The following is a 144,179-nucleotide window of genomic DNA, read 5'->3' as shown; positions in this document are numbered from 1 at the left end:
CTATCCAATGGATATTCACTGCAAAGCGGACCCCTTCACTGCGATGCACCGTAAGTAGCACAACCCGAGTTCCCCCTGCAGCTTCCATGCGGATAGAAATAATAAGAATAAATGCATGTGTGCATATTACACCGGCCTGCAGCGGAGAGCATGTGTGCTAACAGCATTTTGGCGCATAATAAACTGACATGCAGCAAACATGGAAACACAGTGCCATAAATACTCCTTTTATCTCACGTGTGCACATATCCTGCTTTTAAATTCTCTAAAAATATAACAAATTGCAGCAACTCTTGTGCACGCACTGCACAAATTAAACTTGTCATAGTAAACAAAGAACATGCGTTGGCAGGTGCTCTGTAATTTACACGTGTATCAGCCTCCAGCTTCCCGCGCACTGTGTGTAAACTGTGTGTGTGTGTGTGTGTGTGTGTGTGTGTATTTCAGGCCCAATAACACATCTATTATTCAAATTATTCAAATAGCAACAAACTCTATAAGTCCAGCTGAACATACACACTCCTATCATTGTAATTTGGGGCATGTGTGTGAATAATTGATGCCCTCTTCGTTGACTAAATAATATGTAATATGAGTAATCAAAGCTCGTTCAATTATTTAAAATTACCGTGCAGGGAAAATGAGGGAGCGTGTAACTTAATAGGCAAAACATGAGCCGTGCAGGAGCTGCTGGGAAAATATGAGGGCAGGGAAACTCTGACTATATGGAGCCTCACATAAATTATTTTTTTAATTATTATTTGCACCATTTAAACAGCAGGTAATGACACATACTCATGGGTCAAAGCAGGTTACTGTAATAATTGCACAAGCTGCAAAATAAGAGTGTGACAGGTGAAAAATCAGACTGTGTGAGGCGGTGTTCATCACTTAAATGTAACCTTTTATTTTGTCTTATTTAGTCTGAAAACAGACTACATTTGCAACATTTGGCATATTATAAAGAATTAATGTAATTAATTGTAATTTTAAAAGTTAAATATAAACAGGGAGTGAAACTACAGACCAAAATGCATGGATACAGATTAAAATAAGACACACTTTCAGCTGCAATGTCATAAAAAATGAAAATAATACTAATAATTACGGACACTAGCTTTACAGTGTCTACTCTGCTTTTTATTATAACATAAGAATATTTTTATTCACTAATTATTGGAAATAATGACTCACAAATTTTAATTATTTAGTCACTGTGTTGCATATTTCATACATTATTAAACGTTTAAAACGCGTAAGGCGCCTCCATGGTGGCACTAAACAACTTTCTGCGTCCTTAAAATTAAAAATTCAAATAATATATATATTTTTAAACAGTAATCTGATTTCAAACATCCTTTAAGGCTTCGCCATAACACCATAAACACATATAAATCCACCTGCTCACTAGAAAACACAATTTCCCGTCATTATTTTTACACCCACCAAACTCACCTGCGCCTTCTTCTCTCCACGACGACTTTATGTAATGTTACGGTTGTGTGTGTGCTGCTGTTGTATCCCACGTAGGGCACGGAGGTGTGAACCAGCTCGGCGGGGTGTTTGTGAACGGCAGACCCCTCCCGGACGTGGTGAGGCAGCGGATAGTGGAGCTGGCCCATCAGGGCGTCCGGCCCTGCGACATCTCCAGGCAGCTGCGGGTCAGCCACGGCTGCGTCAGCAAGATCCTGGGCAGGTGGGTGAAGACCTCTGCAGCCAGGTTCACCGAGTGTGCTGCTGGGTGGGTGTGAGGAGGTGGATGGATATATGTATATGTGTGCAGTGGTGGTGGAGCAGTGGGCTCACATATAAAACTCAGCTTTAAATTCCTACACATATGGTTAAATAATGGTCCGAAATTACGCATTAACAGTATTTTTGAGGGTTAGTGGAGATCAGGTGGGCTTCTCCTTTATTTTTTACATGCATTCAATCGGAATTTAACAGAGTTACATCTTTGCCGTGTATGCATGCGTGCACCAGTGTATTTTTCTTATTTTTCTTGCATTTTAATTCGCTTTTACGCAAAAAATGTGTTTGTTTTGTGCCATCATGTTAATGTAAAGACGCCTGTTAAACTCATAAAACGCAAAAGTTTGATAGTTTGCTGCAAAAAAGTTTGACTTTCCTGCTAAAAAGTAGTTCTAGTGCCATATGTGTCATAAATGTGTGCATCATTGCGTTTAAAATGATATTAAATCTCCAGGAGGGTGTCGGTGGGATGGAGTCTTAAATATTGCAAGCTGTAAGAATATTATTATTTTTTGCAGATATTACGAGACTGGCAGCATCAAACCAGGAGTGATTGGTGGGTCTAAACCTAAAGTGGCCACGCCAAAGGTGGTGGAAAAAATCGCAGACTACAAGAGGCAAAACCCAACCATGTTTGCGTGGGAGATCAGAGACAGACTGCTGGCAGAGGGCATCTGCGACAACGACACTGTTCCCAGCGTCTCATCCATTAACAGGTAGGACGCACCGGTTAAAAGCTTAAAAGAAAAGATGCAAATTTGGATTTAATGTTTTTTGTTGTTGTAAATATAGCTGGGGTTAAACACCGGGCTGCAGGGTGTAAACACCTTAATGAATAAATGATTTATCACGGTGTATCTGTGCTAAGCGCACAGCAGAATATTGTTTGACCAACTTTTGTGCTGGCCGGCACGCCGAAGCTGCCCGCGGTCTCTGAGGTGCAATTCAATCTTTCAGACCAAACTCCCTCAACAATCAGCAGTACATCCAGGACTGAGTGAATCTGTCGAGATGAAAACCGATCAATATTCGGTGACCAGATCCCGTGGCGCTATAAAGCAGGCCAATTTTCTTTAGCACATCTAATGTGCTGGAGCTGCTGCTGCTGCTGCACACAGGCTCATGGCTTTCTGCTGGATTTTATTTTGAAGAATTAAGGGGAAACAGATTGGCTGTAATTTGCAAAATAAGGTGATAAATATAAACATATTGTTGCAAGAGAAATCCTTGCATTAACAATCGAGATGGTATCCTGCTGTAATTAATATTGATGTAACATTGATGATGCATAACAGTGCTATGGCTAATTATCTGGTAAAATATCCATATTTAAGATTTCAAGAATCACTATTGATGCTAAAAATCTCTCTTAAAGAAATATATAAACAGCACTATTTGTCATAGGTGCAGATTTCAGGGGTGGGGGATGGTGGGTGCATTTGTTCCCCCCACTCCATCCCACCCCTAATAAATAAAAACATTACCTTTTTACAAAATTGAGGAGGTAAACCATTAATTGATGCAGAAAATGCACAAATTGGTGCCTAAATATCCACCTAAAAGCAAGAAATGCTCAAAATTTTCTAGTGAAGGACCCCAAAGGCCCCCTAATAAATTAAAATATGAATGAAGCAGAGAACATTTATTCTGACAAAACTGAAGACATTTACACCATAAATTCATGCAGAAAGCGCATTAATTTGTGTTTAAAAATTCACCAGAAAGTAAGAATTTAAGTGTTTGATGCTAAAGATTCTCTGGCGAAGGACCCCCGAACTCCCCCTTATAATTTAAAACATAAATGAAGCAGGAAACTTTTATTCTGACAAAACTGAAGACAGTTACACTATGAATTAAAGTAGAAAATGTACAATGTGGTGCCTCAATATTCACCTCAAAACAAGACCTTGAGTGTTAAATGCTCAAATTTTTCTGACAAAGGTCCCCAAAGCCCCCCCAATGAATAAAAACATGAAGGAAGCAGAGAACATTCATTCAGACCAAACTGAAGACATTTACACCATAAATTAATGTAGAAAATGTAAAAATTGGTGTATAAACATCACGAGAAAGCAAGAAATTAAATGTGTCAGGCTCAACTTTTTTTGGGCGAAGGACCCCCAAGCCCCCCCAATAAATAAAAACATAAATTAAGCAGAAAACGTTTATTCTGACAAGAATGAAGACATTTAAAACAATAAATTGATGTAGAAAATGTAAAAATTGGTGTATAAAAATTCACCAGAAAACAAAAAATTGACTGTTTGATGCTCAAATCTTTCTGGCGCAGCCTCCCCCAATAAATAAAAATATGAATGACACAGAGAATTTTTATAGTGACTAAATTGAGGACATTCAAAACTATGAATTGAGTAGAAAATGTACAAAGTTTCATATGAAAATTCACCAGAAAGCAAGACATTAAGTGTTTGATGCTCAAAATTGAAAATTGTATGGCCCGGGACCCTCAATGCCTCCCAATAAATGAAAACAGAAAAGAAGGAGAGGGCTTTTATTTTGATAAAATTAAAGACATGTACACCATAAATTGATGCAGAAAATGCAGAAATGTGTGTATGAAAATCCACCATAAAGCAAGAAATTAAGTGTTTCATGCTCAAAATATGTCCCCCACTACCCCAATGCTGAAATGCAACCTACGCCCCTGCTACAGTCATAGAGTGGCAGCTACAGGAGGACCCAGGACACCCCCACCCTCACCCCTCCTCACCCCCCCTCCACCAGAGATCCCTGGTGATGAACTTTGGTTAAGAGGCACTGTTCCATAGAGCCAGCATCAGCATTACATTTTAATGAGCTGATGGGAGAGCATGGACAGCTCCACACAAGACATCTTTTAAATAGAGAAAAAGGCTGAAGAAAATTCATTTCATGCTTCGTGGCTGCTTAAAAAGCCCCATTTAAGGAGGCTCAGACACATGTATGTGATAAATTCAAAATGTACATTAATATCATTAAAAGAGCCCTATAAAGTTTTTTCAATTCCAATTAAAGCTTTTTCTATTTTGGACCCCGGGGGTGGGGGAGCCTTATGTGTCTTTGTTTATGTGGGAAATTAAATTGTGAATACAAAGAAGTGTAATTCTATCAGCCAAATATGAGAGCTACTTTGAATTTCTATTACGGCTTAATGCTGATTTTTTTTTCTTTTTTCTTTAAGCTGATTTCAATGTGTTGCTCTGTGCCACACACACACACACGCACACACACAAACACAATGGCGCGCAAATGAGATGCATTTGTTTTGATTTAGCTGGAGGTTAATATTTCAGGGCATTTCAGTGAATTTCTAAAGGAGCAGTCCACAAAAAAAATCAATGAAAACATCCTAAGTGTTTCAGATCATGTGATGCTACTGGAAAAATATCTGAAAGTAAACGAGAGAAGGGGTTTTTTTTTTTTTTTTTGCCAGAGGTGTTAAAACAAGGGTTCCCCCACTTGAGACAATTCAGAAAAAAAAATTAAAAAACAACCCGTAAGACTGGAGCCAAAGTCTTTTCCAGTTGGGTGACTCTGACTGGGGCCAGTCGTGGGTTTCTGTGGCAGACAGTCTGACCTCAGGACTGTTGACAAAAGAGGATGCTCCATTTAAACACCTTTCGCCTGCATGCATTATTAAATGCTACAGAGACAGCGTTGTACTACGAGTCAGGGGCCATCACAACCAACAAGTAACACTACCCTGTTGGTAGACATTTAAAAAAAAAAAAAAAAAAAAAAAAAAATCCTCAATGGCGCTCGATATTATTGATTCAGAAGGAAAGCAATTTTAATATTTCTTCAGGGGATTTTCAGCAACAGCCAGGTCATTAATTCATTCTCCCAAATTGCTTATTCAATATCAAGAACATGGATACCAAATAAAGTCTTTGAATTTATGTAGCACACACAAGTCAAAGGGGTCGAATAACTGTTATGGGGAGAAGTGAAAAAAATTAAAACATCAATATGCGCTCTCTGGAAAAAGCTTGTTGTTGTAGCTTTGCCTCCAAGGCGAGTTTTTTTGTGTGTGTGACAGTGTTGGATTTATTCCTCTGAAGCCTTCTGGCACCTACAGTAACATCAATATCCAAATCATCTGATGCATTTCTGGATGATATGGAGAAAATATAACAGGAGTATTTTTGGTTCGGTGTGTGGAGGCTTGTCTGTTCATCCTACTGGAATAATACATGCACAAAAACAGGGGCGTAGCTTTAAACATATGAAACGGGGGGTCGATTTTGAGCATCAAACACTTTATTTACTGCATTTTGGTGAATTTTCATGCACTAATATGCAAGTTTTCTGCTTCAGTTTCTGTTGCAAATGTCTTTAATTTTGTCAAAATCAGTATCCTCTACTTTTTTCATGTTTTCAGTGGGGGTGACAAAAGCCTATGTTCTAAAAACTGAGGGGAACATATCCCCTGTGCCCCCGAAATCTTCGACTATGACTGAAACATACTGTCCATAGCACTGAGTATCAACAATCTAAACCACCAGAATTTGGCATCAAATGTCCGGTCTGATTCAAAATCTTGTTTACTTATTTTTAAATCAGGTATCTTCTGATTGCAGATTTCTGACGGACTATTTATGCACCAATTTTGCAGGTGTCGTTTAGGACACTAAATGGAGGATGTGCAGGTTTTTGCAACCATGTGTGAGTTCCAGTTTTGGTGCAAACTGTGTAAAATAGTCGTTTTATTTTGGTTATCATGTCATATCCTGGAGTGTATATGACTGTCTTATTAATGTTTAAGTGTACTGTTGAAAGCATCAAACACTCAATTTTCTGCAATTTTCATGCACCAATTCGTGTCTTTTCTGCATCAATTTAAGGTATAAATGTCTTTAATTTTACACCATTGCTACTTCTATGTTTTTATTTCAGTGGGACAGATGCACATGCTCTATATCAACAGGGAAGTGTTCCCTCTATCCCCCCTAAAATCCGCACCGATGCAAATAAATAAGGATCTAAATCTGAATTGTGCACCCTAAAAGGCCCCACAGTCCTCACCCGACCTCTCTTTGTGCTCCAAAATAGCTCCGGTGGCATACATGATGAATAGTTTTAAAGTTTACAAATTATTGTGACAGCTCCCTTTCTCCCCAAGTGCCATTCAGATTAAAGGAATCTAATGCTGGCGTAAGCTTGTGCAAGGCAATAAGGAACTATTGCTTTCCTGTCACATATAATTTATAGCTTTCTATTTGCATCTGTTTGCCCGTGTGACTAATCCCCAACTTTTTCTCCCCAAGCCCCGATCAATACAACCTCATCCGCATTGGCACATGGGGGGCTGCTGGTCCTACAGAGATGTTTGATCTGGGAAGCAAAAGGGCTGCGATCGGCCCCGGTGAAACCCCCTCCACAGTGGGGGGGTGGGGGTGGGGAGAGACGAGGGGGGAGAGAGCTGATTAGTGTGGGCCAGGTAGAGTCAGTGAAGCTGATCATTGAGGTGAATTGATGTGATTTCATGCTTTGTTTGCAAGATCACTCAGACCAAAAGTGCAATGAAGACTTTTCTCCACAGCTCACCTTTAAGGTAGAACCACTGACCAGATCCCTGCTTGCGTATGAGTTGCGTTTGATATCTTAATCTCACAATATCTCTGTAGTAGCTGCTGTTAGGGGCAGTTAGGGAAATCTCCAGGAAGGGACGCGGGTTGTAGAAGAGCAGCTGTGACATCTGGGTTGTTTTTTTTTTTTGTCCCTTTGTTCCTCAGGATCATCCGAACAAAAGTCCAGCAGCCTTTCCATCCGTCTCCTGATGGGTCATCCCTGTCGACACCAGGCCATACTATAGGTAATGCTGCACCTCACAGCATCATGTGAACACTGCTGGTTTGAAATGTTATAGGTAACAGATTTGATTATTTTCTAACAAAGCTGAAGGGTCCTAAAAACATAAATTATGTCGATGTTGGCGCCATTTTCATCGCTGGTGGTAAACAAACGCTGCACAGTCATGTCACAGCATTTCTGATTTTAGAAGGGAAGTATTTTTAAGTTTTGAAGAATTGAAAGGTGTTCTTGTCTGACCTCCTGGCCACCTAACTTGGTGTTGTTGACCGGTTGCAAACTCAGGGTTCTTAGAGCATTTTGTAAGGATTTTATTGGCAGACAAGAGGCGGAGCAAATTCAAATAAGAGAACCAATCAAAAACAATGCTGAAAATTTGAGCCTAAAAATATGACGTAGAAGCAGCTCCTTGTAAGCCAACCTATGCTTGTTGGTGCGCCCAAATTTGTCCCAAAGGCGTTGCTGACCCTTGTTGACTGGCAATAGGCCAAAGAAAGGTTTTACGTGCATGGCGACAAGATGCAAAGCAAAGTATCAGCTTTTTACCAAAAATATATTCGAATGTAACCTCTTTACAATCGCCAACATTTTGATTAGCAACTGTAATTTAATCCCGTATTTCTCCACGTAGCTAGTTATTCCGCAACACTGCCTATGACATCACAGCACATACTAGGGCTGGGTGATATGATATTATATCGATATCGTGATACGAGACTAGATATCGTCTTCAATTTTGGATATTGTAACATAACGTGATGTAATTTTCTGAACACAACCAGACTGTTTGAGCTGTTCTATTATTCGCCTTTACCCACTTTGTCATTATATCTACATTACTGATAATTATTTATCGAAAATACCGAAATATTTTGTGAAGCACGAATTGTCAACCCTACAATAGCGATGCAATAGTGATATCGAGGTATTTGGTTAAAAAAAATATCATGATTTTTGTCATTTCTTCCCAGGAAATACCGTACATGCATTAGGAGTGTGTCGATATACCGGTATAGACGATAACCATAATATTTAAAATATTAAATACTGATATCATGGTAATAATACACATACGATAATATTGTGTAAATAATCCAGCACCTCTTAAATTGTTTGTTTCTTTCTGCTCTCGCTTCGTCCCCCTCTCCACCTCTGAACTCTAAAGAGTAAAGATGAATTTAACCAATTAGCATTATTATTACTAATTTTACAAATATATGCCGATATTATCGTTATCGTGAATTCTTTTTGCTACGATAATTGTGTAGTGAAAATCTGATATGCACGTTTTCCTTTTTCCCCCTCCCAGTACCAAGCACAGCCTCTCCGCCTGTAACCAGCGCCTCCAACGACCCTGCAGGATCCTACTCCATCAACGGGATTCTGGGTATTCCCCGATCCAATGGTGAAAAGAGGAAAAGAGATGAAGGTAAGGGAATTTTGTCTGTCTTGAGAAGTAAAGAAAAAAAAGCTCAGCTCAGGATTAGCATGAAGAAAATATCTTTTCAAAAAAGGCTAAAAACTTGAGTAGGATTCTGTGCAGCTTTATGCTATAAAACCCACTTTGCTGAACTTGCAATTACAGCATTAAAACCTGCTTCAGTTCCAGCAGATGACCCTTATAAAACACCTAAGTCTGAACTCTGTTACACCGCTGTGTCAATCTGCCAAGGAGTCTTTTGATTTGAAGACACGACCTCCGCTGTTGTCTCCTGCAATTAATCTTTATGGAAGTGATTAAAGGGCTTTAGATAATTACATGTCAAGATGATGTAGCCAACCACCCAGGTCAGTCAAGAAAGCCGCTGTAGCTCTGTGGAGGGCTTTTTTTTTTCCTCCTTTAACAAAAGTGGCTCCACTTCTGCTGCTGAAGTAGTAGGTTAGTGGATATAAGAGAGCCTGAGGCGATATAGATTATTGGTTCTGTAAGCAATAGGCTTCCTTAATGTCACTACATAAGTAGCTGATGAGAATAGCTAAACAGATGCACTCCGAAGCATGTATGGGTACGGAGGGATGATGTGGCTGCTGGAAAAAGGGGCAGTTATCTCAAACAGGGTGGGGAATGAGTGCCTTATTTCTGCAGTGCTGTGGAATGAGAGCTAATCAGAGCACGGCAGCAGTTTACATAGCGTCTTCTTTGTTATGGCGTTTGTTGAGAAGCACGGGGGTTTGCGGGATATTGAGTGGAATTGATGTTTTATGTGCGTGCAGGGGAGGGAGGGGATGACTAATGACCTGTCAGAGGTAGATTTCCTGGCAAAGATATAAAAACCAGCATGACGTGGACATGGCAAATGACATAATCAAGTCTTTCCCTGTAAGAGATGCAATCGCGGCGGCATAATGCAAACGTCTGGTATTTTCAAGGGTTCATTTTCAGTCGTTCGAGGACCTCTCATATTAGCCGGGGTGTAATGTCTAGTCCCTGAATGATAGAATGCACACATTTCTATGCAGATTGCTACTGAAGGGCAAAGAGGTATTAAAGGGCATGGAGGGGAATAAGGTGTGTGTGTGTGTGAGGAGGAGAGCTGGCCTGTTTTGTGGAGGTCTTCCAGGTGACAGCGCCATGTTTCTACGGCTATTCAGTCTCAAATGATTCCCCTGATGTGCTGCCATTTCTGTGATTTAGGTGCTCGGCCAGCATTACGATGAAAGAGAAGAAAGCTGTGTGTGCGTGTGTGTGTGTGTGTGTGTGTGTGTGTGTGTGCGGGGATGTGTGCGCCCATGTGTGTGTTTGCGTCAGGGTAGGACTTGTACTGAGGGTGACGGAGGGAGCTGTGGTTCTTATATACTCTCTCTTATAACGGCCAGCTGGTGCCTACCTGGAACCACGGGGTCAGGGATACTTCATCTTTCCAAAACATAAACCCCAGGCCTCGGCCGCACACACACACGGCTGCAAAAGCAATGTCTCGCCTCGAGCCACAGTTTGTAAGAATAGTATATTACATACGATGTTACCCTGTAGACACTATTGTCCTGTTGCTGTCTGCTCTTAAAGTGCAAATACAGCCCCCAAAAAGCCTAAAAAACACACTGAATTTCAAGATTTTGCACGTGGTGGGCTGCAGCAGGGCCGGAGCCATGGAGTCAACACTGGGGGGGGCCATTATCTGCTGGGGGTTCTGGGGGTTAGGAGCATTTATTCTAATTATTTCGGACAGCAATGCATGGTTTCCTGTCCTACTGTAGTAGCATAACAAAGATTTTTTTTATGTATATGTTAGCAATAATTTGGGGGTGGGGGGTGATGTCCCCCCCAAAATATATATAATAATTCCTGCCTTGGGCTAAAGTGTCATAGCTGTCATTTAAGACACTAAATTTGGAATGTAGAGGTTTCAATATCTCTGGAAATTAAGCCTTTGCATGAAAAAAGTGAGTAATTTTATTTTGACATTTAGGCTGCAGCTCCAGTATGACGTATTATTAAGTTTTGCAGTGCACCGTTGAGAGAAAATCATCACATAGATGTCATCAACTGTTTTAAAGGGCCTTCTTACTCTGCTTCTATTCATGCATTTTTGTAACATTTACATTGAAAAAACAAGTAATTTAGTCACTTTTAAAGAGAAAAATGTCTGGAAATTATCAAATGCTATAACCATAAGCCTACTGCTTAGCGTTTTTTCTAACCAAACAAGGCAAAGTGACACTTCTTAACCAAGAAAGCTACATTTATTTATTTATTTTTGGGCATTTTTGACTTTATTTGGATTCACTCAACAGTCTTTTTACAATGTAGTAGTAAAACACAAACTTATAACATGGGGTGTTTTTCTTTTAAGATAAATGAATAAAAAATATTAAATAGTTGAAAAACAAATTTAAACACTTTCCAACACATTTTCTGCTTCTTCCAAATTTCCTCAAATATAAATCCCTGAAGCCTCATTTTGAGCGTAATTCTTTTCATTACATAGATTTCATAAATGATATCACACCAGCTCTCTATAAATGGGGTGTCTGGCTTAAGTCATTTGTTTGTAATTGCTTTTCTAGCAACGACACTCAGTATGCCAAACAAGTATTTTGTGTTAATATGTGAAGATGCTGAAAGTAAAAGCCCCAAAAAGGAGTTCATCACATTTAAATATATATTTTTTTCTGTGTAAATTTCACACCAGAAAGTGTTTACTTTCTGACAGGCCCAAAACAAGTGGTAACAGTTGGCTTCCTGGGAGCCAAAATTCCTCCAGTGGTGAGACCTCTGAGCAGGTGTAATGAAATATCTGCAAAGACTCTTCCAGCCAGACGCTCTACATACAGTTCAGCTTGACATCTTCCACTGAAATTCACAATATTTTGTCCAAACTTAAAGCTAGAAAGCCACATATAAGTCCTCAGTGTTTGGAAAGTGTGTGTAAAGTCACAAGGATGCTGCTACGTTGGTGTTTCTGGTCATTTTTGGGTTACAGCAGCTCTTTTTTTAGCTGAGCTCTGTGTTTCAGTGTTGCCTTATTTCCCATACAGACGTATTTTGCTTCCCTCAGTAGTCAGTAGTCTATAGTCAGTTAATGCTTGGATTAAATTTCCTCACAGCACAGTAGCTTGCCTGAGCCCTATTTAACTTGGTAAGCCTCATGATGATTGTGGCACAAGCAGTCATTATGGAGGGTTGAAAACATGAACAAAAAATGAGCGAAGGAAAAAGGAGGGGAAGGGTTACGGGAGGGGAGGGCGGCGTGCAACACGGGCCCCGCTGAAATGGATTGGCTGTGCAGCCCAGAGTATTTGTTTTAGGCAGTCGCTGTGGCGCTCTGCCAAGCAGGCCGACAGCTCCTAAGTTTCCAAGTCAGCAGTGCCCTTAAAAAAAAAGGTCCCCTCCATTACAGGAGGGATGTAGAGATAATGTACTGTGACACACGTTATGTACACTGGGTCTCGGCGAGAGGAGCTTCAGGGACACAGGTGTCATAAGAGCCATTAATCTGCTATTGTCACGTGTTATTGCAAATTAAAAGTAGCATGTTACACTTGGCAGCCATTGTTGCGGACGGACAGAGTGGGGGAGAGGGAGACCTCTGGAGACGGTGTCTTTGGTGACCATGGCTGTCCGCACCTTTTACAAAGTGACATATATTAGAATTTGCAATTCTGCAGAGAAAAGCTATTACCTCACAGATTAACATCCCAACTCCTCCACCCCCGCTGCTTCTGACACGGTGGGCTCCAGAAAAGACAAAGGAGAAGCTGCTCCTCTCAGGGTCAAATAAAAATCTGTCATACAGGATCTGATGTTTAAGTACAAATCTGCTTTCATGGATGTTTTTTGTTCACCTTCTTGTTATTAGTGAGCGTCTGAGTGAGCTGAATTGACCTCAGCAGACAGCTCGGAGGTCTGTTGAGAACATGCAGCGTCCATGAAGTGTGTCCAGGCCTTTCAAAGTCATATCACAGCGGCCTTTCAGAGCGGCCCACAAATTGCACAATCAGACCTGTAGACGACTCTTAATTTCAGCCATTCTGGCCGCTTTCTCGCTTTGTGTCGGGCTTTCTTCTTGATTTATGAGAGAAATACAGAGAGAGAGAAATTTCATGATAAGATGATCATCATATATATCAAAAGCCAACAACAATAGCCAGTGGCAGTCAGAATGGATGTGATTCTGTGCTTCAGTAGCTGTTGAATTAATTATTTCTCATCTCTGAGTGTCATGAGGACTGAGTTGATGTGTGTGTGTGTGTGTGTGTGTGTGTGTGGATGGAGATGAGTGATGGAGCGGGCCACCGTCACACCCTGCTCTGTGTATCAGCATCTGTTATAGAGGGGTGGGGGTGGGGTGGGGGGAAGAATCAACACAGGAACTCAGAGCGCAGCAAAATGTCAGCACCTAAGTGCAACCTCCAAATTAGATTAATAAAGCTCAGGAACATCACAGCAAATGGATGGCCGACAGCAAGTTTCCAAAATGTTTCCCTTCTGAATCATCCCAGCAGGACACCGACGTCATTACACGTCCACATGACGTAAAATTCTAACGTCATTAGATATTTAAAATATCATCAACACGAGTTTCTTTCCAACAAACTTCCAATGTCTTTCTGACAGCATCTTGACATCCAGTACCGGCTGGGTTACGAGGAGGAGCAGCTACAGAATACTTTGATTATTTTGATTTGTTTGTACTATAATTGTCAGAATATACTTACACTACTTGTAATGTCTTCTCAGCTGGCTATCAACGTCATGAGACCTTGATATTTGGTTGAATTTAAATTGTGACACTGGGTTAACAAATTCAATGTCAGAACGTCTAATGCCAACATCTATTTGACGATAGATGATTTTGTTGGTTTAAAGATCAATCAATCAGTCAATTTTATTTATAAAGCCCAATATCACAAATCACAATTTGCCTCACAGGGCTTCTCAGCATACGGATATACATACAAGATGTGTTAAGTAACCAAAATCCAACATCTTCCAAACGTCTCATGCCAACGTCATCTTGACATAGAACATTTAGTTGTGAAATATGGAGAGCAAAACCCATAAATGTCATAATGTTAATGTTCACACAACTTGAAATTCTAACATCATTAGAAATTGAAAATTTTGCCAACACAATTTTCACTCCAACCAAAATTTAATGTCTGTCTGATGTCATACAGATTTCTGATGTCAGCCCCAGCTGGCACACGACTGACCTTCAATGCTGAAATGTGGTTGCAATTACTGTATGTCAGTTGTTGTTCCAACATTAAAACAACATTGAAACAACATTTAAATCTGATGTATGTAAAAAGGTTAACAAATTTCTCATGACTAAACATTGAAATTTCAGTAAGATCTGGTTCAATGTTGAAACAATGTTTAAAGTTTATGAAACAACACTGTAAAATCAACATTGATTCATCTTTAAAAATAAAAACATAATTCAACAGTGACTCAGCCATAGTGCATGACGTTAGTTCAACAGGAAATAAACATTAGAATGCCCGCTGGGGCACGATTATGAGGAATGGGGCTGCAGCTACAGAGTACTTTAATTATTTTAATTAGTTTGGCCTATTAAATGTCAGAAAATATTACAACTACTTCTCAAGGGCGTAGGTTTTGTTACAGCATTGTGGGGACACATGAAACGGGGAGTTTGGGGGTCCTCTGCCAGAAAATTCTGAGCATCAAACACTTAGTTTCCTGCAATCTATTGAATTTTTATGCACCAATCTGCTAGTTTCTGCATCAATTTATTTTGCTTGACCAACAGCCCCAAAATCAAAAAAGTAAATTAATGTGTGACATAAAACAGAGAAAAGCAGCAAATTCTCACATTTGAAAAGCTGCAAACAGAAAATGTTTGGCCACTTTTTGATTAATCGATTATAAAAAAATGTTGTTGATTAATTTTCCATCAATTTAATTGTCCAATCCCTATAAAACACCAATCACACATCTCTGGTGATGCAGAACAAACATATCACAGCATTTCATTTATGTTTACATAATCAAAACATTCAATTAGACAGAACAAAATGCAGCTGAGTTCATCCAATTTGTTTTAATTTGATTTCATTTAGCTGAGAATTGAATCAGGCGGGAAATCATGGAGGTGTATTATTGTGAAATACATAACAATGTGTTGAGGGAATGAGAGCGTATGTATGTTGACATGTTATTTAAACAAGGAGCCGACTGAGAGGGGGGTAAGCTCATTCATCTGAGGGGGGCATTCATGACCTCAAGGTGCCAGCTCACCTCCCCGCGCCTCCGACAGCAACTTAGAAACTCTGTTTTCATCGTGTCAAAAAAGTTAAACTTTCATTCTGAAAAGATTTTTTCTTCTGTTGGAATCAGAGTTTTAGTGTTATTTATGCTCAACGTGCTCTTCATTCATGATAACTGTTCTGTTTTTGTTTGGTGGGCAGTCACTCAGACTCACCCCCGGTCTCAGAGTTGCCTCAGCTAAAGCCTCCTGCTAAGGGTCGTGACCTCTGGGTGCCAAACCCGCAGAGAGGAGTCTGCTTTATAGAGCCGGTTATCTGATCTGATAGAGGCTGCTCCCTCGTTACCAGAGTGTTAATACAGACCGATGTCAAGATGAATACACTCAACTCCAGCGATGATCAATAAACGACCACAGAGCGGGACAAGCATGTAACGCACCAACAAAGCCACTGTGGTCAAAGATTAGAATCACCGCTGCATAATGGGAACATTTGGAAACATCCAAATAATGAATCTGACTTCTTGTGGCGACAACAAGTGCTTAAAGACACTTCACAGCAGCGGACAACAACTACAAATGTTTTACATTTCTATTTAACACTAATTATTTGTGGCTTAATGAGCAAAAACCAAAGCTAAAGCTGAAAAAAACACAAGTATGTACACATTAATAATAATTTAACACTAAAAACTAAACTACTCTTCTTCATCAGGTCTGTGCAGGTGAAGTTTGATCACATTTGTTTGGCAGGGGCATCTCCTGATCAACATATGAAACAACCAAACCATTTAAATATAGATTATAAATTTTTTTATTGGTTGAATTCTGATTTGTGAATGGAAATATCACTGCATCAGCCTTTTTTCGGTCATGTTTGAGCACACACAAAACACAAATACGGACATCTCTGATGTGAAATGACCTGTATTCCTCTTACTTTGGAAAAAAAAAGTGTTTTCATGTCTCATTTATTGTAAGAAAATGACAAGTCCTTCATATTAAAGTACTAAATATGCTGAATGTAACTTCCCCTCAGAATGACGCAGACAAGTTTTGTTGAAAAATCATACACAGTTTTGGTTAGATAAACAAATGAATTGGTTCAGGTTAGGAAAAGGTTAAAATGACTACTTTGTTTAGATTAGGGGCGTTTGATGACATGGTTGCAAGATTAAAGGAAATGATTGTGGTCATGATTGAAAGACAAGATGCCAACACTGAGTCTTGGTAGGAACAGTTGACTTTCTTTGTTGACATTTTGTGGTTCTATGAAAATGTCCCCCTACTTCTTTTAAGTCTTTTTTGGGATTGTTGGCTCAAATACCTGATTTCACAGCAGCTTTTCTAAAAAAAAATTGTAATTTATGTTGCAATGTTTTTAATCGTTTTTTGCGGGAGCGGGTGAAAATTGCAAAAACAGTTAGAATTTGTTTTTCTGTATACTTGATTAAAAATCAAAGGCAACTCATTCCAGGCAGAATCAAACCACAATGTTCTGAGTTTGTGTTTTATACAACACTAACAGTGCATATTTAATCAAACTCACATTGATACTTTTAGCATGTGCAATAGATCTGGATGCAACAGCCTCTGTCTTGGTGATTTTACCTGTCTGTCGTCAACACATTTCAAACGTTCTCCTGGTGTCATTTGCGGTAGAAACTGTTTGTGGAATCGATGACTTTTGCTTGAGTTCCACCTTAACGTTGCACACTGTTTACCCTTGTTTTGTTCAGAACATCAGGTTGCCTTGCATGGTCTTTAGCAGTAATTTCTGTTGGTAAATGTGAGACGTTCATGTCGCATGTGTCTGCATCTTTACAACCAGGAACAAGGAAGTGAGTTTGGTGATGTGCGGGGGACTGCTATGTTTGGTGAAATCTAGGAAACGATGTCTGGTCAAACATGTATAAGCTGCAGTGATTGGACAAAGTTGAAAGATCACACAGAATTCACAGGAATTGGTTGAATTTGTTTTAATTGTTATGATCGCAACATCCTGCAGGAGCTGTCTGCCGATGGAAAAGACTTAAAATTTGTACGACTGCTAAAGGGCTTTGTCACTTGAACAAGAACAAATGTAGTCTTTAGGGAACTGATGCTATAGTTTTTTCGTGGTGGACGGTCTTGAACAATAATTAAGGATGCATGAACTTGATTTAAACTGAAAGGAGGCTTAATTACACATCTCTACATAAATGTTCTAAATGTCACCAGAATCATCTTCATCACCAAAACACAGTCATTGCTGATCTGTCAGATGAGAGTCAGTGGCTGGGAGGACAGATGGGACTGTCCTCAGTCTGAGTGGGAGGAAGAGTGTGTAGGTTGACCCGGGATGGTTTGTCTTGTGTGTGGGAAGTGTATTCCTCAGTGGTGAATGACAAATATGGTGGCGGTGGGGGGCGGCGGGGTTGAGGGGGGTATTGATCAGGTGTTGTGGCTCGGGCCGGCTGATGGAAAGTAATTAATGACTCCATTTGCTTTGGAAGCAAAGAGAACAATTGAGTTTGATAAAGTGACAAGCAGCAGCTCGAGTAGGTGAAAACATGTTGAATATTCACCTCAAGAGTTCAGACGAGCAACAAATCAGGACCAAAATCAGAGCTGGTCTCATATAGCTTAAAGGAACAGTTCAACCTCTTTGTTTTTGTCTCATGGGTTGGGTGAGTCATATCTGTGCAATAAATATGAAGCCACAGTCAGAAGTCGGTCAGTCTCAGAGCCCATCTGCTATCGGTCTGGCAACGTTTAGCCTCAGGGGGCAAAGTCCAATATTTTGGGGGTTCTGTCAGATCCAGCGAGTATCCGGGCCAAGACTTCCTCTTCCATGTGCCGGCAATGGTTTACACAGTCTCAGAAGCCATCAGTCTGACAACAATCTAGATACTGGGGAATCTCTATAAACAGATATCTGCATATGAATGCACATGAATTTAAACTAATGCTTATAAAAAGCTTTATCATCATCAGACGATAGCCGATGGATTCTAAGATTGCATTTCGGCCACTGTGTATCACCTCTTTTGCATTCCACATGGACTGTGTACCTGCACGCATTCAAAGCTTATTCAAACATGATTGGTCAAGACTACTCAGACTACAAACAGAAACCAGTACGCTTCCAGTACCAAAATCTTTATATGTAGCTATCTGTTTATAAAAATTAGAACGCCAGGTTCTGCCGCAGCTGCTCCTCTCATCCATCGATCTGATCTGATCAGCTCTGATCTGATTGACGGATCAATTATTAACCCTGCTAATCAAAGTCCATAAAGTCCTGCTGAGGAAAAATAAAGTCACGAAGAGCTCCACCTGTGCTGCTTTCATGGACCCACAATTTAGAGAGGGGACACAAAATGAAACCAGAATGATACCAAAGGACACCAAGGAAAAAAGTTTGCCCACCTCCATACCCCCACCCCCTGGCATCAGCTGCCATCAAAGATAGATTCTGATTCTGTGGGAACCACTGAACTATTCTTTTAAATTCTATTGTGTCCTTAAAAAAACATGTTTAAGCTGGATGACAAAGCATTTTTGAGATTATATGGTGGATTTGAATATTTAGAAGTACTCAAGGTCTAAAAGGTCGAAAGTGACGTACTCTCATACAACATGGAAAATTTCTCATAAATATAAGGAAACATGAGAGTAAAATTTGGATTGAGATTAACCGAAACCTCAATTCAAGGTATCTGCTGTTACCAAGTACCAGTGATTTCTTATCCCAAATTTAAAATCTGTTTACCTTACATATGTTTAAAGGTAAACAAGTAAAATGAGGACAGGGATTACTGCGGCTCTAAAATCTGATACAGCAGCCATGACTGAAAGAACCACGACTGTAGATAAATTTAAACAAAGGCTAATAAAAAGCTTTGTCATCGTCAGACAACAGCCAACAGATTCTGAGATTTCATTTTGGTCATCGAATTGCATTTCCATTACTCTGCCACTAAAATCTGATACAGCATCCATGACTGAAAGAACTATGAGTGCAGATAAATTTGGCAGATGCCTTAGATTTTTATAACGACACTGACAAAGAAACGAAATCCATCATATTGTGGCCAAAACCCAATCAACCTATTGACATCAGTATTGGCACCGATAACGATACGACATATTGGATCAGTGTACTGGCTGTAAATATGTCCCGCATTTATCTGTGCAGTGAAAACATAATGAATAGTTAGCAAGATATTGTTGGCAAACTCTTGATATTTATTGCTCTACGTTTTTGCAGCTATCAGCACAATTTCAGGTCAAACACACTCCCCCACACACACACCCACACACACACACACTCTCTTTTATAGCTCCTTGACGGGAGAGTTGGGTTCATCCTCTGGCCTCAGCCGGTGAAAAAAGGTCAAGCAGCAGAATAGAATGGCAATAACCCTCCCAAATGGTACTATCACACAGACATGATTGATCAATTGAATTCCATGGCAGAGAAAAATGTGGGATTAAGTAGAGTATTATACGCACAATGAGTTGAGGCATGATGTTCATTTCAAGTTCATTTCAGCTCCCTCTTGCCACCAGATCAGGCAATCAATAGGGGCCTTGCATATCATATATCACTACTCTCCCACTGAGGGGAGAACATAATCTGCCGCAAATTTAGAATGACAGATTTGTAAGGGAGCTGAAGCTTTCTGGGATCCGGGGAGGAGACCTACAGACACTGCAGCCGGGGATGGAGGGAGGGAGGGGAAGAGGGAGGGAGGTATGGTAGGATGGTCTGTAAAGGCTTTAAAGTGTCGCACACAAGTGACAACGGGAAAAGCTAAGGCATCCTTCTCCCAACAGTCAGGTAATCAGGTCAGGAGTCGGGAGAAAATTCCTGTGTTTGGAGAGCAGGATGATTGAACCAGACTGTACAATTTTATTCAGCCTCTTGTCCTCCGCCGCTGTTTCCAAATGGAACCACCACACTCGCAGAGAATGAAAGCAGTATTGAATTGTGAAAGGGAAATTGTGCTTTAAAAAACTGCTCTTGATTTCAGCGAGCACCAGGAGGGTTTTGGGGAGGAAAAAAAAATCCTCTAGCTGGAATGAAAATGGGCTAGCTGCTGCTTTCATTAGTATACATGCTTGCCAGAACATGTATATATTTGCAAGTGATGGTGATCCATCAATTACCAGAGGGCTTTCAGATCATGATGGTGTTACTGTGGCGGTGGGCGGGGGGGGGGTGCAGGGAAAAACCTGTGTGATGTAGCCAGTGGCTCACTACAGCCATTAAGGAATGGGAAAACCTGCACACCATCCCTTTCTGTCCTCCTCAGATCCCCCACAGAGGTGGTACAGAAAAATACATGAGGAGAATATAAAGTGCTATAGCTTGAAGTGAAGGCCAGCTTCCCGGGGTCAGTGTCTCGATTGTTGCTCTTTCTTCTTGTAGATGGTTCAGATGGTTCTGGCCCAAACAGTGATTCTCAGGGTAGTGTGGAGAGTTTACGGAAACACCTTAGGGCAGATGCCTTCACCCAGCAGCAGCTGGAAGCATTGGACCGGGTCTTTGAACGCCCCTCGTACCCTGACGTCTTCCCAACATCGGAGCACATCAAACCTGAACAGGTTAGTAGCACTGAAACACCTCTGCTCTTTCCTCACATACAAGTAAACACACCCAAACTGTGAATGTGATGATACCTGAAATGACCACGACCTCTGAACACTGCATTACGTGATGGTGACATGTACTGTGTTGAAATGACATGGTGGTGGTACTGATGGGTTCAGGCACTAAAACTGCTTGATTAGGTTTAGAAAAATCTTGAGTTTTCAGTTAAAATAAGAATGTATGTTATGTACAGGGCGGCACAAATACTTGGTTAGGTACCTTTGTTACATACAAAGCAGCACAGTTGTGTTAAAGCACCAAACCTGCTTGGTTAATTGAAACAAATATCGTATTTTAGATTAAAATAACTATGTTTGTTAAGGACAAAGCGGCATGGTAGGAAAAACTACTACTTGGTTAGGTATAGAAAAAGCTTGTGTTTTCGGTTAAAATAACTAGGTCTGTTATGGCCAGAGTGGAATGCTAGGAATTACGCACCAAAACTACTTGGTTTGATTTAGAAAGAGATTATGTTTTAAGTTTAAACAACTCTGTTTGTTATGTACAGGGTGATTCGGTTGGGTTTAGGCACCAACACTTCTTGGTAAGGTTTAGAAAAAGATTGTGTTTTTGGTGGAAATAGCCACTTTTGGTATGTACAGGGTGGCATGGTCGGATTTAGGCACCAACATGCTTGGTTGGTTTAACAAAATATTGTATTTAAGGTTAAAATAACGTTTGTTACGAACAGAGCGGCACGCTAGGAGTTAGGCACCAAAACTACTTGGTTAGGTTTAGAAAAAGTAACTACATTTGTTATATACAGGGTAATACCGTTGGGTTTAGGCACCAAAAATACTTGGTTAGATTTGAACAAAAGATCATATTGACGGTTAAAAAACTAGGTTTCTCACACACAGGGCAGCACAGTTGGGTTTAGGCACCAAAACAGCCAGGTTAGGTGGTTTTGGTTAAAATAACTGCAATTGTCACATTCAGGGCAGCATGGTTGGGTTTAAACACCAAAACTACTTAGTTAGGTTTGGAAAAAGATCATGTTTTTCATTATAATAACTAAGTTTGTAACATGCAGGATGTAAGAACATCATGAAAGCACAAAAGTATGTAAAGGACATACGTATATCAAATACTAGGTGAAAGTCCAGTGTTTCTTCCATAAGTAATTACGTAAAGGATGTAACTTGTGAAGTAAAATAAGTCGAAGTTGACTTTTAGTTTCACACAAAACACAAACAGCATGTCCAGAGTAAAAGTACGGTGTAGCTGTAACCCATCCACCACCCTGACCTTCTCCCTAAGCGGACATTCTCACTCTTTATACTGCCTATGGGGTCATTGCATCACCACCGCCCACTGCATGGCATTACTGAACCAAGGAATTTGTATGTCCACCAAAACCAAGGATCCTACCTGCCTTTCCATTGGCATTCTTACTGTAGTGCCAGCCTGTAATTTCAACACAATACATGCCACCACCGTGTAATGCGGCGTGAAGAGGTCCTGGTCATTTCACGTATTTCTGTACGACCAGGCTATGATTCAAACACACGCACACAAAAAGCACCTTTGTCACAAATATTCCCATACCCAGAAAGCTAATTAAACAGACGTCTGAGATGTCTTAGCACTGGATTACAACCAAGCATGTATAATGCTGGAGGGATCACCAGGAAAACTCCCACACACTATTGATTTTGTGATGAAAAACACATTCCTTGTATCCCCTATAATTGAGAATAACAGTAAGGCAACATGAAATTAATCAATACCTAGATTTTTCCACATTTTTGTGCGGTGTTATTCAACCGCTGCTTCTTGCCTTTGTTGTTTATTTTCCAATTCTGTGTCACATCTTGATGCTTAATGACTGACACAGTCTCTGAGGCTGCCGTTATTGTAACATGTATTCACAAAATGGACGTATGAAAGCATGTATTCCTGCTCCTTCGTTCTGATATTAAAACCACACTCGCCATCCATCCTCATTTCAAAAATTAAGAGGCATTTGGGGACCAGCCACCCCCCACACCAAACCGACAGCCACAAACCACCGCTTATTAAAAGCTCTGGGCTTATTACAATGGATAACCTTTATTTACTTTCATTATACTATTAAACAACAAGAGACTATTAATTTCTCCCACCGAACTACAAGTCGGACCCATAAAGCAAAAGCAGTCGCCTAATTGAGTTCATTTTAATTTCTCTCCAATCGGGGCGAATTACGCAGGTGATAAATCAGTGGGACAGGCCTCACCTCCAGAAGAGGGCCTAATTTGCAGCTAATTACAAAACTGATTTCTACTGGAAGATCAATACCAAAACGAATTGGAAATGACTTGCAATCACAAAGAGCGTCAGGGAGAGTATTAAAAGGCAGAGGGAAAGGGGTTAGACTAAAAAAGAGGGCAAGTAAGGAAAAAAAGGAGGCCAAGAACAGTCTAGAAAAATCAGGTTTAATTTAATGCAATATTAATCAGAGCACTTTCCCTTTCATGGGTGCCTCACGTTTTTTTTTTTTTGTGGCCCTATTAGCCAGTGTCTGGGTTCTGTAGCGAGGCATTAAAAACCCATTCTGGAGATGCAAAACTCAATGGATTCACCCCTCCCACACTTCTGCTAGCCATTTGGTCATCCCTTTCAGACCTATCTTTTCAGTTTTCCCCCTTCTGCCCTTTATCTGCATGATAAAACGTCTGTTTGGCGTCTGAAGCCTCCGAGAATAGAGGAAAACATCCGACATTGTGCCAGTGAACAGTTGTAGCAGACAATTAGAGTTTATCGGTGATAGTGGCAGACAAGAGCGGGGTCACGGGCGTCCCCCTGTGGGAGCGCGGCCCACTGAGTCACTCAGGCTCACACTGGGCTTTGGACAAACATTGTCAACACTCAGACTCCGGAAGTCTCATCTCATTAAAAAAACCTGCTAGCATCTGCCATCAGTGTCTTTTAGCGGATTTACAAAAGGGAACACGACGATGAGGGACAAGCTGGGAAGAGATTATTTTTAGATTTAGTTGTTGTTGTTTTTTTAATTAAAGGGTCAGTTCACCTAAATAAAAAAAGAAACACTTGGATTTATTTGCATATAAAGAGACGTAGCTGTGCATGTATTTACTGGAGCTACTTTCTACTCAGGGAACACACTTCTGTTGACTATCCAGGACACTTTTGGGCACCAAATGAAACCAAGGGTGTAGGTTTGGTCTCAATATTGGGGGTGACACATATAAAAAAGGGGACTGGGGATCCTACACCAGAAAATATTGAGTTTCAAACACTTAATTCCCTCCATTTTGAAGATTTTTCATGCACCAATATGCGCCTTTCTACATCAATTTAGGATGTAAACGTTTTTAATTATATCAAAGTAAATGTCCTCTGCTACTTTCATGTTTTTATTGGGATGGGGGACAAAGTGCACATCCGTCCACCCTGAAATCTGCGCCTATGACTAAAAAATATTGTCTGTATCAAAAATTTTAATCACCCAAAGTTGGCATCAAATGCTTGGTCAGATTTGTAGTCTAGTTTGTTTTTTGAATCAGATATCTTAAGATTTAAATCATTTTGCAAAATTTGACAAACTATTTAGGATTTCAGCTGTGTTTAGAAAGGATGAAACATTTAAGAAGTTTGGCTTTATCTGTTAATGAACAGAAGGATTTTGTAAAATATAAATAAATAAATAAATAAATAAATAAATAAAGTACTTAAAAAAAGTATTATTTTGTTATCGGTACCTGTATCAAAAATTTTATTTTGTTTTTAATTTTAATAATAATGCAATGTAATAGTTAATAATTCTATTTTTTTTATTAAAAATGTACATTTAAAAAAATAAATAAAGCAGCAGAAATGCATTTATCCATTCACCACTGTTAAAGTTGTGTTGAAATGGAAGATTGTGAGATCTCAAAACCTGAGCACATAAAATTACTTGCATCACGAAACACTGCTTTTGTTAAAAATATGTTTGGTTTTTTTTAATATGATTTGGCTGAACTAATCCTTTAACACAACATCTGAATGCACACAAGAAGCACAAACACTCAAACAGCTACATGGCCACAAAAAGTGCAGGTTGTACAAGTGATTCTATTCAGAGATAAGAGGTAATGAAATTTAAAGGTGGTTTCGACTCCAAATTAAAAGCAAAAAGAAAAAAAAAAAAAAAAAAAAAAAAAAAAAAGGTGAATGGTGTCTCTCAAACAGGGGCCACATGGTGAGCCTGTAACAAAGCAGAACTGCTTTCTCCCTTGGCTGATCAGGGGTAGGACTGCAGTCAAGCACAAAGGGCCAGCTGACGCCTTGGCTTTTCACTCATCTCAAAATCCCACTTCCTCTCAGACAATACCAAAATACATTCATGATATGCTTGAACTGCCACCCTGCAGCTTGAACACACACACACACACACTCACACACACACAATGCGCTCATACAAATTTATACTCGCACAGGCCTGTGTGGAGCGCTTAATGGAGGAGGAGAAGGGAGGATTTCCATCTTGGTATTGTTTGGTTGTGTAATGATTCAACTGTCCTTTTCCCAGGCTAATGAGTACTCGCTCCCTGCCCTGAATTCCAGCCTGGACGAAGTCAAGCCCAGTTTATCCTCTAGCGCCAACCCAGACCTGGGCCCCAGCGTGTCGCAAAGCTACCCTGTAGGTAAGATCAAGTGCCATACAGTACGCCTTTATGCTGCCGAGCCACAGCTTCAGCTGAGGGGGATTTTAACAGTGTAAAAAGATTGAGGAAAAGCAATACTTGTGCAATTTGACAAAAGAAAATGTGATAATAAAAGCAAACCAAAAAGTTAAGTGTGAAGACTTTTTTAATACCGTTTCACTCTGAGCTGAAAAGGTGGTACAATGGTGCGATAAAAGCTTAGCAGCTGTCCTCCGTCTGGTTCTTTGCTGAGCAAGCAGGGCGATAAGAGAGATTGTGGGGTGGGGCAGGGAGGGGGCGAGCTGTTCAGTCACCGCTGGACAAGGACCTTTGGGTGTCAGCACATCAGAACTATGACTGTGTATCAGAGCAAGGTCTCGCAACGAAAAAAAAAAAAAAACACGAGAGGGCCACCATGCAGGACTGACTGCTTGTTGGCTGCTGCTGTGTTGCTCCTGTGATTTGTTCGCCGGGAGACAGTTTGTGTGTCTCAAAGCACGAGTAATGTGCCTCGGTAAATACGCTCTGGCATTTTCTGCCGCCTAACTCTAACACCATGATCATTTATTTCGCCCTCCTATCTCTCTCTCTCCCTCTTTCCACCCCCCCCTCCTCGTCGTCGTCTCCTCTCCTTGTCACAGTTAATGACTGCCTGGCTAATTGAAATATTGTTTCGTTGTTGCCGTGTTATTACCAAGAAGAAGGTTAAGTTTACTGAAAGTTTACGATGACTGTCGGGGGCCCCAAGATTAATATACAGAGCTTTTATTAAAATTCATATAATTATGCAGCAGCCATCAAAGGCAACGAGTTCTGCGTGGGGGAGGACAGGGTGATTGAAAATTGCTGCGGCCCCCCTTCTCAAATGATAGCCAAGCGGCCTTATGAGAAAAGAAAGGGCCCTTTTCTCATTAATATGTGGGAGGTAGATTTCCCCTGTAAGGCTGGCCTCCTGAGAAGAAAGGTGTGTGTTTGTCCTTTGTGCACCGATGGCCCCCGTAGAAACGCGGGCCCCGGTTGTGCAGGCGGCTTTGTTTGCACCTGGGATATTTTAGATGGTCTCTGCAGACTGGAGAGGGTCTCCTTACTGCTTTACAGGTGCAAAGAGACATGTAGAGGAAGAAAGATGGGATTGTATGCATACTAGTGTGTGTGTGTCTGTGTGTGTGTGTGTGTGTGTGTGTGTGTGTGTGTGTGTGTGTGTGTGTGTGTGTGGATGCATGTGAGAGCACATGACTTGCTTTGGTGGAAAGGCGAAGGTTTTGTTTCAACATTGGGGAGGAAATGGGAAGTTTGGGGGGGTAAATTTTGAGCATCAAACATTTAAAGGAACAGTGTGTAAGATTTATGGGAGTAAGGAGTGCAAATTGCAACCAGCGGAAACTTCTCCCAGTTAGAATTCTTTCACTGTTCATTGATCAGGAAGTTTTTACCGGGAGCCGAATTATCCACTAAGGTCTCTTCCTCTCCAGAACAATAGACACTGTAACTTAAACAGGTAAAAACACTGAATAAAGCAGTTTCACGTTACAAATCGGTGTTTCTCCTACCCTGTTTGGCATGCTGCAGACAGGCCGCTAGCCCAGCACCTGCTAATGTGTGCTCAAATTTTTCCGCAGATAACTTAAGATCCAAAAGTTCAGGAGGTTTTTACCAAGAGCCAAATTATCCACAGAGGTCACTTCCTCTCAAAAACAAATGGACCCTGGGTCTCCTTTATAGAACAAGGCGTCGGTACAATACTCAAAATGTACATACGAACAAAAGGCAAAAATGGTTAGTGCCAAAAATATTTGATATTTTCCCATTTCTAAAATGTTCGTAAGCATGGGGTAAAGTTTCTCACGTCAAGTTTATTTTTATACATCACAACTTTTGCCTGGGAAGTGGCATACTACTCATTCAGGCCTCATTTTGTGCATACGTAGTGTTTAGGAACGATTAGCAATGATGAAAAAAACACTAAAAAAAGCTGTTTCATGTAAAAAACAAAGAAAAAATGCTCTCATTGCAAATACGAATGGCCCTCCCAGAGCAAGTGTTTGGTTTGTCTGTTCTGGGCTACTGTAAAAACATGGCGGTGCAACAGGGCAGACTCTGTAGGAAAAAAACACTCCCTATGTGGAAATAAAACAGCTCGTTCTAAGGTAACGGAAACACAACAATTCGTATTTTAAGTATATTATACACTACGGAATATATTACATTTCTGCTAAAATATCCCCCTAAATCCTACACACTGGACCTTTAATTTTGTGCCTTTTCTGCATCAGTTTACAGTAGAAATGTCTTTAATTACATTTAAATACCAGTCCTGTGATACTCTCATGTCTGTAATGGGGTGGGGATAAATCCACACATGGTAAATATTGAGTCCTCTGCATCTTTCCCAAAATCTATCCCTGTGCTTTTGTGTTATAAGTTTATCCCATGCCCTTTCTGGTGGCAGAGAAATCAAGCATACAGAGGTCAAACTAATGGATCAAACATCACTCTGACTTACACTTGGTAATTAGTATTTGGTTAGTGGCTCCTCTGCTTGGTTTTCCCTCAGTGGCTCCCTGTGTGGATATTAGGTGATATTCAGGTGTGTGGTCTCTCTAATGGCTGAGTATTACAGTTTACTTGGCAGCGATAAGCCTACCAGAGGAATTTTAAGCCATGCAAAAAGTAGTAAATTATCTGCAGTATTTAGGCCGAGATCCAATTTCAAATTAATTGTGTCTTTACGGGGGAAAGAACTGGAGATTATGTTCATCCTTAAAATGTTTTCCAACACCAATTAAAACGCCTGCAGTTATTGATCTTGTTGATTTTATGTCCTGGAATTTGCATAATCTATTAAAAATGAATGATTCATGAAGTGCTCATTGCCAGAGATCGGGATTCTCAGTGAACTGAAAGACTTGAGAGATAGAAATCTTTTGTGTCCTCTGCTTATCCTATTAAGGCTCAGAAGTACCTGCAAAGCAGGCTCAAATAAGAAAGGGATTTAAGGGCATTGTGCACATCATCGAAATTCAGAGGCAAGAAGCCACTTCCATTAAAACAGTTTTTTCTCCCTCCCTCTCCTCCACATTAATGCTGTATTACCTGCTAAATAGTCCCTCTTACCCCATAAAAACACCAAAGGGTTCCATGAATATGTGGATAGGACAATTGCATATTGTGAGGTAATTTCTATTGTTGATATGGGAAGTAATTTCTTTGATGAATTCCCTTCGAGAGATGGATTTCATCTCAAGTGCTTCTTATTCTTGTTCATTCGAACTGCTTAAAATTCAAATAGTGTGAGCCGTGGGTGAATTTATGAATAGCAGAAGGAGGAGCTCTGAACTTTTTTGTGTATTTTGAGAAATAAATGGAGAGATGGCCTTGATACGGCCAATTGTCCACTATTTCTATAGAGAGTTTCTGTATTTCCTGAAATTAGTCAGAGCCCACCTGTTTTCTTGATGGTGCTTCAGACTGAAGAGCCATAGCCGAGCGCCAAGCGGATTCCCTTGAGCACTCAGTGGGAGTTTTACACATCTCCACTCAGTGACTGCATACTGAAGACTCTTTAAACATATTCCCTGCTGGGCCTGTTAATGGAGGCCTCTGAAGGCTTAAAGCTCCCGTGTCAATGACACTTTTTCCTCCTCGAGCAGCTGCTCCTGTACGCTCCCGTCAACTCTCTAAACAAAACTTCACCCAGCAAATAAAACTATCCACACTTAAAGGGACAGTTCACCCTCTTACCTGTAGAGTTACCCGTCTGCCTTTTCTCCAATACAATGGAACTAGATGGCACTTGGCTTGTGGTGCTGAAAATGCCGAATTAACTCAAGATAATCAGGGGGTTTACATTAGCATGCATAATGCTGCTGTCTTTTTTCTCGGTATCACGTGTAGTTATCCAGCAGATGAAAATATCAATAGCCAAAATGTGTGGTGGGAAATATGGCAAATAAATAAATTCATTCATTAATAGCACACTAAATAGCCGAATATTGTATACCTCTGACATATGTTGCCAAGAAAACTTATAAACTTAAATATAAATATAAATGTAGAGCGTCTTCAGAGCATACGCCACATACATTGCCGTCATGGTCTTCCTCTTAGCCTGCTCGGTATAGTTAGGCGACCACATCATGGATCACATTCTCAAGGAAGACCTTCAACACACCACGGGTCTCCTTTTAGATCAAACCAGAGATACACTTCACTCAACCATGGTTAGCCAGACCATTGATAGTGGGTTTGATGATTTCCTGAATGCGTTCACGGAGGACTTTATGGTTACACTTGACGCAAGTCCTTTGCCTCCTTTGCCTCTGCCACTACGCCTCTGATTAGTCTCTCTGTTCAATAGGCCGCTTCTTCATTTGGTTTATTTTCAAGTTAAAATTTGTCTCATTGTCGTTTGGCTCTTTAAAACATGTTCGGTAGTTGGTCTACATGGCCGGAATTCTGGAGTATTAACAGCCATATCGGCCGTCGAAAAAGATGTCCTGCATAAACCCTGAAACCACAGACAATGTTGTGAGCAGTGTCATGTAGGAACTATTTTCTTTCTACCAAACTACACCCACCAACTGTATCAATGTGCAGAAGGAAGTGTGCATCTACTGCTAAACTAACGAATGGTTTCTTTCCCTGGGCTGTTAGAACACTAAACAAACAATAATCATGTGCAGTATCTACACTGTGCAACATTTTAACCGCTGTCTTTTTATTGTTTTTACTTATTTTATCATTTGCTATTACAGCTATTATATGGCTGTGTGGATGTCATGTTTAAGCTGGTTATCTAGTTTTATCTGTTTTTAAAGCACCAATGGAGTGGCACCTGTAATCTCATCATTTCCATCTATTCTATTGCTAGCGCACCTAGCACCACTGATGAGAAGGACACCATTAATGTTTACATCTCACGCTGTCATGAGCACAAGCTTCTGATGTATGAGTAGATGCACTGTTCCTTCTGTGCGGTGATACAATTGGCTGGTGTAGTTCAGTAGAAAGAAAATAGTTCCTACATGAAACTGCTCACAACAAGGTCGGTGGATTATTGCTGTTGAGTTTTTCCAAATGTGTTCTTCGGCTCTTTGAGCACCACAAGCTGAGTTCCATCTAGTTGCATTATATTGGAGAGAACACAGACAACTTTATGACCAAAATCTTCAACACTCTGCAACTCAAACCAAAACTATCTAGACTGATACACAGCACTACAGGTAAGAGGAAAAATATGTAGTTTTGATTTTGGGGTGAACTGTCCCTTTAACATTCAATTAAGGTGAGTGAGTGCTCTCAGGCTGAACTACACAGAAAGCATCAGGACCTGCCGTTGTCCAGTGAGCAGCGAGCAAAGATCAGACAGCGAACCTGCCGTAAGTGATGTGTGGCCTCATGACAAACCGCTCGCCCGTCTCCCCACAGGGGGAAACGTGGGCCCAGGCTCCGAAATTAATGCTTATTTCGTCTTCACAAAAGCAAACTAACCTTTGAGCACACATTTGATAATGAATGACTTTCAGCCGGTGTTTGGGGAATTAAAGCAATTTGGCTCTCCAAACATTCTTTACTTGGTTGTAATTAATTAGGGTGCTGAGATTTTTTGGCTTGTGATAAATTGCCCCATTCTGCATATAGCCTAGAAAACGGAGGTCAAAGATTTTTGGTTGTTGTTGTAGCAAACATGAAGGTGTCCCTGTCATGCTAAATTTAATACTCTTGCAAGCAAAAGAGTCATTCACAAATGACTTTGTTCCTGTGCCAAATAAAGAGAAGGTCATCTTGCTTTTCTGTTTGTGTTTTAAGAAACGGAGTTGATGTTAATGCAACAATAATAGTTTCTTGTCACGTTGTTGTGGGTTGACTCATGAATCTTTGTCTTCTTGTTGCATGATGTTTTCAGCCACTCTGTGTAGTTCAGATTAACCAGCAGTGTTGTCAGTACGCTGTCATTTCTTCTCAGTTTGTCAAATACCTGCAGCAGAAACACAAGACTCAAACAATCCTGTCTGTGAAAATCAGATATTTCAAGGCCAACTAAAAGCAGGAAATGCTGTGTTCCCCGCTCAGCAGCGACTGTTACGAGCCACTTCTCAAATTAAGACAGAAATCAACAGGCTTTTGTAACAGCAAACCAAAAAATCTTTGAATTGATTTTTGCAGGGGAAGAAAAAAAAAAGAGGGCAGGGGAGGGATAAATAAATAGCTTGATTTGCTGGCGTTCAATCTAAGGGGACTGTCAGAGGAAGTAGACAATATAAAGAAGCCCATCTTTTAATGAGAATCTGGACACACATCTCTGTTGTAAAAACAACAAAGGCTAGGAAGCAGCTAATGAGGCTATCATTGCTGTACAGAGAGTTCTCCGAACTGGCGCCTCTCAGAAAGAGGGCTTTAAAGGGGACATAAAGCAACAGTCACAGAGCTGCTGGCGGTCACTGCCAACTGTATCCCGGAATACACAAAAACGGGATCCACAGAGGCCGCGATTATTATCATTATTATTACTGTTATTAGAGTCAACATGTGATGGGAAAGACTGAAGCTGGTGGCAATAGGCTGATCTCTTACTGTGTAATACCAACCTTTGAAGAACATATTCTCTACATCTCCAATCTTCTGCTTTTGTATAGTTAAAAAAAATGAAGCAGAAAAACACCAAAATGTGTTTTATTGCTGCTATTTAAGGTTAAAATGAAGATTGAGTCTCCAGTGAGAGTTAAGTTGACAGTATTGATGCCCTGATTCAACACCCTGGATTGGTATCAGGACTAATATTGATCAGGTATTGGCTAGAAGTGACCAACCCACATTAAATTAAGTTTCTAAGCCATTTGCCAGTGTTATAAAAGTATAAGAAAAAGTATAAAAAAAATTTGATGAACCTCCTACAAAAATTTTGTAAAATTTGCACAAACATTAATGGAATTTGGTGTGTGAGAGTAAAACCTACAACCTCAGGACCTCAAAACTGATCAGTTTCACCAGTAAGACAAACAAAATCTGATTGAGGGCTGCTAGAAAATTACATTGCCATTATTTTGACAGATACTGTGACTGCAATATGAATTGTGATTTGAGTGGGAGTGGTAATTTTCGCATTTCATTTTCACCAAAAAAGGAAGAAAAGAAAATGATGACTGTGATTTTTGCAGGGTCTGTACCAGACAAGCATGTTTCTTTACATCCCGAATATGATTTATAGTCCAGGGAATCTCTGTCGCATCAAAATGCTTCTTTTATACTGTTATTTTGTGGCACATTTTCCTTCAACAAAACGTTGCAGCTCCTGCTATTTGGATAATATTTGGATTAATTGTGCAGCCCTGATCTGAATCAGTATCTGAGGAGGAAGAAGAAGGAAAAATAAAAGTAAAAACTGTATTTCTTGCCACATTTTAAAGAAATCAAACTCGATGTTTCCCCTCAGACTGCGCAGTAAAGGCAGAGAGATCCTGCGCTCATTATGTATTTCATCTCTTTGAGGCGAGGTAATGAAGAGATAAGAGTATTTACTTTTATTAAACATGTGCAACTACTGTAGCTGCTGCAATGATAATGAAGAAAAGACCTGGGTCAGTGTTTGCTGAGACAGTTAGACAATAGTTACCAATGTCTACACACACACACAATGGCCTCACCCCTGCCGGACCCCCCACCTACAGTACTCCCACGGCTCCCTTTGACTTATGTGCACTGGCTTGTGGCTAACTAATTCTTATTATAAATGAAAGGTCCGGCATGACCTCACTCTTCTCTGTAAAGCTCTTTAACTCTGCAGCCCTCCAGTCTCGGCGCTTTAACCAAAAGTCACATCTCAGCAGGCCTCGCACAATGTGTCGATCAGTGCAGAGATTTGAAAATAATAGAGAGCAGGAAGGCTGAATAGTTTCATTATTGCACGATACATAATCACGAATGGAAGAGTCATTTTTTTCGGCATGTGTTTCAAGGCAGAGTTGCTTCGAAATAGATTTCCCGTATGTATTTTCTGTAATATTGTGACTTTGCTGCTCAACCAAAAACAGAATTATTCAGAGTGACAAACTTGGAGTTGCTCCACAGACAGCCAACAGCAACTCCTGTGACTCTGTGACAACAGGATGGTGTTTCTATTAACATACAGGCACATTTTCTAATGCAGAAGTGGAAGATTTGCATTAAAAAGCTTTTTCAGTAGTAGTATAAGTAGTATTTAGATTATAGATTTAAGTAGACGCAGCACTACCACAATGAAAAACACATCCTTACAAGTCCTGCATTAAAAGTTTAAATGAATAGATTTGCAGAAGTCTTTTGAGCAAAATGTACTTAACTTAACTTCAGTGTTTTCGCAACGTGAACCCTGTTGTCGCATGTTTCTGTGTCTACATAGGAACAATAATTTTTGAAACTGGTCCAGGATTGAGAGAAAGGGCTGCAGACTGCAATGCAACTTTTCAGGGCATTTGTGCACCCTCAATTATACAGCTGCTAAAAGTGCTTTTTTTGCCACTGACAGGCTCCGATTATCATTTTAAGTGTCTGAGAAAATTCTGGAAAGGATCCTACAGAGATAGACCATTTTCTTAAAGAGGAAGATAATTTTTGTTTAACTAGAAACAGCCCTAAAATCCCCAAACTCACCAAATTTCATTTAAATAAACAGTAATTTAAGTGTGTATAGAGCAGCATATTGGATGAATTCACAGTTGGTTTTAACCCAACCAGAGCTGGTGAGTTTTATTTTGTTTCTGTTGACTTTGAATGAAGCTAAGATGCTAAAATTAGCAATGCATCATATTCTATTAACAAATTATACAATATATTTGTATGTGACATCTTAATCTGCAAAGTAATTGTAGCTCTGAAGAGATTTAGAGGAGTAAAAAGTGCAATAATTCATAAATATATTGGAAAAAAGCAGAATATTAAAAGGTACAAATACTATTAAAAGTCTGTTGAAGTTGAAGTCTGAAAACAATTCCTGTTGCTCTGAGTATTTTCACACGTGTTTTATCGTCCAAAATAATAGCTATACAGGGTATCAATGGCTCCTTCCACCCCCACTCTCTCCTCCTCCTCCTCCTCTCTGGCAGGCCTGAGTCTCGAGGACCTCCAGGCCTGCCACCCTGCCTCTCCACCAGATTCACCAGCCGTTTCACTCCCCACACACCCCCCTCTTCCGCAGCCCCCACTGCAGCCAGTATGCCTGCCAGCCTGTAGTAGCAGGTACTCCAATACCCAGAGGGCTCATTCGCTCACCCTCAATGAAACAAATAAGTTGCTCGTGATATTGCACATGTATGAATTGGATTTTTTTTTTTAAGCCAATATCTAAATTTGCCTGTGGTTTTATACTCTCATTAGCGATGCTAATTGGTGACAAGAGTCAGTTTTCAATATTCGGACAGATGAATGTGTTTTTGTATGAGGGTGAAGTATAGCAATGGAGTTTACTTGTAGAGTTCTTTTCATATTTCATTTTGTTTGTTTGTTCCATTATGTCATATTTTGCATTGCATATCGCAGATGACACAAGCACTTGGGTTTGCCACACACTACAAAATAGTACACACAATATCCAGATAAGATGAATAGGTATCAAAGGTATGATTTTCCGAAACTATCAAAAACAAAGCAGCAATCCCATCCTGACCTACTGCATGTGACAAGAAGTAGAAAAATATTTTCGTCTACATCAATTTTTACGCATGTAGAAAGTATTTCTACACTCCACAAGGTTGTAATTTGACTAAGTGAGCCAGATTTCTATTGTGAACAAGAGAAATGAAAGAAGAGAGAGAAAGTTTTCCTACAGGAAGCTGAGTTTGTAAAGGCTTCAACACGCACAACAGTTTTCCTGTCGCGTTTGATGCATTTCTGTCCACTAGTCCCTCATTAAAGCTCCATTGGGAGATGATTTTCCCTCCGAGTCCAAGTGGCCCTCACAGCTAACAATATAACAGGGGCCTCTCTTACCCCGGCCCCTGCGCAGATTGGGGGTTACGTGCCGTTTTGTGCAAACGTCCCTGTGGCCAGCGAGGACAACCCAACCGTCACTCTCAATTACAGAGCTGAATATCTGCAGCCGAACGGGTGACGCTCTGCAGAGGGGCCAGTGTGCGCAGAGAGGAGAGAGGCTGCCATATTCAGAAAAGTTTGAACTGTGTAATGAGGAGACATGTTTGTGCGACCAGTGTTGAGCTGCATCAAAGCAGCAGCTGTTGTCTTGTTTTCAGTTTAACTGTTAGAGAGGCGGACTGATGGTTTCTGGGGTTTGGTAACAGGTTTATATGGCACTACATTCCATGAGATGTTTGTCGAGTGTCTCTAAAATGTGTTGAAAGTGTTGTACTGACTTGCAGTGGTGCTGATGAGACATGATGTCACCGTAGGTTCACATGATATCTTTTTTTAAAAGAGGTGACATGTTATAAGTATTACTTGACTGCAGGAGCTGGTTTGGATTTTTAAATTGAACAATAAAAGCATAGCTAGAAAGCTACTGAGCACATTTACTCAAGTACTGTATATAAAGGGTGCCTATTACTGTCCTTATTTTCTGTCTTATGAAGGGTGTTCATAAATGTATGAAGGGCTAATCCCTGTGAGCAAAAACCTCCGGTCTGACACTCAGCTTCTAATTTTTTCTACTTTCAAAACAAGCCGACTGTAGCTTATGATGGATTTCTGTAAATGGTCATCTGCTCCACACACACCTACTGCAAGTGTTTACATACCTTGCTACATGTAGCTACATGCTAACATCCAGTAAACATTTATTTTATCGATTTAACCTTTACTTATTTAACCAGAAAAACCTCGAGATTACAAATCTCTTTTTCAAGAGTGTCCTGGCCGGGGCAGGCAGCAACATGAGTTACAGACAACATAGAGGAAGAATACACAGTAAAAATGTAAAGCTCTAAAACAAGCAAAATAAAACACAAAATAAGATTACAAGGGCAACTACATGATTACAAAGACAAGCTAAGACACACTGTGACATGGGCATATAGAGGATTGTGTACAAAAATCCTGCAGCAGTGCTTTGAAACAGCCGAGAGGAACCAGAGAGTGCATCTTTAGGTCCTTCTGCAGAGAGTTCCATATATAAGGAGCTGCAGACATACAGTAAATGCTCGCTTACCAAACATCTGTGAACGGAGAGCTTGCTTAATATACACAAATAAATATGCTGAAAATAGGCCAAGACTAGCTTTGTAAACAAGAGAATGCCAATGAAAACATCCACGAAATGACAAATATGAAAGAGAAACATAGTTGTGATTGCAGATGTTGGTAATTTTCCCCCAGTTTTGGACCATATTCCTGCTGGAATACATATTTGGTTGTGAAAATTATGGTTTAGAAGTTTTTATTGGGGATTTTTTAAGGTAGAAACAGTAGCTATACTCTGTCACAGTCATTCCCCTGCTTCAAGTACACTGCTACATGTAGCTACGTACTAGCGTCAAGAACACATGAATATTGGATGCTGATGTTCGTATCCCCCCATTTCGGATTATATTCCCTCTGAAACATGTTTGGTTGTGAAGATTTTGGTTTAGGACCTTTTATTGGTGATTTTTTTTTAAGGTAGAAAGCTGGTGACGCAGTGACAGTGTAGAGACTACAGATGTGGAAGACCCCAAAACACAAATCAATCAGAGCAGACTGGTCCAGACTTTTTTGGGGAAGGGGCTGAAAGAGACAGGTGCTAAAACAGAGCATTTCAGACAGAGGGTGTATACAGGTGTTCCAGCACAGACAGTATGAGGATGATAAACTGTTTTTAACCATTAAAGCATGTAGATGTGTTTGAGTAGAAACCAAAAATACAGGCATGTTTCTAGTACAGTTTTAAGATACTTGTAATTATTCTTAATCTTCCTGGCTTTTCATTATGTTTAACTTCACTACTTTTATTTGAAAGCCATATTTACAAACTTAAATTTAATAAGAAGATTAAGTAAATATGAAACATCTGTACAGATTTAACGAACCAACACTACAGTGGGTAAATTATTTGCATCTCTGCCTGCTACATCATCATATGTATCCGTAATAATAATATCTCAGTAACTCAATACATATATAAAACTATCAATCTGAAAGGTATGGAAGCCCATTTCTGCCAGTAAAATAAAAAACAAGATGAAAACTTGAGCCTTAGGATGAAAAATAAAGATCCTGTGAGTCATTATAATGGAAACGTTCTCAAAATAATGAGTTTGTAAAATAAAGTTTGCCATTATTTTCAATACTGGGTCTAATTTGAGAGTGTTTCTTATTATTTTGCAATACCTAAGTCAAAGTTTCTTAATAAAATGACTTATAGGGTAGTTTGTGTTTATGACATTGATGGAAATGGGATTCCATTGAAAGCGACCATTCTCTATGATGAGTATTTCTGCTTTTATTTTCATACAATAAGTACATCTGTAAGAAAGTATCAATTCAGTGCTGTATTGCAACCTTTACTTCAGGATGTAAAGATTTATTCCACAGCAATATCTGGTCCAAGAAATGTTGTTTTAATGGACACAAATTCAAACTAGAAAGCACTGATGAAGTGTTTTTGTTCTGTTTCATTTTGTCTCTGCAGGTCGTGATATGGCCAACACAACCCTACCTGGGTACCCCCCTCACGTTCCCCCTACAGGCCAGGGCAGCTACCCAACATCCACGCTTGCTGGAATGGTTCCTGGTGAGTGAGTGACGACGTCACCGCTTCATATTGCCATTAGGCGGTCTATTTAACAGGTGGCATCGCCCTCAAAATGAACAGGTGTAGCAGCTATAGAAGCAGAGTGAAGAGACTTTAGCGCCAAATTACACGGAGAGGCGATAAATATTGACCTGCAGAGTAAGAGACACGCACGTCCTTATATTAGCTCTGTGTGTATGATTGGATTAGACAGGCTGAATAAGTGATCAGAGACAGGGGAGAGGACGGTCGCTCTCCCTTCCTTCCTGCTTTCCCCTCCGCCTTATTGGCTCATTATCTCCCCGCGTGGCCTGTTCGCACTGGCCGTCGATAAACAGCACCAGCAGCCCTCCCCAGCCTCTGCGCTCCAAAGCATATCCCCTTCCCCTCCTCTACTTAACCTGCAGTTCAGGTTCACAGCAAACAGTTAAGGGTCAAAAGGCAGAGGCATGGGAGCCCGGTAAATATTCAAATCGCTGTCTCTCTGAGGAGGTCAGGCTCGTGTTTCACTGCCAGGGATGCAGTTTTGGTGCCGGGGCTTATACGCTTCTCCGGCTCCAGCGTCGTCACACGCATTTTTCACCAAACCACAGCCAGCATTTTGCTTGGGTGTGATTAAACCACATGGAAGGGGGAAAGCAGTGGAGTGTGTCCTGTGTTTGCATATCATTTACCGATCACACAACCCATCACAGGCTCTGGCTGCTCCTCTTTTCTCCTTTATGAAGGGCTGCGATGACGAGGTTTGTTATCACCTCACACCAACCAAGAGGGTTATAGTAACTGGGCCATTTGTTTTAATCTTAAGTGGCAAGTAACCTTTGAAAAACGGCAAATATATTTTTTTTGAACCTTCAAAATTAGGTAATGGAACGAGGAATAAGTGCTTTCGTTTGATTTTTTCCAGATTTTAAGGTGTCCTTATGTTGGTAAAATAAAGAGATGTCAAAATGTTTTTAGGAATTTAGGCGATCTGACCCTCTGAAAAAGTGAGATACCATGTTTTGCTATTTTCCTATACACTACTACACTTATTCGCATGAAAAAAACTTACCATATGTATCCCATGATGCTTTGTAACTGTGTATTTTGATGCTGTTTTCTCAACATTTTCTGATTCATTTAGGTTGGCTTTTCAGTCTAAATAAACTTTGATACACAGCAGGCATGCACTCTTTCAGTGCTCTCTAGTTTTTATTCCTGTCTCTGTCATAAAAAGCTGTTTTAAAAATATATAGAGACTTTACATTTTTTGACATACTTCTGCAAACAGCTGAGTCTGTTTAACAGCTACCAGTAAAAACAGAGGGAGATGTGGTCGCACCCTGTGGCGGTGCAGCCCGGATTTACTTTTGGATCTTAACTAATAAAACTGTTAAATCATGTCAGTGGAAAAGCGTCAAGTCAAACATACTTTTACTTTCCATTTGTTCTTATGTGGCACAAAGCAAAAGATGAGGGCCTTAATCCCATGGCTTGTGGTTTTGTGTTACAAGCCATTCATCCCATACACAACCGCTAAGATTTAGTGACAGGCGCAAAAACACTGTTAAAGCAAAGCCATTTCTCACCAGCTTCATATAAAATCCGGCCTTTATTGTCTCGTAAAAGAAAGAAACGTGTTGAACCAACAGCAGTGCTCACTGACATGCTCCAAGTTAGTTCCTCCTGCAATGAAAATCCTGTCGCGCCAAACACCAGAGCTCAGACCAGGGGGGATTCAGATTGGAGATGTTAAAAAATTCCTCCAAGAAAGGCCGCAGGATTTATTGCAGCATATCAAAAATGTATGCATGAAACTGTTTATTACCACTCTGTATTTATTAGAGCGGTTTGGAACATAGTGGAGGAAGAAGAATGGGTAGATATCCATAAATGGGACAGGGAAAGCCGCCTTCAGTGTCATATCCTGTATTGTTCAGTGTTGCATAACTTAAGTGAAATGAAAAAGAAATAAATTACTTGCTTGACTGGTCGCACATCGATGACTATCATTTTCCCCCTCAAATTGCATCCTGTTTTGAATGACGAGAAATGACTGCATGTGAACGCCGTAATGGTTTGATGCATTGAAATGCTAATTGATTTGTTGTTTTGTTTTGCAGGGAGTGAGTTTTCGGGGAACCCCTACAGTCACCCACAGTACACAACCTACAACGACGCCTGGCGATTCAGCAACCCAGCATTACTAAGTGAGTAGAGACTGAAAAACTGGTTTCATTGACCGTTCGCTAAACCCCGCCCCAAAACGGTGATAGTCCAAATGTTGCCTTAGCAGCCGTAACTAGGCCCAGAAGCTTTGGATTTCATAGTGGCTGTAATAAGAGCGACACTCTGCCTTTTAAGAAGTTGGAGGGTGTTTTTTTTCCTCCAGGTTTTCCAAAACTTAAAGCCTAAGAGCAAAAATGTAAAGAATAGATTAAACTCTGTGTTTATCTGTTGTATCCTGAGCTGCAACCGTTAGCATGCCCTGCTAACTACCTCACTAAATATAGTAGTAATTTTCTAAAGTCAGGAGCACAAGACAGAGTGTGTAGAAGCTGGCCTTGGGTGCTTTCAGGATCAAGGATCTAACGTTAAGCCTCATTTCCACCAAGTAGTCCGGTTCGGGTCAGATCAGTTCAGTCCAAATTAAACAATTTTGTGAAAAGTTGTCAATAGCACTAGTACAACCATTCTCTACTGTCACCATTTTTGGTCACCTCTCTGGGGGGGGTACCTAGTACATTGATACGATGCTAAGAAGGTGGAGCCAGAATCACTGCAGTCTGTTGACTGGTCAATAGAGGACGGTCACTGCTCAGGGCTGAGTTGTGGCTGGTTTTACAGCTCATGTAACCACTGTTCATACCGCGGCAAGTTTTTCGTACACTGATAAACTATAACTATAAAATGTAAGGATGTTTTGCTGCCTCTAGCAGCAGCTATAGCCTGAGAAAAAATACTTTAATTCACCCTGCTGTTAGAAGGCTACTGCCGGCAGCACTGGCAACTTTTAAGGTGGAATATTTTCTTGCATGTTATTCAAAACATAGGTTGACGACCTGACTCAATCAACACACCTTAAATGTCAATATGATAACTCTGATCATTTCATTTGTTATTACTGTCTCTCTAGAATAAGATACACTTTAGTGACAACTGGATCTTTAAACGTTTAAATATGTTTATGAATTTCAGATGGATTATGTAAAAAAACGTGGCAGAGTGTCTTTCTGGTGTGCACCGGCAGCACCACATCCCTGCGCTTGCCTGAGAAGGACTAGATGCTCAAACCCGCTATTTCTAAATATCTTGTCGAAATGCCTGCAACACATTCTGTGGATGATAAACGAGGTGCAGAAGTTCCTCTGTATGATCAGTAAAAAGTAAATACAGCCTACATTTAAGTATTGTTTGTTGTGGAAATGCTAAACAGATCTAGGGTCTAGGTATAAGTCTGTAAAGGTTAGTTTTGGTTCTAAAGGTACTAAAACTAAGTACCTCAAGTTTTTGGCAGAAATGCGGAATTTGCGGCTTTGTCCTTCTCTTTGTTCGTACATTTGCCAAACACATCAGTTAGTCCTCATCCTGAAAGCACCAAATTATAAACAAGTGTATAAGCAAAGCAACCAACCAGATTTATGTTGGAACAAAATAAAAGTCTGAACGTCTTCTAAAATTCATCACCTGGTGAGGATGCTAAATTTTGCTTGGGACATGTAGCTTTAGCTTTTTAGCACAAGATTATTTTAGACCAAGATTGTCACCTTAAAACCAGTTTGCTAGAAAAATTAGAAGAAGTCAAATTGAGATGGCATTTTTAGTCAAGTCATGGACTCATCGTTTGCGTAATAGGCTAGCTAACTACATCTGACAAACAAATTCTGGCTAGAAATGAAAAATTTGCTTGCATGTCTAAAATCATGGACACTTTGTTTCAAAAATTATAAAAACTCAAGTGATAAATGTCTCTGTCGTCACTGTAAACTGCATTATGTGTTCGGAAAAGAGTGGGACAAAGCTTAGCAACAGTAGCTACGTTGCTACGTAACTACAAGGTTTAGCTAACGGTCAAATAATCATTATCATTTTACATAAAAGACCTTTTCAGTTTAGAAAATGTGTAAACAAATGCTTATATTCAACTCACTGTAAAAAAAATAAAATAAAAAAAATTAAAAAAAATTTATGGCAAAAAATTGGCAGCTGTGGTTGCCGGAATTTCACCGCAATAAATACAATGGAACTTTTTCTACTATGACAGTAAGAGGATATTAGTTCTGTTGACTGTATGTTTGGAGGTTTTAAGGTTGGAGTTTGATTCCATATTTTACCAGACACAGTGATTAACATTAAAGTATCATATAATACATTTGGTAAATGGCATTTTGTTTGTTGTTTCAAATGGTTCGTTCTTCTGTTAACTTTCAGGTTCCCCTTATTATTATAGTGCCGCATCGAGAGGCTCCGCCCCTCCCACTGCTGCCACTGCCTATGACCGTCACTAGTTACCATGGAAACCAAATCAACCTGCAGGACCATGGCCTTAGCCTCCATATTGCCCCGGTGTGAGCGGCATGGTCCACTGGACACTGAGCAACTGCGCATAAAATGTTCCCCGGCTCACACAATGAGAAACTTAACGTTTTTTTGGGAGGGGATTCCAGACGACTGCTTCCCTCTCTCCTCCTCGCAGTTTTTTTTGGACACTCAAAGCCAAAAAAAAATTTTAAAAAAAGAAAAAAAACTACAAGAAGATCATCAGAGACACTGAAAGTCACCACACATGATGAAAACCGGCTAATTGCAGTAAAAAATGAAAAAAGAAAAAGACTGAAAAGACAAAAATACCAGAATCTATTTTCCCTCTCTGTGGCAGCGTCACAGTTTCATCCCATCACGGATCAATACTGTACATTCCTTTTCTTGGCGGCTCTCAGCAGGGACGCTGTCCAGAGCTTAAAATGTAGCAGCAGCCTTTTTTTTCCTTCTTCCTGTTTTCATTTGTCTCCCACTCCGATTCAGACGGCAGCGCAGTGAGATCAGAGGAGATTAGCGGCAGCACGTGCAGGCTGTGGCAGGCTAACGTTTGTTTTTATCCATCTGAACAGTCACCGACCAAAACATCCAGCATGAGAAAAATCGATCGCTTTTGATGCCATGAGAAGATTAGGACATGTTCTCTGTGATACACAATCAAGATGTAAAAATGAAAATAAATAAAGAAACATCCATGTGAGAATAGAGGAAGCCATGACAATATATCACCATGGCCCGCTATTTGCAAGATTTCAAGAAACTAGTAAATATATTCTTAAAATGATTTTTTTATTTCATTTTTATAATTCGTAACGACTAAACTGCAGACTGCTTGGCTAGTGTTTTACTATTTCTTATTTGTCAGGATACGAGAGGTCATCAGGCAAAACCTTGTTGTGTTTTTTTGTTAATTTTGCACTATGTTGGAGGTTTGCAACACTGGAGCGTTATTATGCAGAAAAATGATGATGCATATTTTTGCTTTATGTCATGAAACTGACTGTAAGTCTAATAAGTCTCAGTGTGAAAAGGCACTTACAGTTTCACAGTTCTTTTTGTTCCCTGTAATTCAAGGCCCATCATGTCACTGCCTTGACGTGCACTACTATGTTCTCACAGCTTACATTTTTATTTAAGTTGATTAAGTCTTTGGCATTCAACCACAGAAAAAGGATACAACAGCCATCCCGAGTCAAACCAGTGTCATATCGTCTAGTTCGAAGCCGGATTCACGATCCTGGCGACTCCAATAACATCAAAAAGCAGGGCGACGATTTCAGCTAAATGCCTTAAACATGTTCCCTCCTAACTTCAGCTCCCTCACATGTTTCAGGCCAAGTTATTTCTTTGAATCAAGCTGGAACGATGGTTTCTTCATCTGTCAAGTGAATGTATTTGCATTTGCCAAAGACTTAGTTCTTGTTAATGTTTATTTACAGGCCGCCTATATGCATCATGAGAGCAGTATTATTATTATTATTATTATTATTATTGTTATTATTATTAGGAAAAACCCACATTGTTCATGAGGAAAAGTATATGTATAAATTCTATGCAGTGCAGAGATGGTCATCATATGCATATTCAGCTGTAAACCTAAAGGTAGGTGGAGTTTATTTAACTGTTATGTTATTTACAAATGGTTCATTTTGTAGAAGGATTTTTTGTGTGTGATGTGAAGACACTCTCTCTGTAAATACAGTAAGAAAAAATGTCTTTCATGTTCATGGGTATTATCACTTTCATTATGCTGGTCTCACATGTACAATAATAAAAGTGTCTGAAATCTTTTACGCAAAAAAAGGGCTGCATGGTGTTTCTGACAATCTGGAGAAAAGCTGAAACAGTTAATAGAAGAAGACTATTGTTTCTGATAATTGGTTAATTCTATAAGTTACTTATTAAGGAAAATGCACTGGTTTCAACTTGTCAATGTTAGTGTGAACTGAATATCTTTTGGTTTTCGACTCTTGGCTTGACAAAAAAGCACCCTGAAGACATCAGCTTGGACTCTACAGCAAAATGTGACAGAAGAAATTATCAAAAAATGGGAATAATTCCTTTTTGTGGCTCAAATTTTTAAAAAGAAAACTCAGAAAAGTTGTTTTAAATGAGCCGAAGAAGTCCTGTCTTCATTTTAACCCTCTGTCACAATTTGGTCCCTGTTATGAAATGCAAAAAGCATCTATCAAAAGATATGAATTGATCTGCCAATACAGTGATATTGAATTACGTTAAGGGTCACACTTTATTTAAAACCCTGGTAAACACTTAACAAATATTTTAAACACAAGCAGTGAAAAGCTGCTGAGTACATTAACTTGTGTGCTGTACTATTCAATGTACTTTTTGCCTCCCATACATTTAAATTACTACTTCTATATTAAAAAATCTGTTTATAGTAAGTGATGCATCGATATTAAACAATTCCCACAGTATATAAAGTGGGTAAAATTGGATTCACACTGACAAACTACATCAAAATAATGCCTCATAGAAATACGATTAAAAAAATCAATAATAAAAATGTAAATGATTAAAGCAGTTTGATATTATCGATCTCAAAATCTCACAAGTTTTTATTGTGTGGGGGTTGTTTTTGGAAATGGCCTGTACATGGCATTTCAGGGTTAAAGGTGCACACACTTTTACATCATATGGTGTATAGGGTGCCATTCAAGACACCTTTTAAACAAATTTAGGACAGATTTTGGGACAAATCATGTTTTAATTATTTAAGCATCGCAGGTAAACACTGCAGGCAAGTAGTATACATGTGGTCTTGTGCACAGCTAAGTGTTATGTAGGAATATGGTTATTAGAGTGCATACATTTAATCTACATTTTGCTAACAAGTGCAAGTATGAAGTAAAATAACAGTATTATAGTTTTTTAAAGATTTGTTATATAAGAAATGTGGAGTTTTCCATAGCTTGATTCATTCTCACAAAAAGAAATCAAAGGATGTATAAATGAAATTATATCAAATGTTTGCAGCAGTTACAACCTCACAAATTCAAATCTAAGACTAATGACTTTTAAAGCCTTACTGTTGCCCTGTAACACTGAATTTAAGACTTTCTAGGGACTTGTAGACACCCTGGGTGTAGGAAATAAAGATTAAGTAAAACACAGAAAATGAAAATTTCACACTCACAGATGATCTTCGTAGCTATATTAAAAAAAAAAAAAAAAAAACACGTCCAAACTAGGTCCCAGGAGGAACTCCCATCTTTCATACTACTTTATAATCTATTGAGCACAGACTCACAGGATGCTCTACCACTGCATTTACATAACCTAAAAAATCTGGAGCTTTAGCTGATTCACAAGGCCTTGAAATAATTCTAATAATAACCGATAATTTACATACTGATGGATTAGCTTTTTTGGAGAGCTGGTACCCAATATACATGAAGCAGGAGTCAAAAAGAACATAAACAGAGGACTTTTGTAACTTTGCCTCACAACAGTTTCACTAATGGATAATGTAGGAAGGTTTATTATTGCTTACAACTACAGGAAAGTGTGTAAAGTGTTTGTATGCTGCTTATAAATGCTAAATAATGGCTTAAAATAAAGGGAGATATCTACACATATCAGATGCAGGTGTGTTGGAGAGTATAATGTAAGTCTTGATAAAAGAAGATACAGTACACTGCTCTTGCTCAGCATCACATTTTGGTCCCTCCAGACCTTCGTCAAGAATATTTTAATGATTTAATTTAATGTACACTCCTGACAAAGGTCCAGATTGACCGAAATGTAAGTATGACCGATAGATTATGATGCTGAGATACAGCAGAGTGTGGGATCATCTTTTTTTTAAGTTTAAAATAAGTGTTACATGTTAAGTGATGTCTACAACTTTTGCTTGACGTGACAAATAATTCAATGGGTAAGAAAAAAAAAAAGCCTGTTGAAATAAACACTGGCAGAATGAATGCAGGTAGGTAATGAGACTACTTTGAGATAAATGTATTTGTTTTCCAGGTATAAAGATCACATGGTGCACAGGGGGCGCCTACAGTGAGAATGCCTCTAAATGTTTTCTCCATGATTCGGATCAGCGAGCAGCACATAAAGTGTTTAACCTCTCCTCGCTTTGTAAAGCTGAATTAATTTTTCTAGCAGTGTGCCTGAATTCAATTTGTGCTAAGTTGCAGGGAGAGATTTATGCATGAAATCCTTCTTAGAGCTTATTTCACTCTTTCTTCGCGCCGTAATCCCTCCGCCGCTGCCGCCTTGTATGACTTAGTTATATCATTATTGATTTACAACAAGTGGACACTGTCCTGATTAGCGCTGTGCGATTTGCAAAGGATTTGGGGGCTGCGGGAGAACACGATAAAGCAGTATGTACATATGAAACGATGTCAGACAGAATGGGAACATATAATACAGTTGTTGGGCTTTTCAGTTGTTAATTCAGACATTCATTTCTTGGTCCAAAAACTGTTGTTAATCTTGTTTTAATGGAAAAAAGAGAGTTTTATCCTGTGGTCCTGCATGGATGGCAGTGATGTGATATTAAATTAAAATACTATGAAGTTTTTTTTGGTAGAATACTCACACTGCGCATTTTCCTCCCAATTTTAACAATGTAAAGACAGAAACTAAGCTCCTCTAAAACACACTGAGCTGAGCTGTTTTTTGGTGCACTCTGATGCCTCTGGGTCCACGAGGAGAGACCCCCTTTTTGCTTTGTAATTCAATTTCTCTGCCTGTTGTTTATTTCATAGCTCCCCTGTGAAGCATCAAAAGCTGATGTTCTGTCAGCCCCTAACTGTCGTATATGTTTGTCATTCACAGCCCTTGTTAAAGGAAGAAGGGGGTGGGAGTGGAGAGGAGAAAAAAAAAAAACGGGGAGCTTGACTCTTTCCTCTCCCCAGCTGAGAATTCCCAGAAGCAGAATTATTCTATTTAGATGGAAACTTTTTTGTCACTTTCCTGTCTAAATTGGCATATCTGGCTCTCTCCTCCGAAACCAATAAACTGTGAACCTGGATGTATCTGTCAATCACGCACAAGCTGACTGCAGCATGCCAGATGACAACAGCATCCTCTGGAATATAAATATATATATTATTTACTGTATATAAGAGGAGCGGAGGGATGATCTGATTGGCTCTAATCAGCACCTGTCACTGTCGTTGCTCATCAAACATTTAGATTAAATTAAAAATCAGCAGCAAAGCACAATTAGTTGGCTCAGACTGACAAAAGTGTGAGACATAAAATTGCGTATTTAATCTTTAAAACTATAAAAACTTAGCAGAGTGTTGCACAAATACATTGTTATTCAGATAGTTCAGTAATCAAGTTAATGCACAAGTGCTGAAATCTTGATTTACGGCACATTTTACACAAGAAACAGGCTGCAGCTTTGATTTTTCTTCTTTTAATGCTCCACTTTTTGCTCCATATCTATCCGTGACGTTAATGTTATTACTCCTCGTTGCAAAACCAGTAATTATCTTAATGTGTAGACCTCATTCTGGAGATTGCTAATGTGGAAGTTGAGTTATTGTGCCTCAAAGTTGCACAAAAGATACGTACACATAGAACAGTTTGTCTCTATTGTAGACACACAATCCTGAAAACTTGAAGCTGATGTATTAACACGACCCCAGACCCACTAAATTATTCTAATTTATTTATTTTTCATTTTTGCTAAAGTCTGAGCACCAATGGCAAAGTTTAGCACATTTTGTTCACCTGGAAAACACTGGCCTTCACAAGTTCACCTGGCAGAGCAGGTGCCCCACGTACATAGGCCATGATCCTGCTGCAGTGGCTGCGGGTTCAATCCCAACCCACGGCCCTTTGCTACATGTCATCCCCCCTCTTTCCCTCTTTCATACTGAGTCTGTCCAATCAAATAAAAGTAGAAAGTCTCAAAATGCCATACCCTAACACCAACTGGTCTCACTTACATCCCACCTCTTCAAACTCAAATAGCAAAACTCCTCCAATCATGTGTCAGCAGTGTTTTAGCAGTATTTGCTTTGTTACCATTTTATGTTGGTGCACTGATATGGGTTCTTATTTAACTTAAAGTATCTGTTCATTTACTGTGACTTTTGGCAAAACAGGTAACCTTTGTGTCTTTTCAGAACTCTGACAGTAAGAACTTTTACAGCATAAAATATGCCATTTTTTGCCCATATTCTTAAAGGGAAATTTCGGTTTATTTCAACTTGTCTCCTATCGTCCTAAATTTCTTTCAAGTGACTAGTGACATAAAAATAATAGTTAGCATGTTAGCCGTTAGCCTAGATACAGCCGGGGCGCATAGTAGCGTCAGACCTGTTTAAACGTAAGTGAACAGGCATACTTCAAGTGCAAAGTTAGTCCACTAAACAAGCTTTTTTCCACAAAGACCGCCTCATATCGTTAGGATAAATGTCAGAGAACATATGGAAAACGACATGTAAACGTGTTGTCTTACCTTACCAGTGTGCTGCCATGTTTGTTTACCATCTAGCTCTGCTTTCCAAAGCGCGGCCGAAATATATCTCGCGAGCTCTAGATAAAGCCCAGCTGGATACTAACGTTACTCCAGGTGGAGGTGTCTGGTCCTCGGTCACATCCAGACCTTGAAAATAAGGCTGCAACCGGTCCCATTCCTTGCAACAGAGGCATTCCTCTTCTGTGGGCACTGGGGCACAGCATTCACAGGTACACCAACAATCTCCAGAGCCACGCAGCCTTGCAGCAGCCATTCCTCCTCTCTTGTCCTCTACCTGTTGCGCCTCTCTCTCCTCCGTTCTTCAATTTCACGAAGCTCTTCGTCAGTGTATTCTGGCTCAAATAAATAAGGTCGGCCATCAAACTCTGCAAAATCAAATTCCTCCTCTACAAAGTCGAAGTCTGGCAAAAAGTCAGCCATTATTCTATAAATCTTTCATAAAATAAATGAATGAACTTTTCAGGCTACTGTCCGGTTCTGCCTTCCAGTTGCTGCTGCTTGTTCTCGCGAGATTTCGGCCGCGCTTTGGGAAGCAGAGCTAAATGGTAAACAAACATGGTACCACACCGGTAAGGTAAGACAACACGTTTACATGTCATTTTCTGTATGTTCTCTGACATTTATCCTAACGATATGAGGCGGTCTTTGTGGAAAAAAAGCTTGTTTAGTGGACCAACTTTGCACTTGAAGTATGCCCGTTCACTTACGTTTTAACAGGTCTGACGCTACTATGTGCCCCGGCTGTATCTAGGCTAACTGCTAACATGCTAACTATTATTTTTATGTCACTAGTCACTTGAAAGAAATTTAGGACGATAGGAGACAGGTTGAAATAAACTGAAATTTCCCTTTAAGAAGACAATATCCCTACTGAGCTGTTCACATGGCTAGTAAAAATGGATATTCCACAATTATTCCTGTTTACATTCAGCCACGTATACTCTGATTAACGTGCCCTAACAAATCGTTCATCATGTCAGCGCTGCAATATCTGCACATATCAAAAAACCTGTTGATATCCAAGTGTTTCACAATGTTTACAAGTAGGTGTGTTTCTCTTTCTGACCAGAAATGTGGGCTTTTCTTCTGGGCGTGTATCTCTACCCCATAGCCTTTCAAAATGTTTTCAAGTTGGTTTGTGTACAATGTATCCATGACAACACACAGAGCTGACGGTAAACAGGCAAGAGGCTGTGTGTCGCAAAACCCCAAATGAGATGCATGTTGCAAATGAGGTGTATACCTGCCCAAAGAATGCTATTAAAAAAATGTCTTAATCAGAAAACAGCCTAATTTGGAATATCCAAAGAGAATTTTACATGACTTGCATCATAATACTGAAATATTAGCATGTATGTAAATGTACGCAAGTTCACAGTATGACTCGGAGAAGCTGGGTTGTGAGTTTATCCCAACTGGAGCTCAATGGATAGACAAGTATGTATTGTATCCTAAGCTAATACAATAATTGTGTCAATACAATATTTATGTATTTACAGTATTGTATAAGACTTTGGCAACAACCTTTACATAGCAGCCTGGATGTCAACAGTTAACCGCCAATTATATTTCTGGCTGGCATGTCAGTCTATAGATTAATTTGCCACTCCTAGGTTAGTTTACTGCATTGTCCTCCAACTAGGTCTGGTGGGAGCTAGCTAGCAGTGCCACTAATGCAGTGATTACCTCAAGTAACACTGTCCTGACCCACAGGTCACCCAGGTGAGTAAAGCGGCTCAATTTTGAGCCATGGATTGTGCTGTCCCAGTGACAGGACAGCATTACCAGCAGTGATCCTCAAATTAGCGGCATCACTAGCTAGCTTCCCACCAACCTGGGTGGTGTTCACTGCAAAGTGGTCAAGGCTAGCATTGGCTACCCAGTGGAGACCGGAGGGTGGGCAATAGGCACTATGTTTCTGCATGTTAACGTGGCTAGCTGGCTGTCTGTCACAGTAAAGCCAGCAGAAAATAAAATAAAAGGCGAAACATTTATATTACAAAACTTTTAAATGTCACCACCTCTAAACAGATATCGCTTTGAAATGCAGCGCTAAAGCTCAATGAACCAATGAAGGGCCAGAGTAAAAGGAAAGACCTCTTTTATTTTGCCTCATTTTGCATGTTTTTTCTTAAATATTTACCAGTTAGTTACTGGGTAATGGGTGTTGGGCTACTGAAAGCAACATTAACTGAAACTGACATCCCAAGTCTGTAATAAACGAAAAAGATGCATCCTATTTTGGGGCAAAAAAAAAATAATCCCTGAACTTTAACAAACATGAAAAAGGAAACAATTCCTATGTTTGTTTTTTTTACATCTTAATATGTAACATAGCCTCATGAAGCCAAAACATACATAGACAAGTTTTGACAGTAGTGTTACAAATTTATTTTTAACAGTGTTTAATTGCTGCTCAGTAAGAGATATTCATGTGAAAGCTGTGTGCATCATTTTGGTGGAGAGAATCAGTAAAAGACAGAGCATGGTTTTAAGTGCAGTGTTTGATCCGTTAAATACTCTGTTATTTATTTTTTGAAAGAAACAGAAAAAGACCCAGGCTGGAGCGCCACGTGTGGTGAGATGTGTATTAAAATATAGCTCTGACAGTAATAAGAAAGGCCCCTCTTTTTCAGGTATTACAGTATAACAGTGAACCCCATCATGCATAACTTCAAACCACAGTGTCAGATCTAACTGTTGACCTTTCGGAGCGGCTCCGCACTAATACATGCTGACTGAACACTCTCTGTGTGCGATTTGTACAGTGGTTCTATGAATATGCCGCAGCAACTGAATTATAATTTGGTTACTGGTGTGTCAAATGTACAATAAATCCTCAGGATGTTATCATTTGCAGTGACACACCAAGACGAGAGGAGGGGTGTGTGCGTGTGTGTGGAGAAAATATGAAAATGCATTTCACGTCTTTATATCTGGTTTGGACGTTATGAAAAGAGGGGAATGGATCTGCTGCTTTATGTGCTGTATCTAATTGGATATGGCAATATATAATACGATTCTCCAGTATCCATCAATTCCTGTGTTAGACCTGTTTGTATGGCCGTGTCACTGGGGCAGCCTAGCTTGTTATGATGCCTGAGCAGCAATTATGAGGTAATTTTTGACTCTCGCTGTGTGAGGCCATCCAGAGGATACTTGAGGGGAGGTTCCTAATGAGTGAGCATTGATTGATTGGACGTAATAAGTGCGCTGCTTGACTGAAAGTGAGTGTGAGAAAAAGGGGGGAAAAGGCGAGAGAAGGAGGGAGGGAGGGAGGACAGTGGAGTTTGGATGACAGGATATTTCCAAATGAAGCAAATGACCAGCGATTAGATTTGTTAGCGTATAGGTGAGCGCCGCACCTCTGCCAAAAACGAGGCTAGCTGCCTGGCTGGCTCAGCCCAGCGCCAAACCTCATTTACCCTTCACCAGTAAATAATTACCCTAATGGCTATTGTGTGATACATGATGCAATTAAAGCCTAATGCAATGCACCTCTCTTAGTGAATGTGTCAGGTCCCACATAACTGGCGCTGGTGGTCCTGGGCTAACGGGGCTTGCTACCTGACTGGCCAGTAATGAGGATATCCTCCAAAGCAGACAGAGGAGCTCCCTAATCAGCTGGATCTGTCAGCCAGGCGTGTTTGTTTGCAACCGGGGGGAGCTGGGAAATATTCAGAGAGGAGTGAGGAGGGAAAGCAGAATTTGATGCAGGCTATTCCTGTTCAAGGGGAATAATAGAAGCGGGTAGAAGAGAGGGCAGAATCATCAACCCCCATCCTTTTCCCCCCTGTAACCCCAGCTTCTCCTGCGGCTCCCCTCACCCTCACCTCCCCCACCACCACCACCACCACACTCCCAACACCCCAGTCACTGTCAGGCCAAACACATGATGAATTGCCCTGTCAACAGAATTCATTCAGGGACCAATTAATTCAGCAGAAATGAACTAGAGCCATCAGTCGCTGAAAAACTCAGAGCAAAGAGAGCAAAGTAGCTCTCTTTGGAAGAAGGAGAGACAGAGTGTGTGTGTGTGTGTGTGTGTGTGTGTGAGGGAGAATGAGAGAGAGGGTGCCAGGGGAGTGCAGTGGAAGTTAGCCTGACAGGAATTGGTCATTTAATGCTTTAGCGCACTGGAGACAGCCCCTGTCATAGAGGAAGCCATGACAGGACTCCCCTGGTACTTTATTTATTAATTATCCAGAGCAGCAAGGGGCATTTAACTGTCTCACTCCAGGCCTGTCAACTCGACTTCTTGTCATTTCCTCTCCATAAACAGGTCCTTTAAAAACAAAACCCCCCGAATCAAAGCAGGAGGAAATGTAATTATTCACACAGCAGATAAATATTTGTGTTGCAACGGCTGTTGCATCTTGGAGGGAGAAAAAAATCAATTGTCATGAATCGTCATGCTAAGGGGTTGCTCAGAAGTGTGAGCCCGCTCTGAAAATTTAAACACTCGATTGTCGTGGAGGAAACAATATCTGGCCTTGTGTTATGTCAGCTGATCAGCTGTCAGCAGTGAAAGGGGAGTCAGGTCACTCTCACGACCTCTTGACATGGAAACAACACAAACATAAACACCCCTCCCAGGACTCTTACTCCTGTTCAGAATAAAGCATCTAATACAGCTTTTGTTTTAGGGCTGCCTCCTAATAGTCAACCAAAAGTTAGTTGACCAGAAAGGTCATTTGTCAGCAAAATTTCATTGGTTGTTTAGTTGCCGAAAAAATAAAATGAAGCAAACATGAAGATCAGGAGCTGGGTCTTGTCAAAATAAATCAAAACTTATATGTCTGGACCATGTGGTAATTAATTTGAAAGGACAGACACAGGAAGAGAGCACGCTCAGCAGTCAGACAGGAGTCACGTTACAAACCAATCACAGCTGACAGATATCTCTCTCCCTTCTTCCATAAATATTCAGTCTGATAAATACAGAAAAGTTGATCATGTTAGTGCAGGGCTACCCAGAGATTTACATCTGTCCAACGGACGATAGTTCTACACGGCCCAAAGCATCACACTTGGATTTTACCGTGTCATTGAGCTAGTTTGCTGTCTCTGTTAAGTAGCTGTCCATTATTCACTCACTCTACAGCTGAAAATGTCCCTTCAAAATAAAAGCTGTGCTGGAAATTCACTGTACTCTAAAATAAAGTGTGTTTTTTACAAACTTGACACATCTGCAAGTCACTTGCGGTCCATTCAGAATGGCCTACAACCCACCAGTTGGGAACCACTGCACTAGAGTATTATGCTCAAGTAAAAGTACTGTACTTTAAGGAATTTGTACTCAAGTACAAGTACAATTAATTGCATAAAAACCTACTCAAGCAAAAGAAAGAAGTAGGTAAGTACAAATGTACTCTGGGTAAATGTTACAACAAAAGGAGAAGGAGGTTGGAGGGGTGGCACAGATAACAACGTATATGATGATGCTATAGGACAGACTTATGAAAGTAAAGAACCTAGACAGGGTACAAAATACAGCATTAACATATAAGCTACACATCACAGCACAGAACCCCTATGTCTAAATTAAAACCATATGCAACAGTTATTCTCTAAAGATGAATTAGAAATAAGTTAAGGCTGCCTTAATGCAGCCTCAGCAGAATTGACCATAAAAGAGATAAATGTCAAGACAAGTACATAACAACATAGCCAAAATATCACCTGGACACCTGTGGCGGGTATAACAAGTAATATTATTAGTAATATTAAGCTGCATACATTAAATAAATCACCAAAACACAAAGATGTATCAACAACACACACATTAAAGCAAATGGCGAGACTATACAGCACAGTTTGCACACCACCCGCTGCAGGACGGCAAGGGGTGGTGCGCATACACGCGCGCGACGCTACGTTGCCTAGCAAGCTGAAGAGAGAGCTAGCTAGGAGTGTGTCGTCGTAGGCTACTCACCTGTGTGAACGGATTAAGGTCTGTGTGAGGCTAGAGCACCGCGAAGCCCTGAATCTGCTCGGCCTCTCTGCTCCCAGCATACCCAGTCCACTCGGCCTCTCTGTCCCACTGTGCTCCTCAAAGTTTTCTTTAAACATTTTGAGCTGAATGAGTCTCTGCAGTCAGTGTGACAGACATTAACAGTCACGAGCAGAAAGTCCTTGCACGTCACTAAAGGTATAAGTTTCTACCGGAAGAAAGAAATTGGGGAATCAACAGCGAGCACTCTGTTATGTTAGCATGTTAGCATGCTAGCCACACCCAGCATGCACCTGTTCACGTAACGTCATGGGTGTGTTTGATTTGGGTCACTTAGAGGTGCTGGCCGGGTGGAGCATAAATCACTGCTTAATTGATTTTATTTTATTTTTATTTTTATTTTTATTTTTATTTTTATTTAGTTTAGGTTTTTTTTTTGTTTGTTTGTTTGTTTTGTTTTAAAGTAAATTTAGTATTTCTATAACCATAAAAACAGAATTCTATTTGTGTGCAATAACATATAGTGGGATATATTGTGATTTATTACCCTTTTTCCAACTGTAAATTATGTCCCCAAAGAAAGACTTTGTCAACATCTGTTTTATTTAATAACATAAATGTACTTATATACTTACGTTCTTATTTTTATATCCTCAGTCTTTTATAAATGTATCTGTTTAGTCTGCTTGTGATATTAAAGCTTACATATGTAGTGGCTTTTCTTTCTGCTGCTATGCTGAATGATGGTTTAGTCTATATTATCCTTAATTTATTTTATTTGGGTATCAGTTTGGTATTTTGATTGTTTTTACATCTTAGTTTGTCTGTACTAATATTTTATATTTGTACTTTATTTCAGTGTGTAGGACCCCAGGAAGACTAGAGGCACATTCATGTGTTTTTAACGGGGATCCCTGAATAAACAATAAAGGATAACGTTTTGAGTCAGTTAATGTCACTTCATTTTTATGTATGTAGTTGACCAAAGAGGCAATGATTCTATTATTTTTGTAGGCTACCAAAAGTTGAATTTGTATTTGCAATATTAATAATTTATAAAATAAAAATTGATACTTGGCATCTATGTATCGATACAATATTGCCAAGCAAAATATCACAATACTATGCTGTACCGATTTCCTCCCCTACCCCTAATGACAATACAAGGGTTAACTAGTGAGGGTTTTTTAACATGACGAACTTAATATGAAATCTACTGATCCATTTGGGACATACATGTTTTTCAGTCTTACACAAAGTGCGTTATTTGTGAGAAAGATGTTTGTAATTGTAGACTTTTTTTTGTCTAAATACATTTAAGAAAAGTTTGACATCACATCATTGTCTTACATGTATACAACTTGTATTGTCTTTATTACAATATCCTGTATTTTCACCTTAACTAACCCAGCTGGCAACTGACGTCATAAGTTGATATTTGGTTGAATGTAGGCTGTGACGTTGCATGACCCAATCCAGCTGGCATTTTAATGTTTGTTCACTGTTGAATCAACATCATACACCATGGCTGAATCACTGTTGAAGTATGTTTTGATTGCAAAAGATGAATCAATGCTGATTTCACAATGTTCTGTCAATGTTGTTTCATAAATTGTAAACGTAGTTTCAAAATAGTTTCAACACCGTAACAGATCTTTCTGAAATTCCAACTTTGATTTATATTGATCAACTTTTCACAACCATCAGAATTAAATGTTGTTTCAATGTTGTTTAAATGATGAAACAACAACTGACATACTTTCCACCACATTTCAATGTTGAAAGTCGGTTGTGTACCAGCTGGGAAACATCTAATGCCAACGTCAATTTCACTTAGACTACTGATGGCAGATGACGTTGGTAATTTTTTTTGGTTTTAGTTGTATCCAGTGTCTTCCAAATGTCTAATTTCAGCACCAACTTGACATAGGATAACAACATTAAGTTGTAATTTACGGAGAATAAAACCTAATGTCTGCAAAACATCATAAAGTTAACATCTAGACAACGTTAAATTCTGTTGTTAGACACTTAGAATATCTACAACCTGCTTTTCATTCCAACCAAGTCCCACATCATTCTGGTGTCAAATCGATGACCTGTGCATCTGGGAAGGGGTTCATCATTCAAATTTCCCTTCACCTCAGCCCTTTACTTTTCAAATAACTTCCTTTTCTTTATAGTTTCTCCTTTAAAGTCACAGAAACCATTGCCGTCTTAACTACAAGCTCATTCTAATGATTTGTAAATTGTAGCTTATTGTACCTTTGTACTCTAAAATGAATGACTAACTGAACTGTTACAGGACAAGTCTGAGTCTAAGTCTGAAAGAAAATTGCTTTAAGGGATGATGTAACCTCAAGGTACACAGGTGCTTTCATAAAAAACCTAGCAAGATTTTTGGATGCAAAAAGAAACATTTGTAAAAGAATAAAAAGCCCGACTGTGACGGTGTAACTGTTGTCTTCCTGCGGCTGATACCGCTCTGTCTTCTCTGCTGGAAACTCAATGAGTGTGTGGTTGACCTATTCAGTCAAAGGTTTGATCTTTCCCTATTGTGTGGTGTTGATCAGGTGGTAAATATTTGATGACACCTTTTCTTTAGCACATCATGCATCCCGGTGTAACAGGAGGATGCAAGTGGCAGCTGGGAAGCTGCTGCAGGTATTCCTTACCACAATGACACAACAACCCACAGCAAAACAACCAACTTTGCCTGCTCTAGCAGCATTACGAGGCACATTTTCAAGAAGGAGCGCACACAGAAAGTTAAAGAAGGAATGTTAAATGATTTCTTATCCAGTTGTCCTGTCGTCAGGGGAGTCACAACACTTAAAATAAACACCTTGTAGTGAGCTGACCATCAAAAGAGTATGTTAAATCCACACAGCACCTCTCTGAGAGCTGATCTTCTCTGCAAGTTTGAAACAAAGGCGATGAAATCCAGAGGAAGCCAGAAATAAGGAGATGTGCTGCAGTATATAATTAATTAAATGAGACTAATTAGGAACATGAGAGCAGGTGCCAGGCTATGGGCTGACAGCACAGACAGCCAGACAACAGGAAGGGGAAGAAAAAAAAACTATGGGTAAGGGGTGTAACGTGACAAGAGGAGGGACAAAGCAACTTTCTGTGTTTTGTCACATGAAACCTCCAAGGAATATATATGTGACAGAAACTGTAGACCCAGACGCCATGGGGGTCTTTCCCTTTGTTTAAGACAGATTTTCATTTCGCCAATTTGAGGCTGATGTAAGCAAGAGATTTTCCTCCTCATTATTTCCGAGGGTGGATTAAAAAAAAAATAAAAAAAATAAAAAAGACAGAAAGCGGTACGACTGAGGGAGTAGTATATGAACATGTGTGGGAGCTCACCAGAGACGGCATAGAGATGTCATGCATTTCGAAATACTATGCATATAAATTGTAGTGCACGGCTTATATCTCAGACTGCACAGCCTCTGGTGTAATAAAGAACTCCAGAATTATAGATCCAACACAACTCAGTGTTATTTTTGGTTGATAGAGGTAATTCCAGCTCACTACTTCCTGTTTCAGAGTCATACCAGGAACCGTAATATCCCTGTTACTGATATGAAGCATTCAAGACTGAAAAGAAACCCGTATTTCTGCCACAGAAAGCACCTCTCGTCCTCTTTTTCTCCCACACCGATGTGGCTCCCAACATTATGGAAAGTCCAGCTTGTGCAGCCAGAGACGCTCAGAAGGGGCATCAGCCTATTTTATCACAATTTGCTCGCTAACCAGTTACAAATGTGGCATGTGATGACAATAATGAGGCTTGATGTCACTTAGCCTTTGGGCCGTGTGTGTGGAATAGCAAAGCAGGATGTCAGGGTGCTGCAGGTCCTCCACTCTGAGAGGCCTCCTGCGCGCAAGGTGACAGACACCACGGTTAGAGAGAGAGAGAGCCGCCTCTCTAACAGCATTATAAATTACTGTAGATCCTATTTGTGTCAGTGGAGGCAAGTGAGGGGAAAATTCAACATCAGCCTATTTATTCATTTACTTATTCCCTGGCTCGGTCAGGCTCAGTGCTGCCGGAGAGGAGCTCTGCAGAGCCACTCTGCCTCAGAACAAATGCTGTGTGTTTACAGGGACACATGGGCATTTTATTTCAGAGGCACTGCTGATATCAGAGTCAATCAGGCCAGAACAGGGAGAGCATTACAATACAGCTGATTTTTCTTCTCCCGATCTGGATGGAGCCTGAATTTTCAAACAACCATGAAGTGTAAATAAACCTCCAAGTGTAGACGGCATTTCCTACATGGACGAAAACATCCTTCCTGAGATGTGGCAGAAATGTTGAGGAGAGTTCACTCACAGATCTTTTTCAAAAACGTTGTGTGTGTTATGTGTAGGATGTTTTAAGGCAGAAAAAAAACAATCCAAATCCAGTAAGTTGTTTGTACAAAATGACCCATATGACCATGAGACTAACAATTCGTATGGTGGTTTTCTGATCTGTCATCTCATTTGTCAGCCTTGTCGCCAGAATAAAACGTTGGTATTATTAGTTTCTGCAAACCTTGGATGTTTCATTTGTACAATTCCTACGTATGGCATTGTTCAGATTACATGTGCATGAGCTGAGTTTCTCATCAGGAGGAGAAAGGGATTCATGGTGGATAAGCGATAGGCGACAGCAACAGCCCACAGTTAGAGACCAATAAAAGTGGGTGCTGTTTATAGCAGCCAAATTTGGTATTTCATGCCAAAACATGATCTTTTTCTCGCCCTAACCAAGTCTTTTTTATGCCTAAACCTAACCACACATAAATTACAGCATTGTCACTACATATGATTGAAAAACTGGAACCATAGACTGTAAAAATAATGGACGCAGCCACTATGAGATCACCTATTGATTTGTGGACTCCTGTTTTAAAGCCTCAAGTTCGCCATTTCGGCCATCGCCATCTTGGTTATTTGGAGCCAGAAGTGACCATATTTGGACAAAACGCTAGTGTTGTAGAAGAGCGAGGGGTGGATCTGACTGCAAAGCTGAAAACACTATCTGCAGACAGCCTGCCATTCAAAGCAGCCTGTCCTTAATTATGCTTTAAGCCTTAATAGAATGTAAACAGGTGAGATATATAAAAATGAATCACTGTACTGTTGTAATGAACGGGGAAGTTAGCTACAGAGACCAACAAACTGTTTTGGTACCAGGCTGTAATGTTTATTTCTGCTGTAAAGTTGGGCATTTTAACATCCTCAAGGATTGACTGGCTTCTGGAGCCAGCCTCTAGTGGTCATTTAAAGAACTGCAGTTTTTGGCACTGTCATGTTGGCTTCATTTTTCAGCCCTTGATGCCGCTTGATTGAAACATAAAGAAATGTAAAGTTTGACATATATTCTATATGTGAAATGTACAAATGTTACATATTAGCGGCATGGGCGGATTATGAGAAAACATTTGAGACCATCTTTCCTATATAGGAGCAAGACACAGACTTTATCTTTGTTTAGCCTCCTTCTGTTGTTGTTTTGCATCTCTGTGTGCGTTTGTGTGTCTTTGTGGTTATTTTGTGTCTTGTTGTGGTTGCTTCCCCCTTTCTATAGTCGTCGTAAGTATTGGTGTTAGTCTCTTTATATTTCTTTTTAGCTATTTTGCATGTCTTTGTGGTCATTTTTGTTTCTTTGTAGTCGTTTTATCTTTCTTTGTGATCATTTTGTGTCTCTTCCTGGTCTGTAGGTGTTTCTTTTGATTTACATGACATTCACACGGTGGGGTCTACAATTGGTGTACAGCAACATGATGTATGATTAGTGTCTTCTCCAGCGCCACAAAGTGGAAACAGGAAGTGCGAGAGGTGCGAGAACCAGATCATTGCTGCTTACAGCTTTAATTTTTCTTTGTGATCATCTTGTGTCTCTTCCTGGTCTGAAAGTGTTTCTTTGAATGACATTTTGCAGGTGAAGTCATGGGGGCCCTGACACTTTGGTAATCCATCCATGATCCGTCGTTTGCAGAAATGTTCAATGCCAACATTTATTCTGACAGTTGAGTTGCTTTTTTTAAGGATTGCTTAGTTTAGGCAACTAAAACGTGGTTAAGGTTAGCAAAAGATTGTGGTCATGATAAAAAGAAACGCAACAATTAACAACACACTTTCACTCCGACCTCATCACATATTGATGTTTTGGTCATGGACTTTCCACATCCAGATACGACGTGCAAGGTGCCCTGGGTGTGTTGGGTTTTGACATTCTGGGACACCGTGTCAAGTTCTTCTCTTTCAAGATACACTTCCGTTTTCACAGGAAATTTAACGTTTACACACAGTCTCTTTCAAATAAACGCACTACATTGGTACAACAACAGAATTGACGGGTTTTTTTTCCTTCAACAACAAACACATGGTTAGGTTTAGTAAAAAGGAACAGGGTTTGTCTATAGAATCTTACAGGACACGAACACCGCTCTCTCAGGTGAAAGTCGGTGTTTGTTGGACCCATCCAACACGCCTCCCGCCCACCCCTCTCAGATTTTTATCACCTTAACTTTCATCCTTGTTCCACTGCTGCCAGGTGCCATTAAACTGTAATGGCACCCAACCGCGTATCCTACCGACGTTAAAGAATGCCTTTGTTTGTTGGATTCTGATGTCGCAAGTCACTGCCTAAGCGCCGGATTTCACCGACTTCGGAGTGAGACCGGACTCTAATTAAACTAATAATTGCCTGTTAGGAGAAAGGATGCGAAAGGTTAGGGTTGTTTCTGTGTCAAAGCATCCAGAGAAGAGGTTACATGTCAGATAAAACACAACGTCATTTAAAGCATTGGTGATTCTTTATCAAATCAAGAGAGCCTCATTGAGATTAAAAATACTTTTTCCTTTTAAAAACACTAACAACAAGACCCACAATGACTACAGACAGGGAAAACAACCGCAGACACACAATACCATGGAGGGATGCAAACCAACAACAAGAAGTATCCTGAGTGTCTTGAGTTACACACTTAAACCATGTACATTCTAATATTCCCCAAAACACTGACAGCTAAAACATGTTGGTGAATGAAGTTCTTGGTACGTGAGAAATGTCTTTGCCCAATAAACAGGCTCACCTGACTAAACATTCAAAACAAGAACGTTAACAGTTCTTACTTTGCGTAATCAATAACAAGTGACAGAGAATGGATTCAGAAAAAAAGTCATTTCCCAGCTAACAATGCCACAAGTGATTTAAAGGAACACAGTGACCGCAGCTCGATATGTTTTTGCATGCACCTGTTAATTCACACACACACAAAAAAAGCTAATACAGAAAAAGAGATGGAGCTTTCGTTTAATTATCAAGGGATGGCTTGGACTGTGCATCATCATTAGTTTGACTAAATAGCGTCGGTCAGTGACTCAAGTAGTGGTAAATGGCACAATTAGCAGGCTGAGCAGGGAGAGGTATATTCAATTTGAAAGCCTTCTTTCTTAATCCATCTCCTGTGATCATGAGAAATGCTGAGCTATGGGCTTTTACGCTCAATGACATTAATCAGGTTAATTCCGAGTAAAATGTCAACATTGTAATCAAGAACTAGCACACTCCAGCAAAACGTAAATGTCTATGGACGCTAAATTTAAATGTCCAACAGCTTTTATCTTCCCCATCTCCATCTTAATGTCTTTCTGCAGAGATTCCTCTGTTAGCAGGGTGGCACATTTCCTCTTGAGCTGGGCATATTTGATTAACAGCTAAGAGGGAAAAAAAACAAGCACAGATTAGTTTGAAACCTACGTAGCAACCGGCAACAATGAATAGCTTAAGTACAGACACCAGGGAGGTGTTGACATGCTTCCTTAACATGAATCTGTTGTTCCTTGTTCTACTCCCAGTGCCCCAGTGCTTAATCCCCCAGTGCACTTGCTCTGTAACCCCAGCAGGTGCAGTGGGAATCTATAAACACAGCTGGTGCGTCTCAGCGTCGAAATTCTCGGATCTACCCTCACCTCGCGCCTCACCCCACCGAAAAACCCACAGTTTACCCTGAATACCACGCATAACCCAGATTCACGATGCTGGCTGAGTCTTTTATCAGGGCAAGACAAGAGTTCATGTCAACTCATTACAAGTACTCAGTGTTTCCGTCAGGATTTTTAGAAATTTGTCAGAGTGGAAAAGCCACTGAAACAGCTTATAGGCCATGATGGGACACTTAAGCTCTCAGAGTTAATGAAACGTTCTCTGGTTTGCACCTTTTAAAGCACATATTCAGTGTTTGAGGATACAACATGATACAGTAACAAAAGCATAAACAAGCAGTGAGAGAAATAATTTCAATGTACCATTAAGTCAAAATATATCTATTGCAGATTTTATACTGCTTCTGAGTGGCAGTGTTTAAGGACACACCTCCAGTTTATCAGCACTGACCAACACTGACAAGCAGATGCATAAGTATAGACAGTGCAGGCAGTGTGCTGTGTGTGTGTGTGTGTGTGTGTGTGTGTGTGTGTGTGTGTGTGTGTGTGTGTGTGTGTGTGTGTGTGTGTGGAGGGGAGTTGTACAGAGTGCGGATCCCATGATAATGGCAGAGAACAAACTCAGAGAAGCTCACCTTAAACTGAAAATGGTGCCATCTGCCATATGCCCTTGTAAAAGCAAGCCCAGGTCCGTGATGGTTAATGTTATGTTTATGCTATATAAACTATAAAAACTATAAATAAATGATTTAAAAAACTAAATTCTTTCTTATTTTATTTGGTATTTTTGTCATATACTGATTTGCAACAATGACTGCCGGGTAATACGTATGTTGATGTTGTCCACTGTCAAGTCTCCATTTTATCATGTGACAAGACAATTTGAAATACGGTAGCCAGCAGGGTTAAGTCGAATTTACTCGGATTAAATCAGTATCTGGTACAGATAACGTGCTTTATACGAATATGAGTCCTACACGTGTCTCTACTCCTGATGAGGGGGAGTCCTCATATAGGTACCTGTGTTCAGTCTGTTACTAGTTTTATCAAAAATTAATTGAAGTCAACTTCTGATCAACCCATGTCAGTTTCAGGTTTAAAGTAACAACTTCAGTCTAAACTCGATCCATTTTGAGTACAGATACAGATAATTTTGTTGGTTAAACACATATAGACACTCGCTCATCCGTAGTTTACGAACTTTCTCAAATCTGGCACTAGGGTTTGTTATAATAGTGTTTACTGGGACCTGTACTAACTACCGTACACCACGGCTGACAAGGCTGATGTATGATAGCATTCAATAAAAAGTTATGTTATGTTGGTTTGAATGAAGACTACAAAACTCAAGATCAAGATCAATTCTTGTTGAGCTGAATTAGAGCTCTGAGTAAGAGAGTTTGAAACTGAAACAAGACTCCGGAGCAGATTAGATCTGGTACAAGACCACAACCAAAATCATGTATGTCTATGTCAAATGTAAAATATAAAGCTATATGAAATTCATTATGGATTAAAAGAAATACAGAACTAGCTGAGTGAGTTCTTGCCTTTCCAAATACCGTAGGTCCAAATAGGCAGGCAGTCCAAATAGGTTTAGATAGCTTGTCATCTGAAGAGGTCAACAAGCCTATCCCAGCTGACATTGGGTGAGAGGCAGGGTACACCCTGGACAGGTCACCAGACTATCACAGGGCTGCCACATGGAGACAGACAACCATTCAAACTCACATTCACACCTATGAACAATTTAGAGTCACCAGTTAACCTGCATGTCTTTGGACTGTGGGAGGAAGCTGGAGAAAACCCACCCATTGAAAACTGGGTTTATGACAAGTTATTACAAGTTAAATAATAACTATAAATTTGTAAGCTTAGCGAATGATTGTGGTCATCAAGAAATATTCCGGTAATTTATCCACCTCAGCCTTCTACAGATATGTGGTGCTGTAAAAACATACTTTTAAGTCGAGAAATTCAGTCTTAAAAAAGGTAAATATATTGGAAAAGTTGAGACTAACCCTGGAGAGTAAAACTTTGTAACATATGTTAATGTACAATTTAATACTATACACTGCATCTCCTTCCCTGTGTTGTATTTATGTACACACGTCACCCACTGTCTCTTGTCTCTTTCTAGACGCCTGATGACTCTGGGTATAGGTTGTCTCATTCACTCTGATTTAATGTTCTACTTGGCTTTGCATTTTAACTCGTTAAAGTGTCGTAGTCTATACCTGCCTGGGAACGTTAGTCCTGATTGCTTAGGAAATTCACCGCTGCCTGCCTGTAATGAGAGTGGACAGAGGTTAGAACAGCTCAATAGAAGAGATAACCAGTCTTTGATCCAAACAGCCATGCAGAACATACAGGCAGTACCATTAGAAAATGTACTGTCAGGAATTTTGGATTTTAAATTACACCTGATTAACCTGAAGGGACGGTGGAGGAAGAGTTTGGAGGACTTGGACATACTGAAAAGAAACATGTGGACAGAAGAACCTGTCAACTTTCCTGAAGATTCAGACAAAGCCGGAATTAATGCTAAAACATACACAGTTGCCACGTTCAAAAATAAAACGCGAGTTCTCAGTGATGAGGGATTTTATTCCGTGCACCTGTCATTCACTTCCATCTCGGGTGCTGTAGAAGTGTGAGAACAGCCCTTGCTGATCAAGATCAGTGAACAGTCTCATGTCTGCAGATGTCTGCTGTGTGCTATTATCAGAAAGCAGCTACACGTCAGACTGCTGCCATGAAACATGCATCCTAGAGAGGTTTGATTCAGTCAAAGTGAAATTGAAATTGTCCTCACTTTCTAAGGAAGTATAAACTACATTAATACTACAGCTACTCTGCATGTTTTTCCTTTTTTTGGACATTTTTGAGCTTTCTCACGGCAGCAGATCACTGACATCTGAGGGCCAGTGTTGCTACAAATGTTTATAGAGAGCCTTTTCCCATTTTTTTTTAACCATCCCTCATAACATTAGCTATCAACCTACAGTGATTTAAGACATCCCTCTACAACAATTAACATTTGGGATCATGCTGGGAAGCTAGCAAGCTAGGTTAACAAGCTCACAGTCAAAAGGTGGAACTATTAACAGAGACCGCTGATAAACTGATAAGTTTCCAAACAACTTTTTATGTCGGGGCTTCAGGACACTTGGATCACTATGGACGAGCAGTATGGAGATATTTTGTGGTTTCAATTAAGTGTTTTCGGACGTTTGAATCTGGGGCACCGTAAGCCTACATTAGGTGGAGTTGTGCTGCTACCCCCTCTCCCCTTGGATCTCCGCAAGTGATGTGAGGACTCTAAAACTTCACCTGAGCCTCCATTGGCATATGGGTGAGTAGATAATGGCTGAATTTTCATTTTTGGATGAACTATCTCTTTAAGAGTTAAAAGGCTGTCTAGTTAACACAGCAAATGCTTTACTGATGTAATGAGCATAGCGTTAGTTCAAGCAAGACATGATGTCAAGCTCAGCTCACATCCCAGCTACATCAGCTGATCTCAAACAGCCCAATCAACTGATGGAGCAGCTGATTGATAGAAGGGAGTCAGCTGATAGATCACATGATTCCTTTCTATGCAACCAATTGGCAAATCTCATTCAGGGTGCCCTATTCAAACTGCTCTGGCCTACCTACTGTTGCTGCTTCCTCTGCAAGCAGTGTTGCAACCTGCCTCCACCCCAGCTCCTCCTTTTCATGTTGTGTCTGACTTATCAATATCATTTATGTTTTTGTCATTGATGCTGCTCTGTTCTGTTCCCAGGGAATCTTTGCTGCTGCTCTTCCTACCGTAGGCTTTCCATGTAGGCACATGGAAGGGCAGAGAGGTGTGCTCTGTCTGCCTTCGGCTTTCCTCGTTTGCACATGGAAGGGCAGGGAGGTTTACTCTCTCTGCCTCAGGCATTCCTTGTTTACACAGAGAAAGGGTGGAGAGGTGTCCTCTCTCTGCCTTACACTTTCCATGTACGCATGTGGAAGAGGTTTTCTGCGTAGGCCTAGGAAAGGCAGAGAGGCCCCAGAACAGAGCCATACCACCAAATATAATACTGCAAAAGGAAATAAAGTTTTCTTTGACTAAAGTGTTCCTGACTGAACTGTATTTGATGTGTGTTATTTGTTGTTGTCGAGAGGGCCTAGTCTGATTTTGACTTCACTATCCTGATTATAATGTTAGCTCCCCGCAGTATCTCCGTAGTGTAAATTGTTAAGCAGCAGTTAGCTTAATTATTTCTTGAACTTGGCTGTGGGAGCCCTTATATCATTTACTTGTTACCAGGTACATATTTTTTTTTGTTTACATGTAAAAATTAACTGCTGTATCTTGTCCTCATGTATTTTCTGAAGCTGTGAAAATTTGCCATGGAAGACGATTACTACACAAGGCCTACTAGACATTACTTTTCGTTCATTAAAGATTTAAATGTCTCACTTAGCAATAAACCTGTATAAAACTCTGGGTATGAACTGGGGTAATAAGGATAATAATCAAAAGGTGGTAAGTGATTTTCCTCTCTATAAGATAAAAGTGTCACAAAGTATTTCCCAGTAGACAGTCGTGAAAAACGTATCTGTTGATGAGATACCTCCTTTAATTAATATTTTTCCCTTTAATCAGGATTATGTTTTGACAAATCTCCTTGTCTGACTTTTATTAAAACTGTAAATTGATACTAAATCCCTCGGCTCTTGAATATTCACGAGGGTCACCTAAAAAAAAGATTCAGATCACCCAGAGTTGCCACCGCAGCCACAGTTTCACTGTGCCTTCCAAAACACCTGAGGGGGGAAAATGATTTCCTCATCGCCAGGCTAATGGTGTTCATTTCTGTTAATCTATGGTCCAGTGTTTTCCAATTTGGAGGGTGTATCCTCACTATCCACTGTCTATTATGCTCCAGGGCCAGGGAGAGGCCACTTTCTTCCCATCTTGGTGGCACTTGAATTAAATGGAAGCCACTTGATTGCTGGGAAGCACACGGCTAAGCGATAAAGCAATTAAGACAGTCCAATTCTTAGCCAAAGGACGGGGCAGCTACAGCTCAGGAGAGAATTAATTTGTATATAATGATATCCTCTAGTCTTTTTATTCACATTTTTGTTTCATGGCTCTTCTGGGCTCTTTTGTGTGGAAAGTACACTCCTCTCTTGGCTTGTCAGAGAGATGAAAACAAATCTGTGGTTAATAGGTCCTCTGTGGACAGAAGAGGTCTATTAAAAGGCTGTTTGGGAATGAATGGGTGGACCAACTGAAGAGACAAGAAGAAAGGGTGTAGAGGCGGACTGAAGAGTGGACACACTGCTGCTCCTCTGCAGGTTAGATTCATTGATTCAAATTGCATCATTCAAATAAGCATATTTTGAAGGAGTAAGGGTTGTTTAAATGCTTTGAGTGCTTCAAATGAAACCCCATCCATCTGCATTGTATTGGGGTGGAGGTAATCTAAGGCCTTACCATGCATAAATTATTAAAAACTGTTTTTCGCCTCCTTTGTTCTCACACACACAAAAAACAACCTTGTCCACACAACCACTGTTGAAAAAAATCTCCATCCAAATGTAAACACAATTGAAGCGCTGTCAAGAAAAGGCCGGCAAACAGCTGATGACGTTGGTGGCAGGGTCTGTGTCATTAATTCATTCTTACTCCCAAACCCTCAAACCCAATGTTTGAACAGAGGCCCTCGGCGTCAGATACCGACACACTGAAGCACCCTTTAGCAGCATAAGACATAGCCTATGGGTGGCTTTATTGTCTTCACAATTCATTGTTTCTTATCTGTGAAATAAAAGTAAATAAAAGCTTTGTTTCCACTGAGGGAAATGGTTTTGGCTTACAGAAATAGACAGGAGGTCTGCGTTGCCGCCACGTGCAGTTACATTTCTGAGGAAGTACACGTCAGGCTACAGTGTAGGTATGGTGTTGACTCGACGTTTAAGTATAAATCTCACTCAAGATATACCAGGCAGCAGCATTTTATCACTCTCCAAGCAACCACTGTAGTATAAGGAGCAAGAAAGTGGAGGTGGATGGGTCAAACAAACTCCAGACTTCCACCTGGGAGCCCACTGCTCGTGTTCTGGGTAAAATCAAAAGTCAATCGCATTATTCTAATAATAACATAGTGTGCTAGTATGTGTAGCATACAACACCAGTGGCATTACTTTACATTAGTAACAAACGTACTTATTTTAAGCCAAACCATAATGTTTATGTCTAAACCTTTGTTCTTTTGTTACCTAAACCTAAAGCCCAGCATACACTGTACGATTTTTGACCCCGGATTTGACCCGATTTTTGAGACGCACGACCTGCCGACGCTCGGGCCGGATTTCCGCTTCATCGTACGGCTTTTGCCGTGCAGTGTTCCAGATCATCTGTTCCAGAACCACGGTCGGATGAATTTCTGACATGTCAGAAATTTTGGTCGGCTGGCACAGACATTCGCACAGTTGAAGCAGAGCCACGAGCCGATTCACCAACATCTGTGCATTTATCCATCACTGCGCCTGCGCGAGGACATAGATCACCATGGCGACGCGTCGTGGACTGTAAATATGGAGGCCAGGTTGGTTGAGCTGTGGCAACAGTATGAGTGCCTGTTCGACGTTTCTTCTGCCACCTACCACGACTGCTATCAACGAGAGAAACGCTGGCAGGAGATAGCCAATATTCTTCAGCTGCCTGGTAAGTTTTTTCTGCTCTCATTTTCAAGCAAGCGCAACAAACATACAAGCTAGCGCGCTAGACGAGGTACAACACACACACACACACACACACACCCACAGAGGGTGCACTCGGCTGTAGCCGGCTTACCTCCAACTCTCGTTGTAAAATGGACAAACCATACTGTCCACGTCTCTCAAGCCATCTGTGAGTCCATATGCGCTGACGCCTCTTCTTTTTGGACGTTTCAGCACACAGTATAGCGCAAATCATCAAAGCAAACCGCTTGTCCTGCTTCGTTGGCAACATCGGCATTTCCAGAACAAATCGGAGCTCTCAAATGTATCTTTATCGACAACTGTCAACGGGCAGGACAGTCAGCAGGGGCCAACAAGTCGTTTTCACCCGTACAGTGTGAGCACATAAATTGTGAGCTTTGGCCGCACATCGCAGATGATTCACTTGTACAGTGTGAGCTGGTATTAACAACAAGATTTTAAAAATCGTACAGTGTACGCTGGGCTTAAGGAAGTACACCCAGTTCTTTACCTACATTCTAACGTTATTTTGAAAAAGACAGTATGGATTTAAGCAGAAGCTGTGAAAACAGAAATTAATGATGGAAACACAAAATGCATGTAACTGGCATTGATTGAAACGTCCACCCTGATCATTCAAAACTGACGCAGGGAGGATACTTAAAGCATCATAGTTTGACATTTTGGGTCACTGACCAAGACAGGGGCATGAATACAGACAATGCAGGCAGTGTGGTTCCACTGGGGCCTGTTGGGTTTAGGGTCCCGTAGAAAGAGCAGGCCCTTGCAAGTGATTCAGACTGCCATGGTGAATATATACCTGTGTTCACAGAGGAATGATAAAAAAAAAAGGTTGCCATTTGCTATATATGTCCTAAAAAAGACAAACCCATCTATGTCATGGTTTACTTTTTTTATTTCTTTAATTAGTAACTAACTATCTAAAACAAAATTATTTGCCTTTTTCTACATAGGTTATAAAATCTATAAAAACAACTCAATTAAATGATTAATTCCTTACTTACTTTTATATTTGTGTCAGATATGCAGTGATGATTGCTGGGTAATATGTATATTGATGTTGTCCAATGTCAAGTCTGTATTTGTGTCAAGACAATACATACATGATAGCATGCACTAGGGCTTGTCATAATAGTGTAACTTCCTTATGCCACTGGACCAAGCATAGATGGTAAAAATAATGGACGTAGCTACCGTGACATCACCCACTGGTTTGTAGACTTGTGTTTTGAAGCCTCAAGTTGGGCCTTTCAGCTGTCGCCACCTTGTAGTTGGGTTTTTTTGTTGTTGTTTTTTAGTTAAAAGTGACCACATTTGGCTATTTTGTGTTGACTTCATTTTTTTCAGTCCCGGAGTTTGCTGCTTGTATTTGACGAGTTGGGAGTGAGAATGTGTTGATGTCGAAGGAGTGTTAGCAGTACAGCACACTCTGATGCCTGTGTTCCTCAATAGTGGAAGAGTAATGTTACATTCGTGTGTAAACATGTGAATAAGTCCTGTTTACAAGGTTAGGACCAGCACTTTTCTGGTCGCGTCAGCCAGTGCAAGAAATGGCACCCTCATTCATCTCACAGAAGAGATGCACTCTGGCATCACAAGCCAAAAACGTCCTACTGTTTTCCTTGTCTATACATCAACATTGAAACAATTTTAAGCAAACTATTATTCAGTTTGCATGTGGATGAAATTTCAAAACTCATAGAAAAAGCTATGTTTTAAAATATATTAATGTATGTGTGGACGAGGTCTAAGAGACAAAACCTCAGCAAATAAAACCATAACTGTCTACATGGATAGATACCACTGTAGTGAGTGAAAAAAAATGTGTCAGGGTTTCCTTTTTTGTCATTTGGGTTAATTTAACTTAATTCAGCTGGTTGTAACCAATTAACAACACACAAGCATGTAACTATACTTATTCCCCCCAAAAAAGCTAAACATAAAGGAGATCAAAGAGTGATAATCATTTTCTAATCACGAGTGTGATTGCTTATAGACACTAAATGTTTGAGAGCAAACAATTTTCTCTCCAGCTGGCCTCTTTATAGATCATGAAAATATACTACTTAAATCAATGGGAGACATCCCACACACAATGGCAGCCCTGCTGTTCAATGATGGCTTTTGTATTGGGGATAATCTCCTAAGGTCATCAATCATGTCATGCATCCTCCAGTCTGAAAAAAACAACACTGGCTGATGTAATGGATTGAAACATACCTATTAGCCTGTAAAACAACTCCCTTCTTCTTTTGTTCACTGAAGACGATGTGAAATATCTGTGAGGAAATATATATGTTTAGCAGCAAACAAGGGCAATACTTTACACCAAACACCAAGGGAGTCAATAAGGCAAATTGTTCCAAATTCACTGTCAGGCATGTGGCGAGACAGGCACTTTCACAGCAAAAGACTCCCTGGTTGAGCTGGAAATGTACAATTGACCCTGTCTGCCTTTTCAAAATGGTGCAACATTATAACCTGGGGGAATGTGTTGTCATCCAAATGAGATAAGTTTATTTTCTGCGATGTAGCATTTGTTCCATCAGGCAGGGAGGCTATAAAGCTAGAAGGATCAGCGGGGAGTCGAGCTCGGCACATGTGGCGCGAACGAGGAGCCCGACGAAAAGGCTTGGCCACCGCCCAAATCTCTGCCTCTGCCGTCTGTGCGGGCCCAGCCTTGGAAAGCAGGAGGCCACAATATTGTGGAACAAATTTCCTCTAATCTGAGCGTGCTGGTCCGGGGCTCCGGTGGGAAGGCTGCTCTCCTGTGCCCTCCCCGCCTGTCCCACAGATCAGCCCAGTTTACCCTTCACAGTGCCAACACACTGCAAGACGGATGAGATGTCGGCGGGGGGGTTAGAGCTGTCGGGATCCCGGCCCTTCCGTGGACCGCTCATGTGTGCTCTCAGCAGGCCAGTGCTTTGCCCTGGAGAAAGGAGCTGAGTGGAGAAGAGCTGGCACGGGATTGGTCAGCTCCCACCTGCATCCTCACAGCCAACACTGATACAACTTTCACAACTTTGTCACTATTAATCTGAGAGTACAAAACAATAAAAACCTGATCTGATGTTTGGTTTCTTCTTCTCTGGATGCTAAACCATTCTAACCAGTGTGACAAAAAAACACGCTGTAAACTGTCCATTTTCAGAATAAAAACCTCAAGTACGAACATATATATATAAAACGTTTCCAACCGCAAAGATCCCACACAGCTAAGCGAGGATCCTCCCGTTGTCAAGGACTACATTTAGATTAAATGTGGTGCCATAAGCGCCGATGGAGACAGGTCACGTGCTCTGCTGGGGACTGTATCCATCAGCTTCCAGTCATTTTACAGCAGCATGCAAGGCTCCTCGGCGCAGGATTGATCGAGACAGGAAAGGAGTGGGAGTGATGAAATGTATAGCAGATAATTATTTATGGTGGCGATGCTAGGAAGCTCCTCCAGCACTTTCTTTCAGGCGGCTTCTCAGGGAATAAACAGTGTTTATACCACAAGTTTGGGAGTTGAAACTTTGAATTGATGGCTTTAAGATGAAATCCTAAAAGCACCTCTTTGTGACTTGTGGTTGAAGGCTTACTTTTGATTTTGGGACGACCGATGAAAGGATCAACAATCTGAAACACGTTTAAAATTAAAGCCTTCACATACAATCGTTCAAATGGCAGAAGTGGAGAGACTTTTTTCCTCTTCTTGGTATAACTTGAAAAATGTGCATCAACAATATCCTTCTCCTCATAAACATCTTCATAAAATTAATTTTGGGTTTTTTTATTGGACTTCATGTTATGTTTACAACTTCTGAGGGAAAAGTTCCTGACATAATGCAGGTGGATGATGTCAATATTATACATATCCCTCCTGCTGTTCCCAACAGGAATTAGAGTAAAAATATTTTCCCAGTCAGCAGTTCATATTTACAGAACAGGAGACAGGGTGTGCAGCAGTGTTTACTATTTAATTAAAAAAGATAGACACACACAAGTTTGTTTGGTCATCTTTTGTGTTTGGTTGGTTTCTATGATTATGTATGTATGAATATATATGTAAATGTTTGCCTGAATGCATATATGTACTGTATATTTAAGGCACCTTCTGGATGATGATGATGATCATCGCAATCGGAATTTCTTGAGATCACTAAAGGTGTCCCCCAGGGTTCCATCTTGGGGCCTATTTTGTTCTCTATTTTGTATTATATGTTGTATATGTTACATTTTAAATGTGCATTGATAGGCTACTGCCCTCTTCAGTCTCAGTGGGACTTCCTGGTTAAATAAAGGTTAAATAAAATAAAATAAATGTGTAGTATTTGGATGTATGTGACCAGTAGTGTAGTGGTAATTGATGAGGTGGGTGTACTACTAGGTAGATAGGTAGGTTACTGATGAGGAAGTGGGCATACTCTCCAATATACTACAATGGCTGTTTAGCTGATAGGTGGGTATACTGTACCTGGATAGAAAAAGAAGTGGAAAAGAGATGGAGATAATGGAGAAAATATACAGTCTTGTCTAGCTGCATTGGTGCAAACGCACAGGTTTGCAGAGTGTCGTGAACCAGCACATTGCAAGTAGCTGCAAGTTTTAACTTGTGTCATCACTAATCTTTGGTCTGAACCGGGCTTAATGGTGCTAAACAGCGCGAACGACTGCTACAGTGCCAGAGCTAATGGTGTTAACCTGATGGGGAACCAGAGTGGGGGCACTATGCTTCCGCAACAACACCGTCCCACCAGAACTGAAACTGAACTGCGTTATCAGCAATAACAGTCTTACAAGCGTGAGAGAGGAGCGGCGAATAGCTATCCAGTAGGACACACACAGAGGGACTCACATGTACTAACATGCTCATGCAGCTGGACCGTCTACCACAACAAAGAACAGAGAAGCTCTGATTACAGTGTGACTTCATTCTCTGCTCATGACGTCGTTACTCCACTATAACCTTACATAGCTAGTAGTTGTTTGCTGCTGTATTCATGCTCTGAATGTCACATAGAGCTCCTTTAAAATACAAACACATTGAAAGGCTATTGCTGAACATAAATAGTATCAAAAAGGGTTGCTATAGTGAACATCATAAGGATTATAACTCTTGATATAACAACTATCCTGACAGAATAGATATTCATTACATTAATGATAAGAAACCAACAAACAGTGTGTGCTTGTATTATATTCCTATCATGGTTATTTAAAATTGAGGAAGACTGTTAGGCGAGCAATTCCTCAGTCTCCATCTCCAGCCAGCTTACTGGAGCCCATTCTAGGAAATTTTCCAGCTGCAAAGCCGAGCTGAGCACCGTTAAGCACCCGAGTGCACCCCGAGCCATTTTCCATTTGCAATAAACCCTGTTTGAAACAGGGCAGAACAACAGAAAAGTTGACTTGTTAACACGGGGAGAAGGAGGAGGACTTGTATGGTCTCAAATGAGCAGTCTGGGGCATTTTCATGCACTCGGGGGGGTTGGACGGGCAGGGGGGGGGGGTGGGGGGTTGATTTCCATAGCAACAGTCAAGTCCCCAGCTGTCATGTTTGGGCTGAGATAGGTGCTGTGAGCATAGGGACCACTTAACCCCAGCCACACTTCAACTTAGGAAGTTAAGATGCTGCTGAGTGTCTGTGCTGTGCCTCACTTAAAATGCAAACTCTATACCCCTGGGAAGATAAGGGAATGCTACTGAATTAACCCGGGGATACAGGAGCTATGCAAAAAGGCTCCTCAGAAATAATTAACCATCAATGTTTTTGGATGTCATTGAATGAAGTGTAAAGAGAAAAAAAAACAGGCAGTGAGAGCATTGAGCCAGGCGCACAAACACAATGAATCCCCAGTTTATCGTCATGTGTCACTTGAAACAGATTCACCAGTCGACAATTAGAATAGCTAGCGGAGCTATTGTTTAGCAATCAGGAAGTAGATTTTTTTTTATCTCCCAAAATAAATTATTTGTCAATGCTGATGAAATCCACTTTATACTACACTCAAATACTAATTCAAACCTATGAAATGGCAGCTTTAACAATGTGTAATAACAACTCTAGTTTATCAAGAACGTAATGTCAAAATAAAAGCCTTGACAAATTGCTTATTTAGCTATTTATTACCCGCACCATTTTCTCCATGTGAAGAAAATTACACCCACCTTAGTTTTTATCCTCTGCCGTTGTCCAGATCACAGGGTTCATCTCTCCAATTACAAGCATGTGAGAACCCTGGATGCTCAAATGAGGCAAAATGAATTCATATTATGTCTGAAGCTTAGACAGAGAACATGGTATCATCACAGTGAAGCTCCATAGCTGCTGAAATACACTGTGGACCAGTGCGAGCACACAAGCATGAAGCATGTGAAAAGGAGGGTAAAAAGTAGAGGAAGTTTAGAACAAGTGAACGTCAACCGAAGTATTTTTTTCAATAACTAGTAGCTGCTGACAAGTTGTTTATTTTGACTTTCCAACCAATAAGTTAAATAATGTCAAATGTTGTGTGTTGTGTAAATGTACAAATTAGCGTAAAGGTTGAATGCATGCAATTTGGCTGGCATTCGGACATTAGGACTAGGGTTTTTAAATACATTTGGTGATTGTGTTCCTAAATTGACTAAAAAAGAAGATCATGTCTGCTTTGATTTAGAGGTCCACTGTGTAGGATTGAGTGTTTACTGGAGATGAATGGCGAACCTAGAGCCAGTGTTTGATTTGTTCATTCTGGGCTACTGTAGAAACAACATGGTGGACTACATGGAGGAGGACCCGCTCTGTAAATGTAGATATAAACGACTCATTCTACGGGAATGAAAACACAATGATTCTTATTTTTAGGTGATTATAAAAATAGCTTAGATGAAATAAAAACATAGCTATGAATATTATATTCCATTTCTTTGTCCTTTAAAAGAAAACATTGTTCAAAAGTCTTGAAACACTTTAGAAGAGGAAAGGAATAGTTCAACATTTGGGGAAGAACCATTATTTGCTTTTTTGCTAAGAGTCAGATTAAACGGTTGGTACATCTGTCATCTTAGTGGAGTGAATGTGAAGCTACCATCAGTAGCCAGCTAACTTGGCTTAGCACAAAGACTGGACATGAGGGGAAACAGCTAGCCTAGCTCTGTCTGAAGGTAACAAAATCCTACTGTCAACGCCTCAGAAGCACACTCATTGACACATATTTTGTTTTTTAAATTTGTTCAAAAACTGAAGTAAAAAAAAGGGGGGTTGTTTGATAAAGTATTTCTTGGTCAGGACAAGTTGCCAACCAACCAGCAGAGACTCCAGGAAGGTTCTCGTCCTAGAAATAGTCTACATATCCCTGTATAGCTTTTTTTTTGTACAAATTAAACACTCAATATATTACATGTTAGTTCATGATCTTTAGAGGTGCCGATAGATTTACTTACTGTTGGAAAGAGCCAAGCTAGCTTCCCAGTTTTTATGCTGAGCTAAGTTAGCTGGCTGCTAAGAGGTAGCTTCATATTAATGCTGCCTTCAAATGGGGTCGTGTTAACCGTGTTCACAAGAAGAGTCCGAGAAGAGTCCGAATGAATCCCCCCCTCTTATTCACAACCTTTTAAGTATATACATATATATATATATATATATATATATATATATATACACACATATATATGTATATATATATTTGAAAGCTCCAAATTCAGGATGTGGGAGGTGTTTGCTATTATTTTTGAGAAATAGCGGAGACCATGGAAGTTCATTTTTCAGTGTATAGTAAGTTAATATATTATAATTTTAGTCGTATATAGTTTGCCTTCATAATTTTATAATATGTCTGAGGAAATTGTTGATATTCCCAACAGTCTCATCCACTCCTGTGTCATTATTACCCGCTTCCTAGCTTGTTAGCCTCGGTGGTTTCTAGATGTCAACAGTAGCGTCAACATTGCCGTTGCCTCACAGCAGTGTTCTCGTGACTTAACCACTTGAATGCCAAGCATATAATGTAACATTACACGACTTCTTATGTCGTCACCGCAAGCTCACAAGTTGCTTTTAAAGGCAGCATTAATGTAAAAACATGAAAGTGGTGTCAATCTTTGCACTTAACTCTTATCAAAGCGTAGTAAGTGTATTCCCTCAAAATATTTTATTTGTACATTGGAACTAGGATTATTCGTAACACCTCAAAGACAAGAGTGGAGAGGTAGGTCTCATTTATGCTCAACGTTAGATAGGTGTAAGGACACAAATGGAGCCTGCTGTACGAACTCTGCATCCATTTTGTCTGTATTTGTGCACATTTTCTGAAAGCTTCCGAATACAAATGAAACTGAGCAGTACAACCAGAGATCATGATGGCAGTGTAGCGTAGTTCAAGCAAGATACGACCGTAGGAGACGACTAAAACATCCAAAAGATGGCAGTACAGAGCAAATTGGTAATATAGGGAAAAGAAGTCTCCATCTGCATGTTATGCCGATGTATTTCACGTCTACAACGCTACCCTCATTTAAAGGTACATTATTACGAACTCTACCGTTGCTTTGTTGTATGCTATCATAAAGGACGCATGGAAGTATAAAGGCTGTGATGTTTACAGCGCTGGAAACAGATGCATCTTTTTTTATACGTAAAGGGAGTATACAGCTCATAAATTGCTTATTAAAGACGGCACAATCAGGAGTTTTTTTCCTCGTGTTATCCATGGCACATTTTTTATAGATCCATACTGCCGTACAATATTGATCTACTAATATCCATCAATATTAAAGATTCTTCACATTTTTAATCTAAACAGGGAATTGTGTAAATCTGGACTCCTCCAAACCTACCAGGAAACACTGATTTTTGTTTTAAAAGAGGCGACTGCAGTTTGAACAACCAGTCGTCTCTCCATGCAGGCTCACTCGGTCCCCTCTGAGCTTTTCAAACAGCCTTCCACAACATAACAGATATTGCTCGCGACAGGCCAGACAAAATGTCCCTGTTGTTTTGCAAGGGAAAATGTGGCATTGTCCCTCTGCTGCGGTCCCCTTCTGGGTGTGAATGGCCATCTAATCAAGCTCTCCCTTTCACTGCAGCTGGTTTACAGCGAGCAGCGGGGCTGACCTCTGAGGGGCCCGCCTCCCCCCTCCCCGTCCTCGGGGACCCTTCAACAAGCTTTAGAGGCCAAATGAGGTGTAAGTCTATTAAAAGGGAGTTTGTGTGTAGATCACAGTCCCTCTGGGGGTGGGAGCCTTTGCCTTGTCATTCAGGTGCGGCTAATTTCCTTCTGCTCCACACGCAGACATCAGGCCTGCCCGTGGTCCTCATCGCAACTCAGACAAGACCCGCTGCTAGAATTTCAAATGACAGCTTCTTGCAGAGGCAGCAGGTGATATATTAAAACACAAGAGTGAAACAAAGAGACATCGTCTTTATGTTGTGGATTATATGCACAATGAATACAGTGTGTAATGTTCACAAACCATGATCCAATTCATTTATGCGCGTCATAACTACAGTGTAAATATCACTGAATGCAAATTAGAGGGAAAAAACAAACAAGTTTTGCTCATGTTTTTTTTTAAAGGCCAAATTAGGGTGGATTTTTGTAAGAATGTGACAAATACTGCTGTTTATTGAACTGACAGAGAAAGAGAGAGGCTGGAGAAGCCGACAAGGGAAAAAGGAAATGGAGGAACAAGGCCACAGGCAATGCTTGAGTGAATGTGAGTTAAGAATTTGTGGCATAAATTGATTGGAAGTGAGGGTTGTCAGAACAACATGATGTTCTACCAATCAGTTAGCTCTTATCGAGAGATCTGTTTATCACAGCGCCCAGAGAGGCATCTTAAACCTCACAGCTCCAAACACAGAGACAATCACGAGTGTAGTAATGTAATACCTGACAGTTACAGTGCAGTCAGGACAGTGATGTGGTTTTACTTGTGAGTACTCCAGCACATTGGATTTGAAACGAAACAGTGACTGTGAGGTTAAAGTGCTGACATTTAGCTTTAATTCCAGGTGGTTTACGTCCATATCAGGTGAAATGTGTAGCCCTGACCTCATTCTAGCTGATCACATGTTTCACTTACTGAACACCATACTGAAGGCAAAATGCCTTTGAAAAAAAAAAACTGAATTAAATGCAATGAATTTGTTTAAGTTGCTGGTTATTTTCTGTGCCCTAAAATTGGGGGGTATGTATAGAAAGGGCTACAATTCCTGTATGGTTCATCCGATGTGAATATAAACACCCTTAAATAAGATAATTCTATTAGTTTGTAATGTAAATTAGTTCTAAAAACATTGTACTCACCAACATGTATGCTAAGTTTAAAATGATTGGGCAGATTGTGAACAAGCAAACAGGTTAGTACTTTAGAGGGAGGTAAAGCTAGTGAATGTATAACATCCATTACAGTTCAATTTAGTGTTCTCTTCCAACAACATGGAGGGTTATCGAATCACCTGTTTGCTTTTGTTTTGTGCTGCATTTGACTTCTTTAAAGTGCTGCATCTGGGTGTCCTGGTTGAGCCACAGTGGAGCACAGGAGCTCATGAATGCATCATTCAATCCAAAATAACTTTTCACACCATTTTCTAATAAGTTCACCCCTTTCAAATGTCATCAGCCCATTAAATGGCTGTTATCAGTCATCATCACTACCATTATATTGCTTCAGACTGGGCTACCTGCACCTACCAGCAGGTTGCAGTGTGGTTAGGTTTCAGTTTCATTAGGTCTTAGCACCAAAACTACTTGGTTAGGTTTTGGAAAAGATCATGGTTTGGGTCATGCTTTTTTTTTTTGATAGAAGTTCTTCAGATGTATAAAGCTGGGTTGTTGACACCTCAAATTATGTGTCCATTCCTTGATTAGCCTGTAAGTTATTCATATGGCTTTAGTCTGTATAATGGTCCTCAGATCAAAAGAATCAGGCTATTAATTGAAGTTTTACGGTAATCTGCATTACCTGTATAATATCAGTTAAGTATGTTACAAACGTTAACTTACATACATCTGTTAAAATTTTGGTGTGTTTTCACGTGAGACATAAATGGTGGTCTCCCGGGTGAAAGTCCTGTGTTTGTTTGAACCATCGATCCACCGCGACCTCCTCCCCATGCTGACTTCGTCGCTCTTAATACTTTGCCAGCTGACTTCATCCTTTGCTCCCTTCATAATTACACTGTATTAATGCTAGGTATGCTTTATACAATAGCTTTAAGTCATTGATAATATGTGCATTGCCAGTTTGTAAGCCATTACTAAAGTTACCATTAGACGGTCGAAATTTTCACAGTCTAATAAGTCAACAGCAAATTAAGAAATCCATCTGTAATTAGTAACATTAACAAGTCATTAATTACAAGTTCCTACAGTACTCCACTGAGTCTGATAAAAAAAAAAGGTCAGGGGTCAAATGGTCCATTAGAGGAGCCTTCATGAAGGTAAAGAGCTAAACAGAAAATCAAGTGTCATGCTGGAGGAGGACAAACAACAGTCACAACCTGGCAACCCAAAAGTAGTTCTATAAAACATTAGTTAATTATTATAGACTGTTAATAAAGCTATTAAAATAAAATTACAGTTGTGCACTTTATGCACTTGTATGAGATTACTGGATCATCTCTGCATCATGATAGAAAATGTATTTGGCAATTAGTCATACTGACATATCACTGGATGTTTGGACTCCCATATGAATCCCTGAACACCCCTCAAGCAACCTTCAGAGTGGACTGTCCTGATATTTGGCTGAGGAAGAGCTTTTCCGAATTGAGCATTGACAGTGTTTGTCAGAGGGGACCGGGGTCAGCCGAGCCGCATTAACCTCTGGGAGACCATCTCCGTGCAGTGCATTAGTCACATGGAGGAGGAGGAGGGATGTCCTGTAATAGATTATTGACCAGCGGGCAGCGGCCTGCACCGCACCATGTGGTCCTAGCCAGCTACTGACCTCTTCATCACAGATGGAAGAGCCCACCCGCAGTCCACGCACACACATATATGCTCCCACGGTAGCATAACCCCGACGACTAATGAGAAACACACGAGTAATATTCTCTGTTTGGTTGCGAGACAGTTAGCAGGACAAGGAACCTGAGGGGTATGAAACCATATTCATTCCTAGCTATAAAATGGGAGTCCTTGGCTCATCAAATTGAAAGTGCTGGGGAAACAACAATTGCTTCCATGAACTTAGACTACCTAATTAAAGGCAGGCAATTTCTCTCCGAGAGTCACACTCAGGATCTTTAATTGAAATCAAAATGAATATCGCTGGAACACAGAGAGCAGGGTGGAGCGAGAGTGGGGGTGGGGACGGACACATCCTTTGCCATTTCACCGGTCTCACTGTCGGCTCATGTGACTTCACTTTTGATTTGTTGATTGCTGAGGAATAGATTTTGAAACAAAGCGTTCGTTTTCTTACTGTTTGGGCTTTAAACAACTCATGACACGCTGCATTACAGTCGCCAGAAGCATAAAAAACTAGATCAGAAGACAGACTGACTTAACCCAGAAAGACAAGAGCATCTCAAAACCATTGCCAATATCATCTGTGCTCTGTTTCCCTTTGGCTCAGCCTCGCTTGTTTTTTTTTGTTTTTTTTTTAATTGTTTGATAATTCATCTCCGAGCTCTAATTTACCCCCCATCGTCAGCCCTGTATGTTCGACCATTGTGCGAGACATTCAGCTGAATTCCAAATGAGCTGGTAGCATATAAAGTCTTTCTTCCAGGGAAAGCACCTATTTATGGACATGTTTGTTTGTTTTTCATCAACATTAACCCTTTGGGCGAGGAACGTCCGTATGCCGCCTTTTCAAGAACGGTCCCAGGAACGTCCTTGGGCAGGAAGTCACACTGTTTTAGTTAGTCTGGTTTCTCAGTGACTCCTGGGGTGAAAATACAAGATAATTAATTTAGGTTTTTTTTCAGCATCAGAACATGTGACCTATAGGATGGTCTCTTTGAGCTCTTATTTAGCTCTAGTTTTTATTTTCTCGCATTTGTGTGTGTGCTTTACAATGCAGATAGTTATTAACAAAGGCAGAACATGAAATTTATAACAGGTGACTATTATCTTTAATGGTGTCTTCATTGGTCCGATTCAAATGACATATATATATACACGCATCAGTTTGCTTAGTGCACAACTGAACGGATAAGAAGAAAGGTCTGCTTTGTAAGTTTCTGTAAGCTATGGATACGTTAAATTTGTAGATTCTTTTGTCGTGGATATGATGAAACTTTGCATTTCAACAAGGTTAGGTCTAGGCACAAAAACCACTTGGTCATAATTAGGAAAAGATTGTTTTTGGCTTAAAGCATCCACATTTTCTGGCACAAAAGCTGCTAAAAATGTTGGGATGGGTTGATGAAAAACACCTGAGTTTAGGGGCTCACATGCTGCTGGGAAATGCTACAATGTGCTGCTAAAAAAAAACAAGTAAGGTGCCACAAACACTGGTGGAAACACCGTGAAGGGTGTTCACTTTAGAAACATTGACATTAAATGTATTAGACATGCAAATCTAAGGTATTCATGATTTGCAGAAATGTACAATGCAAACTTTGTTGCTCCCCAAAAAACGCTACAGGTCTATCAAAACACACACCACAAGATTCATAAATAGTCTCTACCCCAAAGCTATTACCTTACTGAACTCTGAACTGAAGTGAACCCACCAAAACACATTACAGTTCTTTTTCTTAAGTGCAGTAACTTATTTTATGTGCAAAATTATGTATGCTTATCCCATTTATACTGCATACATTGGTAATGAGTGTACGGTATCTACAATTGTGTTTATTTTTATTACTATTAATTACTTATTTTTATGAGCTCAGTCCTTGAGTGCACCTGAATTTCGTTGTATGTTTGTACATAAGAAATAAGAAAATCTGAATTCTGAAATCTTTTGGCGACCGGGCTGTAGTGCAAGGACTAAAAACAGATGGAACGAGATACCTTGACTTTGTCAACAAGATATAATAATCAAATAATTTAAAACATTAGTTCCCCACTGGGAATATTCTTGCGAAAACCCCCTGAAGTCGGAACAACAACTCAGACAGTCATTTGGTACACAACTTACAGACTTTGACATCATATATACAGGAACATGGCGGACAAAAGCAAATGTTTGGTTGATGGTAATAAAGTTTTTATTAATTCACATTCTGGATATACATTTTTTGCTAAAATGTAATTTGTAATATGGTATTAGGATGTAACAGTTAGTTGCCGTCGATGTAGAGTGACCTTGATTAGTTAGAAAAGTTATCTATTAGCATTAACCCTATATTAAATCAGTTAAAGCACTATTTTGGTGATTTTACAAATATACTGGTGCAGCAGCGAGTCTGGGATGGATATATTGGAAATCGCTATCAACGTGTTCCTTATTGAATACTCAAAGCAATAAAATACAATACATCTTCTTTGTAGCATTAATGCAACATATTGTCATACAACAGTTCTTATGATATCCAATGATTTAACACCCCACAATTGACATCATCATGTCATAAACTTAATGTAAAGTTAAATACTTAATGTAAAGTTATGTAGGTTGGGTTTAGGAAAAGAAACACAGTGATGACATACCTTAAAATAAAGAGTTTACTTGCTTTCACATGGGACACAAAAGCAGGTCTCTTGGGGGAAGTCCTGTGTTTGTTTGACCCCAACCTGCCTGCTTACACCAACTTTCACTCTTTATACTACCTCCTTCTTTTCTCCCATCAGCATTAGGAATCATACACATGCCATGTTTTCTGTGCCCTCAAATTAATTGTTTTCAATGTAGTTGTGAGTTATATACGAGATGTGATGCATTACTTTTTGTAGCTATATGAACAGAACATGAGAGCAGCCTCGTCCATGTTGTTCTCACATAAGACTTAAATGCTCATGAACGCACCAAAGTTGGAAGGACGACTCGCCATCTCAAGAAATGGGACCATTCAAAGAGCACATGAATGCAGCATTAATCAGTGAGCTTTGAAGGTGCTGGAAGGCTGATTTTGTTATTGTTGGACAGACGCAGGCTAGCTGTTTCCCCCTGTTACAAGTCTTTATGCTAAGCTAAGCTAACCCCCTGCAGGCTGAAGCCTTATATTCAACAGACAGCTATGAGAGTGGTATTGATCTCCTCGTCTAACTCGCGGCAAGAAAGCAAATAAGCGTATTTCCCCAAATGTCAAAGTATTCCTTTAAGCGTTGGCAGGGCTGGCCAATTGCTGTAGGATGTAAAGGTAAAAGGATTTTGCAATAATAATAAGATTATATATTTGTTATATTTATAGAGGACATGGGAGTTTAACTTGCATTATTATTTTTTTTATTTTTTTATTTAAGGGAAGCTTCACATGACAAATTCTTTCTAACAAGATGAAACCTTTTTTGGCGTCTCATTTTTCTTCGTTGTAGTTAAAGACCAAATATGAAAAACCTTTAAACATATCAAGCGTTTCAAAAACATGTGTTCCCTGAAACACAACAAACCTTTCAGGGTGCAACACTTAGCCACAAACACACACACGCATGCACACTCAGACAAACACCCACACACTCAAACAGGATTGAGAATATGAGGCTATCAGAGCCTTGCACATTACATTGACTGGTGGAGGTCTTCACTGTTTAAGTGGAGCTGCCTGCTGAGGTTTTCCTCCCCGGCAGCAGGCCTATAAGAGTGGTAAGTGGCGGTGATGAGACACTGTCCCCTGTGCCTCCTTCAGCTGCCATTCCCCTTAAATTGAAACAGAGTCCTGCAAATAAATGCCACATTCTGAGCTGGGAGAACGCCTGAAAGTTGAATTTCATATAAGCACCCGTTGGGGAATTGGCCCCGGCACAGTCTGCTTTATTCGCTCTGCTTTTTGTTATTTATATGATGAAGGAACAGGGCTACGTCAGGGTCATTCAGTGTTCATTTATCTTTTTATGTTGTGTTCTGAGGCAGGCTACTATAGCAAGGCTGCCTATAGCGACGGATCCTGCAACATGACTCCCCTCCTATGCCTCTGAATATTACAGACGGTCTTATTCTGATGCTTTCACCTCTTGGTATCAATATGCATTAGTTTTACCCCCTGTTCATTAGCTTTAAATGGCATCTCTCTTTAAGATTAATTGAAGCCGAGATAAAAGAAGATGGCTCCCAAGAGTGGTCCACTGTTTGTTATTCATGTTGGCCTGAAAACGGCAACAGTAAATCCTCTAAGTTGTTGTTAAGCTGGCTGTATTACCATATGTGTGCCATTTCCATGGAGTGACAGACCCCCCCTGGATCAAATGGGGACTATTGATCCTGCAGCACTCCATTTCAAGTTAATTGTGCTTGAAATGAGGTGCACACACTCAAGCATACCTGCATTGGGAAGGTTTTATTTATTTATATTTGTCAGGGAACCCATGTCAGATAAACAGAAAATATTCAATTCACGTCTTATTCAATTTTGCTCAAAAAAGCCAGTTGTGCTGAAGTATGCTCAGAAAGTGGTTGAACCAGATTGAATCAGACTTTGATCCTCAGTAAGGCTAGTGCTACATGAGGCTACAGGCTACAAGGGAACATGTTTAGGTAGGTGCTACAGGGATGATGTTTTTTTGTAGGCCAACATAGAGGTTAGCGTCGCCCTCAAGAAAAAGCCAATGCGATTTTTCCATTGACACACCATAGTCGCATGGTTTCCACGTTGCCACCGTAACGAGGCTCTGAACTCCTCCAGTTGAAAAAACTTCAACTCAGAGTGGAAAAACGCCCCATGTAACCTCTTTTTTCATCATTTTTTTCCCATTGTCCCATCGATTTGAGAAGCGGGCCTTCTGAGGTAGTCCCGACAACAAGTTTAGAGTAAGTAAACAATGAAGGAGAAGCTGGTGTTATCAGTTGCTGGATACCCAGAGCTATACAGCCTGAAGATAGACAGCAGGTTGTCAAACTGCCCTGAGTCATCCTAAAATATGCCTGGGAACGGCCATCATGGCGGCAAAGCTCCTGGACCAACTGGTGGTACTCCCCATGATCCACCCTCCTTTTTAGGGTTTCATGTACCCACACAGATCTCTGTTTCCCTGTGCCCAACAAACTATTTACTGTCAGCCTCTCACCCTCAACCAGAGCTTAGGAACTAGATACTATTTACTGGGGGTGGTAGATTGATTACACAGGAAGGATGTGATAGGGTGATTGCCTGGCAACAATAGAAAGACAATTAGAAAATTATGTACATTTTATTATTATTTTTACAATATCATGTAATATTTTATTGTTTATTCACCTGAAAAAATTAATATGTAATCTTTTTTATTTTTATGTTATTTTACTGGGGGCCACCAGGGGGAGACTCGCCTAGGGCACCAAATGTGCTAGGGCCAGCACTGGTAACGTTAATAACATTAGCAAAATCACTTTTCTTTGTTTTGTATGGATCACATCCAACTTAAGTTTCAATTTTCTGAATCTACCTTCTGCCTGCAGGTTCAAGCAACCCCTCTATGTCATCACTTTCCACTATTTTCAGTTCACGCAGTATATGCATTTATCACTTCCTGCCCCTCATCTGAATTTCACGCAGCTATACAATGTAGGGGATGGGCTGAAATTATACTTGTAGAACAAAGATTTAACCTCATCAGTGGAGAAAACTCTCAACAGATTCTGACAATATTCTCACTAACCTCAGCGGGATTCCTCCCAGGCCTTCTTTTCCCCAGCTGGAGACATGAGTAAACCTGGCTGTAATATTTCAGGAGGGGTCAGGCGAAATCTGGCCTCTCCCTGACCCCTATTCCCTCCGACACTAACAAAGCGGGCTCTAAGGTAACCAGGCATGAAGAACCTGGCAGCACCGAAGAGGCTGGAAGCGGCGGAGTTCCTCAGCAGACGTCCCGCTCAGCCTTCAGCGTGATCATGTGCCAGATTATGACTTCGAATACAAACAGCCTACAAATCATTTATCTCTCCGCAGCACGGTGGGCTGAAACTGGTGAATGCAGAGTGAAAGAGAGGTACAGGAGATTAAATGTTTCAGATACAATCAAACCTAAAAGCTCCATGTCCTGAAATGTAAAACAAAATTCTATCATGAAAGAATGCGTTTGTCAGAGAACTGAAATTAAGTTCATACACAGTTCAAAGCAGCCGTGAGGGTAATTCCATATTTTCTACTGTCAGTGACTGGCAGTGAATATCACCGCACCCTCCACTGGCCCCGGGGCCACTGCACGGGGAAACAAGCCAGCACAGCAGCATTTGTAGAACAACCCCCTCCCTCAGTTTGTTTATAAGCCTATTCTAGTATAATAGTATATATAAATAAGTGAAACTGTGTAATGGATCGCATTAAACAGGCAGGCATATTGAGGCAGGATTTAATTTGCATGCCAGATTAGCTTGCTATTGGCTGGGGCAGTGCCTTAGGGCAGCCTATTCATTAATAGGATCTAGTCTCTTCAAATCCATTAAGTCAATTGAACCCATACATAATCTGATTTCAGAGGCACCATGTAAATGTTGTACTGGTACGCCTGTTCTAGGACAGGCCTTTGCACTCCCTTAAGTGCAAGTGGTGTGGTGGTATTTGTAGAAGTGAGGGAGCGCCTGTAAGCAAATAAACAGGCTGAATAAATAAATAATAAACAATGTACCCAGAAATATCAGTTAAGCCAATGTACAGAATGTGTTGTGAGGCCTTCTTTGATCTTTTCATCTGTAGTTTTAAAACAATTTAGTTTTAAAGTTCCCCTCTGGACACTGATTAAACCCCTGAGAACCCATTCTATGGTGGCCCTGTGGGTCAAAATATAAATTTCGAGAACACAACATTTCAGAAAACACAACAACATTTAGGACACACAACATTTCAAAAAACACAACATTTAGAAAACACAACAACGCTTAGAAAACGCAACAAAATTTAGGAAACACAATAACATTTCAGAAAACACAGCAACACTTAGAGAACACAACAACATTAAGAAAACAGGACAACATTTCAGAAAATACAACAACATTTAGAAACCACAACAACATCTCAGAAAACACAATAACATTTAGGAAGCACAACAACATTTCAGACAACACAACAACATTTAGAAAACACAACATTTCAGAAAATACAACAACATTTAGAAAACGCAACAACATTTAGAAAACACAACAACATTCTAGAAAGCACAACAACATTTAGAAAACGCAACAACATTTAGAAAACACAACAACGTTTCAGAAAACACAATAACATTTAGGAAACACAACATTTCAGAAAATACAACAACATTAAAAAACACAACATTTCAGAAAATACAACAACATTTAGAAAACGCAACAACATTTAGAAAACACAACAACATTTCAGAAAACACAATAACATTTAGGAAACACAACAATGTTTCAGAAAACACAACAACATTTAGAAAACACAACATTTAGGAAACACAATAACTTTTAGCAACAACATAACAATTAAGCAAAAAAAAAGAAGACATTTATAAGGTTTTGCTCCATGAAAAAAATCCTGTCATGTCTTAAATGTAACAACCTTTGCCTCATTTCATATACGTAGACCACACAAGTGTAGTACCTGCTCACCTTTGGCTCTGCTTACCAAACACACAAAACTCAACTTGCAACCAGTAAAATCTAACATGAGCCTTCAGATTGACAACATTATCAAACAGCTTATAACATGTTTGCTCCTAGTTGCTTTCCTTCTTTCATTGTTGTGCAAGTTGACGGGATTGGCCCGCAAAGTTTGTGATGTAACAAACTTCTTAATCCATGTTTCTGAGACTGTCATTAGTACACTATAATTGATGCTTATTATGCAAAGTCTTAGGTCTGCTGTGAAACTGCGCCTACTTAGGGCAACAAAAAAGTTAATCTCTGGTGCGTTGGTACAATGGACCACCAAGAAACGACAGCAGAGGAGATACCTGCACACCAATAGAGCTGAGCTGGACAGCCAAAAAAAAAAGGTTCACAGGCTGAGATCAATGCCAAAAAATGTCAAATTATTTAGGACATCTGTGCACAAAAAGAAGGGTGCTCAAGAAATTAAAATTAATAGAAAAAACAGCAGCAAACGTTTCAGTCCTTGACTATCATCAGTCCTACTGACATGAGTGCTTCACAGTACAGACACAGACACCAGGTATGATGAATCAGTCAGCTGGTGCCACTAATTAGATTAGATCAACTCTGAGGAGCAGAGGCCTGATGACCAAATCACAATGACCTGACTGCTTATTTTGCTCATGTCTTGAAGCATCTATAAAAAAAACATCATATGGACATTATAGGTTGAAAACTTGAGGGTTAGTCTTTACAACTACCCCACCATAACTGTTATTTTTCTTCAAACAAAAGAAAAACAGCTGAATTTGAAACACTTTCTGAGGCATCTCTGCCACTACCAGCACATAGCTGATGAAAACCAAAAACTTTTTTTTATTCTGTTACCTGTCAGTGAGGATGGAGGATGGATTCTGTGACTGCACTGCTAACACAACTACAGCAGGACCAGGAACAGCATATAAAACATGTTGCTGTTGTCGCTTCTTGCCCTTCTTGCCTTGTTTTCCTAACCCTAACCAAGAGTTTGTTGTGTCTAAAACTAACCACATGTTAACCTCAGCACAACATGATTATTATTTATTGAAAAATTAAGACAATTGCAGTGAAAATGTTAGGCTCAATGTATTGTTTTCAGTTTGTGTCAGCCTGGTTTTGTTCAGACAGGTAGCCAGAATAAAATGGCACTGTATATTTTTGCAAACAACGGATATGTGACATTCGTAAATTATGTCATTGTCTCTAAGGTGTCGTAGTTTATTTTGCAAGTACATGAGCTGAGCTTCTCATGGGAAATAGAGGGGACAGTGGATGGTGTTAGACCTCAGCGAGACGACTGCCAAGCAGCAGCAGATCTGGCCCAGTCACAAGAAGAAAATGTTAAACAAACCACAAAACTAACTGCGATTTAGCGAGTCCTTGCTTTGTCTCCAGTAGCTTTTAAGGCACTAAACATGGGAGTTATTCTATTGAGGACAATGCCAGGACTGTTGGTTGTCTTTAAAAGACATCACTTTGTTTCCAGCTGTAATTGTTTCCCCAAAAAACAGATATTTTAAGCCAGAACATGATGTCTTTCTAACCCTAACAAAGTGGGGTTTGTGCCTCAACCTAACTACACATTAACCACAGTGTCGTCACAACATAAAATTGAAAATCAAACCATAAATGAATTTAAATTTTCAACATATCCACCACAAAATGAAACATACAAATGTAATATATCCATCGTTTGCAGAAACATACAATACCAATATTAATTCAAGTGACACTTTATATATATAGTTTTGGGGATTTCAGGGCGCCATAAAGACATTTGGGATAAAAACATATCACAAATTTTTGGACTTGGGGGTGCTACCACAAAACTAGCTACTGTCATGGCTTCTTTTAAGGTAGTTATTACGCGTATTTGTCATTTTCAGGGTATAAAATCCTGCTTAGGTCCCAAAAAGTCATGAGCCAGCAAACATTTCACAAGATTAAAAGAACCAAATCATGGATTACAGGATACTCACATACTCACGTGATACGTAACAGTGTAATCAGTATGTTTACAGGCTCTGATAATTAAATCTGCTTTGTGCAAACAACAGAGGTAAACATCTTAAACTCCACAGATGATCGGCGGCAGTGACTCCCAGCCACGGGTGATGCAGGCAGGGGGGTAAAGATGACCTAAATCCTTGTTTGTGAGGCTGGCTGGTCGGAGCTGAGGAGGGGAACACTGCTGGAGGCGCTCACAAGACAAGGCCCGACATAGTCCAGGTCATGCCTGAGCGACCCGACTAGCCCCAGATTTACACACTGTACACACCCCAGCATCTGGGCCAACAGGGAGCTACACATGCATGCACACACACACAACCGGCTCGCAGATACACACACATGCACGCGCTGTAGATGTGAAGAGAGGACAGGGACTCACCATGGGGAAATCTATACAGTTTATAATTGGGGGAAGGCTACAGAAGGAAGAAGAGAACCATAACAAATCTACACAAGGGTGCATGAGGCTAAATAGACCTGAATGTCTAAAAGGAGACTGAGAAGTGGGACGATTTCAGGAAAAGAGGTGAGATAGATAGATATGAAGCAGTGCCATCCATCATACTGACGATACTGTATTTAAATATAATCATTTCCAAGTTCCTCCAGGAAGTTCTTCTTTGTGTGTTTTGATTTTTGTATTAAATCTGGTCATATGTAATTGGCTGGTGACAGGTGAATGCTGCACAATCTTAAATAAAGAATCACAGTGGGCTGTTAACTACACCTCACCTGAAGACACAAAGACTTAATTTACAATCCTGAAACTGTACTGCAGTGATTTCTGTGTCAGAGGATTTGTCACCTCTGCTGTGAGGTCTTCCTGCTTTACAAAACACACAATGGGGGAAAAATTAAATCCCTGGAGGAGGATTTAGACACTTATATAACTCCCCAATTATAAAGTTTTTTTTTTCCCTTCAAGAAGCCCCAGTGCCCTCCCCTCTGTTTATATGACTCACAAATATCTAATACTGAACTGTGTATAATGCCAGTATGCCCACATGACTGCAGAAAAGGCTCTTTTGCTTTCTGCCCGACTGAGTCAGGCATAATGGGAGGCTTGAAAAGCTGCAAGCTTAAACCAGCACGGTCTTGACAAAGCCTTGGTGGCTTGCTGGGAGACTGTGCATCCTAGGAAGTTGCCAAAAAACTAATTTTCAAGAGCACTCAGCATGGTCTTAAAGCTATCTAATGGAACCACACCCAGACTGGACGTTAAATACCTCACTCCTGCATGGGCAATTTGCTGACAATGACGAGGGAAACGACTGCGAAGGCTACTACAGTATAACTGTCATTAACATATAGGAGGAAAATCAGAAATAATGCAAATAAATGTACATTTTAATGGACATTCAACACTTTATTGCTATATCAATGAGTCATCTGCAAGGAACAAACTATATGGACAAAAGTATGTAGACACCCATTACATGTAATGATTGAACACCTAATTCCCAAACTATGAGTATTGATATGCACTTATAACAATGTCCATTTTCCTACGAAGGCTATCCACATGATTTTGGAAGCTGGCTGCATTCAGCCACAGGGGTCGGAAACTGATGTTTTGGTGATGAGGCCCGGCTCGCAGTTGCATCCCAGTTCATCCTAACAGTGGTGGGTATAGTGCTCTGTGCAGGCCAGACTAGGGCTTCCACACCAGGGATGCAACTAATGATTATTTTCATTACAGATTCGTCTGCTGATAGTTTTCTAAATGTATTGATTAATTGTTGAGTCAATTAAATGTTAAAAATAAAAAAAGGTAGTGAAAATGGTCTCACTCCTGGGGCATCAAAAATCTGTGGTCCTTGGCGTCAGATACAGAAGCACAATGCCACCTTTAGCATCTGTGCGAGACACACCAGGCTTTCAACCAACTCCAGTATAATCCCTCTGTGTCATTATTAGCCCCTCAGAGGAATGGGCATAGTATAAAGACTGCAAAAGGCCGCTTAAGGTGGGTGGGAGGGGAGGTGGACAGGTCCAACAAGCACAGGACTTCAGCCCAGGAGACCGTGTGAAGTCAATGTTGAGTTACTTTGCCACGTCAGTGGTTTGTCATGTGAGTCAACTGACCAACGTCAACCACAACCTTTTCCGAACCCTAACCATCCAAGTTTGTGTCCTGATGCAACGCAAGAGGCTGCCCCGGATTCTGCCCGAGCATTAAAATATGATGAGTAGGGATGAAATCACATTGGTCCATTACAGCTTTCCCGAGCCAAAAGTGACATCATTAAACAACTTTTTTTTGTTTGACCAACAGTCCAAAATCAAAACCTATCCTATTTAATTTACTATCATACACAGTATTATATTTTATTGGTATTTCACACAAAAAAAGTGTCAAAATTACGGCTTTGTTATTGCTTTAATAATCTTGTGACCCCTTAGATTTATCTTGGGAAACCTAAGGTTAGTAACAACTCTATAAGGTATGTGTCATCTAATGGAACACCATCCAACATGAAGTTAATTACATCACTCTTGCATCTGCAACTTATTGACAATGACAGTTGCAATGAGGACATAGGCCACTATAACCAACAGCAAAGGTTATAACTACTGCAAATAACTGAAACTACTCTCTGAAATTTAAGAAAAAGGAATGTAGAAAAGAGCTTATCAACCATCATGTATAAATCAATATCTTGTTAATACCTTATCAACTTGAAAGTTGCTAGGAATTTTTTCAAAGTGATACGACAAAGACGCCTATGATCTAATGAAATACTGTATACAACCCCAGAGATATAAAACAGTCAGCAATAAGCAGAAGCAAAACTGTGACAATGCATACTCACATATTGTATATGTCTCATGTCCTATTCAATGGAACCTCACCAAGACAGGACATTAAACCTTACATCTGCACCTTCAATTTGCTGACAATAATGACAGAAATCTCAGCATAGACCACTATAACCAATAGCAAAAAATTAAAAAGTAATGCAAGTAACTGTCTAAGAACTAAGTAATTTACAACCGGGAATATTACAACACTTGACAGCTTGTTGAGGAGTGATTATAAGAAGTGACATATCTTTAAACTTATCAAATACACACCCCACAGATATGAAACATGCAAAAACTAACTGAAAATGCTCCTACACATCTTATACATTTCTTCCCTGCAGTCTAAGTTAGGAATAAACCTTACATAGGTAGGAGTAGCTTGTACAAAGAATGCCTGGTATTTGCCTTTTTAGCCTTGTTCTCTTACAGGACATATTTTATGATAAACCACGACGCCAAGTCACGGAGAGGTCCCAGTCCCCTCTGATCCCCCTGTACATGCCAGCCTCAAACCTCCCCTCCCCCCTCTACTTATGTTTCAACCCACCTTGATGTACCTGTTTACTTGTCTGTGGGTGGTCCGCCTGGTGCTAAAATAAATTCCCTCCCTCCCCTGACCCTGGCAGATCCAGGAATAGAGTATACCTGCTCATGTGATTTCAGGAAACAACTGAGCCCGCTCGTTTTAGAGTTTATGGCATAAGAGAGGTAGAAAAGAATCGAGGGTGGGCACATGGGCGGAGGGGATCATTCAGCGAAACAGCCCCCCAGCCAGGCCTCAGGACCACCTAACCTGTGGCTTCTATTCCTGACCCCATAATGTGTGTGAGGGAGGAGGGGGGATATTACCTTTTCTCCGACAGTGCTTCCCCATATTCCCTGACCCCACAGAGACATTACAGTGGGCAAATATAAAGCAGGGCTTCATGAAGCCTGAGCTTATCTGGGCTCTGAAAGTATGTGAGACATGCCTGGGAACAAAAGGCCGTCTCTCAGCCTGGGAGCAGGCCAAGGGGATCTCTTTCAGCAGCCACAGATTGCCCTGTGTTTTCTTAATTGACAGACCCCAGCCACATTTGATAGAAATGACATGCAGCTGGCAGGGAGCCCCGGCCTTCCAGGTAGACCACCTTTCAGCAGGAAAATTGTCCTCAATCTAGTTCATAAAGAGTGTTCGATGGAGGTCTCTCAGTCTGCGTCATACACATACTGTGCTGTGGTGGGTTCAGGTCGCTGTGGATTAGTACACCTGCGTGGGAAAAGGTGGTCATCTCAGAGTGTGGGGTCAGCTCTTATCTACAGCCACTGATGAGCCGGGTGGTGACTGTTTCACAAAAACTGCATGGAAAATATCCAAAAGCATTTTCTATTAGTTTACAGGGCCAAAAGTATGAGCTGAAATCTATTATCAAGGGAAACACCCACATTTAACATCAGGTGCTCATTTTTATTCCATATCTAACTGACTGTATTAAACTTACTTTCTTTCAGTGTATAGACTCTTTTGACGTCAGTTTGTTATCTGGAGGCAAAACACGACTCTCCACCACAGGGCTGTAGGCTACATAGGAGTCTTAAAATGTCGTCTTGTTGTGTTATTGTGAGCCAGAATAGAAGGAGTCATGGCTCAAAACTTATATCACATACAAGCCACCACTGCCCGTCAACAAAAACAACAACTATGGTTAAACGCAATAAGACGAAAGGACTGGACGAGGTGATCATCAAAAATGCTCACATGTGCAGAGCACTTCGTATCAGGTTTGGGAAAAAGCATTTACTGTTGAGGGGATGAATAACGTTATGTGTATTAAGGGTTTTCATGTCCACCTCCTCAGAAACTGGGGAGGTATTAAGAGGAGTGCTGGAATTTGTAACGCTAACTTTTTAGCACATTAGCTAATGTTAGCTTCGATAGCAAAACAAACAAACTATTCAAGTGTCATCCTCCTTTGTAAGATTGGCACAGTAATCAACCACAAAGCTTCCTGTGACATCATCTATCCACTGAGCGAGCGCATACGAGTTGGCCAGTCTGGTCCTGTTGGTCAGTGTTTATTTATTCAAGTAACACTCGAACTCGCGTTCATAAATTCAGTCTGACACTCTACATAAAAATGAGAGCCCTGTTGGTTGAAGAAACGGAGCATTATATTTCTACATGAATTAATGAATGGTGAAGTTAATCATACATTCACTCCCATGGGCTCTCTGCTTCTCTTTCTCACCAGACAGAGTGCCCAGAGTGCGCTCTGCCACTCCGAGATAACCGAACAGTGCATTCCAACATCGCTCTGAATTGTCGAATTGTCGAATTGTCGAATTGTCCAGTTTGTGCCCCAGTGCACTCCAGCACTCGGAGTAAGTATTTCCGAACGCACCACTCACATAATCTTCCTCCATTGTCTAAAACAAGACAACAGAACTTGTTAGCTAGTGTTAGCTAATGTCTGTGGAGAATAGTTTTGCCTCCAGCTAAGCCCCACCCACCTAAGAACGTCATACTGTTTACTAACAGTAAAAGGGTCTATACTGTCATGTACACATATGAGCTTACTGTTTATGACATAACAAGACTAATTCTACTGTATAACCTTTTCGTTGGTTGCTGTCCACACTATACTATTATAGTTACTTTACTGACATAGTTATAGTCACATTCCTTCATACTGTACATTTTGTATTTTGCTTATTGCCTTTTTTTTTGACAGGATAGATATAGTGTGAAAGGGGGGAAAGAGACGCCCCTGCTTTGTTAATTGGTAGCATCCTATCTCTTTATTGTTTAGAATCAGAATCAGATTTAATGGCTGAATAAGTGTGAACACATCCAAGGCTGTATTGTTTCTTGTTCTTATAGTACATACACAGTTATGCACATACATGCCCTGTCTATACGTACACATATTTTTAAAAAACATAGACTGTATAAATAATGGATGCAGCTACCGTGATGTCACCCATTTGTTTGTGGACTCCCGCTTTGAAGCCTTGAGTTTGGCATTTCAGCCGGTGCCATCTTAGTTTTTTGGAGCCAGAAGTAACCATATTCTGGCACGAGGCTCACGCTGCAGAGGACGGAGGGGTTGCCGCTTGTAAAATCGGGTATTTTCCCCCTCCTTTTCATAAAAATATTAAGTCCTTCATTTTCCAAAATATCCCCGTGCATAAATGCAACGCAAAAACAACCCCAAATGCACAATGGCACTGGAAGGTAGTAAGGTGCACAGGCTATAGGGTTACCTTTTTCAAAGATCACATCACCATTGATTCCCCTTCGATATAAGGATGAAGTAGCTCACTCACTCTGGACATGCAAGTTTTCCTTCTATTCCTCATTGACAACAACCCCACTCTCAAAACATTCCCACCATCTGCCTGTTTGACCAGGTCTGATTCAAAACTATAATTTCTGGTGGACTTTTTAACCATGGACACTGATGAGGACCAACTAAAACTGGGTGAAGCAGAAGCCTTCATTTGTCCATGAAGTGGTGCAGCAATACTAACTTTAAGTGTAAAGTAGTCATTGGACCAAACAGTGTGAACAAAACATAAACAAACGGTAGGAGATGACGCCATTGTTTCCCAAATGCTCCGTTTCACATGTCCACACAAATACAAAGGAACCAGAGTTTTGAAAAATCTGCTCCTTAGAAGGCCTAACAATCCAAATGCTTGTCAACAAGAGGCCACAGTTAAAACAACAAGAAAGCTGAACAAAGATAAACATAACATCTGACTATGAAATGCATTTGAATAATATGTACAGATATTAGAAACGACAGCACAGTGAAATTGCAAATAGTAAAACAGTAGTAAATGGAGCAGAGTGCAAATGATCCTGGAATAAAAATGGAATTATTACTGTGACAGGTTGCTTTATGTACATGAGGTGTGTGGATACAGAATACAGTGATGCTTACAGTTATGATATTAACATGTTAAAGAACACTGAGTATTTAAACTATGACATAAATTGCTGGTAAAGTGGATGCTTGGTGTTACAGGGTTATTGCACAGGGATTGTTCCTGACACTGTGGACTGGTGTTAATTCTGTACATTTGTTTTGCTTTACATATATATATGTATATGGACATTTGCTATTGCACTATCTGAGCAGAAGCTAATCTTACTCTGTGCAATGACAGTAAAGTTGAGTCTAATCTTCTTGCTGAGCTACATAAAGCTATATGTTCCCCTTTCCCAGTCTGAGGAAAGCATGTCCTCAGCTGGCCAGATACAGTAGTGCACCCTTTGCTTTCTTTTTTTTTTTTTTTTAAACGCCCTGTCAATCAGTCCTCAGAGATGTAACCTTACTCCGTCTGTATTTACACATTTAAGACCAAAATTTAATCTCTAATGAATGTTGAAGCTGATGGCTGCTGATGTGTTGTGATATTTTAAAATGGTGTTGGGTTTTATTGGTTTAAATGATATTATAATTTGTTTCTAATAGTGTTTTGACAGCTTTTGGAATGTTTTGAGGTGCTATTTAGGATGAAATCTTTAATTTGATTAATTTACTTTGTGACTTTATAATCATATTTCTTTCTTATTGTGATTTGTGGAATATTTTGTGTTTTCTTTCTCACGTTATTTCTCCGTAACTTATTTTGTTAACTGCAGTCATCGTTTATTGTAATTTGGGCTGCAATAGCCGTCTCAGAAAATACTGCAGTTTCAAGGCATCGCAAATATGGCATTACACAATTATTATTATTAAAAGTTACAATGACCCTTAAAAGAATGAAAACAAAAGGGTTTCTTGGGGTTAAACAATAATTTTATTATAATTAAAACTTGAGTAACTTGAGTAAAATGTCACCCTTTTGAAAATAAATTAAATAAAGAGAGAGTGAGATTCTCTGTACGATTGTTGTTGTTTTTTTCGATACTGCAGATAAACACATTATAATAACCGATACCATAGTATCCCTTGTAACCAATAGACAGCTGCAACCCTGATAGTACTGAGGTTGTTTTGTGTATGTACCGTGTAACAATGAATGTCTTTCTTTGTCTTGATCCTAAAAAGACTTCCGGATGTAAAAAAGGTTACAAGAATCACTCAGAACATACGGTGATGATACCGTTTCATTTAAATCTCAGTAAGCCCAGTTTTCTGCATGTGCGTCTACAGATAGTCACATCTCCAGAGCTGAAAAATGCAAATATATCTCAGTGATGTGCCAGTAACCACAAACAACAACATAAACTGCCAAAATGCCTTTGTCACGGCACATATTGTCAAAATCTCTTGTGTACATTTAGATGCTGGGCACCCCAAAGGCCCCAAACTCCACAGAGAATAAAAAAGAGGCCATATGGCATCCATGTCTCAAGCCCCCTGTGATCCACCCAGGCTGATTTCCCATCCGGTGCAGGAAAAAGGATTTCAGGGTGCCAAACGGTGTCGGTCCCCTGTGGATATTAGTGGGCCATGGAAGATAAGAAACTAGCCATCCTAGACAGCCAGTTCCATCAGCAGATAAGAGCAGAAAAGGCCCCTCAGCTACACCTGAACCTCCACTGATCCACTTCAGGATTGATGTGATGCGACTTTACAGCATCCATCCATTGCCAGTATTTTTGTTATTCATTTATTTTGGGTTTACATACTTGTAGTTGTGTTATATGTTATGGGTTTCACAGGGTGTTGTCGAGAACATTCTCAGCAATTTGTTTACACATATAGACACATACAGAGAAAATAATGAAATCTTAATATCTTGTGTTTTGATATATTTTGAAGTAAAAATGACTAATATATTGTTCATAAAAAGGGGATATTAACATAAAATATTACTTATGCATGCACACATATCGTATCTTAACACCGAGCCTCAATTCAGACATACTACATATTTATTCCTTATGTGTTGTCTCATATTTAGAGGTTACCATCAAGTACTGTATCCTCACTTAAAGCTAAAACCACACAAGCTTTAATTCAAGCTTGAACTCAAAAGTTGAAATACTGACCACAGTTACGCTGCAACACTTTAAAAGTAAAAAATAAAACACTGTAACCTGTAAGTGCCAAACTTGACACTGTGAAGGACATTGGGGAGATTGTGTTTTGTTGTAAGTGACTTATTGCCTTGTTTATAAGGCATTGTTTTTGGTGTCAGCAATGGGCATCAGTATGTGCTTTCCTTTTACTGAACGTTCACAAATACAAGGGAAATGTCTCTCGCGTCAACAATACAAGTGTTAGTGTGTGTACAGACAGCTGAAACTTTATTCAGACTTCAGAATTATTATATCATTCATGATTTTTGAAATGTTCAGTGCTTTATCTGAATTTTTTTACCGTTAAAATGAATGGACGGAGTGTTCAAACTCTTAATATTCTGCCCTTTTTTAGACGTTTTCAACTTCTTTTAAACCTCTTAGTGCTCATTCATACTTTCACCTACAAACTTCATTCAAACTTAAAATAATAGGTCATCTTTTTTGTAGCTTTTATGGTGTTTACGTCATCATAGTTGATGTTTTGTGCATTTTTGAAACTTCCCTCAGAGGCTTTTTTGACATTGTTGCGTAAAACACAATGTTCAGAACTGTGGGTGACCCATAGATATCTATGGGGTGACCCTTCGCTAAGTCTTGCCCCTCTTAGTTACTAGCTATGTTTCCATCCAAAAGTGATTCGAATCATTGGGAAATGTGCATTCAAAGAAATACGAATCCTGTGTGTTTCCATTAAATGTACGGACTTTGGTGAAAACTACGAACTTGAGTGAGTTTTCCACAGAACCGGAAACAAAACAAGTCTCGCATTCTCCTTCTTCTACGTTTTCTGGCGGTTGGCAACCAGCTTGGAAATGCGTTACCGCCTTCCCGACCTGGAGTGTGGATATCACTATGGAGAGAGGTGCGCTAGGTCAGACTTAAATCGAACGTAACTGTTTCCATCCCCTGTTTTGCGAATCAGCATTTTTTCGAATCAACCAAAACCCGGCTAAAGCGAGCGTATTTTAGTTTGTACGAATCAGGGGATTTTAATTCAAATTTTGGCGTTTCCATCACAATTTTCTGATGCGATACTTCTAGATGTGCATCTAAACAGACTGATGGAAACATGGCTACTGTTGTCACACCTGTAAAACTGTCAAACCAGGCATGTTAACATGGCAATATCAGCAATATCAATGGGAGATATGCAACCGTCAGGCACCCCACGTCTTGACAATTCACGTCAAATAAAAAACAGAAGCAACAATATTCTTGCACAGCTGTGAAAGTGAATATATTGTTTTATTTTAAGCTAACGTTTAATTACGACTTGCCATACCCATTACTAGAAAATGAAACTAGCTGGCTTTTCTATTTGTTTAAGCACAAACAGCCTCAAATGGTTTACAACTACCTAACTTAAAGTTAAACATAACAAAAACAATCAACTGTCTTTGTTTGCTAACGTGCTAAGCTTGCTAATGTTAGTTGGCATCTTACCTTGGAGCAGACAAAGGAGTTTTTGTTGTTCTTTCATGGATTCAGCTCTGAGTGAAGCCTTCCAAACTGTTTCATCCATATCTGACATCTCTCCTCTTGTGTTTTCAGCCTTGGAAAAACGAAAAATACAACACATACCTTTAAACTTTAAGGATATCTGCTGTCAGAGCCTCAAATGGTTTACAAGTTCCTAACTTAGAGTGAAACATAAGCAGGCATAATTTATAATTGATAATCAACAGTCTTTGTTTGCTAATGCTAGCTAGCTAACATAGCATCTTACCTTGGAGAAGACGAAGGAGTTTTGTCGAACTTTGATGGATTCAGCTGTGAGTGAAGTCTTCCAGACTGTTTAATCCATATCTGGTATCTCTCCTCTTGTGTTTTTAGCTTTGTGAAACAAAATATGACATCTCCCTGTAAACTTTGAGGGTATCTGCTGTCAGACTTGTAGGTTCCTCAAATGGTTTACAAGTTCCTGTAAGCTTAGAGTGGCCTACTGTGGCATAATTTATAATTGATAATCAACAGTGGCTGTTCTAGGTAATAGTGAAGTTGATAGAATGCCCCAGGAATAGCATCTTACCCGGAAATTAGTTTGCATTTTGCTAACTTTGATGGATTCAGCTGTGAGTGAAGTCTTCCAAACTGTTTTATCCATATCTGGTATCTCTCCTCTTGTGTTTTTAGCTTTGTTAGCTTTCATGTTTTGTTCTACGACATAATATGTCGTAGAACCCACTTGTGAATTTTGAAGCTTTTACGTGTCTTTATACAGGCAGTTGCCAAGTAGCTAAATGAGACTCCAGAGCGTCATCATGCTGAACACAGCTTTACAGCCACCTCGTGACAACATTAGTCATCCGACCGTGGTGTTGTTCGTTTGTAGCCTGTAGCTTTTTACTTCTTGCGACTGCATTTAAGCGTCAAAAATCATAAAAGTAGTGTTCATTTGTGAATATTATCTTGCTGAACAAAAGTATCATAAATGTGTGTTTGCTACAGAGCCTATTTTCTGCCATAGTCCAAAATCCAATGGAAAAATCCCATTAGCTTTTTGACGAGGGAACCAGGGCATCGTTTACTTCTGTCATATGACGCTTGAACTGCTTGCATCACTGACATATCAACAGATATTTCCACTGTAACTACTATAGGCCTATTTCACACATAGCGAGCGGGAACCAGATATAGGGAAAACCCACATTTGGTTAGGGTTAGTGCTAGGGATAGAAACAACCATGGAGTCATGGAGTCAGGCATTTAGCATTCTTTCATCCTAAAATTCCAAAAAGAAACAGCCATATTTGTCCTTCTACAGCTTTCCAGTCGATAAGAAGTTAAGAAGGACATTGATTTTGTCCATAAGAACTACTTTAAGTATATGTCTTATTTGAGCTTCAGCTATAGCCTAACATAAAATGTGTCAGTGTTGAAACTATTTTCAGGAGCAATTTTCTTTATCCTTTTCTAGTCTTCTTTTCTAGTTTCAAAATGCTTTTTGGAAGCAGCAACACGCTTCTTATTCTTCTGTGACCTGAAACTCTATACACCAAAGACTCTGACTCTGAAACACTCTGAAAGGGACAGAGATATGAAAACTTAAGGTCATCTGATAACTACTGAATAAGCCATAGAATATATATGCATACACATAGAAAATATCAGCCCTGAGCTGAGCAAAAAACACTCTTTGCTTGCATGCTCCAGATTATTTTATGAGGGGGGTTCACAGCCAAATGAAACTCTGTCACTTTGTGCCACGCTGCCTTTGTGCACAGGAACCCCTTTTTTCTCAGCGGCCTAGTGAAGGCAGAGGAGGGAATCTTAGGCAAAAGATGGGTCACAACTTCCCTCCCCTGCTCTACAGATGCTGGTCGGTTAATGAAGTAACAACAAATTGGGCCGCGGGCTAATTTGGAGTGGCGTTTCCTGGCCCCTCTTGGCCCATAGAGATGTGTTTCATTTTCTCTTATCAGTGATTCAGTCATGTGGATTTACGCATGGACGCCTCTGTCTCCCCCAATCGCTGTGCTAATGGAAACTTCGTTAATGTCATTAATCTACGGGCCCGAGACATGCACTAAACACATATTTTGCTGTTTGTTCTCCATTTGTCAAACAGGAGCTTCCTTTGTGTCAGAGTTTCCAGACAGTGAAGCAGCACAGAAGAAATGAGACAGAGGAGGCGACTGTTGTCACACACTTTGGTTTGGATTTTTTGACGAGTTCAGGTGACATTAATCTAATATGGCTTTAAACGTGTTGACTATATCCTAGTACAAATAATCATATTCACTACATCCGACAGACATTCATGGTCTATAATTCAAATTAAACAAGTACGGAGCACAATGCAAGCCTCCAACCACAGCTTCTTTGTCTTAAACCTGATCTTAATCTCCATTCTTCATACGTGATGAGACAGCCTCTAGCATCATTCAGTGTCCGCTAAGCATAACAAGATGTGATCTGTGATTACGGCAGAATGCTGAACTCTGATCTCTGCTGGCTGGAGGACACAGAGTTCACCACAGTTACTTACAATTTAGCAGCCCAGATTAGTCAGAGGGCAAAATGCTCCTGCCAGGACGAATCCTCGTCATGTTTATTGTATACATATTCTCTATTAGGTAAATCAGGGTGTTTATATTGCAGGCAAATTGAGCGTACAGCTACAAAAACTTGGCCTCTGGGTGCTCAGAAATGGGCTGGACTGGAGCCTGGGTGGCAGAAGGCTTGAGGTCAAAGCGGGACACCAGCAGGACGAAGGTCAGCTCTTTAACTGCAGGACTAAAGGCTGAGAAAGTGGAGAACAGTTTTTTAAGTGAGGAACAGAACCATGACTTGTAAAGCAAATTTAGTTAATCTTTAACCAATCAGTAAGTGCTAGAACGCAAATTTAAGTGCTTGATTATTTCCAGGATTTAACTGTATTATTTTACAATACTGTACTAAGAGCTTTATTGTGAAGTCAGTGCCATTTGCACCACAAGGGGGGGACCAGAGGGGGCAAAGCGAGGTACAATTGCTCGCATTTTTTTCTGAGCACCAAGGGTTAAAAAATGTTCAACTTTGGGTTAAATGCTGCGCTCATAACTTCCACTTTTTACCCAGTCATCAAATCACAGTGGAGAAGGACAACCCAGTCTCACTGGAAGTCTTTGAAAACCAGCACTTGGTCAGTGACTTTCGGTGTCAGACACCAACAAAAAAGCCGTCCTTTAATGTCGGCATGATACGTGGCCGATCGCCATTATTGTTTAATGGTGCCCTGCGTTGTCAAGGGGAAACGCAGCGGGACAATAAAGAAAGTTAAGGTGGCGGAAGTCCAATGAGGGTGGGTAGGAGGAGTGTTGGATGGGTCCAAGGACCACTGACTTTCACCTGGGAGGTCGGTGTTCACTTCCTGTATTATTGTAAAGCCAAACCCTGTTCTTTTTTCCTATACCCAACCACGTGCGTGTGTTGGCTAAACATAACCTTGTGCAATTGTTGAAAATTCACAGTGTTGTACTGACATAGTGCGTTTGTTTTTAAAGAGACTGTACACAAACTGTATATTTCCTATGAAAATGTAAGTGTATTTTGAAGACAGACAATGCGTGTAACAGGCTGAAGTTGACACGGCGTCCCAGAACATCAACAACCAACACACGCAGAGTACCTTTCATGTCATATCTCAACGTGATCCTGACCAAGCGGCAACAACAACAATGGAGGAGAAATATGTTAATATACTGTATATATATTAATATATGTTTCCTCACATGAACCCACATAGACTACCAGGTCCATCCTTTCTGCCTACATGCTTCAGCATCCCATAATTCAGAGCAAGTAGGCTAGTCTACGTTGTGCCGATATTTTAGCTTCCATTGATATTCCATATCATAGCAACCAGACGCAAATAAACACAAGTGTGTCAGCTGATCAAATGTTGTGCTTCAAAGGGCTCCAAACCAGCTGGGTGTTTAATGAGGAGCACGTGGTGTTGTCAGCTGGGAAAAGACACTTTGGTGGACACAGGGCTTAACAGTAAAAGAAGAAACTAAAGTATATTAACTGTACGATCACATGTCCAAATGATGATGTTGTCCAGAGCGTAACTATGATTCAGAGTCTGGGGTAGGATTGTCTTCACACAGTCCTCAACATGGAGGTGGCTGAGGCAGTGGCTAGCAGCTAAAAGTGCTAATTCAATAAACAGCACTAACAATAGCAACAGTGCTGACATAGCTAGCATTATTACCTGGAGGGGAACCAAAGGGTGGGCACTAGGCTTCCACAACATGGGTGTTCCGATTGCAGTAACAGCCGTATGAGCGTAGTGCAAAGAGATCAACCAACCTGCAGGTCATATGTTGGCGTGAAAAGTCCATGACCAAACATCGATATGTGATGGGAGTACCAAGGATGACTTAGTTTTGTCTGGACAATTAGTTTTGTCCAGACAAGAGTCCAAAATCAAAATATATTCAATTACCTATGACTTATAAAAAAAAAAGCAGCAAATCCTAAAAATTGAAAAGCTGGGACGAATTAATATTTGACATTTTGCTTGACAAATTACTGAAATTATTAAAAAAATGAACACAATTGCTGTCAAATTTTGTTCTGTTGACCAACTAATCAATCTAATTCAGCACTGTACGGAAAACCCAATAATACTGCCACAAAAAAGACATAACAGATTTATTAGATATTGTCATTCTTATATTTTTAGTTGAAGATCTTCAAATCAAATGTTGAGAGTACAGATTTCCAAAATCCACCCTAGAAAGTAACTCTTTTTTCCCATAAAGAAGTGGGCCAAGACATTCTTCACCCAAGCATTGAGTAGTTGTGAGTCATATGATGACATGATGCTCTATTCATTCATAAACTATGTGAGTCACCGGCGGGGCCGGAGCTAGCTGACCGTGTGTTTCCTGTCCAGTCTGGGGTTTGGAGTGCAGTAATTAGGAAGATGCTAATGGGTCTGACAGTTAAAGCTTCAAATGTCGCTTCAATTAGACGGCACCCTGAAGACGTCTTGTGTGGCATTGTCATTCATTCCTCTCAGAGGCTGAAAACACAACTGTGCTTGGCCTGAATCTCCACATAAAAGTCTTTCTTTCATTTGAAGACTCACATCTGCGACACACACATGAACCCTGAAGAGATTCTTCATTAGTTCATCTGCACCTTCAAAATCTTCCTCAATCTAACCCCAAGTTCTCCAGATTCTAAACATACATGTTTATTCATGCTGCCGTTAAAATCCAACATTATTTCTTGCTTGGTTGATCGACATTTTGATGGCCACGCTCACAAAGCCACTTTAATGTTGTCATTAGTTATGCTTCTCTGGTGGCCAAAGGATGGATCCCTAAGTCGCGGGATCCAATAAGGTCGTATGTGAATGGTTGGAGGAGATAAACTACATCAAATAAACGAAAGAAAGACTCATCCACTGATGGAAGACGAGAGGAAAAGTCTGTTAATTAAAAATATGAAAATGAACAAAAATCTGTGACACAGTTTTGGGCCCGTCTGAACAGCTACAGTAATTTTCTCTCCACCTTAGATGAACTTCATTTAATTAACAGGAAGCTGAAAAGTGGCCTGAACCAATTTCTGATCATTTTCTCAAGTTGGATGCTGAAGATCAAAGGAATATTTTAAGTTCATATAAACAACTAAGGAAATATTAGAGTCATTATAATTCATTTGGTTAATGTTACATGAAAATTACTTCCAAGTATATTTATCTTTTTTTTTATTCTCTCGGTGTTCCAAAATAAAAAGTAGCCTTATTTACCTCATGCTGGAGGAAAGCAGAAAAATGCTTTTTAATTGTGTTTATTGCAGATGTGCCTGCTTGTTCACAGATCGTAAGCCAAAATAAATGAATAAATTCTCCGCTACTCATGGGACATTTTGTTTGGTTTTGTGTATCCATCAGTCAGACACCTGCCTTCCAGAAACTAGCGTCCAGGTGAACGTGTTGCACCAAGCAGGATTGTCATTGTGTCATTGAGCAGCCCAACGAACATTTTTCCATTGAAAAGACGTTTAAATAACGTCACAGGTGAAAAGACTTTCAAAAAAGGTTCAAAAGTGAACGTTTTTGCACCTACTATTTAACGACATTGATTGAACATTCACATTTCAACCATATTACACCAGGATTCACAATAGTGAGCTTTTTCATCCTCTACAGTGTGCACATAATAATCTATTGTCATTTTAGAGCCCAACTAAGAGATCGCATCCAAATTTCTCAGTTGAAAGTCAATATTGCAAATCTCATATTTTATTTCCCATTTAAATAGATGTGTTGTTGGTGCTTTGATGTAATTATAAAACGTTTAAAATGAATTCTCTTAAAAAATATTTCATGAGTAACGGTTGGTTGTCAACTGTTATTTAATAGTAGTAAATAAAAACATTTATGTTGTGCAAAGAGTGATAACACATGCTATAGAGGCTATCATGCACAGATATAAATACAGGTGTGGCTTGAGATTTGGGTTGCCCTTTGGTGTTTGAAAACCAGTGGCCTACTGCATAAAACACTAAATGTTGTGAGTTACACAGTATATGGGGTATACCTGTAACCCGTGGAGTCTGCTTTGTGTTGATATAAAGAGGCCCACACCGTGGATATCGTTGGAGGCGATCTCTGTTTATTCCTGACAGCAAGTAACCAAAAAATCCTCCGTCAAACACAACCATATGAACTTTAGACCATCTCTCAGAGTGCAACAACAAAAGGGCGGCCAAGTTACATTCAATTTAGTACAATAGACACAGAAAACATACCTGACAGCAAGAGGTAAAAACAAAATCATCAAATACAACAATAAACTCAAGCCCCTACTCAAATTAAGTGACACAAGATTACGTTAGCATAAAATGAACTTAGCTTAACAGGGCTAAAACACGAAAATTACCACAAGGGCAATGTCGCTTACCTCTACCATGGAGTACAACAGCAAAAGGGCGGCCATGTTACATTAAATTAAGCACAATGAAACACAGAAAACATACCTGACAGCAAGAGGCAAAAACAAAATCATCAAATACAACCACATAAACTCAAGCCCCTACTCAAATTAAGCGACACAAGATTATGTTAGCATAAAATTAACTTATCTTAACAGCGCTAAAACATGGAAATTACCACAAGGGCAATGTCTCTTACCTTTCCCATGGACAGCAAAAGGGGAGAGGTAAGGCAGGACACCCCGTTATAGGTAGGGTACCCACAAAGGTGAACGTAGGGGTGCCGAAACTGAGTATCAGAGGTTCCACATATTTACTACAGAGGTCTGAGCATGTCAGGTAATAACAACTGAAACAAATTTCATGGAATTATAATACTTAATATTAAGTATCAGCCAAAAAGCCACTGGCATATAAGAGAGTACCCCCACCTCATCAACTACCACTACACCACTGCTGACACTTGTGTTTTCTCCTCCTATGACAAGTCAAAATGTCTGCCATGACAAAGGCCTGTTTTCAGAGGCATCACAGGACCCTTGTTATGCGAACCGGCCGCCACAACACACACGACTGAACCTCGGGAGCCTCTGAACAGCATCACTAAGTTACTCTGTCACGGAGCCGCTTTAAAAGCAGCCAGAGATTAAACTTAGATTTATTCTTTGTTTTAATAAGTACAGTATATTACACGCTGCCGGAGGGGGGCTGAAACTGCATGCTGAATAAAATGCGCCAGCATCATTGTTGTGCCCGGGTATAAAATGATCAGTTGCTATTGATCAATAATTTAGACAAGTGCCAGATTATTGACAGGAAGACAAAATATGTTAGGCCGGCTATGTTTGAGAAATCCCCCCATACACTCAATCACTGGAACAGAAATTGCTCCATGGTATATAATAACGCAGCTATGTTTCTTTCCCCCCCTGCAGATCAATGCTAATTGAGGTCCTACATGATGAATGTAGTCTGAGACGTTTTTAACCCGCTGACTGCTGAGCAGCAACGAGGACGGGCCACTGAAGATGTTATTTATACTCATTATTATACAAATGAGAGTTGTTTTTTCAGTAAGTGTGTCTTTGAGTGAATTAAAATCCTTTCCATAATATATATCTCGCATCTTTTGTTGCTTTAAATGATGCAAACAAGACTTTTCACTCTAGTTCTTGCTTTAAAAGCTGAATTCCTGTGTAGATATGGGTACATACTGCACAATATGCAGCGTGAGTTCCTCCACGAATTGAAATTTCACGATTTACTTTATAACTAATGACACTGAGACATCTCCACGGAGGCACAGCAGTACAGTATGATGATCAGCATGGTTAACAGAAGGATGCCGGTCGATCCCTGAAGCCCTCCCCAAACACAACTCTCTGTTGGTGCAAATTTAGCTTTGTGGACAGCACACAGCAGATGGGGTAAACCATGCCATCAAGTGGAAAATAGACCTGTTGTGTTGTCACAGAGACAAGTTACAATATAGTCTGCCAGTCGGACCACCAGAGGAAACTGTAAGAGGGGGATTTTTTTTAGCACGTGGCAACAAAGGGAGGCGTTAAATCTTATTGTGCGTTCACTGCATCAAGTGTTAACAAGATCATTTTAGTTTCAGAGTCTGCCTGAGCACTTAAACATTTGTTTCTAACTCTAAGAAAAATATGTATACACCTAACATGTATCCTGACATGTTTAACACTACACACCATCACTATGGCTCCTGCGTGTGCTGTAGCTCAGGACTCATGCAGGCTCTCATATAGTACACCAGGAAGAAGACAGACAAATATCCCGACTCACTGCTGCCACCTTGTGTCACTGATGATGCATTAAAGAGGTGAAGCCAGTATTTAACTCCACCACTATATAAGGCTGTGACACCACCCTCTTAAGCCTGACAATCAGGGGAATTATTATAGGAATTAAAGGAATCCTGTTATTCAAAGCAGGGTACACATGTGGGTCAAATTATTCTCATTTTCATTTATTAGGAAGCTGAATTAAAAATTAAGCCCGGGTCATTTTCTTTTAACATGTTTATAATAATATTAATAATAATCTTTATTTATAAAGCGCTTTTCAAAACAGTTACAAAGTGCTTTACATGTCAATAATTAAAAAGACAAGACACTGATGAAAACACTGAAGCGTATAAAATCAGAGGGAATAAAAGACAGTTTAAATTAACTTAAAACTCAAGTAAAATCAATACAATAATCCAAACGAGAGGAAATGACGACACTCATGACTATCTTCAGGTCATGAAATGACAGGATCGGGTTGAGTTTCACATTGATTCTAAATTGGAAACCTTTCACTACAGAGTTAATTTGTTTGTCGAATTTTAAAGCTGAGTCAAAGATGACACCAAGATGTCTGACCTGGGCATGAAGTTTAGGTGCCAAGGGACCCAGGTGGTTTGATATACCCAGGATCGAGTTGGAGGGACCAAATCTGTCTTACTGTCATTTAGTTTAAGACAGTTTTTTGCCAGTTTTATTCAGGCAAGAGGCTGTATATTATATCTGTCAAGAAAACATGAAAAATCAATAGTCGCTTATTCTACCTAAAACCATGTCATATATACTTAAAGAGTATTTTTTTTAACTGTCTTTAAGCTCCATATTCAACACTTGTTTGGACATCTACCACTCCACATTAGATAAAGTTTCTTCACCAATATCTCTATAAATTTCAATGATTTTTGCTCTTATCTAATTTACATTTAATGGGAACTCTGTTATTTTTCAACCTTGACCCTATTTCTCATGTTTTTGTGTCTAAATGACACGTGGAAAAAACAACTTTTTGAAATTGGTTGAGTATTGACAGAGCGAGCTGCAATCAGCACTCACCAAACAAGCTTGTAACCACTCAGTGCAGGTGGGCCCCGTCAACTGATGTCCATTAAAAGTGCCTGTTTTTACACTGACAGGCTCAGATTGTTATCGTGAATGTCTGACAATATTGTAGACAGACCATTTTGTTTGTGAGATCCCAATTGTACAGCCCCAAAATCACCATTGCCAACCTCACCACATTCAACCCTCCGAAACCTGAGCAAATTGGCTTGATTTCATTCAAAAACATGGGAACAAAGGGAACAAAAAGGACCCGACAGAGAAATAAAATGTGTTTTCATACCTGTCACTTGTTGTGGTCTGTTTTGTGTCCAAGTTTTGCTCAAGGAAAAGTCTTGCTCTGAAATCTTGCAGTCTTTTTCACATCGTCAGAATCGGCACTCAAACTCTTTTAGATATCACTAAGCTACACTTCAATTCTATTCTATTCAATTATTTTATTGTCCTTGTAAATAAATACAACAAAATTCAATGCACAGAATAAAATTGAACTCATTGTAGAAGTAATAAATAAATACACACACACACACACACACACACACACACACACACACACACAAGCAGTACCAACATATGCCATGAGCATAAAACAAGTTAAAAATATACATAAAATTGAGTTGAAAGTTGAAATTAAAACTAAAATTTAACTTTCTGTACTCTACCACAACTCTATTTCCACCATTTTCTTCCTGCAACAACTCACCTTTTGTACAAGACTTTTCCTTTAGCAAAACTTCGTTACAATAAGAAATAGACCAGCAAAAGGTGTGAAGAAACTTTGCATTTGTCCGAAGGTTCCTCTGCATCATGTTGTCAGACACTCATAATAAAAATTTGAGTCTGTCAGTGGTAGGCACAAACACTTTTAGTGGACGTAAATTGACAGGGCACACCTGTCTTGAGTTGTTACTGTTTCTCAATACCAAACCAGTTTCAAAAAATTGTTCACGAGTCACTTGACACAAAAATATAGGTCAGTAGGGTCCAGATTGAAAAGTACTGGAGTTCCCCTTTAATTCAGTGATGGCGGTTAATGTTATGAGCACCACAGAAATCTTTGCCCTCGTTTTAACTTAACTAAAAACTATATTTAAATATTAAATCTGGAAAAAACAGTACTAGTATTAGACTGGTAGTTTCTGAAACCCTAAATTGAGGTGCACTGGGAGAGGAAAGAGTTGGATTGTTCATCACAGCAGATTTAATCCCCTTTATTAAGTGGAAAAGTGACAACACTCATTTCTTGTATTTTACAATTTAATATTTCTCATATATTCAGTATCACTGGGCGACAGCATTTCAACACTTTATTACAAAACTCATTTTAAGACTTTAACAGGAAGCAGTCATCATAAGTTCCTACACTTATTTCAAACAAATACGAGGTTATACATGTACGCATTTATTAACAGTATGGATTAAAGGGCTGCTTCACCCACGTCACAAGAAAATATATAAACATTTTCCCACTGATCTCCGGTGGCGTCGAGCCACGCAGATAGTTTTGGTGTTACAGTGAGCAACGAAGCAGGTCAACAGTCTTCATCTGGAGGAAGCTGTTGACAGTGAGGTCTGTGGAGTATCCTGAGGAGCCAGGACGCTGCTTCTGGAAGACGCTAACAACATTGCATTCTTCATTGTACAGTGGCGGCAGCAGAAGTCTCAGTAGTGGAGATAATAAAAACCTGAACGCGTAAACCCAATTGCTTGACAAAACTAGCAGTAAGTGAGGAAAATGTTCTAGCGTGATTTGGGTGAATTGATCCTTTAAATCGGCACATCCATGCAAAATAAAATGTTCAATTAAACTCAAACATTTCTGTAATGTTTCTAAATGAAACATAAATGATTCTTAAGACGTCGTAGACACAAAGTAAGACACGTACTTTGTTTAAAAACCAACAAAACGCTACACCGTACTTTGGCGAGAATTGCTTTTCTATAAAGCCATGTTATTACAACACTGAATGATTGACAGAGAGTGCAGTGACATCTTTTGGACGTGAGGCAGCAATTCTTAAAAGTACATGGCTTTCTTCAGTTTGCAAAAAATGCATTTTTTAAATCACATTCCAATGAGGGTTTTTTTTATCCCCTTTAGTTTTAAAAATCCAGATCTTCTTGGATTGTCTTGACATTTCTTCGAGCAACTCGCTTGCACATGTAATGCAGCTGAGAGCTTTGACGAAGACTCCTGTAACAACGGAAGGCAATTACAATTTATCTGCAGCAAACAGACTACTAAGTGCTTGAGTTTGGGTATTTGACAGACAGTTTTGGACATGAAGAAGCTCATACAGTAGATACACTGCTCATATTACCTACTTGTGTGCACCTGTTGGACAGATCAATGCCCCTTGGCTATATCTGCAGATTGATAAAGGGAGCAAACCCCAGCACGTCCTGAAGAAGCACCAGAGCCCTCTGTAGCGGCGGCTCAACATCTATCACTACGTTGCGCTTCCGCAGAGGATCCAGGCTGGACTCTGTCACATTGTGACAGTGATTCACCTTCAGGGACTGCAGCTTTGGGCAGTACTCTGCGAGAGTCCTGTGAGCACAGCATGCAGAGGATCTTATGGACGGATGCACAAGCAAGGTGGCGCGTGTGAAAGTGTGGGCACAAACTTAGCTGGATCTCACTTGAAAATAAGACGTGATATACCTGATGGACTGGTTCCTGACCCGCAGGCAACCCGTCAGGTCCAGCTGCTCCAGGCCCCTGCAGTTCTTGGCCACCTCCTCCACCGACTCGTCAGTGACGTTGGCGTTGACTGCCAGAGATAGAGACCTCAACTTGGAGCACTTCTTGGCCAGGTAGCAGATGGCGTCGTCCTTGAGCTGGCGGCAGGCGGTGAGGTCGATCGACTGCAGCCCCCCGCAGTGGTCAGCCAGGCTGCGCAGGGACAGGCTGTCCACCCACTCGCAGTGCGCCAGGCCGAGGTGCTGCAGGTGCATGCAGCTCAAGGACACAGCCACCAGGGAGTGGCGGGTGAGCCAAACACACCCGCTCATGTCCACTCTCTGCAGGTGCTGGTTCTGGCCAATAACTGGCAGCAGCTCCTTGTCCGTCACCCAGTCTGAGCAGTTCTGGAGAGACAGGCTGTGGAGGACTTTGTTGTCCTTTAACAAGGCGCAGAACGCTTCCTTGGGAATGGACGGTCCAATCTGTAAATACACAACAGAGCAGACAGCACACTTTCACAACCTCACTTCTCTTTATATATTCACAGACTATTAACACTCATCAGGACTCACCAAGGACAGATCAAACGTCCTGCAGTTGGCCAGATACACCTGGATGAGGCTGTGAAACTGCTTGCTCACCCTCTGCAGGCTGACAAGGTGCTGCAGCGGCAAGTAGCACAGAATATGTGGGACAAGCACATCCTCCCAGGGCAAGTCCAAGAGATGACATCTGCTGACGACATGCAGACCTTGTTTCACAGCTGAACTTTGACACTGCATGCAAAGCCAAAGCGCTTAAAACCAACACAGTCACATGGCGACAAAATATATGTAATATCAGCCTTGTGGCGGTGATATCTAATTAAAGTTTGCGGCCATAAATAAATGAGAGCAGCAGCAACCCGGCTGTCTCTCTCAGTGATTGCTGGGTTGTTGTTGCTAGCGCTGTTAGCCGAGAAGCTAACCTGCCGGGGCCACCAATACAGCTGCTTTTTAAACATTTAACTCCATTTTTAAAGGGTACTCACGTTCGTATCTTAGCGTCTTCACCCATTCTGAGTCAGATATGTTATACAGAGTTTTCACGGGCGTGTTGTTCTTCACATAAATGCCAAAATAACGTATTTTCCTTTAGCATCTTGCAAGCGTTTAAGGTGTAACCCAAACCTAATGGTGCCTTCAGGGACCGGCGGAATACATGACTTTATACCGAAATGACACATAAACTATCCAATAACGTTGTAAAGTCTACAAAATGTGGCATTTAAAGGAAGTTAGAGCCAAGAATTGATGGTGAAAGGAATAATCACACACATATAGACTTTTAAAGCTGCCTTGGAGGATGTATTTCCCATGTTGAAGGCTGTAAAAATCAAAGTAGCCCAATTCTGCGTTATTGAACTCCTTAAATTAAACGAAAAAACTAAATAAAAATACTGCACACTTTTAGGGAGTACATTTGTCTTCGTCCCTTATTAAAAATATCCACATTAAACGTCAAAGCAGTCATATTTCAGTTATTTGGGTGTAACATAATGGTGAACGCGCGCGTTTACGAGGATAATTGAATGCAGCAGGTGTAATTTTCCGGGTTTACGTCAACGATCATGTTAAAGCAATTTACATATTTGCCATAACGACTATAAAACAACAGTTTGACGTGTTTTATTGATACCTCCTGTACAAATATATATAAAATTATGCATTTTCCTGCATTGTCAAATTGTTTCATAATTATTTTTACAACTTATTTATTTACAAAACAATATAAGCAGTGTATAAATCAAAATAACTGGCTACAAAGATCTTTCAACAGGGAAAAAATAGTCTATTTAAGTAGATATAAGTCTATATAAAATGCTGTGCATGCTGGGATTTCAGACTATTGAGCAAAAGAAACAAAACATTAAGAAAATCATTAATTTTACTCTTAATATTCAACTTCTTTCTGTGAATGTGAGCTCTAAAGAGGCAAATATGCAGGTAAAATCCGTGTGACACATATTTGTTTTGAATATTCAACATCCCCCAAAGCCAATTAGCTGTCACCACATTAGCGGCCTCTTTTTCCCTCGAACACGTGTGCTGAACAAATGACCACCCTGCCAGCTCACCTCTGCCCAGGAGAACAATGAAGTCAGTCATGCTGAACAATTGCTGACCCATGAGTTATGTTTCAGTGAATGGGATGAGCCAACAGGATAGCCCAGTGAACACTCACTCTTGACTGACTACAATCCCATATACAAGCTAAAGTACAACCATGGCGAATAAATCAATCTATGATTTCTCTGTCGAGACCCTGGATGGACAGGTGGTTCCGCTCGGTAGCTACAGGGGTAAAGTGCTTCTCATCATCAACGTTGCCACCTTCTGAGGGTCAACAATAGAGGAGGTAATATCCTGCGAGAGCACTGATTGATTGCAGTCAGATCACATTATCTCATAACCTGTGCAGTCATTTTTCTATTTAAGCCATTTGATTTTTTGTCCTGTTCCTGCAGTACCACCGACTGAATGCACTGATGGAAATGTTTGATGACCTCAACTTCACTGTCCTGGGATTCCCCTGCAACCAGTTCGGTCTTCAGTCACCTGGTGGGTACACTGAGGCTTTGGCAATGTGTCAGAAGTAACTAATTATTAACCTGGTAGTGTACTGTGCCAAGATGGTAACTGAACTTGAGAAAAGTTTTGAGATACCTGTATGTTACATGAGGATTTCCATTTTACTGTATACTTCTACTCCACTACATTTCAGAGAGAAATACTTTACTTTTTACTCCACTACATTTAATTTTCAGCTATATTAAACCAGCTTCCTGTCAGATTGAGACTATATATTAAAAACGTACAATAAAATCCAATACAAGATGACCAGTGATTGACGATTGCAAAACATTTCAGCTTGTGACACCTTATAAAAAAGCTGTCTGGTTACAGCTCGTTGTCATATTTCAGTCGTCAAAGAGTGATTTCCTCTTACACCGTTAATCATCTAATGACCCCCTGAGATTTATTGCGTGACCCTTTGACACCTGTATTAAACAGCAGTGAATCAAACTACCAAACTGTATATACGTGACTAAAACTAGCTCCACCTTAATAGGTAAAATGGTCATTATGTACTGATACATCACCAGTCTATTAATGTGAGGTGAGGTCAGGTAATGTGTGACACTTTTTGGTAGATAAACCACCTTAAATTCAGGTGATTCCCTTAAGTGTTACTTTTATATCTTGTTATGTGTGTCTGCTAGTTCTATAAAGAAAATATGATGGCAAGTAAAATATTTTAGAAATTTTGGACCTTTAAATACATCAAGAACTCCTGACCTCACTCTGATGACATGTTCAGGTAACATGGGACAGATGACAAGGTGAAAAGGGACAGTCATGTTTGTTTGTCTTATAAATGGTTGAATCTATTTATCAGTTCAGTCATTAATTCATTTAGTCATTATTGTAACCTAACTGTTTTTAACTAATTAACTAATTTTTAAAAAGCTTTCATTGTTCTTTTGCTGCCTGTTCTGTTTGTGCCATATTGTCTACAATGAAGATGCATATGTGCTTGAGTGTGTGTAACAATGACGGCTTATTCTGGACTATTGCATCATCTTTAACAATTTTTAAGTGATAAAAGTACTAAAGATGTCTGTAATCTTACAGAATGGCACATTAAAGCTTAAGTCATGATTTTATGGCACCTGACTTTCACTTTAGAAAAATGTCCCATCTTAGCTGAATTTTTTGTCCTGATTTTACCTGAATGCATCAAGTACTCACTCAAAACCCTTCTCAGTTAAAAGTAAAGTGTATCGGTATTTTTAAAAGTCAAACCATTATTAAAGGGCAACTTCCTGCAACCTTGTTTGTTCTTGTACTCTTATTGTTTTAGCTGCAGTTCTCTTATTACCAAAAAGAGGAAATCAACATGCCACATAGCTTCTCTTGCACACCTGGGACCAAAATTTTAATCTTTGGTCCTGGTCATCTCAGGCCAATCAAGTGATTGTTTCATTTGTAGTAACAATGCAAAAATATGTTTGATGACTTGCTGCTAATATTTAAAGAGCCCTATGTGTAAAATCATATTTGTTCCATTTTACCTGATGTCTCTCTCATATATAATCACTAACAGGGAAATGCATTACTCTGCAGAATGAGTACTTTTACTTTTGGTGCTTCAAGTACATTAATTCTGTACCTTTTCTTAAGTAGGATTTTAATGAATAACTTACATGTAATAGAGAATGTTTACCTTCATGTTACGGTGCGTTTACCTTAATTAAAGGCTCTGAATTGTTCTTTTACTACACATGCTATTTGTTTGTCTTATGTAGATGCTTTTGATAAACATTGCAAGTTATTTGAAGGTAGACTTGTGATCATAAACACACAAGGCAAATGTGCAAAACACACCAGTAATGACTCTTTCTTTTCATTTATAGAGGTGAACCATGAAACCCTCAATATCCTCAAGTATGTGAGGCCCGGTGGGGGGTTTGTGCCAAAGTTTCCTGTCTTTGGAAAGGTTGAGGTGAATGGATTAAATGAGGAGCCTCTTTTCACCTATCTAAAGGTAGTGTGCTTTACATAGGATCTGAACATATACAGTTAATAGATGAAATCTGTGCCAGTGCTGCAGCTGTTTTGCCCTATAAAAAAACATACCCTGTCATTTCTCATTCACCACAGGAATCTTTGCCATTTGTGAACCCTATTATTGGAGACACAAAGAAATTCTACTGGTCCCCAATCAACGTCAATGACATTCGGTGGAATTTTGAAAAGTTCCTAATCACTGCAGATGGCATGCCCTTCAGAAGGTGAGGTTACAGACCATAGACTGCCAGCTAAAAACCTAATCAGCCCTTCATTAAATCACACATCGGTTACTATAATAGTGGCTCTAATGTTTTCTCTTTACTGCAGGTATGAACTTCACTGCCCCATCGAGAACGTGGAGAATGACATAGCAGAGCTTCTCTGATGGATTCGCTTCGATTTGTCACCGGTGGCAGAGTGACGATCCCTCAGTAAATGCAACCGTGCAACTGAGCTGGATCTGATGGGAAGAGGAACAGGACTCGGGGCTTCAGTGCATTCACTCTGAGGACAAGTTCCCTTCAGCCACTGATGGAGCTTTCATGTCACTGTCACACTTCTCTCTCATGTGATGGTGTCTGCAACTCAAAAATAAATAAAACACTATCAAATAAATATTCTAGTAGTTGCTTCTATTGTTACTGATATTAAAAATGGTATTAACTCGTATTACTATAGTATGAATGGGTTGAATTGCACTTTACACTGTTAATACTTTGTGAGTAGATGTTTGGTACAGATTAAAATTGGTCCTTATGCCGACCCATACTTCCAACTTTGCGCATGCGCACTTCTTACACTGTCAGAGCGCAGCAGCCAGTAAACATGGCTGGTGTAGGTTTCCGACGGTTGGCCCAGGCTCTCTCTCAAAGGAAAGCTCCTGGCTTTTCAGCCCTTTTGTCGGGATGCAGAGCAGGTCAGTAGTGTTTTATCTCTCGGTCATATGGTCTGATAAATGTCTCTGTTGTTACGTGTCAGATATTAAAGTTTAAAGCCTCGAATGGACGTAACCTTGACATGCTAACGTTAGCTTAGGCTAGCTAGCTGAGCGGCTACCGCTAACAGAACAACATTGTTTCTTCATATTTATTCGCTTGCGAGCTCAATAACTTCGACTTCGTTCACTTACACGTGTCATGTTTTGTGTGTTTTAGCCTCCGGTGTGTCAAAGGACAGTCTGCCCGGTCCATACCCTCAGACCCCTGAGGAGAAAGCGGCAGCTGCAAAGAAGTACAATATGAGGGTTGAGGACTATGAACCATTTCCCGACAATGGCGAGGGGTGAGCTTTATTTTGAATACCATACATATCAATGCAAGCTGTTCCTGTTTTTTCTGCAGAGTTGAGGCAGATTTTGAAAAGTGACATTAAGCTCATACATTATGTGTATTAGATACATCACCATTGGTGTGGTACATCAATAACAACGTCATGACGTATAACCAAATGTTATGTTGTGTTTTTGCAGCTATGGTGATTATCCAAAGCTACCAGATAGATCTCAGCATGAGAGAGACCCCTGGTACCAGTGGGACCACCCTGACCTGAGGAGGAACTGGGGAGAGCCGGTAAGATACTGCTGACCTTTTTTCCTGCAAGTGGAATAATTTATTGTTGTGATACCAGGTGCACATGTGCAGTAGGGCTGCAGCTAACGATGATACACCTTACTGATAAATCTGTAGAAGACCTGCACTGATGAGTGGACTAATCACATAGTTGTCAGCTATGAAATTAAGCACCAACTAACTTTAGAATTGATTCATCACTTTGAGGATTTTTTTTTTTTTGAAGAAAAATAAGTCACAATTCCCTAATTCAAGCTGCTTAAGTGTGAGTGTTTATTTTGCAACAGTAAACTGAGTATCTTTGGGATCTGGGGCAAAACAGACACTTGTGGACATCATCTGGGGCTTTTTCTGAAATATTACAGACCAAACAACTCATCGATTAATTGAGAAAATAACTGACAAATTAATCGGCAATGAAAATAAATGTTAGTTGCAGCCCTAATCTGTAGATTGTTGTCTTGATGACCTGATTCACCGTTTGGTCTACAAAACATGAGATAACAGTGAGAAAAGCCTGTTACTATATTCTAGAGCCTAAAGCTACTTCACGCAATGTCTTGTTTTGTCCAACCAACATTTCCAACCCCCAGAATATTTAATTTACTACAATGTAAGAACAGGGCAAAGAGCAAATCCTCACGTTTGAGAGCCTGCAAATGTCACTTTTTTGCTTGAAAAATGACCTGAACAATTAATTGATTGTCAGAGTAGTTGCTGATTGATTTTTTGTTGCTCGAATAATCGATAAATTGACTCATCATTGCAGCTATAATGTGCAGCACATGTATTGGTTAGAGATAAGAGCTTGTCACAGATATATCAGTATTGGTGTCAGCAGGCTATAAGCACCAATAAAATTGCAGTACAGGGGCTGGTTCTACCAAATTTACAGCATGCAACATGAAATGATTTCTTTATTGCTCAGTCTGACATGTTACTCTTGCATAAGGATGCAGGAGCCCTGTAAGACTCTCCAATAAATTTTAAATTTCAGAGCGTCAGTCATTAGTGGAATGTGGTGCAACTGGCTTATGTGATCTGCATGTAATCGGTGCTCTTGCCCTCAAAATTGCTTTTGTGAGACAGGCCCCAGAAATGTCAAATGTACACTATGTTTGCTGTAAATAAGAAACAATGTTCCCACTCAGAAGAATTTTAAAGATAAAAAAAAGGGAGGAAATTTTAAGATATTCTTATCAATAATGCTGAATGTTACGTGTATTGACAGTAAGCTGCAGCTATAAAGAGTCACAACACTTATATAATATTAATTAATCTCTGAGGATTGTATGCATGAGTTTGTCTAGACTGTGTTAAAGCATGATTGTACCTTTTAGATTTTGACATTTCATTAGATAGTAACACAAAAACATATTTATGAAGTGCACTATATTTCCTCTGTGTAGACACGATTGTGTTTGGATATTCAGACAGTATTTAGATCAGCTTAATTGTACAGAGGCACTGCCTTGTTTTTATAAGACTGTGCCTCTGTACAGTCACCTGTTCACTTAGATGAGTATAAAGCGTTATTACAGCACGAGATTGTCCAATAATTAGTGATTGTTCTCTGTCCATTTTTAGATGCATTGGGATTTTGACATGTTCATCAGGAACCGTGTGGATACATCTCCCTCCCCTGTGTCCTGGTCCACAATGTGCAAACAGCTGTTTGGTTTCATCGGGTTCATGCTGTTTATGTTCTACCTTGGGGAGAAATTTCGGGCCTACCAACCTGTTGTAAGTACAGAGCAATCCCAGGACTAGATATTTTTTTTTAATCATTGTTTAAAGGAGAAGACGAAATGACCAATCCATAGTTTCATAGTCATAGGCTGACTGCTGGACCAATTATCCAAAATGACAGTGAAAGAAAACGTGGCCATCTATCCAGCAGATTGGACATAATTATTATAAAGTTGGCAAGGCATATTTGAAAATCACCTTGTGTTTTGGATACTTACTTGAGTATGCAAAGCAGTCTGAATACAAAAATAATTATAATAAATATCATTATAGAACATATTTCCATGTAACACTTTTAAGCTGTGTATAGATGTAGTCAGATAAACTTGCCAGCTTACTTTGAGACCCACATAGGTCAAGTGTCAATGATATCTACATAACAAATTGTCTATTAACTATTTATCAGTAAACCGGTTATCATTTAATCTAGTGTTTATTGCACTTAAATTGCTATGAAGTGTCACTCAGCTTAACAATTATTAAATCCCATAAAAACAGTCTAGTAGACACCATGTACAGTATGATTATGTCCAACTAGTAACTCTGACTTTGTTGTATAAACTAAAATAAAGGACCCTACTTACTGTTTTTACTTTTTTTCTGGTCGCCTCCATCCTCAGTTTTGCATTTACTACATTTTAATCATGAATACTGTTTTATATAAAAGGGTTATGACAGATGTTACAGTATATGTTTAGTAGTTTTCAAGTATTTGAATGTTGTTTCTTTAGATGAGATGCTTTTAGCTGTGTCCTTTATTTAAAGCTTTGAAACCTGAGCAAATTGGCTTTATTTCTTTTAAAATCGTGGGAAGAAGGCAATCAGCAACGACAGAAGAAATGGCCCAAAAATTAGCAAAAACAAATTAGTAAAAAGAGGAAATTAAAAACAAGAAAATAAGTATTAAAAAAAGAAAGTTAAAAACAAATAAACAAGGGAATAACCTGTAAAGTGTGCTTAAAAACAACATTTTAAAATGCAATGATAATAATAATAATTATCATTATAAATATAGTTTTCCTTAGCTTTTTTCCCCTATTTTTTTTTTAAAATAATTTTCCAAATTATTTTTTATTTTTTTCCAATTTTTGGGACATTTCTTACCAAGTTGCTCAATGCCTTTTTTCCCCATGTTTTGGAAGAAAATTCAAAGGTTTAAATACTTGTGAAAGGTGTCTGAAAGCAGCACAAGAAAACGGATGCAGCTTTAGTTTTCAGAAGTTTAATAAAAATGCACATTTTCAATAAAGCATTTGTCTCTCTTCCAGGCACCGAAACAGTACCCCTATAACAACCTGTACTTGGAGAGAGGAGGAGATCCAGAAAAACAACCAGAGGAAGTCAAAAATTATGAAATCTAGTGACTCAGATCTGATTCTACTTGTGTACATATATTTCTGTCAAGAATAAAGACTTATGTGAAGTTACATTCCTCACTGTGTTGCTGTTGTTTTGTGTACAGAAACTGACAAATACATACATTTATTTTTCACATATAAAACAACTAATTTAAACTCATAAGTTACAAAAAACATTTTCTTGTATTCCTTGTTGTGAATGAAAGCTATATATGAAACACATTTGTGGGTCAGCGGTATGAGTGGGGTTACCTTAGGCCACTGCCAAATTAAAACTGTCCGCGTCGGCTACCGTAGCTCAGTGACAACACGGCAAAGTACTTTGATCAGAGGCTTCCTGCGGCTAAGCTGCTAGCTTGGCTCATAAGAAGCTAGCTCTCCGGTTTGTTGTGGGTGCGGACAGTCAGGCTGTGACAGAGACAGTTGACGTGAGTTACTCTCAAAACTATATTATTTTTTTCTGGGCCCAAACGTGTGTGACACAGCGTTTCTGCTGACTTATGGCAACAAGGGTGGTGGCTGTTGGATTGATAACTAACTGCTCGTTAGCGAGCAGCAATCTGGGCTGCGGTTATTCGCTGGAATAGACAGGCAGTGCTAAGCAGTTACCTCAAATGACTTCTTACCCATGTAGTGGTATGCATTAGAAATTAACTAACGCCTTTAAACTACTTGGAGTGATGGTTAGCTAACGGCTGCAGATATTCCGTATTCTATGTTAGTAGTTAGCTAACGAAAACTAACATTAAGTGTAAAATGTGTTAGGAGCCGCAATTGCGAAATGCTAACGTTAGCTAGCTGACGTTTCATATTAGGTTAGCTTACGGTAAATGGGTTTCTGTGTGGCTAAGCGACATTTTTTAATAGATAATATAACTGGCAGCCACTTTAAATTAATTATCACGTAGTTAACTTATAATATAGGGTTAATAAATATTTGTAACATGGGTGCTAGCTAGCTATATTGGCAAACGTAAGCTAACGTTAGCTTGTAGCTTCAGGAAATAGTTGGAGGCTGTGTGTCAGTAGGGGTGGCACCCTGCCAGATGCTTAATTGGAAAGTGTGAGCATTTGCGTTGTGATTTAATTTGTGTGCGGTATTTAATGACATCTTAACTGTTGAGTAAACACATGTATTATCTTTACTGTAGTGGAGTCCGTTCGTCTGTCCAGGACTTGAAACTTGTAGGGGACTATGAGGCTGAAGGAGATCCAGAGGACTGCCCACCAGGCGTGGAGTCCAGCCCAGCACCATCCCATCCACCTGGCCTTAGGGACATCAGCGCAACAGCTCGATGCCTCTTTCAACACCACAGCTGCCCTGGAGATATTTGAGGTGGATTTCTCTGACCCAACTCTGGACATGCAGCTCAAAGGGTCATTACCCACCACGAACAGGTAATTTAAAGAGGTGATGCACGAATAAGACACAAGATACCGCCACTGTCCATGTCAGCCACTGAGAAGAAAAGATGGGGCTTTTGTGTGTTCCTTTTTGCTTACTGCTTTATTTTGGTACAGCAGCTATCTCAGTTTAACCACAATCCACAGAAGTCACTATCAACTGTCACAGAAGAAGTTCCTGTGTATATTCTGTGGCTGGTAGTCAGATCTTAGTCAGATCTTAAAGCGGAATATTTTTAAAGGATGTCAGCTGTCAACAAGCAAATTCAACAGACACTTCACCCCTTCAGTTCTGCCTGTTGGCAAAATTTGGTTAAAATTTGTACTGGAGAAAATGCTTAAGTGCAAGAAAACAAATGTCTGAATAACGAAAACGAAAAGAGCCTCAAAACTTAATCCTTACTCTAACACCTCTCCCTAGCACACAGCAACAAAGCGAACTCTGGTGGGTGGAGGAAGAAAAAATAGATAAACAGATATGATGCAAGCGACAGCAACATTGGGGGGGGGGCATTGAGCCTAGGCGATGGCTTGCTGTTGCTCTGAACGTAGTTTGGAGGGGGAGCATGTTGAAACTTCGCAGGCGGTTTTTCCAACAAGCGACACATCACTTAGCCTGTTCGCTGACACACAGAGAAGGTTAGGACATTTTTACTGGGCAAAACTGAAACAATCTGATGTTTGCTCATTGGCATAGAACCCAGTTGGGAATAGCTGTCAGCCTTGTGTAGTTTTGGAAAGCATATTTAGTGTTTGCTTGAAATACTTTGGGCAGAATGTGAAATAAATCACGGCTGATTCTAAATGAAAACACAAAACTTGCTGCACTTGACTCACCCATCTCATTTATACCTTTTTGTGTTATAAATTATGTTTAATTTTGACCCAGAAGTCAAAGTGTATGATCGTTTTGTAGCAGTATACAGAGGACAGCTTATCTGGCGCACTTTCTCTTGAACCATGCCATTTGTAGTGAATAACTCACCATACTTTTCGTCTTTTACAGGTTGCACAGCATCGTATGGGTGAATTTTGGAATGGGAGCAGATGGCACTGGAGGGAGACTGGTCGGTGGCAGTGAAAATGGCACATTAACTGTATATAACCCCGAGGTCATAATGAACTCCGGAGCAGACGCAGTTGTGGGACAGTCTAACAAACACACAGGACCGGTCCGAGCACTTGATTTCAACCCTTTTCAGGTAAATGCGATGCTGTGTCATAAGCGAGGATTCATACAGAAGGACTTCTCTTGCCTGTTAGTACGCATTATTAATCCTTCTCAATGTTTCCTCTCCCAGAGTAATCTCCTCGCATCAGGAGCAAATGACTCAGAGATATATATCTGGGATCTGAACAACTTCAGCAGTCCAATGACACCAGGAGCAAAGACGCAGGTGGGTGTGTGATTGAGAACTCACAGGTTTAATAAAGTTCACACGTCTCTCCTGAGAGATGAGTTGACCTCTTGTTTTGATGGTGTCTGTGTGAAAGCACAAAATTGAAACCAAAACTGGCAGCTTCTTGTTTTTTTGCCTGTGTAGTTTAATGTCTGTGAGTTAAGACTGAAAGCCACAAAAAAGTTCTGTATAGGATTTCCCTTTTATGTATTTTGTAAATCCCCTTAGATAATGGGGGTAAGGATGCCTTGTCACATTGACTTGACCAAACAAGCCATTCATTCACAGTTTGATTTTTACTGAATACCTCGATCCTACATCACTACCAGCAGCTTCCTCTAAAGGCTTATTTAAATAGGTACAGTGTTTGCATGGCTCAAACTATGTAGTATCATCATTTGAATATCTGTTTGTCCCAGGCTCTCGGTCAGGTTTGTTTTGACAGTAACAGCCTTTGTCTCTTGTTCCAGCCTGCTGAAGACATCAGCGTCGTGTCCTGGAACAGGCAGGTCCAGCACATCCTGGCCTCTGCCAACCCCAGTGGGAAAGCAGTCGTGTGGGACCTGAGAAAGAACGAGCCCATCATCAAAATCAGTGACCACAGCAACAGGGTCAGTGGCTTTAATACAGTACACAGCAGAGTCCAGCGTTACTGCCTGATAAATCACTGAACGTTATTTGGCTCATCTGCCACACTTCAGCGACGTTTTCAGATGATTTAATATTTGTATAAAGTTACTCACAGGCTTTGTGTGTTCGTACATATCGGCCACTGTATTGCGATCGAGGCAGAGTCTGATTTGTCAAATCGCAGCAAAACAATGGCTCTGTATTAAACTCTCTGATTTGCTTTTTATAGTTTTTATCACTAAGCCATACCCTCTAACTTCTGCTTCGTGGATTAGATTTGATTACTAAAGCAAACACATAAAAATGAGTGGTTATTGTATGTTGGGGTGGGCGATATGGCTGAAAAATGTCATGAGATAGCTGGTTCGTATTGATAACAATAATTATCGATAGTTTTTTTATAACCTATTTAAAATAAGGACCAGGAGAAAATAAATACATTTTAACACATTTATTTTAATCTCAATAGCTTTCTTCTGATTTCAATCACAGTCATCAGTCAAGGCATGGTATAAAAACTAAAATAAAAAATTAGCAGTTGTCTCTTAACATCAAGTAAAGCTAGTAAATGCTTTCAGGCAAACATATCTGTAAAGATGTGCAGCTGAACAGAAGACTATGTACAGATGAATAAGTGATTGACATAGTGAGGAAAGTGCTATGTATAAATTAGTGCAAACCTGAGGTAGATTTGTAATGACATGTAACCGCTCTGCACACTGCCTTTGAATCGTCCCCCTCTTAAAGTCGAATCTTTTAATCCTCTCTCTTTCTACAAATCTTTCTTGTATTCTTTACATATTTTGCCCACTTGTTAGCGAAATAGTTAAAGAACCTCCATTAATTGCGCAATTTAAATGTAAAAAGTCTCATTGACTGAGAAGGAGAGGGGCGGAGGGAGCGGAGCTGTGGAAACATCCTGCAGTCCGGCATGCTATCATGCATTTAAATAACTTATTAGACAGATATATAGAGAGAAAGGCGAGGTTTAGAGAGCAAGCCCAAATAAGCAACTCCACTTTAGAAGCAAGCCCAAAAAAACGCAACCCACAAATACCAATATTTGTAAGCGACTTTACAAAAAAACAAGCCTAAAGTGGCGGCTAATAAGCCGACCTGGCAACCGTGATGGTGCAACCAAAATGACTGTTTGTGTGACACTGTTGCTAGGTCACTCGGTAGCAAGTAAGTGTGTTCATGCAACCAACCTTGCACAGCCCAACGCCGTGGGTAACTTGCGCGGCTTTCCTCGCGTTTTTCCCGACAGAATACAGTAACATTATCAAACGTTTTTTCTATCGACGGCGCATACATGTTTATCGCGAGACCATATGTTATTGTTTTATCGTCCACCATTAATTGTGAATTGAAAATATTTTTGGCGTAGGGCTGCACCAAAAATATTTTCCAAGAGCTGACTCGGCTTCTCTTATTTATACTTTATATATGTTTTGAAAGATGCGCAACATTACTACTGGGGGATTCATGATTCTCCAAATCCATGATTGGATTTGACTTTTGATTTTAAGATCATGATTCGATTAAATTTTCGATTTTTAAAAACGTTCTAGCACTCAAGGCTATACCTTGACTAGACTATAGAGTCCTAATTTATAAAGATCAAGAGATTATTAGTTTTATGTCCTGACAGCTGACTTCTTTTAGAATACAGGCTACATGGTGTGGCTACATGTGATATAAACGCTATATTTTTGAGGGAATGTATCCTACCACAAAAAGCCACATGGTCAAATTTAAATAATTTGTTTAAAATATATAAATAACAAAAACTTATTTGACCAGTCAATTGAACAAACTGTTAAACACAAAAACAAAACAAGAGCTCCAAGACAGCAGAAGTGTACTTTATAACAGCAGCTTGAGTTTCCTTATTTGCAAAAAGCCAGCAGATCCTGGTGCTTTTCCCAGTCAAATCTATTTGTTTATGATGCCTGCAAATTTGTCCTGCTGCATTAGTCATGTAGCCTGAGGTGGCGAATGGTTTTCATATGCAGCACAGCACTTTAACACGACAACCTTTAGTTTTTCTGTCGCATTCGTTGTTGCATAACTGATAGATGATGAAAATTAAAAGCCCATTTCAGTGTGTTTTTTACATAAAATTGGAATTATGACGCCCCTAATTATTACTGAGATAATGTTTCTTCAATTTACCTTTACCTGTGATAATGAGAAAGATGTTATTCATGCCTGCTGTACAGGACAGTCCAGCACATCTACACTACAGAGCCCCACACTGATGCAGTGAAAACACCAGCTTGATATCAAGTCTCAGATTAAACATGGTTAAAATGATAATGTTGCGCTGTGTAGAAACCCCTTTTATCATCCCAAATCTCATCTGTTATGTGATTTCAGATGCACTGTTCAGGAATGCTCTGGCACCCTGATGTGGCCACTCAGCTGGTGTTAGCCTCTGAAGATGACCGACTGCCAGTCATCCAGATGTGGGACCTTCGATTTGCCACATCGCCCCTTAAGGTCCTTGAGAACCACACAAGGTGAGGCTTGAACAATCTGTGCTCATTTGATTTTAGTCATGTTGCAGTCTATACTGTATGTAGCTTCTGTTGTTTTCTCCCAGGGGAATTCTGTCCATATCCTGGAGCCAGGCTGACTCTGAGCTCCTCCTGAGTAGTGCTAAAGACAACAGGATCCTCTGCTGGAATCCAAACACTGGAGAGGTACATGACGTCAGCTGTGCTTCTCTATTACTCGATGGTGATGCCACAGGTTCTCATGTGTCCTTTCCTTCATTTTAGGTGATTTACGAGCTTCCAACAACAAACCAGTGGTGCTTTGACGTCCAGTGGTGCCCCAGGAATCCAGCCCTGCTTTCAACCGCCTCATTTGATGGGAGAATCACTGTGTACTCTGTGATGGGAGGGAGTTTAAAGTCTCAGCAGCAAAGCACAGCTGATAAGGTGATGGCTGTTCTTAATGTCCTGAGATGCTTTGTTTGTCCACAAGATGGTGCTGGAGTGAAGGGATTGACATCAACTCAATGTAACGTTGAATTTGAAAGATAGTAAAATGATTGCTTCAGATTATAGAGGTAACTACGTGGAGTATTGGGTTATGAAATGCCAGACGAATACATATTTAAATGTATATTTTTGTCTCACCAACTTTCCAAAACCAAAAGACACTCAGTTTGCTGTCATAGAAGACTACACAGCAGATGTTTCCATTTAAGAAGCTAAAACCAGTGAAAATCTTCTCAAGAGTCGTGCTTGTTATTAACATTTAACATTTTATTCAACAGATATCCTCCTCGTTTGATTCAATGGATCCCTTTGGTACAGGGCAGGTGCTGCCTCCCCTGCAGGTCCCCCAGCCTACATCACAGGACACCATAATTCCTCCTCTGAAGAAGCCACCTAAGTGGGTGCGCAGGCCAGTGGGGGCTTCCTTTGCTGTGAGTGCAATATTAAAATATTTCATCAGCATATTAAAGGGATAGTTCAGATCTTTTGAAGTGGAGTTTTATGAGGTTTTACTCATTCATAGTCAGTGTATGACATACAGTAGATGGCAGTAGTCATGCCCCTTTGTTGTTGTGTGTTATTGTCCTCAGTTTGGTGGGAAGCTGATAACCTTTGAGAATCCCAAGCTGCCCCCAGTGCAGAGCCCCCAGCCTGTCCCCAGACAAGTGTTTGTGAGCCAGGTTTCCACGGAGACAGAGTTCCTCCAGCGCTCCAGGGAGCTGCAGGCGGCGCTGCAGTCGGGCTCCTTCAACAACTACTGCCAGGCCAAGATTCAGGGCGCCAAGTCGGACGCTGAGCAGGACATATGGAAGTTCCTTCTGGTGGGGCTGTCATGTCCTCTTGATATTGTGACATGATGTGTAGTCTGTCAGTTGGTGTGGTGTTATTTTATTTTATGTCAATTTAATCCTCTGTTTACAGGTAAATTTTGAAGATGAAGCCCGCGTTAAGTTCCTCAGACTTTTGGGTTTCAGCAAAGATGAATTAGAAAAAAAGGTATTCCGCCTCTGATTTATGAACGTAGCTGTTAGCTGATATAGATATCAGATATGAATCTACTTGTGTGACTCATATTTTATAGCTTAGCTGTAAAAATGTTGTGTTTATTCAGATTTCAAAATGCCTGGGGAAGAGTTTCCAGCCCAACGGACACGGAGTCGATGCCAAAGATCTGGCAGAAAAGATGCAGCGGCTCTCCACTGAGGTCAGCAAGTCTGCACGTATAATGTTTGTCTTCTTCTTTTTTCATACCAAGTCTTGCAGCTCTTGTTTACTGTAAATATTTTCTGTATTTCCAGAGATCTGATGTAGCAACTGCAGTAGGTGATGCAAGGACCTCTGGTTCAGTCTCACCGGCAGACTTCTTTAGTCAGACCCCAAAGGAAAACTCCAACTTCCAGATCCCCGTATCATGTGGTAAAATCCCTCATCTGCAAACACAGTAATTCATTTGTCATGACTTTAAGTTTAACTGCAGTTTGGGTTGATGTGTAACGGCCTTGTCTTCTGCTTCAGATACTGATGGTTTAATAAGCCAGGCGCTGCTGGTCGGTAACTTCGAGGGAGCCGTGGATCTGTGTCTGAACGACGGTCGCTACGCTGAAGCCATCCTGCTGTCCATCAGCGGAGGAGAGGAGCTGCTCAAGAAAACTCAGCAGAAATACTTAAGCAATCAAAAGAACAGCATTTCAATGGTAGGACGACATTTGATTCACTGTTGATCAGTCAGCGCGATCACAGGGAGGAATTTTAATTTAATTTGTCCTCACCCGCAGCTCATATCATCAGTGGTGACGCAGAACTGGAGGGACATCGTGCAAAGCTGTGAGTTGGACAACTGGAAGGAGGCTCTCGCCGCTCTGCTGACCTACGCTCACCCTGAGGATTTTGCCCGTCTGTGCGGTAAGCTGCTCACAAGCGGAGGAGCACATCGATCGTGCTGCGACTTGTCTCACTTCAGGCAGTTTGTATAATTTTAGTATAGAGTACTTGTTCTACTTGCTGAATAACATTTTTTATATGTACTTATCCTCCCTGCTCTCGTTCAGCCTTCACTCTGTCTTTGAAGTAAGAGAAAGATAGTTGATTTTTTTAGTCTTGTTCCCAATTACCGACACTTTGGGGTGGTAGTCAGACTGAGCCACCAACCCAAAGCACTGGTATTTGACGGCCTGGGAATTAGACTCAACAATCAACCGTCTTTCTCCAGACTTACATACAGCACCTTTAAATAAATGTCTGTTAAGTCACTGTCTATCAATGAATGCAGTGACACAATGGGGATTGAGCCTATGAGCTAATGGTGAAATTAGTGCGTTATTTGTATATTTTCGTGGGGAAAAATGCTGTGTTAAGTTACAGCTAAAGCAAACACATTTCTTACTGCTGCACCTTCACATTAAAAGCATTTAACTGGCAAAACACAAGCCTTTTATTATCTAGTAGTAACAGGGAAAGCAGTGTGTTTTTCTTTTACTTTAGCACTTACTGCGATTGTTTATCAAAAATGCATCTACAAAAGACATCGGCCATTCTTGGCTATTTTTGACAGCTGATCAATTTGAAATATTGCGACAAGAGAGCTGGCTCAAGCTGAAGATATACTTGCTTTTAACAGAGCATGTGCATACGCATGATGGCTGCTGCGTATATCCTGTGTACGTTTGGAGCATTGGTTGCGCACATCCTAAAAGATTAACGAGACCTCAAGATGTAGTACTTATAGGTAGTTATGGTGTTGGACGAACAAGAGAAACACAGTCCCTGTTTTAGAGGCCTCACATGGCATTTATACTGCAGCTGCTGTCACTTTCTCTGCTGTGATGTGCGATAATCACAGAATTAACAATATATTAACCTCCTCAAGTGTCGCCATGTTTATTGTTTATATCATGTGAATCTGGAAGTTCTGTACGGTCTAAGTTCTCTGGTGTACCTGTGAAGGACTTTTGTTGTGTTACAGCCTTTAGCTTTGGTCAGTAAAGAAAAATAGTTATGCATAAGGTAACAGTCAGGTCATCAGAAGACCCAAAAGAGGCCTCGAGGTCAGGCTACTTGACCTTTGTTATGAATGCACTCCATCTATCGTCTCCCAGTTGTGGCGGAGGGAGTACAGCTGCCCAGATAAGGGTGCCTAGCTGGCTCTGTTGCCATAGCTCCCAAGGTTAAGGGAAAGGGAGATCACCCTATGCCCCAGGCTCATCAAACAAGTGTCTCTTTTTAGGTGTGTGCATTTTGTAAGAGACAGTTGAGGTGATTGAGAGCGAGCCAGGTGACATGCTTGCTGTTTAAAGTCAATAACCAACAGAAACTTCACAAAGCCACAGAATAACTCGCAAGGAAATACTGTTTGTGTAAATGCAAGAACTGGACAAGTTCTTCAACAGTATCTTCCAGCAACACGCATAGTGCATAGGCTAGTATTTGAACAATTGCGTTCACTGCGTCTGTGTGAACACGTGGTTGAAAAGCAAGTTTATCTCCAGCCTTAGATGAAGTGAAGTCTTCAAGAATGCCACTGAAACATTTTTTAATTGTGTAACTCTTCTGTGTAGATACCCTCGGAGGTCGGTTGGAGCAGGAGAAGACAGAGAAGCGCTGCCTGCAGGCCTGTCTGTGTTACATCTGCTCTGGAAACATTGAGAAGCTGGTGGAGTGCTGGGCCCTGCATAGAGACTGCTCCTCCCCTCTTGGTCTAGAGGTATCCTCTTCGTAAAGGGGTTTTCTCTTTTGTGTGAACACAATACTGTACTACACTGCTGCACCATGCACAAAAGCAAATGTTAAATATGTGTAGTCTTATTTGTATGTGCTACAACATCTGAAAATGATCAACAAGTAGAGTAGAACAGTAACCAAGGTGACACGTTGTTGTAATTATGGATTTGTGCTTTGCCAAGACATCTCACGTGTACCAGAAGGTTCCCACTGATATATGATGACTTCAATATGGCTGCAAGTACTGACACGCATAATTGTTGTAGCAGTTTCAGCATTTTTTCATGTGCTGCACACACTGTACAATGTGCCATCGTAGCCTAGAGGTAAGAGCAGTGAAGAACGCAGCAGCTGCAGTGTTGTGTGTCTGTGTATTTTCCAGGATCTGGTTGAAAAAGTGATGATGCTGCGCAAGTCAATCGAACGCCTCCGCAACAGCGAGGTGGCGGTCCAGAGCCCCATCCTGGCCGAGAAGCTAACCTGCTATGCGGGCATACTGGCTGCAGAGGGCAGTCTGGCCACTGCCATGACCTACCTGCCTGAGAACACAGACCAAGTAAGAGGCACAACGGTAACCTGATTTCAGAATCAAACACTGATGATTTCCTGATAAATACCTTTGTCTGTATTTGCGTAATGTTGCCTCTTCAGCCTGGGATCAAGATGCTGAGAGACAGGCTGTTCCACGCTCAGGAAGAGGCTGCGGTCGCACAGCAGCCTCAGAACTCCTTCAACAGAGTCAGTGTGTCCACAGCCAAACCCACTCCTGCTGCTCAGGCTGCTGCACCAAAAGCACAAATTATGGTATGGATGCTTTCCCCAGAGACTAGAAACTACCAACAACGCAGGACACACTGCGTTTTGTTGTCAACAGACACTTTGATTGTTCCATCATCATCATCATGCCATTTCCACTACTGGGGATAGGAACTGCAAACACTCTACACTGATACTCTTTGGTAACTGGGAATAGCTTTCCCCAGTTGCCATACCAAAAGGGCTATCCTCTTCCTGTTTGTAATGCAAGGGGTGACTCACTTCCTTAGTGCTTATGAGCCTTCATAATCCCAGGAGATTGTAACTAGAGGCAGACAGAATTGCACAGTGCAAGTGAGGCCTACAGGAAACCAATCTAACAGCCATCTATTTTCACTTTAAATCATTCCTGTATTTTGCTAGGTTACCTTTCCCATGTTATTGTGGATGCTTTCTCTAATTTATAGTGCTATTTTCCCCCAACTTCAGAGTCAGTACCAGCCCTCTGCCCCCCCCCAGGCTGCCCAACCGCAACCTCCTGTGCCGTCTTTTTTCAACCCACAAGCTCCAACCAACACTGGGCCTGGTCTGCCACCTTCCTCTCACGTACTGCCACCCAGTACGACCCGCCCTACCTTGAGGCCTTCCTACCCCCAACACCCTGCTCCGGCTCCAGGTTTGACGCTGACTGTTTGTCTTCTACTTTCAGATATGATTTAATTTGATGTAGCCTAATTGAACGTGTCCTTCCCCCAGGTTTTCTCCCTCATCAGCCATTCCAGCCTCAGCCCATGCCCATCGGCGGACCCTCAGGCTTCCCTCCTCCAGGTCCTTCTATGCCAGCTGCTAACTTATCAGGGCCATCACTACCGCCTCCGTCATCCAACCCCGGAGGCCTGCCCCCCATGCCCAGCCCCGGGGTGCCACCAACAAGCTTCATGCCGTCTACCTCTTTACCCTCAGGCCCCATGGCGCCCAGCTCCCAACCTGGAGCTCCTGTTCCCATGTACCCAGGGGGGCTCCACAACCAGGGGCCTGCACCCCCTATGGCATCTGGTCCCTTTGCCCCTCTTGGATCAGGGTACCCACAGGGAGGCCCCGGAGCTCCTGCTGTAAAGCCCTACGCGGGCCCTGCTGTTGCTCCTCCTCCTGCAGGTACATGTCATGTTGGTCACTTTGAGACAGATCAGATGTTGACAGCAATCTGTTGCTGATGGTTACTGAATCCTATTCAGCTGTCCACCCTCGTTTGACTTGCAGGATTCTTTCCCTGGCTGTGTCACCAGTCTGATCATCAAGGTGACAGTTGGGGTTGGATATGGAATAAGAGTGTATCAACAAATACACTTGAGTGACCAGAAAAACACCAAAAATACATCCCTGCATTACTTTTGTATCAGACTGCACTTAGCTGTTCAAGGTGTCCTTTGTATTTCTGGTCACTCAGTGTAGTTTGGGTGGTGTTTGCGTGTGCTGCTGTATGGTTGAGGGAATAGTGATGACTTAATTTATTTGTTTAGGTGTCAGCTTGAAGCATAATAAAATAAAACACAGTTTCCAGGATAAAATCAAGATACTGTAGGTTTAATTTTGGGTCATATAGTGTGAGCTCTTTTAGTAATAACATCCTCAGTCATATATTAATATTGAAGACATTTTACAACATTTTCAGTTTATACACATGAGCTCAAAAAGATAAACTTATATAAGATGCTTTTGATTATTCAGTGTAGGGATATTGCTGCTGCTGAGTGATTTGGTGGATCATGCTGGAACATTTGCCCATATTTGCAGTTTTGTTTCTGCATAAACTGCTGAAATCTTTGGCTTAATGACGTGTTTTTGGCCATTTAGACTAACCCTTGGCTCAAACTGATTGTCTTGTGTAGATGATCTTTGACTGCTTGAGTGTGGCCTGTGATAAAAATGCAACTATTTAATTCACATTCTCACTTGTCCTCTGATTTAGGACCCCAAGAAGGCTGGAATGACCCACCAGCGGTACGAGGTGGACCCAGGAAGAAGAAGGTACTTGTTTTTACCGCTATCACTTGTCCTTTAGGTCAGTTTTTTTCAGTCCTTTAAAAATATCATAATTTAGAATAATGTTCTTTCGTGTAGTTTTTCCAGTATACAACTAATGCTTTTAGCACAAATGGAGTTCTTTACTTGTTAGCTGCACAACAGTAACAGAGAAACAGTTGTTGGCAACGAAAATCTAAAGTCTCAGGCTCCCTCCAACAATGCTTATTAAATATGTATTAAAAAGAAAAAGACGAACAAGCAAGTAAAAACAAAATGAGAGTCTAAACTGAAAATGGTTCAAGTCAAAATAAAGAATACAATATAAGATACGTAAAACCTAGACACAGACCTCGTCGTCTTGCTTTGGTCCGAATCAGGGACTAATTTTGTTACGAAGTTGCATAATTGCCTAGAGTTGGTTTGTGTTCTCACGGCAGCATTTACAAGCAGGTTGATTTTAGCGCTGGTCATCATGGACTATATTGCTGTCATTGTTCATTTTAGTCAAACCATACAGTTTGAAAACGAGGCGCGGCTCCAACTAGAAAACAATGTTTTGATGCATTGGATGTGCTGAATGTGCATATTAAGGCAGTACAGGAGGAGGTGCACATTAATAATCCTCCAGGACCGTAACATGCTCATGTTTAACCCAAACAATGTGTCATGTGACTGCAGTTGGTTCAGATCGAGGTCGGAACACGTTCTCACCACAAACGAACCGCACCAGAGTTCGTTTGTAACCGGACTGAGACCACCCCTTTAAGAAGGTCTCGGCCACCTGAGTGTGATTGCTGTGTTCACACCTGCCCAAACGAACCGCACTCAGGGGGCAAATGAACTTGTTTTAAGTCAAAATACCCTTGGGGTACAGGCACACTGTTTGGGAATCCATGCTCTAAGATGTGTGGCATGCATAGTAGAGTGCTGTGTAGTAGTACTGGGCAAAGTAAATAATTCAACCCATCAAGAGCTCAGTTCAATAATTTATTAATGTATTGTTCATTCTTAAAGCTGCACTGATGAATATTTGATTCATAACAATGAGTTAAATGACTAGATGTAATTTGAAAGGGGTCGTCCAGAGTGACAAACCCTCAGAGAATTACCACTCAGCGCTCATTAACCTAATTTCCAGTAGCAGAGGACGGGTGTTTTCAGTAAACACGCGCTGATAAACCTGCCACCTGTTTAACCCCAAGAAGCAGATAAACAACTTTGAAATTAGAACATCCAGTCTGGTTGTCAAGGAGTTCCTCCGCCTTGAAGTGGCCAAAAAAAAACAAAAAAAGTAGCTCAGTTTCCTTCCTCTCACTTACTGGTTGTCTCTTACCGTGTGTTCTCAGGTCCCTGACAACTACACTCCACCCGCCCCCATCACCGCCCCTGTGATGGGATTCCCTGTGGAGGCCCCTCAGCCCCACGACCACGCCCAAGTTCCTCCTGGAGCCCCCCAGGAGCCCAGCGTGCAGGTTGGTGTGTGTGACAAGGGGCTGTTATCTGAACTCTCACATGGCAAACACGCCAACACCTTGCGTTTGTGTCCTTGTTTTCCTCAGCTTCTTCAGCAGCTGCCAGCAGAGAGGGTGGAGCAGAAAGAAATCCCCGCTGAACACATGGTCCTCAAATCCACCTTTGACAGCCTGGTGCAGCGCTGCCAGCTCGCAGCGGGAGACCCAGTAAGTCTCACAGTGTGTGTGTGTGTGTGTGTGTTTTTTGTGTTTGTGATAAAGCTTGTATTGATTTAAGGAAAAAAGTTTGGGTTTTATTGTTTATAAAATGACCATAAATATTTACTTTTCAGCAAACAAAAAGGAAACTTGATGACGCAGCCAAACGTTTGGGATACCTGTATGACAAGCTGAGAGAGCAGTCGGTAAGGAATTAATACATGCACACGAGGTTATCCTCAAAGAAAACCCCAAAAGGTTGGACAAGCCTCTACTAACCATTTACCTGGGCTACATGACACATTTGTGATTTAATTCACACCCTCTTTTCTAATAAAAACAAAAACCCTTAAAGATAAAATCCGTCAGATAATTCAGAGCATCCAGAAAATTGATATCTAATCTTAACTTTTAAGAACACAAACACACACACAGCAAGGTGTGTGTGACTTCACAAGCTACCCAGCAGTGCGTTTAATTCACCAAAGACCTTCTGCTGTCTTTGCATCATCAGTGAATTCATGACTGCTATATCTTAGCCTCACTTACAGTAAACAAAGGTGTCCCACAGGGATCTATTTTAGCTCCTCTCTTATTTTCTGTTTTATAAAGGACTTACCTCATGAAAGAAATCCAACTAAGATACGTGTGTACAAGGATGACACAATCAGTGGTGAAAAGTAATTAAGTACTGTACTCAATTACAGTTTTCATGTACTTAAGTATTTCCATTTGATGCTACTTAATTCTTCTAAAAGACTACATCTCAGAGGGAAATATTGTACTTTTTACATACACTACATACAAACAAACATGGCCGAAAGCGAAATTATTACCAACTGTGGTGTCTCCAAAAAGAGGAGCAGTTTCAGTAGTGTGGAATAAACTGTGGCGTCCTGAATGTTTTATGAACAGTTTCAGTCCATATTTGATGACATTCAGCCTCTCAAAAACAACTTTTTCACTGCCGTCACACTGTATATTTTCCAATGGCGACGTGATTTCCATGCATAAAGCCTCATGCCTGCTTAAAAACTGGATTCTGTTTGTAGCAAAACATAATGCAGCGTGATAAACAGGCTAATCTTTGCATTTTAAACAAATCTGTGGGATGGCCCTCTCTGTACGAGTGGAGAAAAACACACCTTGCTGTTTATTGTCAGGTTAACTGCCCACTTCTATCTCCAGCCTTGTATCCTTTCATACCAGCAGCTACAGCTCTGTATCTACACATCAGATAACTTTAAAATGTCCCCAGGGTGCACTCAGAGCTTGGCAACATTGCCTTCTCTCTTTCTGCACCCTGGGCATGGTATGAGCTGCATATTCCATTACGTTAGAGGTCCTCCCTTCTTTGAATACCTTTAAAGGTCTTTTACAAACCGCCCTGACGGAAACTTGTTGCTGTTCGACATAATCCTTGACTTAGGTGGAATGGGTCATGATATCACTGGGACATCCTGTACGCCTCTCTTCTTCTACTGTTTCCCTTGTGTTAGTTTTATGTGTTTTATCTGTTTCTAGCATGTGAAATTGATTCTTAGTGAAACAGCTTATGGGTTCTTCATGCTCAGTGTTGTGTATGTATATGGACAGAGCCTTCTGTTCGTACTCAGGTCGACTATATTTGTGCACGTTTCCTAAAAGCTTACGGATATGCTGTATAGACGAAATGGATCAGTACCATCGGAATTTGTGGGGCCAGTGTGACATAGTTAAGCGACACACGACTGTAGGACAAGACAAAGACATTTTAAAGATGGCAGAACAGAACAAATAGCTGATCGAGTGGCTAATGGGCATGTAGCTACTTGCATGTTTCAGATGATAAGTCATATTTGTGGTCGACCAATGAAGATGAGTTTACATATCACCTTGGGTTCGTCCTTCACCTTCTGAAAATGATCCCACACTTTGGATTTCCTGCCTGACATGTTATTAACTAGCCTGTGGAATAACTGCAGGTACCACCCCTGGAAATTAACGTGTTCTGCGACTAAGCAACCAGTGAAATCTTGCCGACTAACACCCTCTCTGGTTGACTAACGTTTCGTCGACTACCAGGGGGCAGCCCTAGGAACCACATACTAACGTGTAACCTTGTTTCTCTGCCGACCTCCAGCTCTCTCACAACATCCTGAACGGGCTCCACGAGATCAGCCGCTGTGTGGCGAGCCAGAACTACCAGCGGGGCCTGGAGGTCCACACCCAGGTGGTAAGCAGCAGCAACTTCAGCGAGATCTCCGCCTTCATGCCGATCCTCAAAGTGGTCATGACCATCGCCAACAAGCTGGGCGTCTAACCTCCCCCTCCTCCCCTCCAGCAGGGGGCAGCAGCACCAACCAGACTTCAGTGTTATCATAATGTTATATATGTATTTATTTCTTTTTGACCTGATGACGTGCTTTGATAATGAGAATAATAACTGATGATATTGCAGATTGTGGTCTTCATCACTCCATACATATTCCTTCCTGGAGGCTGAGTTTGGGGCAGTGAGGTGGGGTTTTGTAGTCGATGTTGCCGTGGTAATTTTACGATAAAATGAATGTACTCTGAAAGTCGTGATTCTGTGTAAATTCAACAGTTGATGTAAAATACAAAGTTTGAATCAAGGCGGTGTTTGTACGAGTAGTTACATTTTCATAGTCGCCATGACACTCTACACCCGTGTGTGTTCTCTGATAATCTGATTGAACTCATGCAGTGCTTTAACTGCAGAAATGAAAAACATCTCGGTCGAGAATAAAAATTCGGGTTGCACTTAAACTATCCTGCTGGTGTAGTTTGTACGAGGGAGGAAACACACCATGTTCTTTTTACTGTGTGTCATTTCAAGCATCAGAGAAACACTGTAACATAAATACTGATTGTTCTCCGCACCTGCTGTAACAGATTGTGTCCAGTTGATTGTGCCATGACGGGCGTTTGGGCCAAAGCACTGCAGAAGAATGCCATACAGTCATCGTCAAGTTGCTGTTTGTTTAAACTCGTCTCCATTTTGTGTTAACCAGGCTCTCTTAGCACTGTTACTTCCTGATAGCTTGTGTTTGAATGACTTTGACCTGCTTCAGTGTGCATGTTTCCCCCGCTGAGTTCACACCACGGCAGCTCATAAACCAAACTCACATTAATTTATAATGAACTGCAGATGACATCCATGCTTTTACTCATCTTCCCACCCAGGCTGCGTCTTATCTTTTGTAACTCAGAATTACTTTTTTTTTTTAATGGTATTTGTTTTAGATTAGACCATAAATGAACATAACTGACCTGACAGATGAACACATGATATCGTGAGGTTTGAAGCTGGACATAAAGCTGGATAGTTTGGTGTATCATGGCAGCAGAAGGCAGTAAAGTGCCTCTGTGCTCATTTTGGTTGCACAGATATTTATACAATCCATGTTGCTTACTTTACTCATTTCGGTATCTTTTTCAAATAAAACTTCACTTCAAAGGTTTGGGACTTGATTAATTTCTTCCGCTGATACATGTGACACATGTTTGGTATTACCTAATAAGGCACTGTTCAGAAAGGTGTAACTAATGACTATATTAACCCATTTGTGCCCAAAGACTAATAACAAAAAATTCCACATTTGTTTAGTCCTGAAATCCATAACGGACACTTTGGGCAAATATCTAACAATATGATTTATACATTTTTTAGATCACATTACAACTCACACTTTTATCAATAGTCAAAGTCAGGATTTTTGAAAAATGAGGACAAATGCAAACACGTGTAATTAAATATTTTCAATATGAACTAAATCTTTTACTGCGTGTGTGTGTGTGTGTGTATCTTTTGATATCTTTTGTGACAAGTAAATAGATTCCGCATGTTTGATTGGATAGATGGATGGATGGATGTAGGTATGTAGGTGGGTTGGTGGGTAGGTAGGTGAGTGGGTAGGTAGGTAGATAGGTATGTAGGTGGGTGGGTAGGCAGGTTAGTGGGGTAGGTAGGATGGTAAGTGGGTGGGTATGTAGGTGGGTAGGTAGGTAGGTATGTAGGTGGGTTGGTATGTAGGTGGGTAGGTAGGTTGGTAGGTATGTGGGTAGGTAGGTAGGTGGGTAGGTAGGTAGGTGGGGAGGTATGTAGGTAGGTAGGTAGGTATGTAGGTGGGTGGGTAGATATGTAGGTAGATAGGTAGGTGGGTAGATAGGTGGGTGGTAGGTAGGTGGGTTGGTGGGTAGGTAGGTGAGTGGGTAGGTAGGTAGATAGGTATGTAGGTGGGTGGGTAGGCAGGTTAGTGGGGTAGGTAGGATGGTAAGTGGGTGGGTATGTAGGTGGGTAGGTAGGTAGGTAGGTATGTAGGTGGGTTGGTAGGTAGGTAGGTGGGTAGATAGGTGGGTGCAGGCAGGCAGGCAGGCAGGTGGGCAGACAGGCAGGCAGGTGGCAGGCAGGCAGGCAGGTGGGCAGACAGGCAGGTGGGTGGCAGGCAGGCAGGCAGGCAGGTGGCAGACAGGCAGGCTGGCAGGCAGGTGGTGCAGACAGGCAGGCAGGTGGCAGGCAGGCAGGCAGGTGGGGCAGACAGGCAGGTGGGCAGGCAGGCAGGCAGGCAGGTGGGCAGACAGGCAGGCAGGTGGCAGGCAGGCAGGTGGGCAGACAGGCAGGCTGGCAGGCAGGTGGGCAGGCAGGCAGGCAGGCAGGCAGGCAGGCAGGTGGGCAGACAGGCAGGCTGGCAGGCAGGCAGGCAGGTGGGCAGACAGGCAGGCAGGTGGCAGGCAGGCAGGCAGGTGGGCAGACAGGCAGGTGGGTGGCAGGCAGGCAGGCAGGCAGGCAGGCAGGTGGCAGACAGGCAGGCAGGTGGCAGGCAGGTGGGCAGACAGGCAGGTGGGTGGCAGGCAGGCAGGCAGGCAGGTGGGCAGACAGGCAGGCTGGCAGGCAGGTGGGTGGCAGGCAGGCAGGCAGGCAGGCAGGCAGGTGGGCAGACAGGCAGGCTGGCAGGCAGGCAGGCAGGCAGGTGGGCAGACAGGTGTGGCAGGCAGGTGGTAGGTAGGTAGGTAGGTAGGTGGGTAGATAGGTAGGTAGGTGGTAGGTAGGTAGGTAGGTGGGTAGATAGGTAGGTGGGTGGTAGGTAGGTTGGTAGATAGGTGGGTAGGTTGGTAGGTGGGTAGATAGGTAGGTAGGTTGGTAGATAGGTGGGTAGGTTGGTAGGTTGGTAGATAGGTAGGTGGGTGGTAGGTAGGTAGGTGGGTAGATAGGTGGGTAGGTACATGATATCTCACTTTTCAGCCAAAAAGTTTGACTGATTGCAAAAATTTCTTTAGCTTTGTTTTTAACCAAGCTCAGGGAACAATTCAGTGAGGGGAATGTTTTAGAGATTAGAGATTTGACTAATGGGAGTTATTAGTCGTTAATAAGAACAACTTTGTGATTGTCATTTCACCTGTCTGTCTTCACCCCTCTAATCAATCATTAACTTTATCTGTTGTCTCATTAGCCAGTGTGCAACCTGTTATCCCTTTATTAACTGACTTAATTAATATTTATAAATGTAAAAATCTGTGACTTATGAGAAAGACCGTGACTCTTTATAAATCTCATACAGGGGCATTTTTACAATTTGGTAACTAAACACTTGGACTAATTAATAGCTTATTATGCTATAAAGTATCAGTAAATTGAAACTGGTACCCAGACTTCACATTTAGGTTGTTCTGGTACATTTCACGTAAATTCAAATACGTAAATTAACACATTAATGTGAATTTTTGTTTGTTATTTTTTTCCTTTCTTTTTTGTATTTGATAATTAAATGTAATAATTTTAGAGTTAATGGAGTAAGCAAACCTTTTGCTATGCCTTGCATCTATTCTCCACTAAAATCACCAGTTACTGCACCAAAGTGCAAATTTAAGGTACTTATACTTAGGAACTTTTACTCCACTACATTGTTCCATGTACTCCAGGGCATATAAAGGCATACTGATATGTGTAAGATGGGAATGTATGTTTAAAATACAGTGAATCAGATGACCAGCATTACCTAAGTATTAATATGTTTATAGGG

General features: G+C 40.5%; 5 protein-coding genes and 1 long non-coding RNA gene across 11 annotated transcripts in view; 4 read left to right on the top strand and 2 right to left on the bottom strand.

The window, feature by feature from the left end:
* pax2b (paired box 2b) overlaps positions 1 to 44,511 on the top strand; it is a 45,068-nt gene extending 557 nt beyond the window's left edge. Inside the window, exons 1-10 of one of the 2 annotated variants that reach the window (XM_049563836.1) lie at positions 1 to 50; positions 1,531 to 1,696; positions 2,271 to 2,468; positions 7,488 to 7,567; positions 8,873 to 8,992; positions 20,656 to 20,831; positions 25,394 to 25,508; positions 38,101 to 38,202; positions 40,308 to 40,394; positions 42,635 to 44,511. The exon at positions 1 to 50 is cut by the window's left edge and continues 557 nt beyond it. In XM_049563836.1, the coding sequence (XP_049419793.1) occupies positions 8 to 50; positions 1,531 to 1,696; positions 2,271 to 2,468; positions 7,488 to 7,567; positions 8,873 to 8,992; positions 20,656 to 20,831; positions 25,394 to 25,508; positions 38,101 to 38,202; positions 40,308 to 40,394; positions 42,635 to 42,756 (1,209 nt within the window). In that variant the 5' untranslated portion in view covers positions 1 to 7 and the 3' untranslated portion in view covers positions 42,757 to 44,511. Of the gene's footprint in view, positions 51 to 1,530; positions 1,697 to 2,270; positions 2,469 to 7,487; positions 7,568 to 8,872; positions 8,993 to 20,655; positions 20,832 to 25,393; positions 25,509 to 38,100; positions 38,203 to 40,307; positions 40,395 to 42,615 lie in introns of both variants that reach the window. The other variant, XM_049563837.1, reaches the window with a different exon arrangement.
* A 20,832-nt stretch (positions 44,512 to 65,343) lies between these two features.
* On the bottom strand, positions 65,344 to 102,097 carry LOC125880752 (uncharacterized). The gene is made up of 4 exons (XR_007448146.1): positions 101,999 to 102,097; positions 101,716 to 101,824; positions 72,069 to 72,127; positions 65,344 to 65,388 (listed from the first exon to the last, which is right to left on the bottom strand). It is a non-coding gene; the product is annotated as an uncharacterized LOC125880752 (long non-coding RNA).
* Positions 102,098 to 112,773: 10,676 nt separating this feature from the next.
* Positions 112,774 to 115,436, bottom strand: fbxl15 (F-box and leucine-rich repeat protein 15). 2 transcript variants are annotated; one of them, XM_049563129.1, is made up of 5 exons: positions 115,289 to 115,436; positions 114,831 to 114,990; positions 114,238 to 114,740; positions 113,898 to 114,123; positions 112,774 to 113,766 (listed from the first exon to the last, which is right to left on the bottom strand). In XM_049563129.1, the coding sequence occupies exons 1-4, from the start codon at positions 115,312 to 115,314 to the stop codon at positions 113,934 to 113,936; spliced, it is 879 nt and encodes a 292-aa protein (XP_049419086.1). In that variant the 5' UTR covers positions 115,315 to 115,436; the 3' UTR covers positions 112,774 to 113,766; positions 113,898 to 113,933. The 2 variants fall into 2 exon arrangements, with proteins under 2 accessions (XP_049419086.1, XP_049419085.1); XM_049563128.1 differs by lacking the exon at positions 115,289 to 115,436 and having other exon boundaries at positions 114,831 to 115,040.
* Positions 115,437 to 116,402: 966 nt separating this feature from the next.
* gpx9 (glutathione peroxidase 9) lies at positions 116,403 to 119,474 on the top strand. Its single transcript, XM_049563424.1, has 5 exons — positions 116,403 to 116,655; positions 116,765 to 116,858; positions 118,715 to 118,845; positions 118,962 to 119,092; positions 119,199 to 119,474. Exons 1-5 carry the CDS (start codon positions 116,524 to 116,526, stop codon positions 119,254 to 119,256), a joined length of 546 nt encoding a protein of 181 aa, XP_049419381.1. The 5' UTR covers positions 116,403 to 116,523; the 3' UTR covers positions 119,257 to 119,474.
* A 180-nt stretch (positions 119,475 to 119,654) lies between these two features.
* Positions 119,655 to 123,617, top strand: ndufb8 (NADH:ubiquinone oxidoreductase subunit B8). Its single transcript, XM_049563122.1, has 5 exons — positions 119,655 to 119,787; positions 120,026 to 120,152; positions 120,340 to 120,439; positions 122,027 to 122,182; positions 123,457 to 123,617. The coding sequence occupies exons 1-5, from the start codon at positions 119,655 to 119,657 to the stop codon at positions 123,547 to 123,549; spliced, it is 609 nt and encodes a 202-aa protein (XP_049419079.1). The 3' UTR covers positions 123,550 to 123,617.
* A 237-nt stretch (positions 123,618 to 123,854) lies between these two features.
* Positions 123,855 to 141,620, top strand: sec31b (SEC31 homolog B, COPII coat complex component). 4 transcript variants are annotated; one of them, XM_049563418.1, is made up of 26 exons: positions 123,855 to 123,974; positions 124,698 to 124,944; positions 125,957 to 126,152; positions 126,252 to 126,347; positions 126,821 to 126,961; positions 129,360 to 129,502; positions 129,586 to 129,685; positions 129,764 to 129,925; positions 130,267 to 130,419; positions 130,579 to 130,809; positions 130,910 to 130,984; positions 131,100 to 131,192; positions 131,287 to 131,404; positions 131,504 to 131,682; positions 131,764 to 131,890; positions 133,543 to 133,688; positions 134,088 to 134,261; positions 134,357 to 134,509; positions 134,951 to 135,137; positions 135,218 to 135,616; positions 135,722 to 135,760; positions 136,431 to 136,489; positions 137,833 to 137,958; positions 138,046 to 138,165; positions 138,291 to 138,362; positions 140,279 to 141,620. In XM_049563418.1, exons 2-26 carry the CDS (start codon positions 124,742 to 124,744, stop codon positions 140,456 to 140,458), a joined length of 3,672 nt encoding a protein of 1,223 aa, XP_049419375.1. In that variant the 5' UTR covers positions 123,855 to 123,974; positions 124,698 to 124,741; the 3' UTR covers positions 140,459 to 141,620. The 4 variants fall into 4 exon arrangements, with proteins under 4 accessions (XP_049419375.1, XP_049419377.1, XP_049419373.1 ...); XM_049563420.1 differs by lacking the exon at positions 135,722 to 135,760; XM_049563416.1 differs by having other exon boundaries at positions 137,833 to 138,165.
* The last annotated feature ends 2,559 nt before the right edge of the window (positions 141,621 to 144,179 follow it).

Source organism: Epinephelus fuscoguttatus, linkage group LG20 (assembly GCF_011397635.1).
Source record: "Epinephelus fuscoguttatus linkage group LG20, E.fuscoguttatus.final_Chr_v1".
NCBI lineage: Eukaryota > Metazoa > Chordata > Actinopteri > Perciformes > Serranidae > Epinephelus > Epinephelus fuscoguttatus.
The sequence above is the reverse complement of the archived record's forward strand: the minus strand, read 5'-3'. Positions and strand labels throughout refer to the sequence as shown.

Bases quoted from the DNA above. Each gene is read 5' to 3' on its own strand.
- sec31b (XM_049563416.1), top strand. From the start codon at position 124,742: ATGAGGCTGAAGGAGATCCAGAGGACTGCCCACCAGGCGTGGAGTCCA. The intron at 131,891-133,542 runs GTAAGCTGCTCA...TCTTCTGTGTAG, and splicing joins GGATTTTGCCCGTCTGTGCG to ATACCCTCGGAGGTCGGTTG. The intron at 135,617-135,721 runs GTACATGTCATG...TTTGACTTGCAG, and splicing joins TGTTGCTCCTCCTCCTGCAG to GATTCTTTCCCTGGCTGTGT.
- fbxl15 (XM_049563128.1), bottom strand. From the start codon at position 115,040: ATGCAGTGTCAAAGTTCAGCTGTGAAACAAGGTCTGCATGTCGTCAGC. The intron at 114,741-114,830 runs GTGAGTCCTGAT...GTGTATTTACAG, and splicing joins GGACGTTTGATCTGTCCTTG to ATTGGACCGTCCATTCCCAA. The intron at 114,124-114,237 runs GTATATCACGTC...CTGTGCTCACAG, and splicing joins GTCAGGAACCAGTCCATCAG to GACTCTCGCAGAGTACTGCC.
- ndufb8 (XM_049563122.1), top strand. From the start codon at position 119,655: ATGCGCACTTCTTACACTGTCAGAGCGCAGCAGCCAGTAAACATGGCT. The intron at 120,440-122,026 runs GTAAGATACTGC...GTCCATTTTTAG, and splicing joins GGAGGAACTGGGGAGAGCCG to ATGCATTGGGATTTTGACAT. The intron at 122,183-123,456 runs GTAAGTACAGAG...TCTCTCTTCCAG, and splicing joins TTCGGGCCTACCAACCTGTT to GCACCGAAACAGTACCCCTA.